At 43.2% G+C, this 121,896-nt stretch overlaps 1 long non-coding RNA gene across 2 annotated transcripts; it reads right to left on the bottom strand.

The window, feature by feature from the left end:
• Positions 1-264: 264 nt before the first annotated feature.
• LOC113595927 (uncharacterized) lies at positions 265-89,171 on the bottom strand. 2 transcript variants are annotated; one of them, XR_003416599.2, is made up of 3 exons: positions 88,545-89,162; positions 23,368-23,523; positions 265-2,773 (listed from the first exon to the last, which is right to left on the bottom strand). It is a non-coding gene; the product is annotated as an uncharacterized LOC113595927 (long non-coding RNA). The 2 variants fall into 2 exon arrangements; XR_008293972.1 differs by lacking the exon at positions 265-2,773 and adding an exon at positions 18,180-21,066 and having other exon boundaries at positions 88,545-89,171.
• Between the last annotated feature and the right edge of the window lie 32,725 nt (positions 89,172-121,896).

The raw sequence follows: 121,896 nt of genomic DNA, 5'->3' as shown, positions 1-121,896 counted from the left end.
TGAAACCCACGTGGTGTTAAGACAGGGGTTGCAACCTTAGTCTGGCTCTTCTCGTAAGATTTTTCTTTTTAAATCAAGACTATCTTTTTTTAGAGCAGTTCTGGGTTCCCAGCAACATTGAAAGGAAGGCACAGAGATATCCAGTATACCTCTTGCCCCCAGCAGAGTGGTCCAACTGATGAACCTATGTGGATACATCAAGATCCCCCAAATCCAGAGTTCACATGATTATTTTTTTTTAATTTTTTTAATATTTAGTTTTGAAAGAGAGACACAGCGGGAGTGGGGGAGGGGCAGAGAGAGAGAGAGAGAGAGAGAGAGAGAGAGAGAGACATAGAATCAAAAGCAGGCACCAGGCTCTGAGCTGTTGGCACAGAGCCTGATGCGGGGCTTGAACTCAGGAACCGTGAGATCATGACCTGAGCCAAAGTCAGTGCTCAACCAACTGAACCACCCAGGCGCCCCCAGAGTTTCCATTATAATTCACTTCTGGGGTTGCACCTTCCATGGGTTTGGAAGAATGTATAACAACACGACCCACCATTACAGTATCTTACACAATAGTTTCACTGCTCTAAAAGTCCTCTGTGCTCCACTTCTTTGCCACCCCTCCCCGCTAAGATTTTTCTGTTTTACAACTGTACTATTCCCATGCTTCCATTCATAGGTACTCTTACCTGTTTTGAAGCTCCTCGGTGTGTATTTCGCTTTGCGATGCTCATAGCAATCCTGTGAGGCGTTGAAGACAGTGGCAGCTGGACGACCTGACTTGGAAGACAGGGACCCCTGATTCACCAGAGGTTAACACTCCAGGTAGAGGCGAAGCTAGGACTAGGACTTGGGGGGGGCTCCAAGCTTCGGTGTGACTGCTCTTTTCGGGGGCTTATGCCGCCTCTGCTTTGACAGTTGACTCAGAGACCTGCTTCTGCTTCTCTCTCTGGGTCTACCATGCCCTGCCTTTGACAGGTGTTTTTTTGTTTGTTTGTTTGTTTTTTTAATTCCCCTGGGTGGTCAGTATTCATGTCAGGGAAAATGTAAACATCTTTATGTTGCTTCCTGGCTCATGCCGTATTTTCTTTCAGTGCATTGCCAATTCCTGTTTTTCTTCTGGAAAATTCTTTATTACCAGCTGACCTTGGTACTGATCCATTCCATTCAAAAGAAGGGGGGGGGGTAGTTTGTGCCTGGGTGGCTCAGTCGGTTAAGCGTCCGACTTCGGCTTAGGTCATGATCTCATGGCTCATGAGTTTGAGCCCCGTGTTGGGCTCTGTGCTGACAGCTCAGAGCCTGGAGCTTGCTGTGGATTCTGTGTCTCCCTTTCTCTCTGCCCCTCCCCTGCTCATGCTCTTTCTCTCTCAAAAATAAATAAAAACATTAAAAAAAAAACCACAACTACCTCACACTCACTGGCATATACACAAAACCAGTGTTTTGTTATATTATCACCTAAAGTGAAACAATGGTAACTGTGTCTCAGGCTTTCCAGACATGGGGCTGGAGTATCTTTTAGTGTGCTTGGCAGAAAATGTGTTAAAAGCCACCAAAGGAGAATCCTAAAAGATTCAATAAAGTTTACACATCGACTGAGGGGTTGAGTTTGGAAAGAAGTTTATGGAAACATGGAGCCATTGGCAGTGAAATTCTTCCTCTTGTGTTCACGGGTAGTAGCAGCATGGTGGCTACTTAAGGCAAAGGACGTGGGTTCTGGAGTCAGATGCCTGAGTGTCATTCCTTGGCTCTACATTTTCCTACCTGTGTGACCTTGGGCTCTGTTCTTTATGTCTCAGTTTCCTTGTCTGGAAGATGAGGATACCTAGGTTGTAAAGTTAGGAGGAGGATTCAACAGATAAATACATATAACGTTCTCAGGACAAAGCCTGGCACATGGGAGGCTCCCAAAAAAGGAGAGCTATGATGGTGACCATAATGGTGGTGGTGATAACAATGTTGCGTAGGCATCAACCAACCCAGGCAAGACTAAAGTGCAGAGAAGCACATCATATATTTTATTTATGTATTTTTTTTTGAGAGAGATAAAGCATGAGTGGGGGAGGAGCAGAGAGAGAGGGAGACACAGGATCCGAAGCAGGTTCCAGGCTCTGAGCTGTCAGCACAGAGCCTGACGTGGGGCTCAAACTCACGAACCACAAGATCATGACCTGAGCCAAAGTCGGTCGCTTAACAGACTGAGCCACCCAGGCACCCTGAGAAGCACATCGTATATTTTAAAGAGCTCTACCAATGCTACCCTATTAGCATCTGTGAATGGTGATCCTTTGGGAGAGAATTATTTTCTGTAGTAGAAATAGCCAGAGCTATTCCAAAGGAGGGGCAGGGTCAACATCCTTGAAACGGCCCCCAGTGACATGAGACCAGACTTTCCTCGAAAGAACTCAGTGCCTCCAGGCTGGGTGTGGTACTACAGGTGGGGAGCAAACCCCAACTGACAGGTTTGCATTGGTTCGCATCTGAGGTTTTTCTAAAGATTCCACTGGCAATATCAATGTGGAATGATCCATGCTTGAGTTAATTATAATCATAGAAACAAGAGGTTTTCAGTGTTGAGGTATCTAGACTTTGCAAGTTTTGTTTTTGCCCTGTTGGAAAAGGAGAAACAGACCTTGTAGACTGATACCTACTTGAGTAGAGCTTTGAGAAGCTAGAACGAATGTTTCTAAAGGTTTTGTGTCTTTTTTTTTTTTTTTTTTTTTGCTGTTGCTGCTGTATTTGGGTTTGCCGATTGGCAGTTTTGAAGACAGACACACCACTGCACCTGCCAGAAAATAGAGCCTCGTGTTAAATGCTGATAGACATAACCTATCATGAAAAAGTTTGCTGAATCTGGGCTATAACATGCATATTTATGTAGTGTATTTATATGTACATACGAGTCCGTGACAACATTAGCTACCATCAAGTGGATGGTTTTGTTATCTCATTTAACACACACAATGACCTTGGGAAGTAGGTAACATTTTTATGCCCATTTTAGAGAGAGGGAAACTGAAATTCAGAAAGAGTGCCATCCTTAGACGAGGGGCTCTATCCCAGATGCCACATGTCAGGGATGTGCTTTGCTTTGGAGTAACTCCCTTGAAATTTTCTAAGTCTTCTTGCGGTTCCAAGGAGCTACAGAGGTCAACAGTGCCACCTGGGCTAAGAGCTCTGCACCCAAGTCAGACTGGGTGGGCCCCCTCCCTGGTCTCTGTTTCTCTTCCTGAGGTATTCTCTAACCTTCCAGTGCGTGGTGGGGTTGACCAGATGCCCAAATGAGCTTCAGCACTGGAGCTTAATGAGTTGTCCTTGGCCCTGTGACCAGCCCTGATTCTGGCAGGACAGCAGCACAGAGCCCAACATGGGGCTCAAACCCATGGACTGCGAGATCATGACCTGACCTGAAGTCATACCCTCCGCCGACTGAGTCACCCAGGAGCTCCACGATCTTTATTTTTTTACGATACTAGGAGTCGTGATCTGTATATGCACATTTTGCAAAGATGATCAATTTCCTCAGCAATCCTAATGTGTGCAGAATGATCAAACAAACCTTCCACAATGTTCTTCGGTCTCTGATCACCTTCCATGCTAGGCCTATCTTACATAAGGATATGATTTTAATAGCCTCCTCAGATTTATTTATGGGACATTGGGACTTCCCAGGAGTGAATTAGAGGCTTGGGATTGGTATTGTGACACCAGCCTTTAAGCTGCTCATCACTGGGGTGGCCTGATCCTTGAGGGGATGTTAATGGATTGTTAGAAATGGCCCTCAGATCTTTAGCTGGAAGCGATAGCACGTCTGGGAACACAGCAAAGGCATTTCTAACGTCCGATGGAAGAGTCACCAAAGAGAGAGACAGGAAAAATAAGACAACCATTCTGCAAGGCATTCATGACTGTGGAATTTAAAAATTTCTGACATTTGTTTATTAAAGATTATAACTCACTTCAACATCATACAGCATGAACCCCCTTTAGCCAGATAATAAGTACAGCATGTTCTTTATGATAACGCCAACCATAAAACTAGAAGACTTTACTATTTGTTATTTATCGGGTCGACTAGACAAATCATTTTTTTCTACATGCCAGGCTTGGAAAATTCCTTATTTTCTCTCTCCTTCTTATAAATGAAAACAGCAGAGGGTGGGTAAGTTGATCTTAATGCACTTTGCACTGTAAAAGCAACATTAGTTGCCACTGGTGCTGAATCCAGAGCAGTGACAATATACGTACGTTTTTATTGCCCATTAGGTTTGTAGAAGGATCACCTTTAGCTCTTGCCAATGATGGAAATTGTTTGTTGTTCTAGAAAGTTTTTTCCAATGTCTATCATAAATCCATTCCTTTTTCTTTATCTTCAACCATCATGTGTGGTCATACCAACACGCATTTCTTGCTTGGACAGTGTTAATAACCTCCTACAGAGTCTCCCCAACTTCCACTCTTGCCCCTTTAAAAGTCTGCTCTCTACACGGAAGTCAGGGTGATCATTTTACTATAAATCCATTTAGAGTGCTCCCTTGCTCAGAACTCTCCAGCGGCTTCCTGATGCCCTCAGCATAAAACCAAACACCTTCTTGTGGCTATTCTGTATGTCTTCTGATGGCTTCTTCTCTCTCCTCTCTGGATCTTACATCTTCTTCCTGTCCCACCCTTGACTCTGGAGGCTTTGAGGCAGGTGCACCAATACGGCCAGCATTAATAGGCTCCTTTGCCCCCCACTTGCAGGCATGTTCAGCCAATGGGGAGCTTGGGTATGGGTAGGAGGGAGGTGGGAGAGCATGGTCAGGGTACTGGTTTCCCAGGGTCTCCCTGACCCCAGCAGCATCCATCGAATGAAGGCCACAGCTCTTTCTAGGAGGTGTTTTTCATTCAGCTGCCTCCCTTGGGTCCTGGGAACCGCTCCCCACTCTGCCCCCAGCACCGGAGGTGGTCAAAGTGTCCTGCCATTCCTTTCCCTTCGGGTATTTTCTGTGCTTTGTGGTTCCTCTACCACCCCCACATCATTGTAAATATGCCTTTGATTGAAGTCTTCTTCATTTGCCAGATTTTCACGTGCCTTCTGCACATGGCTAGCTTTCAGGTCCCCCGAAGTCTGGTACCTGCCTACCCCCCAACCTCACCCCAGGCTCGCTCAGTTGACTGTCCTTCAATTACACAGGACTGCCCTCCTTTCCACACCCACCCACACTCATCGGCTGTCTTCACTGCCTGGAGCCCCCTCCCACCTGAGCTGTGCATGCCTGGGCTCCATTCACGGGAGTATCAGTTTCACAGAAAGGCTTTCTCTGACCTTTTTAAGTAGCCCACTCCTTCCAAACACACTCTATGAATTTCTCGGTTCTGTTTTCTTTGTCTCTTATCATTTACCGAAATGATCTTATTTAGTGGTCTTTTTTTGTTTTTTTTTTTGGTCTCCACTATGGGAATGTGAGCAAGAATCTTGTCTCTCCTGTGCCCCCAGAGGAACCCCAGTGCCTAGAACTGTTCTTTGTACATAGTACACAGTCCATAAATGGTTGCTAAGTATTTGTTGAACGAATCTGGATGGAATGTCTCATTCTACAGACAAGGAAGCTGAGATCCCTGGAAATGGACCTTCTCTGGGTCCTCACATGGGGACTTGAACCAGGGTTTCTGTGGCACAGGTCTGCCCTTACCAGTTCTTGAGTTCCTGTCTTAGTTGTATCCTGTCTTATCTGTAGAAAGGCGCTCCTCTTCTTTTACTGTATATTTGCTGGGTGTAAATTTTTTTTTTAAGAGAGAGAGAGAGAGAGCACACACACGAGAGTGTGTGAGGAGCAGAGGTGGGAGGGGAGAGAGACACAGAGAGAGAGAATCTCAAGCAGGCTTCAAGCTGTCAGCACAGAGCCTGATGCAGGGCTTGAACTCATGAACTGTGAGATCATGACCTGAGCTGAAATCATGAGTCTGATGCTAACTGACTGAGCCACCCAGGCACCCCTGCTGGGTATGTATGTATTTTTAACACAATGAGTAATTTCCTCTAAAGCATGGATTTTCTACCCTTCATTTCCCCCTGTGTTTCTCTATTGTCTTGTTCTTTGACACATCCTATCTCTCATGACTTCTTGTAGTTAGGAAGCATGACTGAGAACTGATGTTCAGATAATGACTGGGGGAAAACCATATTCACATGGGAGAGCAACAGGGGAAATCAAGACCTGAGAGGTCTTTGAGGAAATCAGGGCATCTGCGCACAAACAGTAATGGTCATACTTACCGCTACTTAATTGATGAGTACGCACTCTGGACCAAACATAGCATGAGGCACTTTACACATAATACATACATGGACATATAAATTCTTATCTATTCCTCATGTAGTAATCCTAAGACCTATACAGCTTCCTTCTTTCTTTAGGGGAAGGAGCTGACATTCAAGGAGGTTAGAAGGCTTCTGGGAATGTGGCATAGATTCTGACATGGGCCTCATTCTCCCTATACCCTCTTCAAGTCTGGTGAGGCTCCTGGAAAGTCTGCAGGTAACTGAGACTCCAAAGTGAGGTGTGAGACAGCTATCATTCTGATTGGGAGTTCAGCCTGAGCTTGAGAAATCAGATATGGGTGAAGAAGTGACACTCAAGGAGTAGGGTCCGAAAGGGCCAATTTAGGGGCTGAAATTTACTCTTGAATGCCAGAAGTCAGACACGGGGAGTCAAGGCTCATCATAAAGTTGGTGCTTTCTGGCCCTTTGATGGTCTGGCACCTTTCTTGTGCCTTTGAGAGTGTTCTTTGAAAATGACATGGAAAACACACACACACACACACACACACACACACACCCCACTTGATATTCAAGGAAGGTCTTTTTTCTGACTCAGCAATGGGAAGAATTTACTGGCTGGTCCCTCTCTAGGGGCAGAAGTAAGTTGGCCCTGAAACATGGGTCACTAGCTTTGGAGGCCTAATAAAGCAGCAAATCAGGACAGAGTTAGGGAGAAGCATTCAGAAGGTAGGAGCATCTGGCAGAAAGAGAGGAGGCCAAGCTGAGGGGTGTGTGGCCTTTGATTCCCAAACAGATGGCTTCAGACCATGGTAACTTTAGAGGTAATAACGCTTACTTGCAGCCCAAGATTAGGTATGAAATGTACTTCCTTGACCAGAGTCACGTGCAAATGCCCTCTCTGTGCCCTAGAAGCATTTCTCTCCAGGTCGGAAAAGGGATGAATGGCTAGAAGGGTCAGGATGCTCCATCAAGGGGGACCAAAGGCAGGTCGAGGCAATGTCTAGCCATGAAATATTAATCTCCATGTTTCAAGCATCCCAAGGAAATTTCTTAATGTATTTCCATGCAAGAGATGTTGTGCAATTGACCCTAACAAAAAATACTTCTGCACTTTACTAAAGTCTACTTTTGAGCTATCCAATGTTTTCATCATAATATTTACTTCGGCGTAAATAGGCTAAATTCTCCAATTCTGATACAAAACAGAAAGATCACAGAATGAAAATAAATAGATGACATGGCTGTTTAAAGATAATGTAAAATGTTTTCTAGCAGCATAAATATTTGATTGTAAAACTTTCAATATGTTGTGTCTATTAACTAGTAATGGACAATATTTAAATAATTCAGCCAGCCAACGTGGGCCAGGATCACGGGGGGTGGAGGACATGGTCAAGGCCCAGCCTGGTGAGATGCCAACTTACCGTCAAAGCACACCCCAAAGCCTGGCCCCAGACACTGTCCATTCCATCTGGAGCTCTTCGGTCAGGACCAAGCCACAGACAAGAGCAGAGGGTTAAACAGAACATGGGGACATTTGAAATTTTCCTGTCACCTTCCATTGCTAATTTGGTTTGCACAGACCTTCTATGCGTCATTCATATTTGGACCTTCAGACGTTCAATTCAGTCGGTACTCTTTGGCATGGTTCTTTGATTTTTGTGTTTGTTGGCAGGGGATGGGGGTGATGTTTCTGGAATACCATCAGGACTTGTGGAATTATCTGAAAATCCACTCACCCCATTGGTATCCCTAACTCTCTACATGTATAATCTGGCAAAGAGCATTAGATTTACAGTCAAGAGCTGTCATTTGTGAATTACAATTTGGGAAACCTTTTCAGCCACTTGAGTTTGGGCAGTTCTCTGAACCTCTCTGGGCCTCACTTTCATCACTGTAAAATGGGACTAGTGAGATGCGGCCTGGCTATTTCACTGGGTGGTAATGAACATCAAAAAAGAAAACGAGACAGAACTGAAAGTATAGAAGTCCCCTAAAGGACTGGCTTCATTTGAGAGAGCACTGTATTCATTTCAGAGCATACCCCTCTTTGCACGTGCTCTAATGTGTGTCTCATACTGAGCCTCACACATTATAAATCTCTTTACAAGTTTGCGGATTGACTGAATGAGGATTGTCGGCTGCCAGGCGGCCCTCTTCCCCACTCAACTCTCCAAGGAATATGCTCCAAGAGTAGGAGCTTCCCAGAGTGATATCCTGCAATCTCTCCAGAATCCTTGGATGTCTGCCCTCACCACCACCACCCCGCCCCCCGCCCCCCGCCTGGTGGCCATCATGGATTCCAGGGTGGGTTCTAAAGCAGTAAAATCCAGAAATCTGAAATCAACAGGAGACAAGGATCTGCTGATCTGTTATTCAAAATAACTGGGAAGTCAGTAATTTTATAAAGCAGTGCAAATAACGCACAGTAATAATCCTCTGTGTTCATTTGCTTGGCCTGGGACTTTTTGGGGAGCAGGGGGTGGTAAAAGACGTGTGCAAAGAGTATAAACTTGAACGTACGTGCCTTGTGAGGTACTGTTTGGCGACACCATCTGTGCAATGCTGAGCATACGGTAGGCAATAAGAAAATATTTATTGAATGAATGAATGAAACACCTACCGTATTTTACTCAGCCTAAGATGCACATTTTCCCACTTTGCACTATCACCAAAGAAGTAATGCCTCTTAAAAATCAATGGACTGTCACATGGTAATTGACACATCGTTTTTCTTTCTTGTGCATACAATAATGATTTATCATATAATCAGCAGTCTTAAATTTGATGATCTATGGTAAGGAAGGATCGAAGGGAGGATTTATTTAAGTGGTAGAATATAGGACCGAATTTCTTGAGTCATCGGAAGAGGAAAATTTCTTTGTGGAACAGGCTAGACTCCCCCTTTAGAGAGAGACTGGGACTGGGGTTGGTTGGCAGAAGAGAAGGCCAACCTGGAGATAAATGTAAGGAGCTTTCAAGTGTGAACAAAGAAAGACGCAGAGACAGAAGTGATTAAAATATGTTTCGGGGCTATTGGAAAGGTGAATGTTCCCGGAGAGTTCATATGGAAAATATACAACATAAGCCTGTAAATAAAGGTAGGATCACGGAGGATTGTAGAGAGCTTGGAATAACAGGCTGGAAAGTTTGGATTTCTTCTTGGGTATAACCTTAGAGCCAAAGAGTGACATACTAAAAATAGTGTTCTAAGAGGATTAATCTGTGCAGGGTGGACTGAAGTGTGTGGGACTGGAGACAGGGAGGGCAGTTAGGGGATTATTTCTGTAATCCAGCAGAAGTATAATGACAGACTATAGTAGGGTTGTAGAGAGAGCAAAGGTGTGGTATGAGGGAATTTTGAAGACACTGGTTAACGATGTCTCTTAAGTTCTACACCATCATTTATTTAACTCTTTCTATGTGCCAGGCAGAATTGTTCTAAATACTTTTAAGCAACATCTCACTTAGTATTCTTATGGGACTTATAATATTCTCCATTACTTTCTTATTATCTCTTATTACTTTCCCCATTTTATACCAAGGAAACAGCAACAGATACATACACAACCTCGTGCCATTAAATACTTCTTGCCTTGAGTTCTTTAATGTTAGTGTTACTATCCCTGTGCTTTCTGTTTTCTCCTGCAAGTTACAACTTTGTACATCTTTTTATTTTAACCTTTTCATGCCATGCTGTTTTAGGTACTTATCTAATAAACATACACAATCTGGATTTTCAATCTGATTCCATTTCAGAGTCTTTGTTAATAGGGGAGGCTTAACCCATTAATATTTATTGTGATAAATTATTGTGAACATTACTTCTTTCATCTTGTTTTATGTTTTCTGCTTCTCTATGATTCCATAATGATTTTCTCTTTAAAAAATTTTGTATGCACTATATGATAACTTGAATGTAAATTAAAAAAAATAAAATTTAAAAAATCTAAAAAAATAATAAAATAAAAAAGCATTCATCTCATAACTAAAATTTTTTTTTAATGTTTATTTTTGAGAAAGAGAGAGAGAGAGAGAGAGAATGAGCAGGGGAGGGGCAGGGAGAGAGAGGGAGACACAGAATCCGAAGCAGGTTCTACGCTCTGAGCTGTCAGTACAGATCCAACGTGGGGCTCAAACTCATGAGCTGTGAGATCACGAACTTAGCTGAAGTCAGACTGAGCCACCCACGTGCCCCATAATTTTCTCTTTATGTTTTTCTTTCCTATAGTGATTTTCAAATTTTATATCTTAGTCTTTTATTACTACCTCATCTCTTTAAAAAAGCAATTGAACATGTATTTCTCTGTTAATGTCCTGGACTTCCATTTACATGTTCCCTATGTTAAGAACAATCTTCTCCTTTTTATCACCTAGACATTCTGCAAGAACTTAGATAAATGGTGCTCCTGGGAACCCCTCTCTGATTCAAACTAGATTATAAATTAGCCTCTGCTACGCTCCCTCATCTAGCTTTTGTTAAAATGACCAGGAATATTAAATCCAGTAGAATATAATTAGGCTTTATTTACTTTTCCATGATACAGTATTTTTGGCAAGAATTGTTCTTATATTTGCATTCAGTTTCAAAATCACTTTAACAAAAACTATGAAACCGTAGTCTAAATATTACTGTTTTTATTACCACCACTTACTTGTATATTGCCTTCTTCAATCTTGCATTATCTCTATTTTATTTATTTGTTTTTCTCTGGTCTACTTTGCAGGGATGGGTGCACTGGTATAGTTTTAAAGCCTGAATGTTGAAGAACATTTCTGTCACTGTATTTTCTCATCCAAAAGCTGTAAACTTGACCTCTAGTTTTTGATGTTGTAAAGGACAAGTTTGATGTAGAATTGACTTTTTTTCTTTTGTGGGTAGTTTTTAAATAGTATTGAGTGCTCATGGGATTTTCTCCCCACTATTTGATTAAAAAAAATACAAAGAAGTTATGTCTTGATGTGTGTCTCCATTCATTAGATGTGAAACTTGGTAAAAAGACTCGTGTCTTTTTTGTAGTTCAGGAATATTTTTTTTCTTTTCTTATTTCTTTTCAGTATTAATCTTTTGAACATTCTGATCTCTCTTTCTGGAATTCTTGTTCCACAGAAATACTGGAGCTTCTGGGTCATTCCTCCCATGCGTGTCATCTTTTTAACACTTTATCATGTTTCTCTCCTATATTCCAAGTTATGGGGAAGCTTTTGGAACTTGTACTATAATTACATTAATTTGCTATGCACAGCATATATTTTACTTTAAAATGCATTTATCATTTTTTAATTGCTAGTAAGTATTTTCTAACATCAGATTGCTTCCTTTTCAGGACTAGCCTCATAAATGTAAAATTCTCTAAAGAGTACTGAAAATACACCTTAGAGATTAGGTTGCCTATGATTATTTCAGTAACTGTTACTGAAAGGAGGGGCATTTCCTTTGATTTATCAGTTCAATTCCCTTTTTGGAGATTGTTGAACATTTTCTTACATCTGCCACCTTTCCCCTATGATCATTCTAAGAGATGGCTTGTCCAGTAGTGAGAGTTGAGATGGGTTCTATCAAGGATTTTGTGTATCGATACTAAAATGTTGCAGGTCCAGATGAAGGGAAACGGGAAATGATAGATCTCCAGTTTGCCAAATGAGAGAACCAGTAGCTTATAGGGAGTAAGGAAGGACTTTGAGCCAGATACAACTATGGCAAGAAGGAAGCTGGCCAGGACAACACAACATCACTTCCCCTTCCCATTATTAACAGGTGTGTTGGTGAGATTTGCCTGTTTGAATCGCTTCCCAGCCCTGTGTTCAGTGACACCACAGTGCTAACTTGAAATATATGGAGGTGGGGATGGTCACACCACAGAAATTGACAAACACTACAAATCGTGGCTTCCCCTTTGCCTGACCTACAGTTGTTACACATTTACCAGTGTACAATGCTCTTAGAAAACATATTTTGTTTTTCGTTTTCCTGGGTCCAATGTCTAAATCTGCCTTGAAAAAATTGGTGAAGATGAAGCCTGACTTTGGTGTATGTACACATCCCCCTGTTATGGGCTAAACTGTATTCTCTCAAGATTCACATGTTAAAGCCTAACTCTCAGTACTTCAGAATGTGATGGTCTTTGGAGAAGGTGATTAAATCAAACAAGGTTGATGTAGTGGGCCCTAATCCAACCAGCTGGTGTCCTTGTAAGAACAGGAGGTTAGGGGGCAGCTGGGTGGCCCAGTAGGTTGAGCGTCTGACTTCGGCTCAGGTCATGAACTCACAGTTCGTGGTTTTGAGCCCCATGTTGGGCTCTGTGCTGACCACTCAGAGCCTGGAGCCTGCTTCGGGTTCTGTGTCTCCCTCTCTCTTTGCCCCTCCCCCGACTCTGTCTGTCTGTCTGTCTCTCTCTCTCAAAAATAAACATTAAAAAATTTAAAAAAAACAAGAGAAGGTTAGGGGGCACCTGGGTGGTTCAGTTGGTTGAGCGTCTGACTCTTGATTTTGGCTCAGGTCATGCTCCCAGGGTCATGGGATCAAGCCCTCCATCAGGATATGCACTGAGTGTGAGCTTGCTTAAGATTCTCTCTCCCTCTCTCTCTCTCTCTAGCTCTCTCCTTCTGCCCCCTCCCCTACTTGTGCATGTGTGCTACCTAAAATTAAAGAAAAAATGTATGTATAAAAAGAAGAGATTAGGACATGCAGAGAGACACCAGGGGCATATATGCACAAAGGGAAGACCAAGTGGAGACACAGGGAGAAGGTGGCCACCTACAAGCCAAGGAGAGAGGCCTCAGAAGAAACCAACCCTGTGGCCACCTGAATCTTAGATTTCTGGCGTCCAGAACTGTGAGAGAGTAAATGTCTGTTGTTTCAGCCCCCTGGCCTATCATAGTTTGTTGTAACAGCCCCAGCAAACTCAGACACTCCCTCTGATAATCTATACTATCTCCTATTCCCCCCTGCCTTCTTCCTCACTGGAATGCCACCTCTAAAACCTAACAGCATGGCACAGAATCATGGCATGCAGCTGCTTCCTACTTATCAGCTTCCATGTTGAGTGGGTGATGTCAAAGAGTTCAGACTCAGGGGTCAGGTCAGTGCTCCTTCATAGCGCGAAACTACTGACATCTCCCGTCCTCTTGTCTTCCTACACTTGGCTTTAGAGTTCTTGTCTACATAGACGGTCTGGCAAGAAAGTGAATGGACAGGGGGACGCATCATACATAGGCAAGAATGCAAGCCAAAGACCAGAGGCAATGAGTTCAGAGATGTTGGAGGGCAGAGTTATCTTGAAATAAGAAACACAGGACTTTTTTTTTTTCTCCCCTGAAGGGAACTTCCTTTTTCCAAAATATGATATTTTACAGGACTACGAAACTGGGGGGCTCCAGATAAAACCCCAAAGTTGGCAATGTTAATTACAAAGACATGCCCGGTTCACTCAGCTTCTCGTTCTGTTGTACCTAAATACATCGAAATTATGTCATCGGGTGATGCTATGTTACTTCCATTTCCCATAGGAAATTAGAGAATTCAGGCCTCTTGATTATATTTAGAAAGTGGGCAAATAATAACTTTGTAAATGATTGAGGAATTATGATTAGGTAAGAACATTTGTACTAAACCTCTTTAATATGGCTAAAAAAAGACTTGTCACACTGACTTATCCTTGGCTCAGTTTCTAGACACAGAGATTTTCCGCTACTGAGATGACAAGGCGTGGGGATTCGTTATAGTGGATTCTTCAAATATACGCAAGTAGCATGATATATAGGAAACCCATTCCCTCAACAAATGCTTGCCTATTGTCCGCTAAGCACTGAGGACACAAAGATAAATGAGAGACACTGTCCTCAAGCAGTTATGAGGTGAGTGAACAGCCCCTTCCAGTCCACCAGAGGTTAGAACAGCAGTTCTATCATACATGCCCTGTTTGCTTGGAGAAATCATTTAACTTCTTTGAATGTCAATTTGCTTATCTGCCAAATGGGATTACTGAATCCTTTCTGACCAGTTCCTGGGTTATTCCTGAGAATCAACTTAGATCAAGTAATTGAGAGTTAAGACTACGTTGATGGTCAACTCCTGGCTTTCTCAGATCCCATCGTGGAGACAGAAACATGGCACCCATTGGTTTAACGCTTCCAGTCACAATGGTCCTCCTGTTTGCCTTGGATGACTTTGGTCAACGTTGGTCTACTAGAGCATGTGAACTCAGAAAACAATGGTTGAGGGTGGCTTCACTTCCTGCTCCTTCCTCTCCCCATGTCCCCTGTCCATCTCTGTCACCACTTCTGCCATCACCATCTAATGGTGGCACAGAAGAGCATGGGTTTGGAGTCTGAGGGACAGAGAGGATACATGTTGTTTTTCTTTTGTGGGACAATTTATTAACTTCCCTTTCATCTACTGGAGATGTTTGGATGAAGGAAAAGTGACTCACCAGTAAATCACTAAATTTAATCAATAAATCACTTGACAGAAGCCAGATGCACCCACAAGGGGCTACATGAACCCTCAAGACCGCCAGGCACTCCTGGGAGTTCTCATGGTAACTGAATTTTGTAGTTGAGGGAAAGCCAGGATAGGTTTTGTGCCCCAAATCAGATAGGTCTGTTGGACTCCAAGTTTCAGCCCCGTCCACACTACTGAAACTGCCTCACTGTTGCCTCCAAGTGGCTCATTACTTTTCAGAAGTAGGGTATTCAAGGAAGTCTGGTTTCCGGGTCTAGAACAGAGCATTGCCCACCCGCCATTTTCTGCCCCTCCTATTTTGGGCCCATACTTTGAACCGTATGCAGACAGACACCTCTTTACCCCAATTCCTGGTCATTCCTCACTCTGGAGCAGTCCAACGTTAGGATCAGGGAGGAGGGCTAGTACTGAAAAGCCAAGGGCTCTACATTCTAAGTTCCAATTCTGTGCAAACTTGCCTTGTGACCTTGGCCAAGATGCTTCCCAACCAGATCTTTGTTTCCTAAGAAACGTCTGCGAAGTGAGGAAGGTTGAGTTGGGTTTCCTGTTCAAGAGTGGCAGACACGCAGCCCCCATGACCTCCTTCCACCCGGTGGCCTTTCATGGACAGCTGTGCGTCTTGTCCACAGACTTGCTGGTGGGCAGGAGAGAAAGCGGCTGGCATGCTTCTCAATTCCCTTTCGCCCGTGAGTTGGCAAATCCTCAGAGAATAAGAACCCCTTTTCGTGTAACTCTAATCAAAACACGCTTTGAAGGGGGTGTCTGTTGCCAAAAAAATTTATATTTATCCCAAGAAAAATTAGAAACTATTTTTGGATTATCTGCACATGACGGGCCTGCCTTACTGCAGATAAACAGGAATTACTTGCATGCAAAGCCCCGTGCTGCTCAGAACACGCGTCGCCCTCCTCCCCAACTCTGCCCTTGTTAATGGAGGATGCCCCATTGCCCTGGGGCTGCCTCTCTCCCTGGCAGCTCCAAGTGGGATAAGATTAGGGGTGGGGGCTCCATGCAGATGTGGCTCTGAAACGTGTCTCTGCTACTTCCCAGCTTTGTAGCTTTGGGCAAGTGTATAGCCTCTCTGAGCCTCAGCTTGTTCATCTGTAAAATGGGGATAAAGAACTCATCGCAAGGTGGCTGTCAGGATTCACAGGAAAAAAACAAACAAACCAACAAACCAGCATTGTTTTCTGGTCTGCATTCCATCACGGCTACCTCCCTGGTCTCCCCAGCTCTGGTTTTGGCTCGGAACGAGGAGTGTTTACCCTACTTACGTTTAGGGACAGGGCTGAGAAATTAAGGAAAAGTTAACTTAAGGCTCCAGGTGTTTTGGCCAGACAGGTCTACCTCCAGAGACGGAAGCAGCTGTGGACAGGCTATTGCAGAGCAGGAGAAGTCAGATGGCCCTGGGAACCAGGTATCTGTCCCAGGCCTAGAGGACAGACAAGGAAGGATGGCAAATGTTGGGGATGGGTCTGCTAGCAATTTAGATTTCAAACCTCGCAACGCCCTGCCAGCCCAGTAAATGTGTACGGAGGCTGAATGTGGCCCTTAGAGCTTCGGTTTGTAACTCTGACTCCAGAGGAACATGTTAGTGTCTCAGAGGGGCACCTGGGTGGCTCAGTTGGTTAAGCGTGACTCTTGATGTCAGCTCAGGTCATGATCTCATGGTCTGTGGGTTCAAGGCCCACGTCCAGCTGCACACTGACAGTGCGGAGCCTGCTTGGGATTCTGTGTCTACCCCCCACCCCTCTCTCTTTCCCCCTCCCCTGCTCACTCTCTGTCAAAATAAATAAACATTAAAAAAAAAAACCGTCTCAGAAAAAAAAAAATCACCTCTCCTGGAAACAGGTTCTTCCTTTCTTCACTCGGGGTTTCTGGCCTTTCCTAGAGGTACCATTCCTTTGCCAGCATCTACTGAGCACCCATGTTGCACAAATACCATGGACGAGACAAAAAGATGCACAAGAGTAGGTGTAGCCAATCACATTTGAAGTAAAGCTTCTAGAGACGGGAATAGCATTTCAAGATGCTTTTACGTGTGTGTTCTTGTATACGCTAATATGCTACTGTGATAGTGTTGCAATTAGCTACAGAAATAGAAAGAAGTGACTTCTGTCTGGGGTGGAGGGAGGGGCTGGTGCAGGAGAGCTGGGCGGAGGCGTCACATGAGCCTCCTGAAGGGTTCTGCCAGGCAGCATGTGGGGAGACGGTTATGGATTTTGCTGGTCTCACGTCTGTTTACTCTCTCTCCCCTACTGGAAGGCTGGAAGCTCCTTCAAAGAGGGGGCTGTATCCTCTGTTTGGTTTTCCTGATTTCCTTGACACTCCGTAACACCTATCTCAGTTTCTTGCTATTTAGGAATCATCTGGCCATTGAGAAAATGAGATTCCAGATTCCCCTATCAGCGAGAAGCAAACAGTCTGAGGCATTTGGGGGAACGGAGATAAAGTCCGCAAGATTGGCGTTGGGTCTGAATGAGCCTGCGGATTTGTGGCGGCTGACAGATGCCGTCTCGCCCCTGATAGTGGCACATGGGGACTTCCTCCTCGGCCGTAAAGAGAATGGCAGGCACCCCAGTCCCTAATGGTCCCTAATCACAGATATTTCGAGACGACTAAGAAGCAAGACCTCACACGTTAGGATCCCACCAGGAAGCACTGGGTCAGATTACCAGCAGCCAAAAGGATGAAGCGTGTTGATTTAGCTGGAGAAGGATGCACCCAGGCTCGTTTGGCAAACACACACACACACACACACACACACACACACACACACACAGAGAGTGAGACGCTGTCATCCCTTTGCCGAAGTTTTCAGTCTTGTTGCACTGGGTCATGTTGATGATCTCTTCAGCCTGCTTAAGGGCCGGTGAGGATGAAACCAGGGAGGGGGAGTCCCGTTTCCCAAACACCTGTTATCTGCCAGACGAGGAACGAAATTCCTTGCCTACATCAGCTCGTGTACTCCTCACAGTGCTCCAGGATGAGATGGAGGACAGGCATCGTTGTTCTCATTTTGCCCTGGAGGAAAACAGCTTGCCTTGCCTGGGACCACACTTTCAGTGAATTGTGGGGCTGAGCCTCGAACTTGGGTTTGCCCACCATATAAGTTTTCTATGCTACCGAGCTGTCTCCTCATTCTCAGTAAGGTTCCCCAGGAAACCGACCTAGACATCGTGAGGCGTGGATATAGGAGGCTTACTGGGTGTGGCTTAGGAATAAATCTTTGTTTTTTTTAAAATTTTTTTTAACGTTTTATTTATTTTTGAGACACAGAGAGACAGAGCATGAACGGGGGAGGGGCAGAGAGAGAGGGAGACACAGAATCGGAAGCAGGCTCCAGGCTCTGAGCCATCAGCCCAGAGCCCGATGCGGGGCTCGAACCCATGGACCATGAGATCGTGACCTGAGCTGAAGTCGGCCGCTTAACCGACTGAGCCACCCAGGCGCCCCAAATCTTACAGGGAGTGAGGAAAGCAGGCAGCATGGGGGCAGGGGGCAGCTACCCTGACGTGGGACCAGCAGACCCCAGCCGGGGACCAAGGTGGCGAAGTCTTGCCTGGGGGTAATATGTAAGGGGTGCCAGAAAACTCAGCAGACAAGATACGTAAGGTTTTAAGACAGCGTTTAAATAGCTTTAAGCTAGTATTAAAAAGAATAATCCACGATACACAAAGTTTGAACGAAGTCTGAATTTCACCGTGCACCTGTAGGACTTAACTTTAGTCTCCTCACCCTAATCCTGGCCCTGTTGAGGTCAGCCTGGGTTTGCAATTTTGCTAACTATCATGGATGTTTTTTGCATTATGTAAGGAAAACGGCGCATTGAAATCGTATACACCCTGATTCCTGAGATCTTTGGCACCCCCTTAAATATGGTACCCGAGACGAACCAAGGCTTCCTCTCTTTACTCCTGGTCCTGAACCCCAGCCTGCTCTGGAATGGGGGTGCTCCTCCAAAGCTGTCCTGCCTTGAGAGGCCTTTTCATCCCCCCTGTCTCCAAGGAGCAGGCAGTGAACACACGGGCCCCTTGGGAGCATATGAAACCATGGGCAATTCTGTTCGGCCGGGAGCAAATGCCTGAATGATATGCAGCTGAGATCCCACCGGCCCCCAATGCTCCCAGGAGCTGGGGAGGTCCGGATGTTCCATCATTGTATCCACTCCATTCCTCAGCACAGCTTAACTCAAACCCAGGCCTCTCCCTGACCGCGTCTTCCGAACCAGAGGCAAAGCCTGTGATTAGATTAGAACTTTTCGGGCAGAGAAGTGATTTACAGTGTATCATCTACAAAACAACATTTTCCCAATACAGTCGAGTCTCCTCAAGGCAGATGTTCAGGTTGGAAACATCCCTCCATCTAGTCAAGAAGTCACTGTGTGCTGTTTCCACCTGCAGACATCCAGCCGCTACTGAGGCTGGAGTGTTCGTCCCGCAGGGTTTACCGGCTTGGCCGAAACTTCTAGGTTTCGACAGCGATGGGATCGGAACGGAGTCCATTCAGCATCGGCCTCTGACCCCACTGTGCACGTCCTCACTGAGGACTAGCTGCGTTTCCGTTGATCTTCAACACGTTCTCTCAGCGCTGGTTTCTGTTGAACCCTAAGTGCCGAGATCCAAGTCGGGATGTGTTTCTCTCGCTACATCCCGCCAGGGACTCCATCGGCTTAGGACAGGAACGTGGACGTGAACTGATCAAAGCGCCAGGCCAGGTGTGTTGACGGCAGGTGTGGGCAGAGAACTCCTGGATGTTCCTATTGGACATGGGGCACCAGGCCCCCCAGGGACAGGACACCAGGTCACATAGGTTGGGAGGGTTAGGCCGGGCTCATCCCTGGGTGAGGGGCGATGAGCTGAGCTGGGCATTCAGAGGTGCTCTACCAAGAGCCAGTGGTGTGAGTGGAGTGTGGGCAGCTCGACTCGGAAGGGGAGTAGGAATGGGACTCGGAAGGGGACTCAGAATGGGTGCTCTGTGGGCTCTCAGCCCCGTCTGGCTGCTATAAACAGAACACTGTATAGACTGAGGGGCTTAGACACAACAGAGACTTATTTCTCACAGTTCTGGAGGCTGTGAAGTCCCAGATCAAGGCACTGGAAGATTCCATATCTGAATCGCCTTCTCACTGTGTCCTGACATGGCGGAAGGACCCTCCTTTCTGCAGGCACTGAGGCCATTTGTGCGGGCTCTGCCCTCGTGACCTGACCACCCCAAGGCCCGGCCTCCCATCAGGAGTCAGCTGTCAACACATGAATCCTGAAGGGATACAAATAGTCAGTCTGCAGTATGGGGGTCAGAGCTGGAACACTCAGCTTTCCCAAGCCCTCCTTCACACCCCCATCATGGCAGACCCTGGAGCCTGGCTGCTGGGGTTCAAATCCCGGCTCCTCTCCCAGCTAGCTGTGTTGACTTTAGGCAGGTGACTCAACCTATCTGTGCTTCATGTCTTTGCGGAGAGTAACAATATAGGCCAGTGATTAAAACAATTACAAAAGCTCCCTCTTCTCCGCGTCCCTCCCCTCTTTTTCCCCTCCTCTTTGTGTTTCCCTTTGCTGATTCTCATATGAAGCTGACCTCTACGGTTTGATTTTATTATTTAAAGTCCGGTGTCCCTCTGTGCTTAAGATCAGGTAAGGGAAAGTTCCCACATTCTTCTCCGTTTTCAATGGTTTTTTTTTTTTCGTTAGTTGATGGTCTCTGGGTGAGACTTTCCCACGGCTGTGTGGCTGCAAATAGAAAACTTGTTTCCCACCCGTGACCTCTGCTCTCATTACCTCATCATTAAGCCTCTATTCGCTTGTTCTGGACCCTAAAGCCTCCTAGACTAGGCTTCATGTGGCAAGGCCCAGTACACGAGGACCCTTCAGGCCATAATAAAATGGTTTTCCTTTCCATGAGAAACCCTGCATCCATTTTGACATGACTTCAGGAGGGTACAGATTGGTTCTTTTTTTAAAAAGCTATTTTTGCCTGTGGAACACACCATTTCCACAAATAATGAGTTGTATCCAAAACGCCGCTCCAGGCAGAGGCAGACTCTGGGCTCGCCAGACAGTAACTCTTGCCTCTCCCGGTTCTTCTTTCGTGGTTTGTCGACGTGGAAGGCAAAGTTCATCAGCTCCCGGGGGCAAGCACATCTAAAACATGCCACTCAGCACCGCAAACTTAAAATGCAGTCAAACCCCAGGAAGGAACCAAATAGACCATTTTTTAAAAAAATCCAGTTACTGTCGAGGGTGAGGACTGGCGATTGACAGAGAGCCACGTAAAGTTGCTAAAGCGAAAACAACTTGTGAAAAATGGTGCTACATTCAGATCCGCCAGAGCCCGGAAGCTCCTTTTCCTTCTGCAAAAAAGCAGAGTTACGAAGCAGTCCCCGTCAAAAAGAAGATACTATTGGTTAAGGAGCGGAACGGAGCCCATTTAAAGAATATCGCTGCGGCTCTAGGATTCGTCCGGAGAAAACAGAAACGGGTGGACCGAAGTTCAATAAATCAGGATTGTGTATTTAAAAAAAATTTTTTTAATGTTTTTATTTATTTTTGAGAGTGAGACAAAGTGCCAGCAGGGGAGGGGCAGAGAGAGAGAGGGAGACACAGAATCTGAAGTCTGTCAGCACAGAGCCTGACGCAGGGCTCGAACCCACAAACTGTGAGATCGTGACCCGAGCTGACGTTGGACGCTTAACTGACTGAGCCACCCAGGCGCCCCAGGATTGTGTATTTTAAAGCCTAAACCTTCAGCAGTTTCAGGCATTGCTATTAATATTAGCCCTGAGTTAGGGAAATGATTGATCTGATAGGGAAGAGAATGGATCTGTGGCTAATGCTGAAGCGGCAATGAGAAGAGAAGGTTCATCTATCCTTTGGTCTGTCCGTCTATCCATCCACCCATCCATCCATCCATCCATCCATCATCCATCTATCTATCCTTCATCCATCTATCCATCCATCTGTCCGTCCATCCATCCATCCATACATACGTCCATCATCCATATGCCCACTCACTGGAAACTCACTGGAATGTGCCAGTTGTGGTCATAGGTGATACGTATATGAAAAGTCAATCACAACACAGGCAAGCAGTGACAATGCAGTATGATGCACCAAGGTGCAGGCAGCTTAAGCTGAACAAAGAAACCCCCCATCTGCTTGGAGGAGTCAGTTTTACAGAGAAGACAGGTTTTGTGCCGAAATATTGAAGCAAAGCAGGAGTTTACCAGATTCGCAGTGCTTCTCTCTACCCGGGACGCCTTCTCTCCTTGTCCCCTGGTAGACCTGGAGGCACAAGATAACCCTGTGTGTGTGGCCTGGGGGTGGGTGTCTGCATTGCTGAAGCACAAACCACCAGGGCAGCAGTTTTAAGGAGCACAGACCTTTTTGAGAATCTGCTGAGCGTCCTGCTCCCACTGCAAATATGCAAGTACACACAAGTTGACATGCAGTTTCCAGAGGTTTCTGAACCTATTTATCCACATCAGGTTATGTGCCTCTGGGCATAAGGGTGAGGAAGAGGAGGTGGAAAAACCCAAGATGAAGACACTTTCCTTCCAGGACATCAAGAATCTGCCTACTGGAGGGGCTCCTGGGTGGCTCAGTCGGTTAAGCATCTGACTTCAGCTCAGGGTTCATGAGTTCGAGCCCTGCGTCAGGCTCTGTGCTGACAGCTCAGAGCCTGGAGCCTGCTTCGGATTCTGTTTCTCTCTCTCTCTCTCTCTCTGTCCCTTCCCCACTTGTGTTCTCTCTCTCTCTCAAAAATAAAGCTTGTGTTCTCTCTCAAAAAGAAACATTAAAAAAAAGAATCTGCGTACTGGGGGGAGTGCGAAGTAGGAAGAGTCTCAAAACAAAACCCCAAAAAAGTTGAGTTCAGAAACAGAGGCTTATAAAGTGGTCAGGGATGGGGAGGGGGGAAGTAGGGAGAGATGGTTGTAAGATAAATAAGATAGGAGAATTTAATGTATAACATGATGACTGTGTTGATAATGTTGTATTGCACCGCTGAAAATTGCTAAGAGATTAGAACTTATATGTTCTCACCAACAAATCATAAATAAATGAGAGGGATGTGTTACTTAACTGGATGGGGTGAATCCCTTTCACAACATACACGTCTATCAAATGATCACATTGTTTTTTTTGTTTTTTTTTTCAAATGATCACATTGTATACATTAAATATCTCACTATTTTGTTCATCAATTATACCTCGATAAAGCTGGGGGGAGAGAAAAAAAAACACTTAAAAAACCCTACCAGGGCCATATTATTAGAGTTTGTTGTTGACAGTGGCTTCAGTCAATGGTTTTGTGGCCAGCATGCATTTCCTTCCAGAGTATATAAATAATGGACACACTTATTCCCAAATAACTCCTTCATTTTCATCATTATAGATTTTGGTGTGAAAGAACCCTTTTGAGTATCATGTATTAAAAACTGAAAGAGGGGCACCTGGCTGGCTCGGTCGGTGGAGTGTGTGACTCTTGATCTCGGGTTGTGAGTTCGAGCCCCACGTTGGGTGTGGAGATTCCTTAACAATAAAATAAAACCTTAAAGAAAAAGTCACTTGAAGACTCCACATCATTATGAGACTGTACCATGGGCTTTTTTGGCTTATTCATTTCTGGAAAAAGCACAGGAGAAGACTCTTACCTGCATTTTAAAGACTAAGCACTAACCGTTTATTACAGGTCACGAGTTCAGCGCATCCTTTTCAAACATGCAGATTATTTTTTATGTCCAGTGGTGAGCAAATGCTCATCCAGCCTTTTCCAGGCTACAACGCTGACTTTAGACGAGCTGCTGCCACTGGAAGATAAGAAAAGGCACACTGTAGGCTCGATATATGAAAGAGACCCCTGGGCACCCAACTCTCAGCCTCTGTTGTGGCTGATAATTGCCACGTGACCACACTCTGGCCGACGAGACAGAATGGAAGTGTCATCTAGGATTCCTGGGACATCGTCCAAAAGAGAAGGACCACACTTCCCCCACTTTCTCTCTCCTCCTACTTGGGATGCAGTTGTAATGGATGGTAGCCTGGCAGCTCTCTAGGACCATGAGGTGAATCTGGAGACTAGAAGCCATACGCTCAAAGTGGCAGAGGAAACCATCAAGGTCTAGGTCCCTGATGACATTGTGGTGCTGCCCCACCAGCTGTAAGCCTCCCCCTGGCCCCCTGGCCACTAGGATGAGGGTTTTTTTAGTTTTATCAGCAAAACCCGATTCTCCCTGAGACATCATTCGCCCTCCTCTGCCAGCAGAGATCTGTCCCTATGCCTAGGGAGACAATCCCTTCAGCTCTATGTTTTTTGTTGAAGTAATCATCCGTGGTTTATCTTCCTGACTGGCAGCTGTCAGAGCATATCAGGCATTCCACAAGGCAATGACATCAGAAGGTCGTGGGTCATTAGCCCGATGGAAAGTTCCAGTTGGCACAGTTCAAATATGGCTGCGACGTTGCTACTGTAAGATCTAAGAGAATCTCCAAAGCTCTGCCTTTGATCCACCATTTGTCAAAAATCTTCTCTTTCTACCTGGCCTACTGAATAATGGATCTCGACATTCAATGGATTGACTCCTCCCTCTTTTGTAAATATTCTGGATGTGAGAAGCACAACCCATTTTTTTTTCCCAGTTATTATCTGACTCTTACAGCTATTTGACTTTTCTGTGTCAAAAAACAAACAGAGAGGGGGCGCCTGGGTGGCGCAGTCGGTTAAGCGTCAGACTTCAGCTAGGTCACGATCTCGCGGTCTGTGAGTTTGAGCCCCGCGTCGGGCTCTGGGCTGATGGCTCAGAGCCTGGAGCCTGTTTCCGATTCTGTGTCTCCCTCTCTCTCTGCCCCTCGCCCGTTCATGCTCTGTCTCTCTCTGTCCCAAAAATAAATAAACGTTGAAAAAAAAAATTAAAAAAAAAAAACAGAGAACAAACATTAAGCTGTAGCCAGGTCTGCAAAAAAAAAAAAAGAAAAATTTTCCCTCTTACCCTGAATGTTTTTCTAGTGACTCCTTTTGGAATGTTATTTTGAACTTACAAAGGTTCTTGAAAAAAAAAAAAACCCTAGTATATTTCTTTTAAGCATCCCTTGAGAAAGTCAGATTTAAACTTAGCCAACGCGTTGGCTTTTTAAAAGCACTTTCTTAAAATAGTCAATGTAAATCTTGGTGGGAAATCTTTAGGTGCCCCGAGTGGACAGAAATAGAAAATGTTAATGGAAATGCCATTTGTGAAGACACTGTGACGGCCCCATTCAAGGGGCCCAATCAGAAAAGACGGGAATTTGCAAGCTATTCCAGTGTGAGTCTTTAGGAGCCCTGGAGAGGGGAGAAAAATAGGAAGCCGGTGGAAAAGAGTGAGAGAGCAGACGATCATAAAGCTGTTTGGACAGACATGACTCCTAGGTGTGCACACTGATGCATTACTAAGTCATGGTTATTTGCTAACCCTTTTAAGTGAATCACCCTGGTGGGTCTGCGGGGCTTGGCCTGATGTCCAAGTTCAGCAGTAGTGTGAAGTCTCAGAGGGCCAAGCTGGATGGAGTCCTGGGGGCAGAGGTCTCGGGGCTGGCTTTATGGATGAGGACCCGAGGTTTGCATGGTTGTAAAACGTGGCAATGCCAGCACGGTTGGATGCGGCAGGGAGATTTTGCTCCCCCCAAATTCTATTCCAGACACCCCCAAACTGCTGCAAACAAAAGAAAAAAAATCATATAATTTGGCATAAGTGGTTGAAGCTTTTTTTAGTCTTACTTTAAGGGTGTTTAAAAGTATCTATAGGGGGGTGCCTGGGTGGCTCGGTCGGTTGAGCGTCCGACTTCAGCTCGGGTCATGGTCTCGTGGTTCGTGGGTTCGAGCCCCACGTCGGGCTCTGTGCTAACAAACAGCTAGGAGCCTGGAGCCTGCTTCAGATTCTGTATCTCTCGCTCTCTCTCCTCCTCCTCCCCTGCTCATGCTCTGCCTCTCTCTGTCTCTCAAAAATAAATAAATGTTAAAAAAAAAAAGTATCTGTGGAAGGAAGAATAAGATAAAAACAGAGAGGGAGGTAAACCATAAAAGACTGTTAAAAAACAGAGAACGAAGTGAGGGCTCCTGGAGGGGAGGTGGGTGGGGGATGGGCTAAATGGGGGATGGGCATTAAAGAGGGCACTTGTTGGGATGAGCACTGGGTGTTGTAAGTAATGAACCACTGGGTTCTACTCCTGAAACCATACTACACTGTAGGCTTGAATTTAAATAAATAAGTAAATAAACAAATGAATGAATACATAAAAATAAAAGGAGAAATGTGAAAAAAAAATCTATGGAAATGCAACGTGAAACATGTCTCCTCCTACTGTCCTTTCCTTAGTGTTTCTCTCTCCAGACCTGAGGAGTCCCCTTGAATCATAACCCGTCCCCCCCAGAGTTACCAGCCTAAGTGTCTTTATATGACACATCACATTGCTATATTTACTGCTAGGTTCATTGAAGATTCTCAGTCTTTAATAGCACCGGGTAGATTTAAAACAAATTTTAACATTTATTTATTTTTGAGAGACAGAGACAGAGCACAAGCAGGGGAGGGGCAGAGAAAGGGGGAGACACAGAATCGGAAGCAGGCTCCAGGCTCCGAGCTGTCAGCACAGAGCCCCACGCGGAGCTTGAACCCACGAACTGTGAGATCATGACCTGAGCCGAAGTCAGACACTCAACCGACAGAGCCACCCAGGCTCCCCACACCAGGCAGATTGTTAGGCCATTAATGAACACTGTGGTTCAGTATTATGGCTCCCACCAAGAGTCCACGCCTTTTTGTTAATGGCGCCCTCTACTTACAGCACCACAGCTCCCGATCTGCCCTGTCAGGCCACGTTGTTACCGTCCCCTTTCATTTGTAAGAGTGTCCTAGTTTGTGTGATAGATCGTAGGGGCACCCTGCTTCCAGGGGATAAAAGGGCCACCTGCCTCTGTAGTCCTGATTCAGCTCAGAGGTTGGAATGGGGTAATGAGAGCACCTGCTCCGGGTCCGCTGGCGTGGGCCGTGGGTGCTGGCTGTGCTCACGGAGGTGTGCTATTATTAGAGAGGTAGGTCATCAAGTTCAAGCTCAATCTCCAGTGGAGATTTCCCTCGATGATGCCACCGATGTGGTCCCTCGACCTCCCTTGGGGAGGCAGCCTGTTTCGCTCTGACGGTTGGACGTTCTCCTTCAGACTCAGTTGCAATCATCCTTCTGAAGGGGCAAGGGAAGTCTGCTCTCCTTCTTCCTGACAACACTTCTGGGAGTCCAGAGGAGGGCTGGAGGGTCAGGAGAAATCACTTGCTTCCCACCTTTCTCTGGACTCTCCCCTGAGGGCAGAGAGGAGGCGAGGCTGTGAGGAGACAAGCACCACAGTGGCTTGTCTGGGTGACAAGGGTCACGGGCTCACCTCTAGCGTTCGATGGTCGATAAGGGCACGGGGTGGAGTCTAGCGCCTGATTTACCGCACCTTCCAAACCTCAGGAGGACACACGTGCTGATCAAAGTGCCCTGAACCTCTGAGAGCAGGTGCTATCGCACCCCTAGTCTCTTGCGTCCCTGGACATAAAAACCTAGAGCTACGTGATGTACTTTTCACACTCCTGGACCCTCCTTCCTCAGCTGACTCCAGAAATGCTTTTGGGGCCACATTTTCTTTTTCCTTTTTAAATTTTTTAAAAAAATGTTCACTTATTTTGAGAGAAAGAGGGAGAGCTCAAGCAGGGGAGGGGCAGAGAGAGAGGGAGGGAGACAGAATCCCAGGCAGGCTCCACGTGGCCAGCGCAGAGCCTGACGTGGGGCTCGAACTCACAGACCACGACATCATGGCGTGAGCTGAAATCACAAGTCGGATGCTTAACCGACTGGGCCACCCAGGCGCACCTGGGGTCACATTTTCTGAGACCCCGTACACCCCCCTTTCCCCCCGCTGAGGCACACACTTCCTGTTCTCTGCATTCCTTCTGTCCTATAACCTGGGCAATGACTTCGTACATGACATTGTCTCTTCCGTGTTCAAAGAATGTTCTCAGAGCATTTCTTCTGTATGAGGCTTTGGGGTTGTACCTAGTGAACAAGATAGGAGCACTCATGCTCAAGGGACTTGATTTCAGGGGAGGTGTGGGGAGTCAAGCCTGAGCTCAGCATCTGTGTGGATTTATCCTCCTCAAAGCCAACAGAGCTGCAAAAACTGGACAGGAGTAAATTTAAATGGAAAGTGGCAAGTTTTTTTGTTTTGCAGTGTTCCCCATAGCTTCATTGAGATGTCATTCTCTCTCTCACACACTCACACACACACACACACACACACACACACACATATTTATTTATATACACACATATTTATATACACACATATATTTATATACGTATATAAATATATGTGTATACACATATATTTATACGTATATAATATGTTTATATACATATATTTATATACATATATATGTATATAGTATGTATATAATATAAATATACATATATATGTATATAATATAAATATACATATATATGTATATAATATAAATATACATATAAATATATATGTGTATATAAACATGTATATATAAACACGTGTATATATGTGTATATAAACATATATTTATATACGTATATATATTTATAATGTACAAATATATTTATATATTTTTTAGATATTATATATATTTAAATACATACATATGTGTGTGTGTGTGTATATATATATATATATATATATATATATATATATATATATAAAACACTGTGTAAGTTTAAGGTAAACTGCATACTGATTTGGGACACATATATTACAAAATTGTTACGGCCACAGCATTAGCGGTGAGGACATTTAAGCAACTCTCTCTTGGCAACTGCTAAGGATATAACCCAGAATTGTTAACCGTAATCCCCATGCTGCACAGGAGATCCCCAGAGCTGACTCACCTTCCAACTGGAAGTTTGTACCTTTGGTCCAGTACCTTCTTTCTCCCACCCCCTGGCCCTTACTTCACTCTACTTCTAGGGGTTCGGCTTTTTCAGATTCCACATGGAAGTGAAATGACACAGCGTTGGTCTTGCTGCTGTGAACAGGCGAGTGCAGGTATCTCTCTGAGATCGTGATTTCATCCCCTCTGGATACATGCCCAGAGTGGGGATTGTTGGATCACGTAGTATTTATACTTCTCATTTCCTGAGGACCCTCCATACTGCTTCCCACGGTGGCCGCACCAGTTTGCATTCTCGCTAATAGCTCACGAGGGCTCCCTTTCCTCCGCATCCTCACCAACACGTGTTAATTGCTTGTCATTTTTGATGACAGCCATTCGGCCACGCGTGTGGTGATGTCTCACTGTGCTTTCGATTTGCAATTTCCTGATGATGAGTGATGTTGGGCAGCTTTTCGTTGTGTTACAACTTTTAATTACTATTAATCATTAACGACAACTTTAATGAAAGAAACAAAAAACCCTTTTGGGGCGCCTGGGGGGCTCAGTCGGTGAAGCGTCTGATTTCGGCTCAGGTCATGATCTCACGCTTCGTGGGTTCGACACCCGTGATGGGCTCTGTGCTGACAGCTCGGAGCCCGGAGCCTGCTTTGGATTCTGTGTCTCCCTCTCTCTCTGTTCCTCCCCTGCTCATTCTCTGTCTCTGTCTCTCAAAAAAAAAAAAGGAAAAAAAAAAAAAACAACCCAAAACCTTTCAACTAATCACCCTAACAAAATCTGTTTTTGTCATCTTAAACCTTTCGACCTAATTCACTGCAGGGATACTGCACATTTGAGTATTTTGCTTCTTGCACAGGGATACAAAAGTGTGAATACAGAATCTGTTCCCTGATTTCTCTCCTAAGCCCTGTGAGCTCCCTGAACAGGGAGGCCTTTCAGCTCTTGGCTGTTTGGTCCCCCCTAGACTTTTTGTCCCTGGCTGAGATTACTCAGCTGCTTACTTACACACCTCGGTCTAACTTGCCTAAGAAAAAGCAAAGATAAGGAAGGCTTTAATCCATTTGCTCAGATTTCTCTGAATGGGCTCTGGATAGTGCTGTTTGGAAACCTACTTCTGATATCGTTGTCAAAGGTGTTAGCTGTCCAGAAACCCGCCGAGAGAAAATAACACTGAGATTAGCTAAATGCAGATGGCCACCGTGAACCTTTCTCAAGGACAAGGGTGGGGTGAGGGCACGCAGTGCTTTGCTGCCAGATATGACCCAGAAATTTTATTCTTGTAATTTCTTTTTGTTAAAAAAACAACAAAAAAAGTTCCTCTCTTTATTTTTGAGAGAGAGAGAGACAGAGTGTGAGCTGGGGGGCAGAGAGAGAGAGGGGAGACGCAGAATCTGATGCAGGCTCCAGGCTCTGAGCTGTCAGCACAGAGCCTGACGCGGGGCTCGAACTCACAGCCCGGGAGAGCATGACCTTAGCCAAAGTCGGACGCTCAACTGACTGAGCCCCCCAGGCGTCCCTCCTTTTACTTCTTTCTAATCGTGGAGACGAACCTCATATTTTGTTCTAATGAACAATGGAAACAGGAAACTGGGCATAATTGGGGAACTTGCCGCCCTAAGCACTGGAGAGACACTGCATCATGTGTCATCCGTAGAACACGTGGAGAGACTCCCCAGGTCAAGACGCTGAAGGTCACACATGCGTTGGGAGATTGACAATCCCGCTTCCGGGACCTACGCGTTCGTGTTTCTGTTTTCCCGGAATGCTGTTCCCTCACATCTCGGCGGACTCCCTCTCTCGTTCTGCGCGTGTCTCTGCCCCAGTGTCATCTTTGCACAACATCGTCCTGATTTCTGTATCTAAAACAGCTTCCTCCCTCCCCAAGTCGCCTCAGACTTTGTTGCCCAATGTGGCGGTCACAGCCACACGTGGCTATTGAGCACTTGAGATGTGACTAATGCCACTGAATTTTTAGCTGCCTGTAACTTGAATTTAAACTTCAGAACCGAAGAGGTATAAAAGATTTTCCTGGTAGCTAACCGTATTGTTTTGTGGGACCATAGATTGGACATGAAGCCTTTCAAAATTTAGCCTCCAAATGGATGTAACATACATTTGCACGCCACAGAATTCTTAATGACTTTTGAAGATTTAGTATGAAAAAAAAAAACGATCTTGAAAACTATCTCAAGTATTTGAGGTACATTTAATAAAGACACATGCCATGGGATTTCACTTAATATGTGGAATCTAAAAGAACACATGAACGCCCAGCACGGACCCAAGGGCAGGGCTCGAACTCGTAACGCTCAGAGCAAGACCCAAGCTGGGGATCAAGAGTCGGATGCTCCACCAACTGAACCCCCCAGATGCCCCCTGACTCGTAAATACAGAGAACCACTGGTGGCTGCCAGAGGGGAGGGAGGGGGCGAGAAGAACGGGAGGAGGATATACAAATTTTCAGTTAGAAAATCAGTAAGTCACAGAGATGCACAGCAGAGGGGAAACAGCCAGTGATATTTTAATAACTGTGCACGGTGACAGATGGTTACCAGATCTAACGTGGTGGTCCTTTTGTAATGTATATAAATGTCAAATCACTACGTTTCACGCCTGACAGTGATATAATATTGTACAGCAACTATGTTTCAATTAAAGAAACAGTAAATGTAGGGGCACCTGGGTGGCTCAGCCGGTTAAGTGTCTGACTTCGGCTCAGGTCACAATCTCACAGTTTGTGGGTTCAGGCCCCGTGTCGGGTCCTGTGCTGATAGCTCAGAGCCTGGAGCCTGCTTCAGATTCTGTGTCTCCCTCTCTCTCTCTGCCCTCCCCTGCTTACGCATGCTCTCTCTCTCAAAAACAAACATTTAAAAAAAAAACACAACAAACGTAAAACATGGGGAAACGTTACTTTAAGAAGTATTCTGAAGGCCATTTGGAATTTTCAGGCTGACCTGAATAAATAATTTGAAAATGAAAAAAAAAAAAACCAAACAATGTTTATATTCATTCCATGTTGATCATGTTTTGGATATATTCGGTTTTACAAAATATATATTAAAGTTAATTTCACCAAGTTCTTTTTACTTTTTCAAGAATTTTTTAAAATGTTTATTTTTATTTTTGAGAGACAGAGAGAGAGAGAGAGAGAGCAAGAGCAGGGGAGGGGCAGAGAGAGAGAGAGACACAGAGGATCCGAAGTGGGCTCCATGTTGATAGCAGAGAGCCCGATGCGGGGCTCAAACTCACCAACTGTGAGATCAACACCTGAGCCGAAATCAAGAGTTGGACACCTAACCAACTGAGCCACCCAGGTGCCCTCCCCCATTTTTTTTTTTTTAATGTGACAGCTGGAAATGAAAGCAGCTATTGGGCAGTGTGGCTTTATACGTTCACCTTTTTACTACCTACATTATAAATTTTAATAAAGTCTGTATCAAACAACATCAATACTTTGCATCATTTGTTTATTGTTTCCTTGTATACAAGGGCGTTGTATTTTCCTAGGTACCAATATCGGACTGCTTCCTGAGACTGACGTAGGAGACATACAGCATCTTCTGGGATCCCCGCTAGAGGCAAACACATTGGATTTGGTCCCAAGTAGTGAAGAAATACTGACAGTTGCTAAGCCCAAGGGTGGGTGTGAGGGTAGCAATGGGAAGTCTGGAATGAACCAGATTACTTGAACCTTTTGCCCAAACATTTCATTTTGTGTTTGGAGATCTGAGGTTGAGGACTCTCTTTAGTGCCCAGCCTATGGGAGGGTGCTTCTTTCTGAGACAAAACTATATAAGCGTGATGAAATAATTTGGTTCACTATAGCTAAGAGGGATTTCTCCTAAAAAAATGGCAGTGACTTCACTCCAACCCAAAGTCAAGGGCAGCCTTATGTATACACATGCCCATATACTTCACAGAAAGAGAACGTTCTGGTCTTGTTTTCCCTCTTGGTTCACATGTGTCAGGTACAAATATATTTGGAATAACTCAGCTAAAAGTGAGAAAGAAGGAGTAATGATCTATTAATGGAGGCCATTCTGCAGGCTGGCTGGAGAGAGGCTAGTGTATGGCAATCTGCTTGCTCAGTGCTCACTGTGATGCACTGTACATGAGCAACTGCCACAGTGTCTTTGGTATGCACAGAGAGTTAGGGACTTAGAAAAATCCATACTGTGTTTTCATCCCATCCACTCATTCAGGAGATGTATTCTGAGTGCCTTCCACGTGCAAGGCATTGTTCTACTGCTGGGACTATTGCAGTGAAAAAGCACGGCCCCCGCTTTCGTGCAAAGCACGTGAAGTGACCACTTCTGCGGAGCGCAAGCCAAAGTGAACACGGAAGCCAAGAGGAGAGAAGGTGACGGGTGTCCTTTCAGAATTGGAGCCCTGGGTTTGGGTCTTTCCTTCACTTGCTTTCTGCGAGCTTCTGAGAGCGTGTGTCTGTCACTTGCCTGTAAAAGCGTGTGACTCAGACACGAGGAGGCCACCGCCTGCTTTGCAAGCTTGCGGAGAGGGTGAAATAAAATAACAAATGCCAAGTAACTTGTGCAAAATGGCATCGGACAGGCTCTCAAGACATAGTAGTGAGGATGTGGGTGATGACTCAAAAAACTCTCGGGGTTCTCCAAATCTTTCTCAAGCTGAAGACCCAAAGGCCAGACACATGGCTCTGTGCAAAAAACCTGGCCAGTGCTAAGGATTCCAGAGGAAGCTGTGTTGATCTGGGCTGCAGGAGAGTCTGGTTTCTCTGAGAGAACAGAAGGAAACATGCCGACTAAGTGTGAATCTTTCGCCCGAAGTGAGCTAGGTTCATCAGGAACAGCCGCCCTGTGCACACATCGAGCCCTCCTCCGTCCTCCTCCTAAAGTGTGTCCCAGAAGCATGGCTTGTGCAGTTTTTTTTTTCCCCTAAGAAGCAGAATCATCTTTTCGCCCTTGCAAGATCTTTTTTGCAAAACCCGAGTTATGGAGCGGATCAAAGTGGCGTCGCCCGATCCTGCTGGGGCAGCTCTCGGGCTTACCCCGGCCTCCGTGCTCCCAGGGAAATCTCTCTGGAGCTCTAAGAGCACTCGGAAGACATTTGGAAAAAATGTTGCAGGAGATGAGGAAGCGAAGAACGATATAGAGGCTTTAGCTTGGCGAAAGCCACTGCTGAATCAATGTCAGAGGGCCTGAGAGCAAGAAGAGGTCATTGTGGAAACCTGTGGGGATAAATCAGGGCTTCTGCCCTTGCACATGACCTGTTTCGGACTCTCAGACTCTGAGCCGGGACAGAGGGGGCCAAGCCTCCCAGGCGCCTGAAGCAGGTTTATGAACGGGATAAACAAAAGTGAAGATTAGAAACGGAGCTTTATTCCAGTGAAATGGCAGAAGGTAGTCTGTTACATCCATGTCTCTTGCTTTCCCCTTTTTCCTTCCAAAAACGACATGTCAGTTTCGGTATCACCTTACAATCTATAAAGCCCACACTCGTGCACTATCTTTCGTGTTTGCCGTTTTGTATATACTAACTTTCCCCGCCACTGGATCATTTATACTTCACGTGAAATTCAATTCATTCTACTTCTAAATAATTAGATTTCCTTATATAATATACTAAATGATTTTTAATGCCTGAAGAAAAGCCAAATTTGTGTTTCAGCGATGCTATTCTCTCTCTCCCTTTTAAAAAGAAAACCTTTTTGTTATGGGAAATTTCAAATATATACAGAAGTGGACAGAATGGTGGAGTGAATACTCATATACCTGTCTCACATCTCCAACAATGTACTCATGGCCAGCCTATTTCATTTTTTTTTAATGTTTATTTATTTTTGAGAGAGGGAAAGATAGAGCATGAGTGGGAGAGGAGCAGAGAGAGAGGGAGAAACAGACCCTGAAGCAGGTTCCTGGCTCTGAGCTGTCAGCACAGAGCCCGACACGGGGCTCGAACTCACAAACCACGAGATCATGACCTGAGCCAAAGTTGGATGCTTCACCGACAGACGCTTCACCGCACTCAGGTGCCCCTTAAGACTATTTCATTTCTATTTCCACTTCTAGTCCTCCAGATTATTTTGGAGCAAATTTCAGACACATATCAATTCATCCCTGTTTACAGCTGATCCTTGTTATTTGTGGTAGTTAAGGTTCTTTAAAGTTTCGCGAACACTGAAATAGCAAATCCCCAACCATTGCTCTCGAGCAAATACAGGGTTGCGTTCCTGAGAGCCTCTGGTCACAACATTTTGGTCAACCGATTAATACACACCTTGTTGATATAAATACACCTTAGTTGTATTTATAAACTACACCTTTATAAATACACCTGTTTTTTCGTTGTATTTATAAACGACACCTGATAAAATACACCTTAGTTGATATATATTGTTGATTCATTAACTTTGGACGTATGGCCAATGGCATCATAACTCACACCTGGATGGAGCTTGAATCTAATGGTTATTTTTTTTTTCTGGAAGGCATATCACAGCTTTCCAGTGCTTAGGGACACCAGAGAGCACTTCAGCACTGTGCTTGGGGACCATTTTAAACAATAAACTCATGAGCAAAAGGCACAAAAAATGCAAAAAAACAAAACAAACAAAAAACCATGACATTGCATAGACCGTGAAAAGGATACTGGGTTTACATTATGAGAGCTGACACACGAACACAGTGTCACCTTGTTGACCTCAGGAGGAAGGAGGATGTTGGGTGACTCATACTTCACCGCTGTGCTCTGTCCTCAAATGCCTGCGAAAGCCCCCTGGGTATCAGTTTTGGGGGGATACCAACAACTGTTAGCTAGTAGGCAAATTCCCCAATCCGGAATCCACAAATAATGAGGATCAACTGCACAGGCAAATACAAACCTTCTAAAAAGCATCACTGAACTACATGTCCCATTACTGTATCTTAAAAAAATAAAAATCTAACGTAATTACTTGCAATCATTAAATATCCAGTTTGTATGAAATTTTCCCTGTCTCGTAATTTTTTTTTCACGTAGACTTTATCTGAACCTCCTATTTTTAAAGTTTTTTGTTTGTTTGTCTGTTTGTTTTTTAGGAGTGCCTGGGTGGGTCAGCTGGTTGAGCATCTGACTTTGGCTCAGGTCATGATCTCATACTTCAGGGGTTCAAGCCCCATATCGGGCTCTGTGATGACAGCTCAGAGCTTGGATCCTGCTTCGGATTCTGTCTCTCTCTCTCTCTCTCTGCCTCTCTCCTACTTGTGCTCTCTCTCTCTATCTTTCTCTCTAAAAAAAAAAACTAAGAAAAATTTTTTTAGAAAATAAAGTCTTTTTTAAAATGTATTTATTTTGAGAAAGAGAGAGGGAGTGCAGGGGAGGGGCAGAGAGAGAAGATGACGGAGAATCCCAAGCAGGCTCCACGCTGTCAGTGAGGAACCCGACTCGATCCCACCAACTGTGAGATCGTGACCTGAGCTGAAACCAAGAGTGGGTTGCTCAACCGACTGAGCCACCCAGGTGTCCCCATCTGAATCTCCTCTTAAAGATTTCCTCAATGTGGTTAAGGGCCTCAACTTTCCCCTTTGTTATGGCAATGTCTGAACACCCTTCACAGATTGTCCCATCAAAGCGCTGAGCCACAGAACTGTAGAGCGGCTCATCTCAAGGGCGTTCTCCATTCACTGCACAGGTCGGGGCTGCGATGCGTGTCTTAAACCGTGGGTGGGCTCCATCTGATGTCTCCTAGCTGCACTATGTTAAACAGAAATTCCTCAGAATTGTTTTCATGTGGATATTGCCCTTTCCAATTTCTCAAAGCCAATGAAGACTTTTGGCTAATTTGTCTTAATGGGAGAATGGCAATTCAACAGACATTTGGAAGGGGAGGGGGATTAAAAACATGTGCTTCGCAAGTCATTCTAAGCGGAAAAGGTTTAGTTTTAAAAGATTTCCAGTTCCCTTCATTTTACAACCAGTAAAAGAGGCTTACACATTTAAAAGAGACCACAGAAGCACGCGCCATTTAGAGGATGGCTCAGTCCTCTCATTTCTAGACGTGACTGGGAATTCATTCATTGAAAAAAATTTTTTCTACAAAGATTTTTTGAGCACCTACCATGTACCAAGTTCTCTATTAGATGCCAGAGGTACAGAAAGGCACAGGCATGCTTTTCACAGTCTACACAGAAAGAGAGTCATACATATGGCTCTCTGAGCCAACAATGGGCACAGAGGAATCCGGGCGCAGAGGATTCTGGGAGTGGAGGAAGGTGATTCTTCCTGGCTGGGGCTCTACTGTTTGGAAAGCTTCATGAAGAAGGCAAATGAATGGAAGGTACAGGTTGTGTCTGGCAACTAATGACCAGTCTGGTGCCTCTGGATCATAAAGACACAAGCCACAAGCCTGAAGGGAAGGCTGGTATGCAATAATGAATGTCCAGCATACGAAGACTTGGGGCTTTATCCCTTAAGGAGTAGAATCCATCGGATAATCTGAAACATCATATTGTGGCATGATCGGAAGTTCAATGAAATAAGAAACAGCAACCACACGAGTCATTCTGGAATGACAGAGTATAGAAAAGACTAGATTCAAATGGAATACTACGTGGCAATGAGAAAAAATGAAATATGGCCTTTTGTAGCAACGTGAATGGAACTGGAGAGTGTGATGCTAAGTGAAATAAGCCATACAGAGAAAGACAGATACCATATGGTTTCACTCTTATGTGGATCCTAAGAAACTTAACAGAAACCCATGGGGGAAGGGAAGGAAAAAAAAAAAAAAGAGGTTAGAGTGGGAGAGAGCCAAAACATGAGACTGTTAAAAACTGACAACAAACTGAGGGTTGATGGGGGGTGGGAGGGAGGGGAGGGTGGGTGATGGGTATTGAGGAGGGCACCTTTTGGGATGAGCACTGGGTGTTGTATGGAAACCAATCTGACAATAAATTTCATATATTAAAAAACAAACAAACAAACAAAAAAAATAAAAGACGATTCAAATGAATTCCAAATCGAGACCAAAATTTAAAAGTGTTTCAGGTATGAGGGGCGCCTGAGTGGCTCAGTTGGTTAAGAGTCTGACTTTGGTTCAGGTCATGATCTCTTGGCTCGTGGGTTCAAGCCCCGCATCGGGCTCTGTGCTGACAGCTCAGAGCCTGGAACCTGCTTCAGATTCTGTCTCTGTCTATCTCTGCCCCTCCCCCACTCACGCGCGCGCTCTCTCTCTCTCTCTCTCTCTCAAAAATAAACATTAAAAAACAAAGAAAAAATAAGTGTTTCAGATATGAGACCAATAATATGTAAAATGGATGAAATCTCATTTTTTTGGATTATGATAAAAAAGAGAGCAGATGATTTTCATTCAAGTTCAATGTTAAGCTACAACTTATCTGGTGCTTTTATGAAGAGAAGGAAACAAGTGTTCCAGATTCACATTTTGGTTCTCAAGGGTACACCTGGTTTCATAAGTAGCAAGGACCCAAGCCCCCCCAGTGTTGGCCAATCTTTTCCTTATGATTCAAGATCTGAACTTTCTTTCAGGTCAGTAAAATCAAGCAATTCTGTCCTACCCTCACCATTAGCCTACTTTTTTCCTCTTGGTTCCAGGAATATCCAGCAAGTGGGAAACAGACCATGGTTCCCTGACCCACTTTGTCCTTGTTAAAGTATCTTACCTACATGTTTAGACTTCTGATTTTCATTGCAAAAGAAAGGATGTTTTTCTCTTTAAATTTAGATGTGCTGCCCAATCCCTAAGATGTTAGGACACAACAGACTTTATCATTATAATAATTAAGAATTTTGAACATACTGGCAATACTTTTCAGATGTCAGGCTTTCTCCTAATTATCTAGAATCAGCCTAGGACTAGTTTAGAATCTCTGGGTCTTTAGGAGTAACGGAGAACACTGCTAGGAACACTTTTCAGAGGCCTAGAAAGTTCCTCTCCAGGGAAAACATTTCCTGGCCACACCTTCACATGTCTGTAACCACACAATCCTTGGAAACACCTGTCTTCATCAGCCTCCCTAACAAACTAGTGCACACACACACAAGTGCACATGTGGTCTGCATTTAATATCAAGTTACCACGGCTCTTCGAGGGCATTAGAGGAACCTTCTGTCTATCTCCATTTGTAGGCTCACTAACTGCTGATATTTCCTGAGGCCTCATAACCACATCGACCAGAGTTGAGAAGGGGTCTAGTCCGTAAGTGTTCACATTTTATTTTAGCACCAAAATCTCCAAACACGTCAAGATCTCAAAATCAAATTTCAGAACTCTTAAGACAACTCATTGCTTGCTATAAAAATGATGTAAGTAGAACTCTTATGTGAGCAGTGGTGGGAAATCTTAAGCTGCCCCTGTCCCCCCAAGGCTCTACAAGTTTGCTAAGGCTCCTGATCTCTGCAGAGCATAGCTTGAAAACCAATGGCTAATTGAACTCTCTCCTTTCATAAGCGATGAAATGAAGGTCCAGACACAGTAAGCCATTTGCCCAAGGTTACACCATTAGAAAAAAAGCCAATATCCTAATTCCTGTCTGATTTATCCCTTGCCCAAGATCTTTCTTTTTTTTTTTTTTTCAACGTTTATTTATTTTTGGGACAGAGAGAGACAGAGCATGAACGGGGGAGGGGCAGAGAGAGAGGGAGACACAGAATCGGAAACAGGCTCCAGGCTCTGAGCCATCAGCCCAGAGCCTGACGCGGGGCTCGAACTCACGGACCGTGAGATCGTGACCTGGCTGAAGTCGGACGTTTAACCGACTGCGCCACCCAGGCGCCCCTAGCCCAAGTTCTTTCCATGAGGCCATTCTTTTGTCTACCTTCCATTACAGGAGCCTCGTCTCCAGTGGCTTCTACTAAACTGGAGATGTGGATGTTCATGGTGATGATCTACTTGCTTGGTAATAAGCCCCTTCATATTACTTTTTTCTTTTTCTTAAGAAGTACAACTCACTGTCTTACCCATAAAGTACAAGTTTATTCTCTGGGGCATCTTCTACCCTGAAGCAATGAAGTCTTGCCCGGGAGCACATACTCCTCAACATGATTTTAGCCTTCTACCTGTATTTCTTTGGGTGACTTTCCTCCTCAAACCCTAACTAGTGTTGACTATTTTTATGAATGTTTCACTCTCTCTGGCATGGCTGACTCATTCATCCTGCTGGAGGCTGGCTCTAGAGAGTATGATTACATAGTTTATCTTCCAAACCAGGACATTTTTTAGAGTAAAAGTGGGTTCGGCTAACTACTAACCTGGGACAGCAGTGTAAGCCAAAACTTCCCTGGACACACCAGGGTGTAGGGGCACACATGATCAGGGATGAAAGTGAAGAGGCTTCCACTGGATAGAGAAACATGCTTTAACATGGAAACCACAGAAGTTATGGAGAGGAACACCAAGACTAACTAAAGACAAGGAGTGTGAGGAACTGATGTTGATGAACCATAACCAGAATGCTGATCTTTGTGGCTGGTTCATTGGAACCTAGAGCCCATTGGAATGGGTGGTCCAGGTGGACAGAGAATGGGAAGAAAGGGAAAAGGAGCAAAACTCCAAAAGCAGAACAAGTTGGAGAGCAGAAGTGGCTGTAAGAGGAGAATTTGGTGGGGCAAAAAAAAAAAAAAAAGAAGAAGAAGAAGAGAATTTGGTTACTGAATGTTCTCCGATTATCTATGCAGATTAGTATAGCACTAGACTTTCCAGCGGATGAGTCCTAGATGATCTAACTGAAATTCAGAGGAACTCAGTCCTCTCTGAAATACCATGAGCCTGGTAACATGGGGAGGCGGGACTGGAGCCCATCTCTGTCTGACTTTAAAGCCAGTGCCCCAAAAACTGTGCTGTCAGTCCTGTTCTCACTGATGTGAAACCAAGGGTGTCTACACTGATGACTAGCTTCCCACCTCCACACCCAGCACCTTCCTAATCATTGGTGAGAACTTAAATGATGTTTCAGTATGTTACACAGCAGAGAGAACCTTACAGCTGAAGGATCTCTACAGGCATGCAGTCAGTCTTACACATTTCATATCTGAGCTTCAGAGGGGCGGAGGGCAGTACTCAGAATCACACAGCAGGTGAATGACAGAGCGAGGATTTCAAGTCTTCTAAATCCCTGGGCAGGTTCTCTCTTCCATGAAGTGATGCAGTACAATGACGATGCTTTTCAATTGAGCAGAGTTGAAATTAGATGTTTCGCGTGGACAGTTTGCCAGTAATTGGGGGAGTTGTATGTAAATTCAGTATTTCATGATACGATGTTTCGTTATGGTGACAGATAACAAAGCTTACAAGCGTTGACATAAATCTCTCTTTCCTTTGAATTGGTGATTATCTGTGAGGCTCATTCATTAAGTGCAGGCAGCCTAGAATTCAACTGAGGCTGAACGCATCTGTGGCTGATGGTTTTCTCTTGCAGTGCTAGGTGGAAAAGGCAATGCCATTTTTATCCATCTAGGGAATGTTTTTGGAAAAGTCAACTTTTCCTAGCAGTATCTGGACCAATAGCATCGGTGCTATTTGGAAGTATAAGGTTTCAGACCCCATCTCAGACCTTCTGAATCAGAATCTGTATTTCTTTTAATTAAGAATTTTTTTTATTTTTATTCTTAGGGAGAGAATGGGTGTGAGCAGAGAAGGGCAGAAGGGGAGAGAGAGAGAAAATCTTAAGCAGGCTGCACACTCAGTGTGGAGACCAATGAGGGGCTTGATCCCATGACCCTGAGATCATGACCTGAGACGAAAAATCAAGAGTCAGACACTCAGTCAACTGATCCACCCAGGTGCCTCCAGAATCTGTATTTTAACAACACCTCCTGGACTATCTGTATGCACACTGCAGTTGAGAAGCACTGCTCGAACAGTTGCCAAAGAAGAGTATGTCCACTACTAACGGGCTTTTGACAGTCAGGTTTGCCTTCCCCATAATGGGTTTCTAGAAACTGCATGTAGCATCTCAGTACACTCAGTAAAGTCCTCTGGCTACTTTGGGACAGCTTGGCTCTGTTGGAGCATGACTTCTTGTCAAGGTGACAAGGGCAGGTGAACACTGGATGGGGGGGGGGCACATCCACCTATATGTAGAGTATGTTTCCCAGGATTAATTTCCGCTTGTGGATTTCTTCTCCCTACTGACTGGAGAGAATTTTGTTAGAGCTCTCACATCTCTATAACCAAAGACTTGCTAGGCCCTGATGATTTCTCATTTGGGCTGCAACTATGTTGAACAAGAATGAAGCAAGAAAAGGACATGGAATGGCCTCTTGGAATGCTCTAGAATCAAAGCTGAGCGGAGTTGGGAGAAATCCTTTCTAATATCTTCTCCCATCAGAGTCCAGCTTCCCCGTGGTGTCACCATCCCTTCGTGAGGACGTGATTGGCTGATGGTGCATTTCCGCATTGCTTCCAGCCTGGGTTTTACAACTCGCTTAAGGATTGTTGACTTCTTGGTCAAAGCTATTTTATTTCCCTTCCCTTCTGCCAAAAGACGAAAGCTTTCTGCTTTCCCATAATCTCCTACATATGAAGTTTTTGCTCTTGACGGACTTACTAAGCTGAACAAACTGCCATTTAAGTCAAATATCAACATAAATGATTATTTCACGTTACAAGTATTCTTTCTAAAAAAGCAAGACAATCCTATCCCAGGTTCCCAGAAGGATCTGAATACATGTTTACTTGTCTCGTGTTGCTCAAATGTTTCTGGGCCTCACCACCCTGGGGCTAGTAATGGGGTTGCATTTACATCTGTGCCCAAATGATAATACTTTGAGCCCAAGCAAGAGTAAATCCCCTTCTCCCGCTCATCAGTTACTTTCAGGTGGTCCCAAGAGGGTTCCTCCCAGGTAATGCACAAACTAGGCAGCTGGCTGTGGTCTCCATGAAGCCTCTTCTGTCTCAGCTTGTCCTGTTGCAAAGCTAATTGCTAAACCCGTCTTCCCATCTAACTAAACAAAAGCCTCAGGCACTTGATGCATTTAAAAAAAAAAATATCTGGGGAATGTGTAATAAGCAGACCTATTTGAACTTCGGCGTACCTAATGCCAAATATAAAGTACCACCCTCAGCTGCGATATGGTCAACTCTTGACCAGGTATGACAATCAAGGGGAAGGACCAGTGGCTTTGGTCCTCTTTCCAAATCTTCCTGTGTTCTCAAAGCAACTTCAGCCATGCACTTGGCAAGAACTTAGCCTTGCTCTTTTACACTGCCAGTAGAATTACAGTTTGGGGGCAGGGGGGCTGCAACAGACCAAGCATCTGCATTGTTCTGAGAATGGGGGGAACGTGAGGAGTTTTACCGGCCAACAGAAGCTGAGCATGGTACATGACATAGCACAGGTACTAGTATTTGCTGGATGAATAGGGAAATCCATGAATCCATCACCCCTGTATCCAGGGCACTCCCAAGACCCAAGGAATTGGATGTGAGAAGCTGGCTGTGCCTGGAATCAGTGGGTGGGCGTTGGAGGGGAAGAAAATGGGAGGTACCACTTTTCTTATTTTGCTGCCACGTCCCCATAACGAGCCTCCGGCTTCAGAGTCTGGATTACAGACATAACACTTTTTATTTCTTCTATGCTGTTTCTCTGTTTCATACACTATCCCTTCTGTTCTTACCAAGTCCTGTAGTTTAAAATAGTGAACTTTAGGGGCGGGCGCCTGGGTGGCTCAGACGGATAAGTGTCCGACCTCGGCTCGGGTCGTGATCTCATGGTTTGCGGCTTCGAGCCCTGCGTCGGGCTCTCTGCTGTCAGTGCGGAGCCTGCTTCCGGTCCTCTGCCTTTGTCTCTCTCTCTGCCCCTCCCTCGCTCTCTCTCTCTCAAAAATAAACGTTAAAAAAATTTAAAATAGTGGGCCTTAAATTGTGACGCATTTCAAAATCCCTATCTTCCTATCTGCAAGTCCCTATTGAAAATCTCCACTTGGACACTTCCATTCGGTTCCTCAAACTCGAAGCCAACACAGGCAGCCTTATCGCTGCCTTCTTCTCCCTCGGTCATTAGTAGCAGCCAACCAGTCTTCAGAAACCACTGACTCTGTTTTCTAAATCTCTTTCAAATCTATTCGCTTCTTTCTAATCCCTTTACCTGCGCTCTGTCGTCAGGGTTCCCTCATGAGTGTGCAGACTGTGTATTAATAAACGATCTGTGGGCACATTATTCGAATTACCAACTATTTAGAAGGTGCCCCTCATGTCTGTGCTGAGCGCAGCCTGCACAGGCCTCCACAGCAGTTGAGACCCTTTACCTAGGTCTCTGGTCCATCAGCCAGAGAGATGGTTCAGGAAGATCAATCTAACCATCCTCCCCCTGCTACTCAAAATGCTCTGTTTGGGCACCATAACAACATACCACAGACTAGGGGGCTTAAACAACAGACATTTATTTTCTTATCGTCCTGGGGGCTGGAACTCTTGGGATCACAGGGTTGGTTTCTTTGGAGGCCTCTCTCCTTGGCTGGAAGATGGCCGTCTACTCATTGTGTGTCCTAATCTCCTCTTACAAGGACACCAGACCCATTGGATCAGGCTTCACCCTTGCGACTTTATTTTAACTTAATTACCTCTTTAACTACCTTGTCTCCAAATATAGTCAGATTCTGAGGTACAGGGGATTAAACTTCAACATATGAGGGGCGCCTGGGTGGCTCAGTCGGTTAAGCGTCCAACTTCGGGTCACGTCATAATCTCACAGTTGGTGGGTTTGAGCCCTGAGTCAGGCTCTGTGCTGACAGCTCGGAGCCTGGAGCCTGCTTCAGATTCCGTGTCTCCCTCTCTCTCTGCCCCTCCCCTACTTGCACTCTGTCTCTCAAAAATAAACATTAAAGAAAACCAAATTTCAACATATGAATTTTGGGAGGGAAGGACCACAATTCAGCCCTTAAGACCACTGAGATAAAATCCATCCTCCTTAACGTGGTAACTCTCTTGGAGTTGGTAACTCTCAGCAGGCATAAGCCGCTGCATTTGTGAGGAAGGTTCTAGAAAACCGTCACATCCCTGAGGCTTGCAGAAATGAATTCTGAAATAGGATGCAGAACAGTGGGAGGCCCACGGGGGAGGTGACGTAGGCAGACATGTCCCCAGGGCTTCTGAAGCCACTCCCATTGTCTAATCTCCATGAGTTTAAAAGCTACTGGGAACCTCAGTTATAATGTGGTATTTACATTCTTAGAAACCCAAACTACAGCTTGGACACCATCCAGTGAATTCATTTCTGGGTAAGACAAGCACATGAAAAGATTGCATTATGGGGACACATGTCCAAAATATTACGATAAATGTCAGTCGTATCTACATTTGAATGTTGGCTATTTATTCCAAATATGGTAGTGCTGTGATTATGGGTTACACGTGGAATAGGCAAAATGGTTGTTTACTTTCTGTCTTCAGTTTTCCAACGGCAGCACTCACGCTGAGTGATTTTTGTATTTTTCTCATCAGCTGGTTGTCGTTTTCTCTGAAAATTGTGTTTCATTTTTTCCCCATTTTTTTAAATGTTTGTTTATTTTTGAGAGAGACAGAGCACGAGCCAGAAAGAGGCAGAGAGAGGGAGGGAGACACAGAATCCGAAGCAGGGTCCAGGCTCTGAAATGTCAGCACAGAGCCCGATGCAGGGCTCGAACCCAGAACCGTAAGATCGTGACCTGAGCCAAAGTTGGACACTCAACCGACTGAGCCACCCAGGAGTCCCTGAAAACTGTATTTCAAAATAACCCACCCAGCGGAAAATAGTTCATGGTGTGAAACTGTCTTCTCTCTCTGTGTCTTTTTATTTGTATTGAGACTCCCATCTTTATCCTTCTGTCTTGAAGGGACTGAACTAAGCAGAGAAAAGATATGTTGAGTCACAATTAGAGTAAAGGAATATTTATTGAAATCTATCACTAGGAGAAAGAGACAGTTTCTGTGGCCTCAAAACATGACCAGGAAACTCCCGATTCTGACATGCAGGACTGGAGATTTGAGAAATTCACCTGCCAGTGCCCACTTTCAGGGATGTTTGAAACTTTAGTTATTTTCATCTTACAAGTACTTTGTGTTTGTTTTTAAAATTAGAAAAGGGTACAAAAACAAGTCACCGACTTAAGAAACATTTACGTAGGATCATGCTGTATTATAATTTGGGTTTTCTTATTATTCCACGGTCACACATATACTCTTGTACTATTTTATTTTTAAATCAGTTTATCTTCCACTGTATAATATGAAAAGTCACCATAAAAAATTATATACACAGGATCTGAAAATCTTCAGGTCTTTCAGTCACTCCAATGCAACAGGTAAAAAAATGTCTTCATATTTTTAATACACTTTGTATTTTGGCATAGTTTTGGATTTTCATAAAAGCCGCAAAGATCGTGTAGAGCATTCCCATATGGCCCTCATCCAGTGGCCCTCATTGTTCACACCTTACAATATTGTGGTACGTTTGTCAAAACCAAGAAACTGATACCGATATGTGGTTCTTAACTATACTGCAGTCTGGTTTTGGATTTTTATCAGCTTTCCATTAATGTATTCTTTCTGTTCCAGGATCCAATAATCCAGGATAGATCGACTGCATTTCGCTTTCATGGCCTCCCCAGAATCCTCTGGTCTGACAGTTGCCCAGTCATTCCTTGTTTTTCATGACTGTGGCAATTCTGAGGAGTTAATGGCCTGGGGACACTGGTTTTAACCATTTATTAATATTCTTCCCTGTACGTGTGTTCCCACGCTAAACTCAGCAAGGTATGGAATTTTGATATAAATATGACCTATACTACAGTCCTGTTTTATAATTGTTTTCATTGCGATGTCATTCTGCCTCAACACATTCCTTTTTTTTTTTTTTTTTTTAAGAAATAATTTCATAGTATTCCACTGTGGAAACTCAACCTCGATTATCAGCCAGCCTCAGATGATGGATGTCTCCTGAACTTTCTATATTGAGATTTCCCAAATCCGCTGAATGAACACCCTTGGTCTAAACCTCCAGGTTGGTCAGTGATAATTTTCTAAGGAAAAATATTGGAGGCTGTCAAAGACTCTTTGCTAAAAAAATCACCCACATGGCCCACTAGCTCTCCAAAAAAATTTTTTTATATTTGCAATCTACAATTGCCTATGGCTTGACCAATGCTTCCTCTAACATGGACGTGTTTGCTCTTTATCTTAGACAACTTGATAGATGAAAAGTAGCTGCTTACATGTAAAGCTGTATTTTCTTTATGTACTATTAGCCATAGGTCTCTCTTCTTTTTCCAAATGTCTCATCTGTGGCCACTACCACATTAGGGTTGGGAGAAAAGAACAGAATAGGTCATTTTCCCCTAGTTTATTTATAAAAGCTTTTTCTGTATTGAGGATTTACCTGATGTAATGAAGCTATTTTTCTTAAGTTACTGCTCTCCTTATTTTGTCTATGGTATTTCTTATAAAGGGACATTAAAAATTTTTTTTATGCAGGGGCGCCTGGGCAGCTCAGTCAGTTAAGCGTCCGACTTCGGCTCAGGTCATGATCTCACAGTTCATGGCTTCGAACATCGTGTCGGGCTCTGTGCTGACTGCTCAGAGCCTGGAGTCTGCTTCGGATTCTGTGTTTCCCTTTCTTCTCTCTCTCTGTCCCTGCCCCCACCTCTCAAAAATAAATAAATGTTAAAAAATTTAAAAAATAAAATTTTTTATGCAATCAGCAATCATGTTTCCTATTAGAATTTCTGGCTGTGAGTGTTATAGTCACAAAGTCTTTTGCCATAATACAGTTCTGCTGCTAATCACCTGTATTTTCTACTGAGGCTGGCACATCTCCTTGTTTCTTTAAATATTTAGCCCAATTTGTGGTTTATTTTGGTTTGAGATAGGGTTCTAACTTTGTTTTTCCAAATTGTCAGCCAGCTATCCCAACCATTCAATGAACAATCCAGTCTTTTCCCCACTGATTTGAAACTCTATTCTAACACCCCATTATTAACAGACCTCAAGTGGATCACCGGCTAAGGGTCCAGGAGAACTTTCTAGCAAGAGAAATAAGAAGACACACAAAAATAGTTTTTTTTTACACATTCTGTTTCCATGACCACTTCCAGTTCAATTGTCAGTTTCTTCTGGAAAACACAGTCCAAGTCAAATCCAAAGATACATTTCCATTCCTGTCTGTCCCCCAGACCTTACATCTCTCTTGTTTTACACCTTGTCCCCAGTAGGAGAGGCATCTGACCTGCACTAGAGAACAGGTTCAGGATTCCAGGCAACAACTGTTTGCAAAACTGCACACATCCTTTGGAATGTATATCATTAAAAGTTTCGCCAAGCTTTATAGTAAACTCCCCATGTTTGCCTTTTCTGCGATAAAGAAACTCTATTCCCCACGTTAAGAAATCCACGATGAGTTACGAAGTACGTAACAGCTTATAAGCTTAGTTGCAAGTTTACCGATTTACTTGAAGAATGAAAACTTACCTCTTTGTTAACCGCTATCTAGAGACCAGGCATTGGACTAAAATTTTTCCTTTTCACCCAGTTCTAAGGAGCGGGGCAATTACTGTCCCCTATTATGCAGATGAGAAATGGAGGCACAGAGAGGTTAAGTAACTTGGTGAATGTCACACAGCGGTAAGTGGTGGAGTGAGGGGTCCAACCACATCACAGCCTGTGCTGACAGCCGTGGCTGACATCTGAACTTGAATGTTCTTGCTACATTCCAATGGTACCGACGTAAGGTTGCTTGCATGGCCTCTGATCCCTGGACTGAAAGATTTTAGTAGCTACCAGTGACCTCTTCCTGGGCACTGTGATTCATTTCACCCTCGAGGTATATTCTTTCTCCTTTTTGAAATGAAATCAACAAGGGCTCTAAGTTGTGAATGGGGGATGTGGGCTCAGGTACACTGCTAAGCCATTTCTCCAATCATATAAAAACAATGTGGATGAGCCTCACTGGGTGCTCAGGGTTTATATCTGCTGTATTTCCCCTGTGGGCTTCATGGCAGCTGACACGGAGCCAAAAGCCTTCTCACATCTCTGTTCCTCTAGTTCTGTGTTCCTTTCTGTCGGCCCACAGTGAGAGGGTTAGCGTGATTCATTACCTTTGCAGTTACTAATTTTCAGAAGATACCAGGATCTCGGGATACCAGATACGGCCATCTCGTGCTCCAAGGGCTTATGTGGTCTCATCCACACACTGCCCCCCGATCTCACAGATTAGGAAACTGAAGTTGGTCGATGTTAATGATGTGTCCAAGGGCACACAGCTGCTTAGCAGCAGAGCGTGATGGAGCCTTCAGATCTCCTGACCCCCCCCACCCCCCGCCTTTGCTCTTTGTCCGACAGCTTGCTGCCTTCAGTTGTACCATCGATCCTGCTTTTTGATGGTTTTTTTTTTTTTGCAGTCGCTGGATGGCTGACTCAGGTTTCATGTAAGCAAACACAGCTTGAAAGCACTCTTGCCTGCCGCATACAACGAAGTGCCTGTAAAAGAGTTTATGGTAGAGATACGCACGCCCAACATCAGCCTTCTCATCTTTTCTCAGTGTAGAGGCATGTAATTTATAATGTCTCACCCCTGCAATGCAGGGATCAGGACCCGAATAGTTTGTAAGTACATCCCCTAACTCCTTTTAACGGTCAGATGTCACAAATGCTCTTTACGGGCCCCGCAAAACATACTTTCTGCATATTTTGGTTGTCACTGCGTTCAATCGATGCACTCCACAAAATATGCTCTTAATTTTCTACATAAAAATACTATGTGAAAATCACAGTTGGCTCACTTGGCATCCATTCCTGGCCCCTTCTTTCTGGCCATATCTGTGCTGGAGTCTGGAAAATTGCCTGCTCACTCCTTGGCTTCTCCTTGGTTGGCCATGCAAGATGTAAGGAAGTCTGCTGAAGGGGGATTCTGGAAAACAGGACCGATGAGACGGGGGTGATGATGCAGGAGGTGGGCTGTCTTCCTCCCTGTATCCACCTGGAGTGTTGGTACAACTCCCGGAGGCACACTAGCCATCTTGTAATAAGGAAGCAACAAGCATGGAAATGAAACCCAACACGTCGAGGATGGCACGATGAATGATGGCAGATGGCATCACCAAGCGGTGAAAGTCTTCTCCAACAGCTAGAGATTCCCTAACATACATCTAGGGGTTTACTTTAAGTATAAAAGTATGCTTTTTTAAAAATGTATTTTGAAGGGGCGCCTGGGTGGCTCAGTCGGTTAGGCATCTGGCTTCGGCTCAGGTCATGATCTCACGGTCCATGAGTTCAAGCCCTGCGTCGGGCTCTGTGCTGACAGCTCGGAGCCTGGAGCCTGCTTCGGGTTCTATGTCTCCCTCTCTCTCTGCCCCTCCCCTGTTCATGCTCTGTCTCTCTCTGTCTCAAAAATAAATAAACGTTAAAAAAAATTAAAAAAAAATGTATTTTGAAAATAGGAAAATACAAGGATGAAAAAGAAAACATAATCATAGTTCCAATGGCTAATTTTCAAGTACTGATACATAATGTCTCTATCTCTCTTTTTTGCTTATTTTGAGAGAGACAGAGAGTGTGCATGAGCAGGCGAGAAGGCAGAGAGAGAGAGAGAGAGAGAGAGAGAGAGAGAGAGAATCCCAAGCAAGCTTCACGCTATCAGCACAGAGTCCAATGCGAGACTCAAATTCACGAATCCTGAGGTCATGACCTGAGCCGAAATCAACAGGCAGATACCCAACTGACTAAGCCACCCAGGAGCCCCAATACCTAATAGTTCTCTTAATATGCTATTTCTCTGAACGTCTTAAACTATTAAAATAAAATAGCATGACTGTCTTAACCTCTTTGTAATCTGCTTTTTGTTTTGTACTTAAGGACGAATTATGAGCCTTTTTCCATGGCATTAAATATTCTTGTACAACATGGTTTGTAAGAGCCCTGTGGCATTCTCTTCTCTGGATATACCAATGTTGGGATCTTCGGTTGTTTACTAGTTCTTAGCAATACTTGTATTTTTTATGCAAATGACCTCTCTGGGCCTTTCTGTAATTAGTTTTTACTTATAGTACTCCTATTTCTGTTAATGATTTTCAAGGATTATTCATATATTAAAGACAGCTATCATTAGTGCTGAGAATGTTATAAATTTATTCCTACCCCGATTATACAATGCACTTATATTCTGTCATGTATTTGCACTTTTAAAACTAATTAATTATACAATTAATCTATCCGGAATTTATTTGGGATCATTATATGCACAGCTATCTAATTCTGCTTTCTCTGGTTAGCCAGGAATTTTCAACATTTGTTGAGAATTCTTATTGATTTTTTATTCAACGTTTATTTATTTTTGGGACAGAGAGAGACAGAGCATGAACGGGGGGGGGGGCAGAGAGAGAGGGAGACACAGAATCGGAAACAGGCTCCAGGCTCCGAGCCATCAGCCCAGAGCCCGACGCGGGGCTCGAACTCACGGACCGCGAGATCGTGACCTGGCTGAAGTCGGACGCTTAACCGACTGTGCCACCCAGGCGCCCCATCTTATTGATTTTTTAAAGTGGTTTTTGTCTATTTGACTGTTGTGTCCATTCCTATTATACCAATGAACACTTCCACATTTTATACTTTCAAGTTATTAGAGCTTGTATCCATTTCTAGGAAGACTGAGTAGACATACATTTTCCTATTCTTCCCGTGAAGCATGACTAAAAATCCTAGATATTCTATACAAAAGAAACCTAAGAAGACTCTCAAAGGTTGTGAGATGATGAATTGGCTTTGGTACCACAAGATCCAAGGAACAACATGGTGGTAAATCTTCTGGGTTTCTGTTTCCCTCATATATCCCACACTTAGAACTGAAAAGACCTATACCCAGAAACACCACTAGGCACAGACAAAAAAAAAAAAAAAAAAAAGACCCCAACGAAAGCCTCTTCTCCGTAACCGAGGATCAGGAAAGGTGCCATCTTGCAAGATAGGAAACATTCAGACCACAGTGGCTCACTCCAGCCAAATACCACACAGAAAGCTGTGGCTATACCTGGAACCCTGCAGCGAAGAACAGGTGGGGAAGCCCGATTTCCATCACTGCCAGGTTAGAGCGAGATACCCTAATAACCCTGCCAGGTGGTGTCAGAAGAGGTCTAGTGGAGAGTCTGAATGTTCACTGCCACTTAGTGGTAACAAGACACTCCCCTACCCATTGTGATGTCAGTGGAGATCACTGGGTGCTCATGGGAAGCAGGAATGGTGTTCTACTCCATTTTTGCTGAGATAGAGTTAAAGAATACCTAATGGGAACCTCAACTCCCACCCCCACTCAGCAGTGACAAGGAACTTTTCCTTCCAACCTCCAGGTGTCAATGGAGCCTAGTAGAAAAGCTAGACTTTCTAAGCCCACCCACCTGGCAGAAGTGAGGTGGCATCCCCCTCCCTCCCTTCATTCACCATAGTAGTATCAGAGAAGGATTTAATTTTATAGCATGATATCCCAAATGTCCTGGTTTTGGTAAAAAATTACACATGATACCAAGAATACAGGACGTTTCAATAAAACGACAGAACACTACAGCAAAGAAATATAAGATATAAAAAAGCACCAAATGGAAATGTTATGACTGAAACAAGAACCAAAATGTAAAACTGAACAGATGGGTTTGACAGCAGAACTGGAAGGAGAGAAGAAACTTGAAGACAGAAGGATAGTAATTTTCCTGTCTGAATGATCGAGAGAAAATAGACATAAAAAAATCAGAGAACTTGAAGACAGAAGGACAGTAATTTTCCTGTCTGAATGATTGAGAGAAAACAGATGTTAAAAAATCAAAAGAAAACAGCCCCAGGGACATGTGGGACCATAACAACAGATGGAAGTCTCAGAAGAAAAGGAGAGGTGCCTGGGTGGCTCAGTTAGTTGAGCCTCCAACTCTTGATTTCAGCTCAGGTCATGACCTCACGCTTCTGTGGGATCCAACCCCCCCCATCAGGCTCTGTGCTCGCAGTGGGGAGCCTGCTTGGGACTCTCTCCCTTTCTCTCTGCCCCTCCCCTGCTCATTTTCTCTCTCTCTCTCTTTCAAAAATAAATGAGTAAACATAAAAAAAAAAAGGAGAAAAGGTGAAAAGGGGTGGGGCTAGAAAACAATTTGAAGAAATAATGGCTGAAAATTTCCCAAGTTGGCAAAAAAGAAACAAGAATAAAGGTGTAGTTGTAAGAAACCCACTGCAAGACACATCATAGTCAAACATAAAAACTAAAGACAAAGCAAAATTCTTAAATGCAGCCAGAGAATGACACATTAGCTATAGGGAAAAAGCAGTTCGGATTATGGTAATTTCATGTCAGAAACCAGACAGGACATGGCAGAATAGTTTTCAAGTGTTGAAAGAAAAAGAAAAAAAAAAACAAAACCCAAAAAACCCTGCCTATATCCAGAGAAAATATCCTTCAGGGAAAAAGAGAAAATCAAGATATTGCAAGATAAAGGAGAATTAAGAGAATGTGTCACCAGCAGATTACCCTAAAATGATGGCTCAAGGAAGTTGTCCAGACAGAAAGGGAAACATGAAAGGACACTGGGAACGTCAGAAAGAGAGAAAGGGGGCTGGGCACCTGGGTGGCTCAGTCGGTTAAATATTGGCTCAGGTCATAATCTTATGGTTTTTGAGTTTGAGCCCCACATCGGGCTCTGTGCTGGCAGAGCAGAGCCTGCTTGGGATTCTCTTTCTCCCTTTCTCTTTGTTCCTCCTCTGCTCATGCTTTCTCTCTCTCTCTCTCAAAATAAATAAATAAAAACTTAAAAAAGAAAAAGAGAAAAAGAACACAGGAGAAAGAAATATAGGTAAATACATTTTCCTTCTTCTCTTAAGTTTTCTAAATTATGTTCAACAGTTGAAGCCAAAAGCTGTAACACTGTCTAGTGTGGGTTTCCTTGTATGTATAGGAAATAGTCAAGACAATTTTATATTATAAATGGGGGAGAGTAAAGCCGTGTAAAGAGAGGTCAGGTTTCTATACATCACTAGAATTGGGAAAAGGCAACGCATTAAGCTGTGTAAGTTAAACATATACCCAAAGAAACCATTATAAAAGCTGTACAAAAAGATACATTAAAAAATACTATAGACAACTCGAAATAGAATTCTAAAAAAAATGTGCAAGTCCCTCACAGGAAGGCATGGGAAAGAATAGAGATAAACAGAAAACATAAAAATAAAATAGCAGACTCAAGCCTTAACATATCAACAGTTAAAATTGTGTTAAATGTAAATGATCTAAACACACAATTAAAGACAGTGTAGATTAAAACAGAAAAAACAAGCCAAACAATAACGACAGTGACAAGACCCCATTCTATGCTGTCTGTAAGAAACTCACTTCAAATCTGACGATGTGTTCGGGTTGCAAAAAGGATGGGAAAAGATTTATCGTGCAATGTGCATCCAAAGAAAGTGGCAGTGGCTCTGTTAACATCATAAAGTGGACTTCAGAACAACAACAAAATTACTGGGTGCACAGTATCATTGAATAATGAGGAAAAGGTCAACCCACCAAGAAGATAGTGGGATCCTAGATGTATAGGCACCAAACACCAGAAAGAGAAAATATGCAAGGCAAAAACAAATGAAAAGAGAAGAAACAGAACCACAAGTAAAGTGGGAGACTTTAATGCCTTTCCTCTCCCCAAACTGAAAAAATAACTACACAGAACAGCAACAAGGATACAGAAGAACTTAACGACACCATCAACCAGCAGGATCAAATTGAGATTCATGGAATATGCCACCCAACAGGAGGGGAATACATGTTCTTTCCCAGGGCCCACAGAACATACACCAAGATAAACTCAACTCTGAACAATAATGCAAATTGTGAAAAATTGAAATTTATCCAGAATCTGTTTTCCAACAACAGTGGATTCAAATCAGAGGTCGATAACAGAAAGATAACAGGAAAATCTCCAAACTCTTGCAGACTAATGAACACACTTCTAAATAACTCATGGGTCTAAGAAGAAGTCTCAGGGAAAATAAATAGCCACACTTAACTAAATGAAAATGAAAATACATCATTATCAAAATCTGTGGGATGCAGGGAAAGCAGCTCCAAGAGAGAAACTTATTAGAGTGCTGAATGCATACATTAGAAAAGAGGAAAAGTCTCAAGATGATAATTACACTTGTACTTTAACTACCTATAAAAAGAAGACCCAGGGCCTGGTGAAGAGTTCTTAGACATGCCACCAAAAGCACAACCCATAAAAAGAAAAATTAATACATTGGAATTCATCAAAATTAAAAACTTTTGCTCTGTAAATAACCTTTTTGGAGGAAAAGAAGACAAGCTGTGGACTGGGAGAAAATATTTACAAACCACATATCCATCAAAGGATTAGTATCTAGAATATACAAAGAACTCTCAACTCAACAGTAAGAAGAAAAAAAATCAGAATAGAAAATGAACAAAGACATGAAAAAATATTTTGCCAAAGTGAACATACGGTTGGAAAATAAGAAGAGGAAAGTACTTTCAACATCGCTAGCCATTAGGGAATTGCAAATTAAGACCAAGATATCATTATATGTCAATTATAACAGCTAAAGTAAAACAGAGGGACAATACCAAATGCTGGAGAGGATGTAAGTCAACTAGATCTCTCATACGTTGCTGGTGTGAATTTAAAAAAATGGTACAGCCATTCTAGAAGGCAGTTTGGCAATTTCTTAAAAATTTACACATGCGACTATCATACTACCCAGCAATTGCATCTTTGGTGTTTATCCCAGAGAAACGAAAACCTATGTTTATACACACACACACACACACACACACACACACACACCCTATACATGATTGTTCATAGCTGCTTTATTTGTAACTACCGAAACCTGGATATGACCAAATTTCCTCCAGTGGGTACACAGTTAAATAAACTCCAATACATCCACACCATGGAATAGTACTCAGCAATAAAAAGTAACCAACTATCCTAACATGCAGCAACTTGGATGAGTTTCAAGGGCACTATGCTGAGTGAAAAATGCCAATCTCCAAAGGTTACAGAGTGTATAATTCAATTTCTATAACATTTTTGAAATGACAAAAGTATTAAGCTAGAAGTGATGCATGGTTGCCAGGAATTTGAGATGGGGGAGAGGAGAGAAGGTGAATGTGGTTATAAAGGAGTAACACAAGGGGGAATCTTTGCAATGATGAAATGTTTGTGTCTTGATTGTGACAGTGGTTACACAAACCCACATGTCGTAAAATGACACAGAACTAGGTACACACCATTGTACAAGGTCAAGCTCCCAACTTGGGCATTGAGAAAAATTTGGTGCAAGGTACATGTGACCTCTCTGTGCTATTTGAATGTTCTATTGAATTTATAATTATTTAATAACAAATAGGAAAAACATAAGGTGAAAAAATCATTCTAATTTATTGTAATTTCTAGAGGTCCAATATGCAACCATAATATTTTCAAAATTGTATTTCTTTAAAATGAGCATTAGAATTACTTTGTTCAGTTCCAAAAATGATAGCAGCTTTCATCGGTGTTGTGTTACAATTGCAGATTATTTAGAGGGGAAAAAGGAAAAGTCCCCCCTTGAAACCACAGGATGGAAAAGACCTCAGTTTTATGAGTCACATGGTAACAGCATTCTGCTGTTTCATGATCAAAATTCTGTTATGTTTAGTCAGTTGAATTTTGGAGGCTTGTTTTCTCCCATGTCTCAGTAGCTAGCCTACACTGACCAGTAAGAGTGCAGAATAAAATTTCGAACTTGCTATTGAAATTCTAGATTCCTTTTTCTTCATCTGTTTACATAATCAGGGTTTTCCTGAATGTTATTGAGAAAAAAAAAATCAGATGTTTACCAAAATTTTATGTTCTTTATTGTTCATCTTTGTGTTTAGAAATCCTTCACAGGCCCAAACTGGCTGTTTTCTGTCTATGTATCTTTGAATGAGAGAGTACAAATCTGTATCTTACATCTGCACAATTAAGGAGAGTCATTTTTGATTCCTCTTGTGTGTTAAATGGATCCCTTTTGAATTCCTGAGCAGGTGTGGAGAGGAGCATAGGTCTAGAACACCTGATCTGCCCCACATCTTCTCTGCTGTGTGAGAAGTTGCCATATTAACTCCTCCATCTGGTCACTACACCAGGGACAGGTCCAGACTGTTCCCTGATGTGTCAGCCCCCCCCCCCCCCACCCCGTGTCTGGATGAGCCCTTCACTCTTTCTTGGTTCTCTGCTTGGAGGTATAAATATCAAGGACTCGGATTTCAGCTCTTTTCCAACCTCAAAGCAATGGGCACTTTCCAACCTGTGTCCTACCTGACTTTGTGACACTATTTGTCTCTGTTGACCACTCGTACTCTCTTTCTTGAAATACCTCTTTCCCAAGTTTCTGGACGCATACCCCTCCTGACTTGCCTTCTACCTTCATGGCTCTTTTTCTTAGTATTATCATCTGACAGCTCTCCTCTCTCTACCCACCCAGTCAGTACATGCTGTCTTCCTCAAGAATCTGTCATAGGCGTTCCTTATATTCACTCTCTCTCTCACAGGGTGACCAGCGGTCAGTCTTTCTGGGCCTGAAGACATTCCTGTCACATAGAACAGTGCTAAAATTGAGCAAATCCCAAAGGAAGAGAAGTTGCTTGCCCTACTCTGAAAACCTCCTCTGTTCCACTGGCTTCAGGTATCAACAAGATGTTAACGACATCTCCAGATGTTTCCTCCTACTGCAACATGTGCCTTCTGGGGTCACTAACTAGGAATATGTCACCAGCAACCAACCATATAGTTGCTTTATCTCTCACAGGGCAATGATCCCTCTCCCTCAACCTCCCACATCCAACCAATTGATGAGTTTTAGTAATTCTAATTTTATCATCTCTTCTTAGGGTGCGTGGGTGGTTCAGTTGGTGGTTCAATCAACTGTCTGACTCTTGATTTTGGCTTGGGTCATGATCTCAAGGTTCGTGAGTTTGAGCCCACGTCAGGCTCTGCACTGAAAGCATGGGACCTGCTTGGGATTCTCTCCCCCCCACCGCCCCGAGCATGCTCTCTTTCTCCAAATAAATAAAACTTAAAATAAAATCTCTTCTTAACTCTTCATGTGTCACTTGCTAACCTAGAAATACCGTTGAATCTTCTTAATTGGTGTAATAGCCTATAAGATGTGTACAACTATCTTATTCCCCTTCATCCAGGCAAATGGTAGGATTGTACCTCTCAGCCCCTTGGAGTTAAGTATGTCCTTTGGCCAATTCAATGTCAGCAGAAATGACACGGCACATTCCACTCTGGGAAGAGCTGCTGAGTGGTCTGCCCTGTTCACTTCTCCCTGCAGTGGCGAATAATCCCCCAACGTGGAAATTTTGTCAGTCTGCATTCCTGAACAAGGGCCATGTTGAGCAGAATCCTGGGGCAGTCTGTGAAAGATGTGCAGCCCTAGTGAGAAAAGCCTATTTATTTTTTAAGTCACTGAGATGTGGGGTCGGTTGTTTGTTACTATAAGACAACTTAGACTGCACTGACAAATACACTTGGTCCCCTTGACTTTCATTTTTGGCTGCTCTGAACAATTTCTGAACAATAAACAGAATGATCTTTTAAAACACATAAAACGTACTGGTCAACCCTCTTTCAATGATTCTTTGTAGAATTAGGAAGTAAAATCCTTATCATAGGTTACTATGCCTTGCATACTTCTCCAGATTTTCTCTCTTCTTGCTCTTTCTCTCTCTCTCTTCTCCCTCTCTCTGGTTTTCTCTGTTTCAGACACACTCAACTTCTTGTGGATACTCAAATTCAACACGTTTTTTTACTTCAATACCTTCACGAACGCCTTGACCATCCCACCTCATACCTAAAGAGCTATCAATTTTCTTTCAAGTTATCTTCCAAAAGACACTTTCTCTAGGAAAGTTTTCTTGATGCCAAATTAAATCGGGAGTCATATGCTTCTGTAGTGTTCCGTCATTTTTTTAAATAGTAAAACCAGTGCACTGACGATTAATTTTTCAAAACTACCCCCACCCCCCGCCCACCCTAAGTTCCATGAAGCCAAGGGTTCTGCCTATCCAGGCTCTGTCCCTTGCACCTGACCTAGTACTTGGCACATAAAAGCTTAGCTCAGTATTTGTTCAGTGAATTGAATGGACGCATGACAAAAATTCCTTTTGCAGTATCTGTTAACTCAAGCGTCTGCCACAGCAATGAGATGACACCGTTCTCCACGGTTGTGTACTTGACGTTTCTCTGTTTTATCATCTGCTCACACCTGCTGCTTCTGCTGCTATTTCCCCCCTCCCCCACACAGGCACCAGTGGGTTTCTAATCTTCCGCCCACCGCCTTGCCCTTTACCTGATTGGTTCCTATGATCCTTTGGGGGGTCTCAGCTCAAATATCACTTCTTGGAGACTATTTCTCTTACTCTGCAGACCACATCTCTTATACTCTCACGACACCAGTCCTTCCCATTGCTGTCCTTCTGAGTCATTTGGTTTTGGGTGATCCCTGTTACATCCAAGGCCATTTTCACTTCTTGTACCATTTCCTCCTGACAGTTACAGTCTGGGCACCACATACTAGGCACTCTTCAAAGTCATAGTTGACATGGATTATCCGCGTACGGCCTCAAAACGACCCTCTGAGAAGAAGGGGAAATGCATTAAAAAGGGCTGGGTAACTTATATGAGCCAAACAATTCATAAATCCTTGACTTGGAAGTCAAATTTGCATTTTTACTTCTGGGCCTGTATTTTTTTAAATTTTTAATGTGTATTTATTTTTGAGAGAGAGAGAGAGAGGCAGAGTGCAAGTCGGGGGGGGGGGGTGGGCAGAGAGAGAGACACACAGAATCAGAAGCAGGCTCCAGGCTCTGAGCTGTCAGCACAGAGCCTGACATGGGGCTCGAACTCAGGAACCACGAAATCATGACCTGAGCTGAATTCAGACACTTACCCGACTGAGCCACCCAGGTCCCCACGATAATTCACCTTACAGGGTACCCTCCAAGCAGAACATTATATTACACTTCCTACTTTTTCAACATTACTAAAAATTGGTGTGTATTTTCCTGTAATGGTAAATTTCCCAGTTTTTGTTTAAGTTGATTTAAGAAACACTTTCTTGTCTTTTTAGTCACATCATCCCCCATTCATCTCCTGGAAATCTCAGTTCGGTTATCAAATCCTTGGGTTTTTTTTTTGTTTTTTGTTTTTTGTTTTCCGAAAGGGTTTACGGAGGCTGTTTATTTTTTTTTTTGCATATTTGAACATGTCTGCTTTGGTATAAAAAAAATCAGTCCCATTTCTTATCTGAGGGGTTGTAGACATGTGCTGCTTAAGAGAATTCTGAACTCAGCTTGAATGTTTTTCAAAATCCTTAAAATCTATGTTTTCTTTCTTTATGAGGGAGGTGTTGAGAGGTGGGTGTTGTAGGGTACTATCTGTAATCATGGAAAAGCAGCAAATTGGTACATGTTGCTTCATCATTCTATGCCAATTTGTTGTGGGACATGGAGTGCCCTTCCATAAGACAATACCCACTTTTGTTATATAAAGTGGTTCTTCTCGGGGCGCCTGGGTGGCTCAGTCGGTTAAGCGTCTGACTCCGGCTCAGGTCATGATCTCACGGTTTGTGAGTTGGAGCCCTGCCTCAGGCTCTGTGCTGATGGCTCAGAGCCTGGAGTCTGCTTCGGATTCTGTGTCTCCCTCTCTGTGACCCTCCCCAGCTTGCACTCTGTCTCTGTCTCTCTAAAAAATAAATAAAACATTAAAATTGTTTTTTAGATGGTTCTTCTCTTGTATGTTAGTATCTACTTCATTTGTTAGTTTCCTCTTAGGGGTTCACCCATCACCGCCATGTTTACCCACCATGTCTCCTTTCCCTGTAGCTCTTTTACTGCTTTTCACATATTTTGCTCATTTTTCCCCTAAGACTAGCCTCCATGTCTTTTTCTGTCAGCAATACTGATTTTAATTTTTGCTCATTCCAGTACACTTTAGGTTTTGAGATTATTTTTTTTTTTCCTCTTCCACGGTTTCCCTGTAGGTCACCCGGCTCCCATTCTTTCTTTCTGTGGTCTCATCTCGTCTTGCTTGATTCCTGTATTTTTTCTTTGAGCTTGGAGTTGCACCAACACCATTAAAAAATTCTTTGACTCTGTGGGTAGGTGCTCATTTGTACTATTGTTCTGCTTTGCAAGGTAATTCTCTAGTGGTTTTGGTGTGGTATGTTTCTCCTTCCATGCTTATTTCCCAGGCTGGCTCTTGTCTGATTATTACGTATCTCTAAACGGGGGCAGGTTTTTTTTCTGGGTCAAACATTTGCTGAACCATTGGATGAGCAGTCCAAGAGGACATTATATAAGGCATGAAGCACTTTTCCGTCAACTGTAGTAGAGCGAGCCTCCGCGACGAGCTCACTTTCCCTCTTCTACCAAGAATGACTGTATATTTCGTGTGTGTGTGTGTGTGTGTGTGTGTGTGTGTGTGTGAGATAACTTAGGGAGGAGATTTAATGTGTATTTCATTTCATGTAATAATGACTGCTACCTCTCTCACCTTGCCATCCAAGCCACCAGCTTTCCACAAAGATAACACGTCTGTGTAATATATGTCTCTGCCCCAGCTCCTGTGCGACAATCTGGCATGAAACAGGACTTCAGGCTGTTCCCAGTGCCCAAACACTGTGCCCTGCACTCACAGGTTCCAGCAAGTTCTTTCTGACTCCTGCGTTCTTTCATTCAAAAAATACTGAGCTTCTACTTAGGGCCGGAGCACTGACCAATGTTTTGTAATTTTTGCACTCATGAAGTATAAGCCCAGAGGGAGACAAACATCAAGTGACCAAATGAAAAATTCTGTGCAAATAACATAAAATTAGAAATTATAAGTGATCTAGGGGGGTCTGGGTGGCTCAGTCAGTTAAGCGTCTGGCTCTTGGTTTTGGCTCATGTCACGATTTCATGGCTTGTGAGTTTGAGCCCCGTATCCGCACTACCAGCACAGAGCCTGCTTGGGATTCTCTGTCTCTCTGCCCCTCCCCTACTCACGTTCTCTCTTTCTCTCAAAATAAATAATAAATGATAAAAAAGAAATTATAAGTGATCTAGATGTAGTACTCTGAAGTAGAAACTTCTGAGATGATGGGAATGTTCTATACCCACTGTGTTCACCACACTGGCCACTGGCTACATGTGGTTATTAAGCACTTTAAATGTGGGTAATGTAAAAAAAATCAGTAAATAAAAATAAAGGTGGGTAATGTGCTGAGGGACTGAATTTTAAATTTTATTTCAATTTAACTCATTTAAATTTAAATACCCACCTGCAGCTAGTGGCTACCTATTGGCCAGCACAAATCTAGAGGGAAAGGACACGATGCTACAAGACAGAATAACAGAGAGGTAGTTAAGTCAGGGCCGGCTGCAAAATGGACATTATATTTTATTTAATATCTAAAAGATAAGGAAAGAATATCCAGGCAAAGAATGGGGAAGAAAAGCATCCAAGACTAAAGGAAAAGGAATTGCACAGGCCTTGAAGAAGGAAAATGCATTGAACTAATATTGCCACATCAAATGCTGTCAATTACGACGGTGTCCGTGTCCGCCTGTAAAATAGATTACTTTGAAACTAATGGTGTTTCTCCCACACTATGCAGGGCACTGCTGGTAAAACAAAACAAAGCTCTATGTTCTAACTGTGCATTAGAAAGTAAAAACTTCCTTAAGAGAGCAAGAGAGAAAGAGGGACTCCCGAATGACCAGAGAACTTCAGAAGAAAACAGATTTGGATTCAGGTTGTTTTTTTTTTTTGTTTGTTTTTTGTTTTTTTTTTACATTCTACCCAATGATACTGGTGCTCACTTTGCCAAATCAAAATGAAACAATTAAAAAAATGTTTTTTAATGTTTATTTATTTCTGAGACAGAGAGACAGAGCATGAGTGTGGGAGGGGCAGAGAGAGAGGGAGACACAGAATCCGAAGCAGGCTCCAGGCTCCGAGCTGTCAGCGCAAAGCCTGATGCGGGGCTCGAACTCAAGGACCACGAGATGATGACCTGAGCTGAAGTCGGACGCTCAGCTGACTGAGCCACCCAGGTGCCCCTCTCACAAGAGTATTTTTTAGTTCAGTGAAACTACTCTGTATGATACTGTAACGGTGGACACACGTTATCGTACATTTGTGCAAGCCCATTCAATCTACAACACCAAGAGTGAGCCCCAAGGTAAACTATGATGTTTGGAGATAATGATGTGTCAGTGTAGATTAATCAGTGTAACAAACGTACCACTCCGGTGGGGAATATTGATCATGGGAGAGGCTGTGCGTGTATGAAGATAGAGGGTACTGAGAACCCTCTGTAGCTTCCACTCCATTTTGCTTGCTCTAAAAAATAAAGTCTCTAAAAAACAAAACCGAAAACAAAACCAAAAAAAAAAAAAAACCAAAGTGAAAACTTGATGCGGGATGGATATAGTCACCCTCTTCATCGCGATGTTAGTTTTATATTGTATACACTTGTCACAACTTACCCAATTGTACACTTACAGTTTTGACTTTATTGCAGAATTTCAATTATACCTCAAAGCTGTCTTATTAAGTGATCTGTCATCAAAACACACACATGTGCATGCACGCACGCACACACACCCATATGTTCATTTACGAGATTTTCATAAACTGATATTTGGATGTGAACCATATTTGAAATGCCACAAAGTGTGTTCCTAAAAACAGGCGTATGTCTCCCAGTATGGCGTTCTGTGACCTGAATGATTCTGAATTGCGTGCAAACCACAATCTCTGCGCATCTTTTTTTTTTTTTTCTTATTTCCATAAAGAAAAAAATAATCAGATTCTGTTGGAAGGGCTCTGGTCTCTATAGCATTTTTCCACCAGCAAAAGCATAGGAATGCCTTTAACCCATAAACTGGGTTATGGAAGCACACAAAAACAAACAGGAGCAGGCGCCTGGGTGGCTCAATCGGTTAAGCGGCCGACTTCGGCTCAGGTCATGATCTCATGGTTTGTGAGTTCGAGCCCCGCATCGGGCTCTGTGCTGACAGCTCAGAGCCTGGAGCCTGCTTCGGATTCTGTGTCTCCCTCTCTCTCTGCCCCTCCTCTGCTCACACTCTCTGTCTCTCTCTCAAAAATAAATAGACATTTAAAAATTTTTAAAAAGCAAGAAAGAAAATAGGAGCAAGCAAAGAGAAAGTGGAGTGATCCTTTACAGAGTGTGGCATCACTTAGAGCTGTGATCAAAAAAATTTTTTTTTCATGTTTGTTTATTCTTGATAGAGAGAGAGCGAGCACGAACAGGGGAGAGGAAGACAGAAAAGGAGACAGACAGAATCCCAAGCAGACTCTACACTGTCAGCACAAAGCCCCACGTGGGGCTCAAACTCATGAACTGTGAGATCACGACCTGAACGGAAATCAAGACTCAGCTGCTTAACCTACTGAGCCACCCAGGCTCCCAGAACTGTAATTTTAAAAAGCCTTCAGGGTTAGCTAATTCCCACCTTGCCCCTGCATGGTAGGCATCAGTGGCCTTGACCAGACAGAGGCCCTGCCTCTCTAGCTGGTGGTTGGTCAGCAGGGAAGGGTGCTGATAAAAGCTAGTGACGCTGCTGAGACTCCTGTCCTCTTCAGAACAGCTATAGGTTTCCAGGACGTGGGTTGTGCCCTAGAGAGATGAAGACAGGACAGGACTATGGCCACCAGCTGGTCCAGCGGGCAGGCACGCAGCAGAGAAGACCAGATTGGGTTCCTGGATGCAGGGTCCTGAGAGGCCAGGCAGAGGCGGCCGTGGGGACTGGAGAGCCTTGGAAGAGCAGGGCTTCCATTCATCGGTGGAGCGTCTGGGGGCTGTGGCTCACTTCCTCTTGGCTGGGAAAGCCTGGGCTTGAACCCCTACTTCTGGCTCTCTCTGCTCACTCTTTCTCCATTTAAGTCGTTAGTTCCTAAACCAAACTGGGTGATTGTGCTGCCATTTTTTCTCGGCTACTAGAGAATTTCTTTGCAGGTTTGCAGTTGGTCTCCTGTGTTCTCTGGAGAAACAAGTTCCTGTTGCAGTGTGTGTATGAGCTCAGGGGAGACCAGCGGGTTGATGGGGGGGTTCCATCTTGGATTCCCAGAGCCTGGGAAGGTGGCTTAGTCGGTTGAGCGTTTGACTTAGGCTCAGGTCATGATCTCATGGTCCATGAGTTCAAGCCCTGTGCTTGGCTCCCTGCTGTCAGCACTTTGGATCCTCTGTCCCCTTCCCTCTCTCTCTGCCCCTCCCCTGTTTACGCTCTCTCTCTCTCAAAAATAAATAAACATTAAAAAACCACATGGTACATCCACTGACACGTGTCTAAGCAGCCACTGTTAACATTGATGAAGGCTCAAATATCGGGACAGAGAAAGGTTCTTGGATTCCTTGACTTTGGCTCTGAGGTGCCTCGGTGTGTCTATTTTTAGCGCATCTAATTTTATCGGGATCTATGGCAGATTCAAACCTTAAACAGGGATGCAGGCAGTTCTAAGTCAGGAAGGAGGAAAAGCAGGAAAAGGATTCACGGCAGGGATCGGAAAAGAGCGGGGGCAAAGGGGAGAAAAGGAGAGAGACAGGGACATAAGGTAAGGAGATGGGATAGCATCAGGGGATGAGAAGGGAAAGAGCCAGTGGGGGTAGAGGTGAGTACGGAGGGGCCGTGGAAGAAGAAACAGGGGAGAGTAGGAAAGAGCAAGGAGCCCTTCATGGACCTGAGACAAACCTTACTCTCTGGAGTGAACTGCCCCGGCACAGACGGTGGGGACAGCAAAGCTGTTGGGCTTTTCTCTGGGCTCTTGGGATAACCATCACCTCTGCAACCATCTCGAAGATGACCATTCTGTTTTGAGAAACGGCAAGCGTGCTTTTGTTGTCCAACCTTCGAATATAAATTTTGAAGTGCAGATTTACTTTCTCAAGGAAGTTCGAAGGTTTCCACCTCTCAGAAAGAACAGAGAGTTTTCTCTGGATCTCGGTGCTGGCAGTTATTACACAAACTATGGTCAAAACAATCCCCTGGACACTCAAGAGCCGTCAGGGTGCCTCATATTTATTCTTTGAGAGAAGAGGTCTGACCCATTCTATCATGTCTGTAGGCTCTCTCCAAAATGCAGCCTTTTATTTGGGGGAGTCAAGCCCTTTACATATAAATTAAATCCCAAATTGGGGGGGGGGAATGATTAGATCTTTTTTTTTTAATGTTTATTTATTTTTGAGAGAGGGAGAAATGTATGAGCAGCAGAGGGGCAGAGAGGGGGACAGAGGATCTGAAGTAGGCTCTGTGCTGACAGCAGTAAGCCCAATGCAGGGCTCGAACTCACAAACTGTGAGATCATGACCTGAGCTGAAGTTGGATGCTCAACTGACTGAGCTACACAGGCGCCCCGGAAACGATTAGATCTTTTTTTTTTTTTTTTTTCAACGTTTTTTTATTTTTTTTATTTTTGGGACAGAGAGAGACAGAGCATGAACGGGGGAGGGGCAGAGGGAGAGGGAGACACAGAATCGGAAACAGGCTCCAGGCTCTGAGCCATCAGCCCAGAGCCTGACGCGGGGCTCGAACTCACGGACCGCGAGATCGTGACCTGGCTGAAGTCAGACGCTTAACCGACTGCGCCACCCAGGCGCCCCAAGATCTTAATTGCATTAAGACCGTGGTGGTGGAAGGCATGGTGAGAAAGTTTTGGGGAACGAACCTGTGGACGACACCTGCCCTTGACCCTCAGAAGCCCCCTGAGAGTGGTGGCGGGGACTACAAGGAGCCCCAAGACACCACCCGACCCTGGACTGAGGGTAGGAATTCTCACAGCGAATTGCCAAGTCAGCATTCCCCGCCCCCCCCCCCCCCCCCCGCCTCGGGCTGCAGGGCATCTCAGTATACAAAACAGAAATAAAGATGGCAAAGAGTGAGCTCTGTTAATCCTCCCCAGTGCTCGGAAGCATCCTAGAACAATGACACTTGTCATCTGTAAAGGGCACCTTCTGGTTTTAGGAACCGGCATTCGGTTTTAATGAAATCTGTCCTTCCTGGATAAGTGACGACATAATTGCCACAAATAACATCATTTTTGTTTTCAAAGGCAGTTGTGTTTTTGTTCGAAGGGAGGCTGCCCATTTTTAAAAATAAAACAAACGAGTCCTTGGCATCTGTCGCTGGGTCTCTGTGCAGCACCACTGGTAACACTAATGGAGTTCAGATAATAGTTGTCATTTATTGTTTCAATAGGTACTGTTTTAATGTAAGTATATTCGTAAGGTCGGAAAGAAACAATGGGAATGATAATGTGCGGAAGCCTAGCATCAAGGTGAAAAGGCAAGACAACCTAGTAATTAATTAATTGGGTAAGTAATTAATCAATTACTCATTTATTCACCAAACATTTACTCTTGGACACGATGTGAAGTAATGTGGACATTAGGATAAGCAAAAATAGACTTCATCTTTGACCTTGTGAAGTCTCTAATTCAAGAGAGAGAGAGAGAGAGGCACGAATCAAACAGTGACAGAAACAGATAGAAAATTAAATGGTGAGAAGTACTTTGACAGTGGTTATGAGATAATTTGCAATTACTGCCTCATATTTGCAGGAGAGTTTGTCAAACATTTGGCAAGAGAGGGGTGTTTTAACAGCTTCAGATGCATCTAAGAAGTGGTGAGTTTTAATTCCTCCAATAAACAAACACTTATTATTTAAAAAAAATATGTAAGAGATTAGAAGTCCGAGAGGTCCTTAGGAAACGCTGAGTCTGCATTTGGAACCAAGGTTTGGAAAGAGGGATCAGCATGTAGCCAAGAATCAGGTTGCAAAACCAGAGCCCCAGAGCAACAAAGGGTTATGGAGGGGGGGAGGCAGAATTTGCGCTTGATGGGGTCAGATTGTATGAGGCCTTGAATGCCAGTGTCAAATCTTTGTGCACAAAGTCTAAAGGTTAGAGTTTCCCAATCTTGTTGACCTTAATTCACCTAGATCATTTTTTTTTTTTTTAAACACAGACGTCCAGAGTTGAGGTTAAAGATCTGGGGCAATTTTGCACCAGAAGTTACTTGACAATTGCTTTAAAATTAAGTGCATTAGGGGCGCCTGGGTGGCTCAGTCGGTTAAGCGGCAGTCTTCAGCTCAGGTCATGATCTCGTGGTCCGTGAGTTCGAGCCCCGCGTCGGGCTCTGTGCTGACAGCTCAGAGCCCGGAGCCTGTTTCAGATTCTGTGTCTCCCTCTCTCTCTCTGACCCTCCCCCGTTCATGCTCTGTCTCTCTGTCTCAAAAATAAATAAATGTTATAAAAAAAAAATTAAAAAAAATAAAATAAAATTAAGCGCATTAATAGAAAATTTGAGGTGCGGTAAGGCCAACTGGTCAGGAAACAACTGCCATAGTAAAGATAGTCTATTACTCACAGTTCTCAAGAGAAGGGGGCATACCACGTATGGAGGGCCACACAGGGAAGCACTGGGGTGAGTCAGGAGACAGAAGAGGGAACTGTGGACATGAGCCTCTACTGTGGTTTCCATTGGAAAAAAAACAGGTAAAGCAAGGTAAGGAGATTTAAGACTGGCTAAAATTTTTTTTTTTTTGATGTTCATTTATTTTGGAGACAAAGAGAGCGTGAGTGGGGGAGGAGCAGAGAGAGAGGGAGACGCAGAATCAAAGCAGGCTCCAGGCTCTGAGCTGTCAGCACAGAGCCCCACGCGGGGCTCAAACCCACGAACCCTGAGATCATGACCTGAGCCGAAGTCGGACGCTTAACCAACGGAGCTACACAGACGCCCCTAGGATTGGCGAGTTTAATAATTTCAGTGCACTCTGGGACACAGGGCTGTCCTTAGTTGTCTGGTACCTGGCCCTGCAGTGATCAGGACAGGTGGATAGTAGCCTAGAGTGTGAGAGCTCCGAAAAGGAGGCAGTTGGGGTGTGGGAATAGTTCCTTATGAGGAAATTCATCCCATGGTTAGACTGCTCTGACTGGAAAAAAAAGAATTGTAGTTGTCCTGCATATTTGGAGTATAATTGCCCCCAACACGACGTCCAATTTCTGAGTCATCTATTGTCCATGTTCCTCCTTATGGTGCGTCTCCTACAGCTGGCAATTCCTTGAGGCAGGAACCATGTACCTGTATGCTTACCATAGTATTTAGTACACAGAAGACACACAGTGCATGTTATTAAATACCTAATGACTCAGTAGGGTTTCGTTCCCCCTCTAATGTGGTAGAGTTGCAGCCTGGGACCTTGGATATTTTACCTAAGAGATGGAACATTCTGGGGGCACCTGGGGGGCTGAGTCAGTTAAGCATCCTGCTTTGGCTCAGGTCACGATCTCACGGATTTGTGAGTTCAAGGCCCGCATTGATCCCCTGTCCCCCTCTCTCTCTGCCCTCTCCCATTCACATGCCCGTTGTCTCTCTGTCTCTCAAAAATAAACATTAAAAAATGTTTTTAATTAAAAAAAAAAAAGGAAAGGAATGTTCTGTTTATTTTCTCCCCAGAAATGTTGAATCCCATTGGAGGGCAACATTTATCTGTCTTCCCAGGATGAGAGATTCCAGTGTGAGCTGTGACATTTTATGCAAGAAATGTTTATTATGAAGGAATTAACCATTTACCCTGTAATCATATGCTATTGAGGGACACCTGTTAGACCACCATAATGGTCCTCATCTGACATAAGGTATGGAAAGTGCTTTGACAACACTTTATATGAATCCAACATGGTGGTTACCGTTTCACCTTCTTAACACCCATCAAAACACTGTGGTTATAATCACACATATCATTTGAATGTTGGTTTGATTCCTGTCTGCCTTCCAGAATGTAAGCCCCCTGAGGTCAGACCAGGTACACTTTGCTCACAATAGCATCTCAGCACTTTGCACAGAGCCTAACTCACTGGTGAGAAAGTGGTGAACAGACCAGGAAAAAGCAACGGGCGTGTAAAAAATAGAAAATATGAAACAAAATATCAAAAGTAATACCTAAAATAAGACCTTTGGCAATAAAAGCAAATAGGCTACTGCCTTAGGTACAATTCTTAAATTATAATTTTGTTTAAAAAATTTAATGCATGCTATTTGATACTATTATTCTTTGGTACTTAATGAGCATTTTCCATATGCCAAAAACTACAATGATTATTTTAATTGTATTATCTCATTGAATCCTTAAAACTAAGAAGTAGGTATTATTAGTCTGTTTTTTATTTTGTTTACTTATTTATTTATATTAATATTTTTATTTTTTTAATGTTATAGTTGAGAGAGAGAGAGAGACAGAGCAAGCACTGGGGTGGAGCAGAGAGTGAGAGGGAGACAGAATCCCAAGCAGACTCCAGGCTCCAAGCTGTCAGCACAGAGCCCGACGCAGGGCTTGAACTCATGAACTGTGAGATCGTGACCTGAGCCGAAGTCGGATGCCCAATTGACTGAGCCACAGAGGTCCCCAATTAGTCTGTTTTTGTAAACACAATACATCTTAACTGAAATTACTCACAAAATTTAAAAGTAAAACTGATAAAGTTTTACCCACAAACAAAGACAGATGTGTGAAAATATTTCCATTGAAGTAAAATGAAAGATACGATAATTTACAGAGAAGAAAGACGGTCATATTATGTCATGCTATATCTCAAAAGGCGCACTTCACCATAAAAATATAACTAATCTTAATGACTAACTAATATTCTATCAAAGTCCATAAAAGACACCAACTAAAAATACAAGGAGAAATAACCAGAAATAAAACACTTCAATATACCATTCTTGTCCTTCCATAAATGTAGGAAGTCACAAATAATTAAGATCATAACAAATTAATGTATGCAAGCTAATGAGAATAATACACATATATTAAATTTGAGCCCTAAAAAAATGGAATTCACTTTATTTTAAAATGCCACGACATGGTCATACAAACTGACCATAGATTTACTCACAAAATCAACCTTAGGATGTATGTTGCCCAAAGCAGAACTTTTTTTAAGCTTATTATTCATTATGAGAGAAAGAGAAGTAAGCAGGGGAGGGGCAGAGAGAGAGGGAAAGAGAGAATCCCAAGCAGGCTCTGTGCTGTCAGCACCGAGCCCAATGTGGGGCTCAATCCCACGAACCATGAGATCATGACCTGAGCTGAAATCAAGAGTGGGAAGCTTAACTAACTGAGCCACCTGAGTGCCCCCGAAGCAGAAATTTTATTTTACTTTATTATTTTTTAGATTATCTTTTTAAATGTTGTATTTATGTATTTATTTATTTATTTATTGTTTTAAATTTTTAAAAAATGTTTTATTTATTTTTGAGACACGGAGAGACAGAGCATGAACAGGGGAGGGTCAGAGAGAGGGAGACACAGAATCTGAAACAGGCTCCAGGCTCTGAGCTGTCAGCACGGAGCCCGACGCGGGGTTCGAACTCACAAAGCCACAAGATCGTGACCTGAGCTGAAGTCGGCCGCTTAACCGACGGAGCCACCCAGGTGTCCCTGTTGTTATTTATTTTTGAGAGGGAGAGTGCATGCACAGAGGGGCGGGGGAGAGGAGCAGAGAGAGAGGGAAACACAGAATCCAAAGCAGGCTCCAGGCCCTGAGCTGTCAGCACAGAGCCCCACGCGGGGCTCGAACTCACACACCGTGAGATCATGACCTGAGCTGAAGCCGGATGCTTAACTGACTGGGCCACCCAGGAGCCCCCTCAAAGCAAAAATTTTATACTAGCATGATTTAAACATACTGTAAGGACAACAACAAAAACTATAAACTACTAATGCCAGTTTGTTTATTTAAGTAATCTCTATACCCAATGTGGGGTTTGAACTCACGACCCCGAGATTAAGAGTTACATGTTCCACCGACTGAGCCAGCCAGGTGCCCCCATTAATGCCAGTCCGAATAAAACAAACCCAATCTCATAAAATTAAGACAAAATGCTATATAAATAACTTCTGTAGTTACGAGGGGAAAATCTAATTTTGAATTACTTTGAAAATATTGAACAAGAAAGCTGCCTATGAGAAACTCTGGGATATTGCCACACTTCACACTCATGGCAATTGCACACTCTTAAATATTTTCATTGTTATCAAGAAGGGAGATGGGTAGAAAATAATTAAGCGCTCAACTACCACATGTGAAAAGAATAGCAAAATACGCTTTAGGAAAGCAGAGAGGGAAAAAAAAATAATGAAGAAAGCAGCAAAAATTCATTACGAAAGAGAAAAAAATAAAATTCATTTTAAAAGTCTGATATCGGAATCTCCCTAGTATCACAAATGAATCAACCATATAAACAAACGCTACAAGTCTGACTAAAAATAAAAGACAGAAAACACAAATGTACAAGATTTAGTTACAAGGGAACGATGCTGTAGATAAGAGAGAATTTAAAAGCATTCTAAGAGAATCCCATGTGCTAATAAATTTGAAAATCTCAATGAAATGGGTAATTTTCTTAGAAAATATAAATGACTAAAATTGACTCGGGATGAAGCCGGCAGCCAGGATAGAAAACATAATTAGGGCAGAAAGTGAAAGTCTGTCAAAGGCTCACCTCCAAAAAAGGCGCTGCCTCCAACGCTTTCATGAACAATTTTTTCCAACTTTGAAGAACAGATAATTCTCTTACTCTGTAAACTGTTTGAAAGGACAGAAGAAGATCCAAAGCTTCCTAATTAGTGTTATAAAGCTATCCTGACCCTGGTTCTAAAATTTGACAAGCACAGTACAAGAGGAAAAAAAAATACCAACTGCTTTCCCATTGTCCAACCAGAAAGAAAATACTAGAATTTTGAATCTGGTATGACGTCAACGAATCATGCTCTGTGGCCGAGTTGCATTTTTTTTCTAAAGAATCAAAGCATGTGTTAACATGAGGACATTAAAATATATTCCATGAATAGCCCAGAAGAAAAAAAAATCATTTAAGCATCATCATAAAAATGCATGGGATAAAATCAAATATCAGTATTAGCAAATCAAAGAAATGCCAGAGTTTTCCATGGAATTGTGTATGCACCTGCCGTCACGACAATTTATACAACATTTCAAAGTTCCAGCCAAAGCCATAAAACAAACAACTGAAAAAAGAGGGGTCACTAGTAGCAATGAGACAATCAGGTGATAGATGATGTTTATCCTTGGAAAACCAAGAGAATCTCCTAAAAATCCATTCAAACTAAAAAGTTACACAGAAAGTTGGCCAGAACAAAATAAATAGGCACCAACTACTAGGATAACAAAAGCCCCAAAGATTCTTTTGGACATTTCAAAAAACCAAATAGCGTATTTTTTTCGAGAAAGAAATTTATTCAAGTGAATAAAAAAATATACAATATAGCTAGAACAGAACATTCAGGGGCTTTGTAAAAAAAAAAAAAATAGGGGCACCTGACAGGTGGCTCAGTCAGTTAAGCATCTGACTCTTGATTTTGGCTCAGGTCATGATTTCACGGTTCAGAAACCCGTGTTGGTCTCTGTGCTGATAGCACAGAGCCTGCTTGGGATTCTCTCTCTCCCTCCTTCTCTCTCTCTCTCTCTCTCTCTCTCTCTCTCTCTCTCTCTCTCTGCCCCTCCCCTGCTCACTCTTTCTCTCTCAGAAAATAAATAAACTAAAAAAAAAGTTAAAAAAAACTACAAAACTTTATCAAGATACCTTAAAGAATGGAACAAAAGGGAAATAAATTTTATTCCTGGAAAGAGACATTATTTTAGAAATGTAATTCCTCTCCAGATAACAGGTAAGTTTAAAGTATTTCCCATAAGTTTCACAACAATACTAATTCGTAACGTGGAAGAGTGATTCTGAAGATTTTTTGAAAGCACCCAGGAAAAGCAGTGGACAATTTTATTTAAAAGTGGCGATGTGAGGGTTGCCTGGGTGGCTCAGTTGGTTGAGCGTCTGAACGTCGGCTCAGGTCATGATCTCACAGTCCATGAGTTCGAGCCCCGCGTCGGGCTCTGTGCTGACAGCTCAGAGCCCTGAGCCTGCTTCCAATTCTGTGTCTCCCTCTCTCTCTGCCCCTCCCCACTTATGCTATTTATTTTTGAGAGAGAGAGAGAGAGAGAGAGAGAGGAGGGGGGAGACAGTGTGTGAGCGGGAGAGGGGCAGAGAGAGAGAGAGAGGGAGAGACAGAATCCCAAGCAGGCTCCACGCTGTCAGCACAGAGCCTGATGTGGGGCTCGATCCCACGAATCCATGAGATCATGCCTCAGCCAAGATACTTAATCGACTGAGCCATCCAGGTGCCTCTGTTTTCCATTTTCAAGTGCACATCAATTATTTTTACAATCTGGGGACAATGTCACGTTGTCACTGAGTCACGAATTCACCATCAGAGCTCTGCTCTGAAAACTTGCCGGCTCAATTTTACTGCTATTCCTGGCTTCTTTTCAACCCAGCAGTCCTGGCCCGCTGCTTCTGTCTCGGGCAGGGAACAGCCCTGAGCCCCTCCTTCAGGCTGCACTTGAGGTGGGTTCTCCACAGTGTTTACAGCCACCTTCCTCATCAGTGCTCTGATGAGGCATCAGAAATGCCACCTAAACATCATTTCATCATTGTGCCTCATTCAACATACTGTTTATCGACTATGTGTCCACGTGTCAGAATTGGGGGGGGTCTGTGCAGTCCAGCCTCCACCTCCAGGAGCCCCAAAGTAGACAAGACCAGCCCCAAATCCTCCTCAAGGTTACACTACCGCTTACAGACATCGCCCTGTATCATCTACCCCCCTAACTGATAACTAGCACAGGGCTGCCGAAGTTAGCAGGTAAAAGATACCGCCGGGGACAGATACTGCATGGGCATTCTTTCAAAATCATTCAAATGTATCTGACGCTCAAGGTGAACTGTGCACCCTGCATTTTATTTGGCGACCAGAGACAGGAATTATTACCCCCTTCATTCTCCCCACCCCTGTTTCCCAGAGGAGGAAACTGAGACTCTTTGAGCTTTGGGGACTCGCTCTAGTGTCATAACTGGTGGGTGGGGCCTGAATGGGGACCTAATCTCTGGCTGTTGGTCTAGCCGCGCTCAGAACCTGCCTCGTTGGGGGCCTCATTTGCTTCTGCGTCTGTGGATGTCTGAATATTCTCACAAGCACGGTGAAGTTTTTGTTCCGCCTCTAAAGGGGTGGCCGAGTAATGGTGCTTGAAGAACCAGATTAGCAAGCCCTGGGGGGACCTCAGAGCATCCTGCAGTGGGGATGCGGGTCACAGGGAGCTCTGTGCTGACCGAGGATGGCAGTGTGCCCTCCTGCTTCCGTTGGAAGGGTTCTTCACCCTCATGGCTTTGCCGTGAGCCCCAGGGAGAGCTGTGCTTCATGTGTGAACCAGACTTTCAGGTCTGACTACTAAGGTGTGGGGATGGACAAGACGGTTAGGGTTACCAGGAGCAGCAACCCCCCCCCCTCCCCCCCCCCGCCAACCTCCAACTACCTGTTCCAGAGCTCAGTGGAGTCCCTAGCCCAGCCCAGGTGCTCCATTGTGCTGAATGAATAAATAAATACAGCAAAACCTTAGATTGCAAGTAACTTGTTCTGCAAGTGTTCCACAAGACAAGCAAACATGGCTAATAAATGTTAACTTGATAAACGAGCCATGTCTTGCAATCCTAGTATGTGACACTGAATGTCACATGATCACAACTGAGCCAGTGGCTCTTCTCTCTCTCTTTCTCTCCCTGGGATTGTGGGTGATCATCTCCCAGGCTTGGATGCTTGGTCTCAGGCCATGGTGTTTGACCTGAATCAAGGATTTTCCAGAACGTTGGAAGGTGCCCACCACTGGCATTAGTGTATTTTTTGTCACTTCGAGGCACCTATGGACAGTCCTTTGCTTTTCCATCCAACAGCGAGCCTAGGAATGCTGTGCTCCATTCTAGGTCAGGCTGCCTGCAGATAGAGACCCTTTCCTCTGCTGCTTTATGGCCAGTTACACTAAATACAGTATAAGACAAGAGTTTATTAATACCGTACTGTAGTCAACTTCCGTTAGTGATAGTGAAAGTCGTCCTACGCAGTAACCCTCTTCTCTCTCGTCTCCCTCACACCAGCCAGGAAGGTTTTGAAAGTAAGTGCAGGTGAATTTGTTTTTCTTTATATTTTGTGTTTTCTTTATTGTTTTGTATCATATTACAGTGTTGTAATAATTTTTACATGAATATTTTTGGCTTGTGGGACGAATCGTCTGAGTTTCCATCATTTCTTACAGGGAAACTCGCTTTGATACACAAGTGCTCTGGATGACAAGCATGTTTCCGGAACGAATTATGCTCGCAAACCAAGGTTTGACTGTATTTCCCACTGAGCCATGGGGTGGTTCCTGCAGTGCGCTCTACCCTCCAGCACTGCTGGGGGGCTTGTGGCAGACAGTAGGAGACCCTTCTGCCCGTGCTCCAGGATGAACCACTGCAGACTGAAGGGGCCCCGGGGTGGGGACAGCTGTGGGCCTCCGCTTTCCATGGGGAGCCCATTCGAGTTGCAGACTCCATTCTGAGGAACTGTGTTTCTGGCCTTCGTGGAACGCACGCTAACTGACTCTGGGGTACAGAAGTAAGACACAGCTCCGTACCTCACTTCCAGCCTGTGGCTGCAAGAAACATAATGTTGAACCAGGAGATTTAACTGTGTCCGTGGCAGCTGGCACACTGTGGAAATCATCCCCTCCCTCCGAGATGCTCAGGAAGCACAAAGTTCCTCGGGTGTCGCATGAACTCAGGATTCAGAGAGGTCTAGTGATGGTGGAGAAAAAAGCCACACCACTGACAGGGTTTTGACTTTGTGCCTGGAGCATTCGACACGCAGGGCAGGAGGGATTTCCTTACTCCTCGAACATGTATCATCTGTGTTTCGTATTGAAACCCGCCTGAGAGGAACCCGTCCTCCTTCTCTACTTTCTTTATGATCTCTGTTTTAGTGGAGTGGATGGGCCCAGGGGCTCAGGTGGACAGGGGCCCCTGGAGCCCACCCATCCATGGATGCAGGTAGAAACCAGAAGGCATGGGTTGTACCCTATTGGGGAAGTGGCATTTTGGGAACACCGGTAGGGGACAGGTAGATCGTGGAGGTTACAGCCATATGACCTGCTATGTCTATTCAGGGCCTGCGCACCCTGGAGGTCCTCTGGGGTTCCAGACACCTGCTCTTCCGGCTTCCCCTTCCAGTGGGGGGAGTGGTTAAATGTCTGCCACACGTCAGCAGACAGATCAAGGGTATGCAGGGCCCTCCGTGGCCTCGGCGGCTGCTACCACCCCAGAACCCAAGCCCTATCAGGCTTTGAGAGTCGTGTGCTGTTTCCAGTACAGGGACATGGGCACCGGTCCAGAATACCTCTGCTGTTGGGATATACAGCAAGGGACGCAGCCCCGCTCCCTGCCAGCAAGGCCCCTCTGTCTGTGTGTCTGTCTGACATCAGAGTTGGTGAGTGGCAGGCTGAGGGGTGTCCAGGCAGAGGAGGTGGGACCGCCTCCCCCCTCCCCCGCCGCCAAGGTGGATGGGGTCTCGCTGAAATTTCAGTAAGACGAGCTTTGAGAGATTCAGAAAACAGCTGAATAAAATCCCCGAACCTATGGGGAGCTCTGTGCTCATTAAAAAGGAGTTGCTCTCGCTCCTATAAAAACAAACAGCTGCCCGGGGCTCGGGCCCTTTTGTGTTATTGTGAAGTGCCAGGATACTGGGACTTTTTGAGAAAAGAGTTATTTTAGGATCAGCCCAAGGAGATGCAGCTGACTTTGGTCGCAAACATAAATTTTAAGGGATGGGGTCCTTAGAGGGCTTATTGTTTGGCTTTTTACACTACACGAAGCTAGTGCGTTTGAGTAGTAATATGGTCTGATGTGAGTTGTAGAAGTTCACTGATCTGACCCTGTCCCGTATTAAATAAACGGTAACACCCTTTCATTTCTGTGCCTAAGAAGAAAAAGAAGTTTCCCTTTCGGAGGTTAGCACACACGAGCTCACGTCTGTCTCTCCCGCTGTCATTCATTCAGTGATTTCAGGAGTACCCTGCAGTGTGCTGAAGGAGGCACCGGGGGTACCGAGTTAACTAAGCCCGAGTGTCAATCCCAGCGAAGCTTGTGAAGGGAGCCAGACTCATCTAGAAATGGCAGGAGCAAAGTATCAAAGCGCAATCTTGAAACTGTTTCTGGGAGGGGTGCCTGGGTGGCTCAGTCGATTTGAGTATCCGACTTCAGCTCAGGTCATGATCTCCCAGTTTGCGGGTTTGAGTTCTGCCTCAGGCTCTGTGCCGACAGCTCAGAGCCTGGAGCCTGCTTCGGATTCTGTGTCTCCCTCTCTCTCTGCCCCTCCCCTGCTTGTGCTGTGTCCTCAAAAGTGAAGAAACGTTAAAAAATGTTTTTAAAAACCCTACAACGACACAATTAATGGTGAAACATTTCATGCTTTTCCCTGGAAGATGTGGAGCAAAGCAACTGTCATTCTGGGCACTGCTATTTATTTATTTAAAAATTTTTTTTATTTATTTTTGAGAGACAGAGAGTGAAGCAGGCTCCAGGCTCTGAGCTGTCAGCACAGAGCCCGACACAGGCCTTGAACCCACGAACTGCGAGATCATGACCTGAGCTGATGTTGGATGCTTAACCACCGAGCCACCCAGGTGCCCCCTGGGCACTGCTATTTAATAGCACACTGTATGTCCTAGCCATGGCAATAGCAAATAGCAAATAAAAAACAAAAAAGCTTTACCTCTCCAATGACATAAAGGTATAATGAAAGTAACAATAATTGGCTAGTTGGAGGAAACTCTTCTGAGTGGAACACATAAGACATCCCAATGAGCTCTGATTATTTTTTTTTCTTGCGGAAGGAAAATTTGACAGGAATTATTGCATATTTAAGAGGATACAGATAGAAGATGGGAATGAAGGAGGTAAATACTTTTCTGAGATTCTCAGAAATGTAACACTATGTTTCCGTGCAATATAACAAAGTCAAAAGAGCAGAAGGGATTTAAAAGGTACCATCTGTGAGAAAGTGCTTTATAAATAAACAGAAAGTGCAGGAAGAAAGGGTTAAGATGTTCTGTTGTTAAGATTAGTGGAGAAGGTGCTTACTTGTATCTAGGAACTTATATTTGTATATCTTGCTCTAAATCTTTGAAGATATAATGCCATGGTAACAGTGGTGTTATGCTTTGCTGTTTAAATAAACTTAAATGAATTCTATTTTTGACAGAAAAAACAACAACTGAGTGCAAAATCATGCTTATCTGTTTCCCACTTAAATACACTTTGGGGATGTTCAGCTTTTGGCACTGGACCTGTTGAATGTGGTGGTTAAGACCTCGTTCTTTTTGTTGTTGTTATTGTTGGAATTCTGGCCCCAGTTACGGTTGTGTGACCTTGGACAAGTTATCTAACCTCTTGGTGTTTCGGTTTCCAAAGCTGCAAAATGCAGAACAGAATTTGAAGACCTATTTCAAAGGCTGTTAGAGGAACTAAGCAGGAAGCACTTGCAAGGTGCTTAGAGTGGCGTCGGACACGAAGTGAGGATCCAAGTTTGGCATCATCGATCACCGCCATCATCCTACAACTGGTGAGAAATTATCTGAATGGAAGACATCGTCCCTCTTTTTGGGGGGGAACACATGATAACAAAGTATGAGTTTTATGAGTATTGAAAACTCATACTTTTAGCAACAGTAAATACTCCATGGGCAATAGTTTTTTGCTTCTAGGGATTGTGCTTCAGTGGGAGACAGAAATCAGGAGGAGAGCACAGGTTTTTGAGGGGAATCGAGCAACGGCTGCTAGTCAAAGACAGCATTTTATCCCTCTCCTATTTCCAACCTCCCAATTCTGTTGCTCTTCTAGAAAAGCCTGTTGCTCTTCTAGAATGGAATCCTGGGTGAATAATTCAGATCCCGGGACACCGATGGGCCATCTTTACTTGGAACTAAAAGTTCAGGATTTTCACCAAGTAGTCTCTCCCACATAATGCCCTTTATTTTCCCAGGGGAACTCCCACTTGCCATGACTGTCCAGAGCAAGTGGCTGAGGCCAGCTAAGCCATTAGGTTTTGGGGACAAGTACTTGCTGTCTGTAACGGAGACTGGCTCTGTTCACCATTCTCTTTCCTTCCTAGGCACACTGCTATACAGCTCTCTCATAATTAAGGATTGCCCTGTGTTTGGGTTCTTGACTGTACATCCAAGTGACATGCCTATTGTCAAACCAAAAAATGTTCCATGTACCTCTTCTCCTTCCATCAACAGGAGGTCTTAAGAGCCCTAAAAGATGCAGGAGCCATTAAATAGAAGGATTCTAGGTCCCCGGGAAACTATGTGGAAAAGAGCTCCCCTCCCCACAAACTTACTTTGTACTGCAACGCAAAAAGTAAATCTGAATCATGCTCAGCCGCTAAGATGTTAGAGGTGCTTGTTTTAGAGTTACTCTGTCCTAAGTAATCGACACTCTTAACTCTCGGTCTTTCTGGGTCCTTTCACTTTGGTGCTACAGAATAGAAGTTTCGCTTAACGATAGTGTAAGTTCTGAGATAGTGTAAGATCTGCTTTGGGGATAAGGGGATGGTAGCTGGAGGCAGGCGAAGATTTCTACCTTGTCCAGCCCAGCTTCTGGGAGCTACATGGGGCCAGAGACCCAGTTAAAAATAGTTTCTTCCTTTTGCCTTGCTACTGATAACCTACACGCACATTTCCCTTAAGAGAACACACCTCTGCCATTTAGTTATTTCAAGGGCCCACAGACAAGGTGCTAGCTTCATGTGCCCTTAGAGTGATGTTATTATTACAATCAATCTATTACTAGTATCTATTTTCAATCTATTATTTAATTTTTTGATGTTTATTGTTTATTTTTGAGAGTGAGAGAGAGACAGAGCATGAGCAGGGAGGGGCAAAGAGACAGGGAGACAAGAATCCGAAGCAGGCTCCAGGCTCCGAGCGGTCAGCACAGAGCCCAACGCAGGGCTCAAACCTGCGAACCGTGAGATCATGACCTGAGCCTAAGCTGGACACCTGACTGAGCCACCCAGGTGCCCCAATTATCAATCTATTACGATGATCTATTAATCTATTGTTATACTGTTAATCCATTACTATCTTTAATCTATTATAATCTATCATTATTATTAATCTAACAATGAGCATATAGAGAAGCAGAACAGTCAAATGATTAGACAGGTATGACCAAAATGAAGGACTTTGAATTAAGACACGCTGTAATGAATTGGGTACCATCAGTTCATGAATCTTTTCACTGATGCATTAGTAAGAAATTCCTATGCTAGATACTGAAGTAAGTACAATGAATTGTGTGATTTGGTTTCTCCTCCCTAAGTGTTAATTGCAGGAGTTGGGAAAAGCTGAGCAAATTGTATGACAGAAAACAAAATAATTAAAACATGTGTTACTGATTATAAGGAGTTTGAAAACCATCAAAGCAAGCAAACACAGAGAGGAGTTTATTAAATGGCTTTGCCCCTGGATGTCTAAGAACAATGGACAAACATTGGTTTTAATAGTTAAAGGGGGAACAAGTCTGTACGTGAAAGTATCGGACAATGAGTTTTTCCCCCTACTGCCCCTGTAATGCTATGACCTCATAACTCTTTCCTTTTTGGGAGTTCCCCAGTCAGAATGTGGTGACGTGCACCTCCTTGACTCTCTCTTGTTCTTCATTTCAGGAAAATGATGGAAAGGAATCATGGGTTAGATTTATAGCCAATGGATTTATTGAGTGAAATCCAAGGGTTTATTGTAAGTTAAGGCTATTTCCCACCTAAATACGTGTACCATTGAAAAAATGGCCATGAGCTCCAAGCTGGGCATCGTTTGGATTTGGTTACAAGCCTACCAGTTCTGCAAACAATGAATCTGTCTCCGTGTCAGACCACGGTGGATGCAACTAGATTCAATTATGCTACAGAATCCACCAATATTGCTGAATGCTTCCCCTGACGTTATCCTCAGGTAGAATTCCCCATGATGTGAGTCCATTTTTGACAGCCAAGTTTTCATACTATGTGAGACATATATTCTTCCAAAGATACTTTAAACATTGGGAAAATCATGTTAAAGATCAGTTAACATTTATGTGATTTAAAGACAGAGGTTTTTGTTTTGGTTTGGTTTTGATTTTGTTTTTAAACATAGCGTTCTGTGGCGGTAACTTAAGGACCAACAGGGGAATTTGGTGGGGAGACGGGAAGACCCCCATCTAACCATGAACCAAAAGAGTTCTGTCTTTATCTGTTTATATAATGGCCCCTACATAAGACCTAATGGGGGAAACAGAGTTTAGATAATAAGAGTATTTGAGCCATTGCTTAAAAGAAAGAAAATCTGTCACAGATTAAGGACCTACTGTGGGTCAGCTACTTTAGATAATCATTACCACAACCCTTACCAGTGACAACCTATTCTATGGATGAAGAAACTGAGGCATAGATATTAACTATTTTGTAAGTCACACTGCTGTTTCAGGTAGGGCCAGAATAAGAATCCATGATTTATGTACTCTCGAATCCAAAATCATTCTTTTCTTTTTTCTTTTCTTTTCTTTTTGGAGAGACAGAGCAAGAGCATGGGCAGGAAAGAGAAGCAGAGGGAGAGAGAGAGAATCTCAAGTAGGTTCCACATTCAGCACAGAGCCCAAGGCGGGGCTCGATCCCATGACCCCGGGATCATGACCTGAGCCAAAATCAAGAGTTGGACGCTCAACCAACCCAGGCGCCCCTCAAAACCATTCTTAAAAGATTAAATTTATTCATGTTTTTATATAGGCTTACTAAAGATAAACTTGTTTATTAAAATAAAAAAAAAAGAATTCCGCACGATGACAACGATGGTGATGATGTTAATGATGATGAACATAGTAAAATGAATACAGCTACTCTTTATTGAGCCATTAGTATTGCCACAGCCTTGTGTCCCCAAATTCCTGGAACATAAAAATTTCTGTGCATGATACATCTACAGATTCTCAGGCTCCAACCCAAGCACTCTAAAAATTCTTAGGGGGTAAATGTGGGAAGTTGGGGGACAGACCACTGTGCTACGCTATGGGCTGAGTACTTTTCACACATTATCACATTTGATCCCAGCAACAATGTCAAGATGCAAATTCCATTATGTAGCCCATCATACAGATGAGAAGGCTAAGGCAGAGAGAAGTGAAGTGAGTTGCTTAGGGCTGCTAGCTTTGACACGCTTGTCCTTAGGTACAGTCTCTTGAATTCTAGGTCTGATGTTGCACCCCAAACAGAAGGGGTTAGCCGGCTTCCAGGGAAGCTGAAATGAAATTCTCCACAACTCGGTGTTCCTGTATATGGCAGGGACTATTCCAGCTTGGCCTTTTGCCTTATCCTTCCTGGATCCTGAAGGACTCACTCCCAAGCTTTTCTTTGCTCTCTAGCATCTCAAGTCTTCCCCTCTCTACTGGCTTCCTCCTCTCCACCTTGAGTCCAAAGGGTAAGATTTCTTTCTTTTTTTTTAAATTTATTTATACTTCAATTAGTTGATATACAGTACAATATCGGCTTCAGGAGTAGAATTCAGTGATTCATCACTTGCATATAACACCCAGGGCTCATCCCACAAGTGCCCTCCTTAATGCCCACTGCTCACCTAGACCATCCCCCACCTACCTCCCTCCATCATCCCTTGGTTTGTACTCTATTATGAAGAGTCTCTTGACGCCTGGGTGGCTCAGTTGGTTGAGCGTCCGACTTCAGCTCAGGTCACGATCTCACGGTTCGTGAGTTCGGGCCCCGCGTCGGGCTCTGTGCTGACGGCTCAGAGCCTGGAGCCTGCTTCGGATTCTGTGTCTCCCTCTCTCTCTGCCCCCTTTCCCCTCCCACCCTCACGCGTGCTCTCTCTCTCTCTCTCTCAAAAATAAATTTAAAAGAAAGAAAGAAAGAAAAAGAAAATTCTGTCTATGTGTCCCTCTAACAGACTCCCCCGTGTTTACCTTAATGCATATGGCATCATTAATGAAACCAACCGCGTCCTGCTCTGTAAGTCATCTTGATGATACATTTTGTACACATTTGTGGTTTTTTTCCTGGATAAAATTTATGGAAGTGGAATGTTTGGGCTAAAAATGTGCCAGGTTTTAACACTAAATTCTCCTTCAAAAAGATAATAACTACAGGGGCGCCTGGGTGGCTCAGTCGGTTGAGCGTCCGACTTCGGCTCAGGTCATGATCTCGCGGTTCGTGAGTTCAAGCCCTGCGTCGGGCTCTGGGCTGACGGCTCAGAGCCTGGAGCCTGCTTCGGATTCTGTGTCTCCCTCTCTCTCTGCCCCTCCCCCACTCATGCTCTGTCTCTCTCAAAAATAAATAAATAAATAAGTAAATAAATAAATAAAAAAGAGTCTCTTGTGGTTTGTTCCCCTCTCTTTTACAAGAGGAAGACTTCAAAGAGCTTGCACTTCTGGAGGGGAGATAGGACTTGCAAATATGGCAGCCCATAATGAGTGCCACTGATGAGGAACGAGACAACAGGGCCATGGAACTTTGGAAGGGGAACATTAAGTCCTGCCTGGATTATCAGACATGGTGTCGCATGGACCAATTCGATGGGTTAGCTGTGGGATACTGGTAGTTTTCCACTGGCAGAGGCGGTGAGGAGTCACCAAGAAAACATTCTGCCCCTTTCCTCCGCTCTGCAAATTGGATCTCTGTAACATAGACCAAGTGGGGGAAAATAAATCTTAGTCCCAGCGATGGTTTAGCAGTCTAAATCATTGGTTTCAAAACAGGACCAAATTCCAACCAGCTGGTAGTGATTTTCAAATCCTGACCTCTGCAGAAAGGGGTGAAAAACTCACCGGAAAGGCCTTATGTCCAGGGCACCAGGCCCCTCTTCCCTCACGGGGTGACACGAATGCTTTGGGGCATTTTACTTTTATTTTTAATTTTGTTAGTAACCGCAAGCCACATTGTTCCGGTATTTTGAATGCAGCATTTGTAAGTTGAAAATAGAAGGAGGGTACAGAATGTGCCACATTTTCTAGCTCATTGTTCCATGTCCATATTAAACACACACACACACACACACACACACACACACACACACACACACACACTTTAAAAAGCAAAATTCTGCATTCTTCAAGGTAGCAGCTGTAACAGTACAGAAATTTACAATGATGGGTAAAAATGAAGCTCGTCGTCACCTGGTCTGTCTCATTCATCTCTGCTGCCACATGGGATAGCCCTCCGAGTCCTCATCACTTCTACCCTTTCACAGTTCCTAGATAAGAATACATGACCACGTGCCATTCACCACCTGTTATGGGCTGACCTCTGTCCCCCCAAAAGATAGAGTGAACCCCTGACTCCTATTATCTGTGAACATGGTCTTATTTGGAGATGGGGGTCTTTGCTGATTTGGTCAAGTGAAGATGAGGATATTAGGGTGGGGAGTAACCTAATGAGAAGATGGCCAAGGGAAAGATACAGAGACACAGGGAGAATGTCATGTGAAAATAAAGGCAGAGGTTGACCCTGTATGTCTACAAGTCAAGGAATGTCAAGGACTGGTGACCATCACCAGAAGCTAGGAGAAAGTCATGGGCCAGACTCTCCCTCAGAGCCCCCAGATCAAGGCTTCCAGCACTCTGATTCTGGACTTCCGGGCTCCAGAACTAGGAGAGAATAAATTTCTGTTGTCTTAAGCCACCCAGTTTGTAGTACTCTATTAAAGGCAGGCCTAGGGAACTGATACACCATCTCTACGAAGACTGCCCACAAAAGGACTCTCTGTAACATTACAAAACCACTTAATCTGACAACTGTTAGAAATGTGAAAAAGATTATCACATGATAGAGGGTGTGAGATCTTACAGAGTGGGTCACTAGTCTGCTTTGATGGGGAAAAACAAGGCTGATCACAGAGAAGTTTGGTTCATCTGCAGAAGGAAACCTAAGAAATGGTCTGATCCAGGAGTGTGCCAACAATGGCCTACAGGCTCAAATCAGCCCGTGGCCTATCACTGTATAGGCCCTGAGCAAAGAAAGGTTTTAACAATTTTTTTTTAATTATAATTTTTAAAGTAGGCTTCATGCGTAGTAGATCAAAGCCCAACATGAGCCTTGAACTCACAACCTTGAGATCAAGACCTGAGCCGAGATCAAGAGTCGGATGCTTAACTGACTGAGCCACCCAGGTGCCCCTGGATTTTACATTTTTAAAGAGCTCTTGACTGTGGGCCCATCTCTCTTTTCCTTCCATCCAACAGAGGTCTCCAAATGGACGGAGAAGCCACTAGATGGAAAGATTCTTTGTCTCCAAAAGACTTGTGGTGTAGACCAGTGCTCAGTTCACATTCTACTGTGATGTAAGAAGTACGTCTTAACTGTGTGCAGCCACTGAGATGTTTGTTTTACAAGGGTGAGGGCCCTGTGTCATTGCTGTGGTCTCATCCTAACAAACACTCTTATGCTCCAAGACTGACCCTAACTAATTTAAAAGAACATTCAACTGAGACCGCATGTGGCCCACAGAGCCCAAGATACTACCTGACCCCTTACAGAAAAAGTAGGCCAACTCTTGGTCTAGTCCAGTGATATCTAGTATATTGTTAATTTTTTAGCGTGGGACATTTATTTTTATTTTTATTTTTTACACTAGATAAAGCAGATAGAAAATCAAAGATGATGTGAATGAAGGAGGGCCCACTGTCTTGAGTTCCATCTCCCCGTGACCTGATGGAACCCTGGGTTCCAGCGAAAACTCGCTATAGTGATATTGGCAACCATCGATCAAGCACTTACAGTGTTTCAGCAGTACTGTGCTGAACACTCCACATACACTCTTGAATTTAATCTTCAAAATAATCATGAGAAGTGTGCTGTTATTATCTCCATCTTTATACATGAGGGAAGTGGAGCTTAGAGAAATTAAATAAGTTAATTGCCCTATATTTACATCTGGTTAATGGCAAAGACAACTCATATTGATGTCCCTCTGGCTCTGAAACCCACATTCTTAACTATGCTACGTTGCTCTCCCCAAATGAAGCTGCTTTTATCTGCGTCTACCTCTTCACGGACGGCCCTTGGTCCAGGAAGGTGAAAGGTATGTCCAAGGTCACAGGCTAGTTGGTCATACGCTTGGGTCTTGAGTCTAGACCTCCTAAGCCTTGACATGGCACTGCTTCTGCTGTCCCTGCAGACTTGCTCATCCTGACTTCATGTGGGCTGATAGGGACATTGACCAGAATAGCTCTGGGATAGAAAGGGGACCAGGTGTAAATGCCAGAGTCTCCCACGTTCTCTTTCTCAAGCTCATCAGTTTGATGGGCTAGAGACTGACGTTTATGTAACGTAGGGACTGGTGAACCATCATCTCCCCCTCCGTTTCCCCCTCTTGTCTCTGCTCACAGGAGCGGCACCTCCCAGCAAGAGCCAGCACAGGACTTGCCTCTTAGGAGAGGCCCGGTGCGTGTTCTGTTCTCCGGCAGCCGCCAGCAGTGGTCGACCAGGCACGTTCCTCACACTGACTTAGCCAGCCTTTCCCTGCCTCCGTTCCCTCTCCCCCTCTCCCCGCTTCACTCTCTTATCCTCTGGACTGGAAGCATGGAACTGTCTTCCAGAATCTCAAGAATCTGTCTCTCCACACCAAGAATCTCAGAACTGCCTTGACTGAGGTCAGCTGATTCCTTCTTAACCCAGCCCTTAGGATCATTTCTATCCACATCTTACCCAGAGGGCTGCATTTCCAGGAGACTCAGCCCAGCCTCCCACCTGGGAATAGTAGCTCCTTTCCCTGTGATATACTAGGTGTGGTTTCACCTTCTCTGCATGGGATGTACTGTGTATACCAGTGGCATCAATGCAATTACGGTCACCAATGGCTTTGAGAGACAGAGCTTTGTAGAAGTGGTAATACTAATAGCATAATTAATTCACCAAGCACTTTATATAGGTAGGACCTTGTAGGGAGATGCTGCTATCATCTCCTTGTTGTATGTGGGGGAACTGAGGCATAGAATGGTTAGGTGGCTTGTCCAAGGACACAGTCAGGAGACCATGCAGTCAGATTTTGGACTTGTGGAGCCTGGCTATCAAGTCTGTGGTCTTTATTGCTTCTCTACACTACCTTGTGTAAAGACAGCAGTCACCTTTGTTGACTGCCTGCTGTATGCGGTGGGAAATTACTGGGAGAAATTTGCCTGTATGTTTTCCCTGGTAACCCCCATGTTTTCCCCCCATTAGGCAGTGCAGCTGTCTGTCTTTAGTGCTTTAGGGAAGGGAAAACCAGTAAAATGTAGGTAACAGAGGAGCCACAGGTTTAGCTTTTGAGTCCCAAGTCCCAGGCTCCAGACAGAAACTAAAGATTTGGGAGATCGGAGATCTCAGAAACTCTTTCTCCAAAGTAGATTCAAACCTGGGGACTATTCAAATTTGGGGAGATGGAGGGTCACAGAAGCCAAGAAAGCCGATATGCTGGAGGGTGGGGTCCCCGGGAGGGAGCCCCGAGCACCTCCCACTTGCCCTGAAGCCCAGTGTCCCCTAAGCAGACCAGCCACAGAGCACCCAGACAGGACCTTGTGTTTGAGTAAGGACATCCCGGACTGACAGAGGACGTGCCTCCACGCCTACGCCAAATCGGGGCTCAACACAGGAACTAAGCAGATTCACAGAAAAATAAGGAACACAGCCGAACTTGGGTCCACGTGTACCTACCACACACGCATTGTCTGCCACCTGCTGCAGTGACCCCCGCAGAGTCATTTTTTTATTGTGGAAAAAGTACATGCCCAGGGGACGCAGCCCATAAGCAGAGGGGGGAAAAATCACACTGGGAGAAAAGGGGAAAGTGAACCACGAAGGGAAAAGAAAGAAGTCAGTGCAGGTTGAGTCTATAAGCACGGAGTTACAGCCGTCCCCGGAAAGCACATTTTTCTCTTTAGCCTCCAGGGAAAGTGTGCCTGTCATCATGATATACTCACGGTTTGTTTGGCGGACCAGTCATTCCCTTGATCCTTTTCCCCGCAGCTCTAGCTGGGGGCCGGACACCGTGACGACGTGGCCAGGCTCCACAGAGGAGTTAATTCCACTGCGTCGTGGAGGCTAAAACACTGCCTGCGGATCAGGGTTCCATCCTGGAAGCTATGCTTCGTGACAAATATGTTATGAATGACTGCTCATAAAACCGTGCCAATATGCATGCTATCAGCGCATTCAATTATTTTAACCTGCTGTGAACTCGCCTGTGATAAATCATGGGAAAACTAAAGAGATCTATCTTTAGGCGCTGCACTGTGTCACTAGCTCAACTCATTCTCAGCTCTAAAAATACAATTTATATCATCGGATTCCTGAAATTCTTTCAGTGCTTACATTCTGATTTAAGTGGCATTAAAGCTAGGGCAATTAAGCTGAGAAGTCCAAGGCTACTGACCAATGTCCCCCCGGGGCGTGAGCTATCAGATGTGTTTGTCAGACTCGCAACAAGGGTGCAATCAGAAGGCAGGTTCTGGGGCTTCTCAGCCTAAGAGAAGTGGGTCTTTCGGAGAAAGCGTGGACGAGACTTTGGGGGGGACTCATCTAGAGAAAGGTGATCAGAACATTTAATGTCCAGTTTGGAATGTTTTGGGAATGATGGTGGTGCGGGGGGAAACCGTCAAAATTAATGCTGGACTCAGGCATAAACCAGGACTGGTTTTGTTCATATGTGCATGGATCCTAATCACGGCCGAGTAATGGAGGGAAAGACTGTACCTCCTTCATGTTGAAAGGCAGCTTCCTGCGGCACCTGGGTGGCTCATTCGGTTAACTGTCCTACTCTTTTTTATTAAAAAAATGTTTTATTTATTTTTGAGAGAGAGAGGGGGGGGGGAGAGAGAGAGAGAGAGAGAGAGAGAGAGAGAGAGAATGAGAATGAGTGAGGGAGGGGCAGAGAGAGAGACAGAGACAGAATCCAAAAAGCAGGATCTAGGCTCTGAGCTGTCAGCATGGAGCCCGATGCAGGGCTTGAACTCACGAACTGTGAGATCATGACCTGAGTTGAAGTTGGACACTTGACCAACTGAGCCACCCAGACTCTCCTTTATTTTATTTTAATTTATTTATATTTAGAGAGAGGGAGAGACAGCAGGAAAGGTACAGGGAGAGAGGACAGAGAGAGAATACCAAGCAGGCTCTAGGCTGTCAATGCAGAGCCTGATTCGGGGCTTGAACTCACAAACTGTGAGATTGTGACCTGAGCCAAAATCAGGAGTCAGGTGCTTAACCGACCCAGGACCCCTAAATGTGTTGCTTTGAGAAATAAACGGTTATGAAATTTGGGACCTAAAATAGAAAATTCCTTGCTAGAAAAGAGGACCACCAATTGTTCTGGTTTCTTTTCTTCTACCAGTAAAATGAGGCAGCTGGATTCCAACTGGGGTGCTCAGCCCAGGCTGTATATTAGAATCACCTGGAGAACCATAAAAGCATACCAACGTCCTAGCCCAGCCTGGGAGATTTTACTTAGTCTTGGGCAGGGGTCCCCAGGTGATTGTGATGTGAACTGGACTGAACACTATGCGACTGGTCCGTTTCTGAGTCTCCAACAACTTTTATCCGGCTGACTCCGTGATGCTCTGAGCTTTGGGGAACATGGAACAGAAGGAGCAAGAGTAAGCCACTACCACTGGGATTGGCGTGCTATGGTTGGTATTACTCTGATACAACATTTCCTAGGATGCTTCGTGCAGGTTTTCTACCCCTGTCTGGGGGACAAACCAGTAGTTAAACGTTTGATGCCATGTATTGGCCATGGTCAGATTTTGAAACAGATGAGCCTTTCGAGGTCAAACACACGCACTCCACTACTGACACGCATCTCACATAATGCTTCGCGATACTGCCTGCGATATAAGTGACTTGAGAAACAATGATGGACGTAAAAACACTATTAGTGAGAGAAGTCCTTCTCACTAGTCATGCTACAGGGATTTCTGGATTTGATTACCCGCTTTTCGATGGCTTGACGATTTGACTGGTATTTAATGCTTTCTCATTTTTCCTGATAGGGACCGCTGAGCACGTTATGTTCTTTCTCCCAGTTGGCAACTCAACAAAGGCCAGCAATAAAAACCTCCACTTGTGTAATAAACTGTTGTACAATCTACTGCTCATGAACAAGGCCCGTGAAGATGTGCAACCTTTCTGCACGTTAAACACAAAACAGATGGAGGGTTGAAAATAACTCTCCTCTTCGGGGGAGGGGAAAGTCAAAGAGGAGACAGCAAGACTCATAGCGTCCTGAGTTACTGAGCCAGGGGCTGAACTTTTCTGTTCCAGGCTGTCAGGGGAAGCTCACATTCTTTCAGAGATGCTACGTGCCTCAGGGGCCAGGGAAGTCGGGGAATAAAGAAATGGTGTGTCTGGTGGCCGAGAGTCAAGCAGGCTGACCTGGTGCTCGCTAGCCAGGGAAACAAGGCAAGTCATGGGGCCCTTTGAGCCTGCTTTGTAAACCTCATGTTTAAAAGGGTGATAACTGGGGCACCTGGGTGGCTCAGTCGGTTAAAGGTCTGACTGCAGCTCAGGTCATGATCTCATGGTTCATGAGTTCAAGCCCCATGTTGGGCTCTGTGCTGACAGCTCGGAGCCTGGAACCTGCTTCAGATTCTATGTCTCCCTCTCTCTCTCTGCCCCTCCCCTGCTTGTGCACGCTCTCTCTCTCTCTCTCTCTCTCTCTCTCTCTCAAAAATAAATAAATAAACATTAAAAAAATAAAAAGGTGGTAACTTTGAGCCCTATTCCCCAAGCACAACAGAGATACAGTAGCTAGAAATACAAAAACTTCTGTGTTTTTGCTAATGTAGTCTTAAATTTGCTTTTGTTTACTGTTTTCTTGTGTATATATATAATTTGTACATATGTAACATATAATTTATACATATATAATATATATATAATTGATGGGATAAAAGAAATGATAGAGCCTAGAACTTATTAATGATGTAGGTACACATGGATGTGTGTGTTAATCCGTGTCTATTTATTTTCCTCTACTCTGCCCTGTTTTAGGGCGAAAGTAGTAGAAACACATACATAACACATATATAAAAATATAACGGAGCCACCTTCCATTTGTATCCTACCCTGCCATGCCTACCCTCCGGAAAAGTGTGGGGTCTGCATTGTAGGCATTCAGTGTTTGATACTGATAAAATGTGATGAAATCCACAGAAGGTTTTCCCTAACATACAGAGTCTTGGGAAGCGCTGAAGGAGACATCTGCTAAAGAAGTAAGATCTGGGAGAAAGAGCATACTTCTAATTGGTTTCCTGGGTCAGGATCCAGTCAGGAAAACAGAAACCACACTAGCAACTTCAAACAGACGGGGTTTAGTACACAAACTGATTACTTGGGTGTGGAATATTGAAAGAACAGAAGACCCCTGGGGAGACAGCTACTGCTTTGGAGCCAATGTGACAGAAGAAAGGAGATGTCAGCCGCTGAGGAAAAGGTGCTCAGACCTCTGAGAAAGGGGCCCAGTGGCTGCTGCTGGTCCCTAAAGAGGCAAACGAAGGTTCTGGAAAGACTCTGCCAGAGCAACCCTGACAAGGTCAGCATGAAGCTCCCTTCTTGTCCTCCAGAGTCATTCTCTCTCCAGCACCACCTGTTGGCAGGACTCAACCAGACAGACAGATGTCAGCTGGGGAGGAGAGCAGGGTACAGGAGGACCTGCTGTCAGTGGAGACAACAGGGGCCCAGCCGGGTCCTGGGTGGAGACCCCCATGAGGTAGAACGGTGGGTGGGCAAAACCCATGAGAAATGACCAGAACGGGAGGAAAAGGAGAAGAATTCCTGGCTCTGTGGCCAGGTTCCCCCAGCAATGAGAAAAGAGTGAGCAAGAAGCCAGACAGAATGTTCCAGAAAAACAGACCACATCACTGCCCAAAGAGACTGATTCTTTAACAGGAGTACACGAAATGGGAGAGAGAGAGCAAAGATAACAGAGCAAGTGGTAGCACTTTGCCTGCAATTTGCATAGCACCACTGCCCCCCCCCCCCCCCCCCCCCCGCCAAGCATCCCGATGTTTTCTCTGCTGTCATTAGCTGCCTCGCACCAGTCAGCCCAAGGACTGCATGTGCCATATCCATAAGTGGCTTTAATCAAAGGGACCGCCTTATGAAGTCCCTGGGCAGCATCCATACACATCCTGATTCTCCTTTGCTTTGCAAGTGCTGTGTTCTCTACGTGGAGTGTTCCCGTCCTCTCTCCAGCAAATGCTGGAGTTGTGTTTTCAGTCGAGTATAGGGCATAAAGCAGCAAGTAAGAAAAAAATCCCAGATAGGCGAAACTGCCTTGAAAAGTTTCTTCAACCTCCTGTTAAACAGTCATATACCCTCTAGTCTTAAGACTGGCAATGCCAGGGGTGCCTGGGTGGCTCAGTTGGTTAAGTGTCTACCTCTCGATTTCAGCTCAGCTCATGAGTTTGAGCCTCACACAGGCAGAGTCTGCTTGGGATTCTATCTCTCCCTCTCTCTCTGCCCCTCCTCTGTTTGTGTGTGTGCTCTGTCTCTCTCTCTATCTCAAAATAAATAAGTAAACTTTTAAAGAAAGGACTGGCGATGCCAGTTGCCCAACAACCCCAATCACTTTTGTTGGGCCCCTGATGACATGGTTGACCTACAATCATGGGACATGTTGGGCCAAACACTGGCATTTTTAAACTCTGGAATCATCCTCAAGACTGCAACATGCCTATGCTGCTGTCTGGCAAGCATTCTCTGAGTGCTGTGGCCATCAACTCACTTGCTACACTCATCTGGTCTTTCTTCTCTTGTGACACCACTCCACTGGCCCCCTCTGCTGGGGCTCCCCTGGTGGGACGCATGTAGATCAAGTACCTCTTTACTGTCCTCACAATGAATTCTACTCATTGGTCAAGACTTGGTGGCTCATTGAAAAGGATTCACAGCAACACGTGATTGAAGGCACTCTAGAGAAGCACAAACAATGCATTAAAAAGCCAAGTTCAAGTACCAGAAGGCTCTCACCAGCTCCGTGTCTTTGCAGAAGCCACCTACACTCTTTGAACCTTAGATTCTTTGCTGAAGGAATGGCTCCCCAGTCCACAGGATGGTGTGGAAATCAAATAAGAAATGGTATACTATAAGCACTTTGAAAATTATGAACATTTTACAAATATAAGAAAGATTTTTTAATGTTTATTTATTTTGAGAGAGCAGGGGAGGGGCAGAGAGAGAGGGAGACAGAGAATCCTAAACAGGCCCTGTGCTGTCAGTGTGTAGCGAGGCTCAATCCCACAAACTGTGAGATCATGACCTGAGCCAAAACCAAGAGTTGGATGCTCAACCAACTGAGCCATCCAGGTGCCCCCAAATACAAGATATATTTTAAAGCCTTTTCTTTATCTACCTGCCACAAAAGATTCTTTATATTATCACTAATCCATAAACATGGGGCTTATCCAAAAACATGCCACCTCTCTGGTGTGCGTGAACAGAAATAAGCCAAACTGAGAGATTACCTATAGCATGATTCCACTTATATGACATTCTGGAAAAGGTAACACTGAAGGGATGGAAAACCCTATACCAATGGTTGCCAGCACCTTGGAGAAGGGAGAGTAGCTGATTACAAAGAGGATAAAGAGGAGGATTTTTCAAATTTGTCTATTTTTTATTAAGAAATTTTTAAGTTTATTTACTTTGACAGAGAAACAGAGAGAACATGAGCGGATGTGGGGCAGAGAAGGAGAAAGACAGAGTCCCAAGTAGACTCTGGGCTGTCAGTGCAGAGCCCAATGTGGGGCTCAAACTCATGAACCATGAGATCATGACCTGAGCCGAAACCAAGAGGATGCTTAACCGACTGAGCCACCAGGTGCCCCTAAGGGGAATTTTTAAGGTGGTGGAACCATTATGTATGGTACTGGAGAGGGAAGTAAATGACACTATGCATTGGTCAAAACCATTAAACTTTACAGTACAGAAACTGAATTTGAATGTAGGCAAGGTAAGATAAAATAATAAAGACAAAACACAGCAACCAGGAACCAGAGAACCCCGGGATGGAATGCAGACCACGACAAAAAAAAAAAAAAAAAAAAAAAAAAAAAACTAACTGTATTACAAATGCATGGCATAACTTCACTGATCAGGATGGGGCGGGGGACGAGGGAGGAGTTGACATAAGTCACCTTGGAAAACAGTATTTTGGTTGAAAACCTGAAGGCTAAAGACAAAAGCAACTGTACATAAACACTGCACTCCAGCTGATAATGTTGTCTCTCACTGGAGAAGTGGTTAATAATTCTGAAACTGTGTCCCATGTATCCTGGGCTGGACTCATAAATTAAGGGGTGGAGGATATATAGGGCCAGTCTTCCCACTTGGGGAGGCAGGTTATAAGAAAGGGGGAAGGGGAAGCAGAAATGAAGCAGGTTGTACGGAATTAGAGTTGGAGATGCCGCTGTGGACCCAAGTTTAGCTCCATATAGATGCAGACAGATACATACAGAAATGATTATAGGCACATCTATCACCCTATGGTTATAAACACATCTGTAATCTATGCCATCCTTCCTCAAAGTCTGCAACCCAAAGTCTATGCACAGGTTACTACACATACACGGATTTCTTAGGTCTGTGCACTGAGAAAGCCTAGAAGCAGTGATACCCTAGCAGCTCTGAGCACACCAAGTGCCCAGATCTGTTATTATTCTCCAACTGAGGAACCAGAGCTCGTTGGGAAACAGTTGATCCTGGGGCATCTTGTAGAATTAATTCTGGAGCATCTTATAGAGCTGGAAAATAAGGGAAAACAAAACAAAAAAACAAAAACAAAAAAAGGATGGGAACGTGTCATAGGGATATAGGAGCCAACCTGAAAAAGTACTCAAAGAGTGAAGCTGGAACAATTTAAGCAAGAAAATAAACAATTTAATATTTGATTATAATCCTCAAATAAAATAAATATTCATGAGTTCATGCTGATCTACATAAGGAGGGAAGGGAAGGGGAGGGAACGGGAGGGAAGGGGGGGAACGGGAGGGAAGGGGAGGGAAGGAGGAAACATATCTTCCCTGCAGAAGAATTATCTATGATTTATAGATACCTCTTCAGGAGGTATGCTTCCAAACAGTGGCATAAGCAGAAGCAAAGGGGTGAGTAATGTAACTTATCAGCAGAGAAACCAGGCAAACATGACCTTGGCTGGATGATCAAAGTTAACATGACCAGTGTTAAGTCACGTTGATAGCACACACTGCTGATAAGATAAGATATGAAGGGCGCTTGACTTCTATGGCATCCTTCCTCAAAGTCTGCAACCCCAGTCCAGCTGTGAGGGGAAAAAAACCCACAAACTCAAGCCGAGGAAAATTCTGCAAAATATCTGATCAGTACTCCTTAAAACTATCAAGGTCATAAAACACAAGGAAAAATGAAGAAATGATCAGAGATGAGAGGAGACTAAGGAGGCTTCATGACTAAAGGTAGTGTGGTATCCTGGAGCAGAAAAAGGATGCTTGTGGAAAATCTAGTGAAATCTGAATAAAATCTGGAGTGTAGTTCACACTAATGTACAGGGTTGGTTTCTTGGTTATGATAAACGTTCCATGGCAACAGAAGATGTTAACAGCAAGGAAAACTGGGTGAAGGGTATCTGGGAACTCTCTGTACTGTCTTGCAACTTTTCTATAAATCTAAAACTATCCAAAATAAAACACGTATTAAAACACCATTTACAAAATACTTCAAAATGTGAAATACCTACCTAGAGATAAATTTAACAAAAGATGTATTAGATCTCTACCTGGAAAACGATAACATACTGCCAAGAGATGTTAAAGATTGCCCAAATAACTAGTAAGATATGCTATGTTCATGGATCAGAAGACTCAATCCTGTTAACATGGCAGATCTTCCATACCTGATCTGGAGATCCAAGCAGGCTTTGGGTTTTTTGGTAGAAATTGAGAAGATATTTCTAAAATTTATATGGACGGGCCAAGTAACTCAAAACAATTATGAAAAAAGAAACAAAACAAAACATAACAGAGCTGGGGCACTTACTCTACCTGACTTCAGAAGCTTTTTTTTTTTAAGTTTTTATTTATTTTTGAGACAGAGCATGAGCAGGGGAGGGGCAGAGAGAGAGAGGGAGACACAGAATCTGAAGCAAGCTCCAGGCTCTGAGCTGTCAGCACAGAGCCTGACACAGGGCTTGAACTCACAGACTGTGAGATCATGACCTGAGCTGAAGTCGGATGCTTAACCGACTGAGCCACCCAGGTGCCCCAAGAAGATTTACTCTCAAGTGAGTATGATCAGGACTGTGGTACTGTAAAGGGAAAGACAAACAGACCACTGGAACAGGACAGACCCACCTAATGTACAATTAAATAATGTTTTACCAAAATGCTAAAGCAATTCAACGGGAGAAGGAAAGTTGCATCAGCAAATAATGTTGGAACTGGAATTTTATATGATTAAAAAGAATCTCAATGCCTAGCTCACAATGTATCACAAATTAATTTGAGACAGATCACAGACGTAAAGGTAAGAACTGTAACCATAAAGCCTGTAGACGAAAACATAAGAGGAAGAATCTTCTTGACCTAGAGATAGAAAGATTTCTTAGAGAGAACACAGAACACACTAAACCATTAAAAAATGATAAATCGGACTTCACCAAAAATTTAAAACTTCGACTCATCAAAGAAACCATTAAGAAAATTAATGGAGAAGCTACAGATTGGAAGAATATTTTCCCAACACATAGTTCATTAAGGGCTTGTATCCACAATATATAAAAACTTTTACAACTCAATAATAAAAGACATATAACCTAATAAAAATGAGCAAAAGATTTGAGCAGATGCTGAGCAAAAGAAGACTGAAAAAAATGGACAGAAGTGCAAGAAAAGTCTCTCTTGTTACTGTTGGGGATTTGGAGAATGCCAAATGAAACCACAAGATTGTTCTATACCCCCCCATTCCCAAATGGCTGAAAGGAAACTGACTACACCCAGCACTGGGGAGAATTTGGGTTGACTGGAATTCCCATACATTCCTGGTGGGACAGTAAAATTGAAAATCCCTTTGAAAGCTGTCTGGAAGTTTAAAAAATATATCTCTAGCCTGTGAACCAGAAATCCCATTTGTAGGTACAGATGTCCTTGACTTACAATGATGGTTCAACTTTCCAAGGTGTCAACTTCCATCATAAGTTAAGGAAGAAAGAGCTGTATTTACTGACAGAAATGCAAACATATGTCCACAGAAAGTCTTGTGCAAAGCTATTCAGAGCAACTTTATTCATAGTAGCCCCAGACAGAAAATATTTTATCATCATCAGTCCAAGAATGAATACATCATACAATGGAATACCACTACTGAGGTATGTGGCAATCTGTATAAATCTGAAAGATACTGTACTGAGTGGAAAGCCAGACCAGTGGTTGCTTCTGGGGATGAATGCCCAGGAAGGGACACAGGGCTTTTCTGCATAAAATAAATACACTACACCATGATAGGGAACAGGATCACTCAGGTGTATACATTTCTCATAACATATTTAAATTATATACATTTTATTGTAAATTAATTATACCTCATCAAAAAAAAACGGACACAAATTATAAGTATACTACAAGAATGTAAAAAGAACATAAATTCAATGATATGTCAAAGATAATATAGTCAAAAAAAAAAAAAAAGAATAAAAGGGGAAGAAAAAGAATTCCAGGGGATACATTGTCAAAATGGCACACATACAGAATTTGAAAATTGAGTAGAAATAACTCAAGTTGAAATATTTGAATACCTGATTACTAACTCAAAGGAAAGGACAGGAACAATGACAATGAGAACAGGTAGGTAAAGCAAAGATAATAAAGCATTTAGAAAGGTAATGATCAGTATGAGCTCATATACCACAGCTGCCCACAACCTAGACTTGGGGGTCACCAATAACTACAAGCCCTCCCTACTGTCACTTCTTGCATCCTACTTTGACCTTACTCAGGGCACCTGACACCCTGGCCTCCACCATTTTTCCACATCACCAGGACATCCAGTTCAGGAGGACCTCTCACCCCTTTCATGTTCTATTTCCTTCTTACCCAGCTGAAAATCCATGGTGGATTAATACGGTTATTCCCTGTGGTGCATATTCCCTTGTACCTTTGACTCCCTTGACCTTCTCCTTATTCTTGCAGCTTCAGACCTCACCTCACTTCACTGAGATTATCCAAGCAGTTGGAAGAGGGTCTCTTCCAATTCCCATCCCAGTTTCTACTCACCTATCAGAGTCTGCATTCACATGTTCTGCTTTCCTGTCTGGTTCTACACAAGAGCTATCCATGCTCCCGTCTAAAGCCAATGCTTACACGTAGGCACTCATACTTAGATCTCATTCCCTATTACCCAACCTTGGAGCCTCGTTCCAGCAGTCCAAGCTTCTCTCATTCATCCTTAGCCTCGTATCGTTTCTGTCAGTATACTGAATGCTGCTATTTCTTAAAAACACAAAACCAAAATCTTCCCTCGATGTTACTTCACTCACCGGTTATTGCCCAATTTTCTTGTTCTTCTTTGCAGAAAAACTCTAACAAGTTGTGCATTCCCCATGTCTCCAATGTGTCTACTCTCATTGTCTCAACTGTTTCTAATCAGATTTTGCCCCAATCACTGCAGAGAAAACTCCTAGCAAACCAGTCACTAGTCAACTCCAAAGTCACCAGTGAGCTCCACATTACTAACTCAAATGGTTCATAATCAGAGCTCACTTTTCTGCCATGCCAACAATATTTTCAGTGATGGATCACTCCCTCCTTCTGTGATGCATTTTCTTCTCTCGGCTTCTAAGACATTACAGTCTGAGTGTCCTCTCCACCCAACCAATTGTTTCTTCTCAGTCTTTTATACCAGTTTGCATCTTCTGCCTCACTTTTTAATTTCAGCACATCCAGGATTCCCTTCGTGGTCCCCCTATCTTCTGTATCTCACTCAATTTCTTGGATATCTTACGTGGTCATCACAACCATAACCAGAGCCACATCTCTTTCCAAAACTCCATCCTTGTGTATCCAACTATCCATTCACCCATTTTTTCCTCCCATGGGAATGTCGGATAAACACATTCCGACATTTGATATGTTCGAAACTGAATTCCTATACACTCCATTGTTCTAGTTGCTCAAGCTAAAAAACCTTCTAGTCATCCTTGACTTTCCCATTTCTCTCAAACTCTATAGGCAACCCAAGACTATCCCTACTTTTAAAATATGTTCAGAATCTGACCCACCATATTTCTGGCTACTATCCTTATCTGAAACATGATCAACTCTTGCCTGGAATACCCTAATAGCTTCCTAACAGATTTTTATCTTCAACCTTGGTCTTGTACCCTCACGTGCAATCAAATCCATTCTAAAAACAATATCCAGTATGAATTCTTTAAAAATAAATCTCAGGGGGTGCCCTGGAGGCTCAGTCAGTTGAGCAACTGACTCTCGATCCTGGCTCAGGTCATGATTTCCCAGGCATGAGATCAAGCCCTGTGTCCGGCTCCATGCAGAGTGTGGAGCCTGCTTGGGATTCTCTCCCCCCCACCCCGCCCCCCAAAATCAGTAAGTAAACATTTAAAAAATAAATAAAAATAAATCTCACATCAAGTCACTCCTCTGCAAATCCCAGAAATGGCTTCCCATTTCACTCAGAGTGAAAGCCAAAGCCTGAAGAATGGCCTTCAAGACCACACATATTCTGGCGCCCCTTTGCCTCTCTAATTCCGCCTTCTCCTGCCCTCTCCATCCCTCACCCCTTCCAGCCACACCAGCACGTGTGCTGTTTCTCAGAGACGTTGGCACACATCTGTACAACCTTGGACTAGCTCTTCCCTCTGCCTAGAGCTCCTCCCACCGCCATAGCCACGTGGCTAAACCCTATGCCTACTCACAGTTCTCTGTTCAAGTTCTTTGTTCACAATGAAACACGAGGCGAGTGTGACCTGGCACAGAAATAGCCACTGCGAACGTGGCTACAATCAGGTGAGGATCAAGGGAAAATGACACGGGGCCCCCAGAGACATCTGTTACATCGCCAAACTTGTTTTGAGGCTTTTAACTTCTTTTAGCTTCTATTCCCACCACTCTATTTAGGCAAAAGACAGGAAACTTATAAGAGAATACCATTTACAATTTTGTACGCATATGTTTTGAAAATTTAAAAGAAATTGATAATTTTCAAAATACATTCGCAAGGATAATGAGAATTGTAAATTGAACTTAACTCATCCTTTGTTTCAGATTTAAAAAGAAAACCTTCCACCCACACAATTTTAATAAGAACTTATGAATTTTTAGGGGCACCTGGGTGGCTCAGTCGGTTAAGCATCTGACTTCGGCTCAGGCAGGCCATGATCTCGCGGTTCATGGGTTCAAGCCCTGCATCAGGCTCTGTGCTCACCGCTCAGAGCCTGGAGCCTGCTTCAGATTCTTTGTTACCCTCTCTCTCTGCCCCTTCCCTGCTCATGCTCTGTCTCTCAAATATAAATGTTAAAAATTAAAAAAAAAAGAACTTATGAATTATTTTTCTCCTCTGTTTTTGGTAACAGACATACTAAGAGGAATGTTAATCTTTATTTCTAAACATCTATCTAAATGTTCAGTATCTTTCTGGATTTTTTAAAAGATTTTATTCTTTTTTAAAAATTTATTTTAACATTTATTTATTTTTGAGAGAGAGAGAGAGCACGAGCAGGGGAGGGGCAGAGAGAGAGACAGGGAGACACAGAATCTGAAACAGGCTCCAGGCTCTAGGCTGTCAGTACAGAGCCCAAGGCAAGCCTTGAACTCACAAACCATGAGATCATGACCTGAGCAGAAGTCGGATGCTTAACCAACTGGGCCACCCAGGCGCCCATTAAGATTTTATTTTTAAGTAATCTCTACCCCCAGCGTGGAGCTCAAACTCACAACCCTGAGACGAAGAGTTGCATGTTCTACTGACTGAACCAGCCAGTGTCTTTGTGGCTTTATGATTCATTAATGACCCCCTCCTCATTCTGAATCCCATTTTTGTACAATAGCAAAAATTTTAGGTAATCTTTATATAAGCACATCAGGGTGTCAGAGATGAATAAGTATGTTTCAAAAAGTTCCTTCCCTTGCCATGTTCTACCTCCAGCCCCGCATCCAGGCTATATGGTCTTAGATGTGGTTAGGATAGTTTTATCCTAATGGTTTTAGGACATGCCAAACCATTTGCAGCCTTGTGAACAAATGAGTAAATGCTCAAATGATTTAATTCCAAAATCATTACTATTTTTAAAGTTTATTTATTTATTTTGAGAGAGAGTGAGACTACAAGTGTAGGAGGGGCAGAGAGAGAATCCCAAGCAGGCACTGTCAGCACAGAGCCTGACACAAGGACTAGATCCCACAAACCGTGAGATCATGACCTGAGTTGAGACCAAGAGTCAGACACTTAACTGACTGAGCCACCCAGGTGCACCTGATTCCAAAATTACTGATGCTAACCTATGTGACAGACACTTACAGTTGTGTGGCTGTTTGTGTCGTTTCGGAGATCCTATTTTATTTTTCTGTATCTATTTCCCCTGCCTCAGCTACAAGTGCAATCCGGCTTTGCCATTTTCTTCACCACCCCTCCCTCTTCCCTGACTCCTCTTCTTTTCTTTTCTCTTACATTATCCGCAGCAGATGTGACCCAACATCCCTGTACACATGAGCCAAAATTCATATGGTTGAGGACTGGAAGTATGAAAGCGGGAGTTCAGGGAGAGATGCGATGGGTAAGAACGGGCTGATGAGGTCAATGTCAACAGTGGAGAGGAATCTTGGAAGAGAAGTACCATTTCAAAGCAGCATTTCAAGAAGAAGAAATGACTCGAACCGAGGAAGTAAGAATCAAACAATAAAAAACAAACCAGATGTAGTAGAGACACTTATTTGGTGAGTTGACCGATTTGGCTGGAACAGACCCCGTAACCTGGTAACAGTGAGATTTATAATATAGAAAAGCATTAGCAACCATGATGACCACCACCACCATCATCATCCTTCCTAATCACTACTGCAATGGATTAAATGTTCATAATATATCAGGCACTGAGCTCAAATTGATTTCCAGATGGCTCGAGATATCGCCCCCCATTTAATCTCTACAAATGACTCTATGAGGTAGGTACTATCATTCTCCCATTTTACACAAGAGGAAATTGAAAACCAGAGAGATAAACTATCTCGAGTAGACATAGGAAATAGGTGGGAAAGCTGGGGTGCGGACCAGGGTCACCCCCTGTATACTACTATAAGCCTCAATCACTTCATTGGCCTAACCCAATGGGGCTTGTGAGGAAGCTTTGCCACGAGTCCCACATTTTAATCGTTTTTCTGCTAGCTATTTATTGCTGCCCTCATATGAGTCCATAACTTTATATGGTCTTTTGTCAAGTGTGAGTCCCTCAGGAAATTATTTTAATTTTTTTAATGTTTATTTTTACTTTGGAGAGAGAGAGACAGAGAGAGAGGAAGTAAGACAGAGCATGAGTGGGAGGGGCGGAGAGAGAAAGAGAGAGAGAGAGAATGCAAAGCAGGCTCCGGGCTCCAAGATGTCAGCACAGAGCCAAACGCGGGGCTCGAACTCATGAATCATGAGATTCATTTGACCTGGGCCAAAGTCAGACACTTAGCCGACTGACCCACCCAGGTGCCCCAGTTCAAGAAACTATTTAAAAAAAAACAACTCATTCTGTTCTCTGCTCTCTCTCCACTGGTGCCTTCTTTATTTTTGTAAATTTTTTATTTTTTGATATTGCCTCTAGCCTCTCTTCTCTTGGTAACCTGTCATTTCTGGGGCAGTGCGTCATGATTACTCAGCAGTTTCCTTCTGCATCTTATGACTATGAAGACTTCCCTACCTTTATTATTGCTATTGAGATATACCTCACATACCATAAAATTCACCATTTTAAAGTGTCCAGTAAGTGTTTTCTAGTATGTCCATAGAGTGGTGCCATCACCACCACTGTGTGGTTCCAGAACACATCCAGAGAAAACTCTACCAATAGTAGATGTACTCTACTCCCCCTTCCCTTAGCCACTGGCAAGCACTAACACACTTTCCATTTCCATGCACCTGCCTACTTTAGAAATTTCACGTGCACAGAATCATACAATATATGGCATTTTGTGTCCGGCTACTTTTGATTTTTGAATTTCCTGGTTTCATTTTTAATCCTTCTCCTTTCTTACCCGTGGTTTTTTCCATTGATGGTTCCTTGCTTTAGAGAATCCTTTGCCGTATATTTATATAAGTATATATAAGTATATGTTTACCATATATATTTATAGAAGTAGATGGAAATAGGTGTGCATTTACTTTCTCAAATGAATACAAAAATTGCATGAAAAAGAAATTCAGCAAGAGATTATATATGTTAACGTCTCTGCGTTTGAAGCTTGGATTGCCCGGGTAAAGCAGAAAGCAAGGCACAGCGGTGTTGTGCTGTGGATTTTTATTTCACTGCATGTTTTTCAACCTGTCCCATCACACTCTGGCAACTTTATTTTTAATTTTTTAAGTTTATTTATTTATTTTGAGAGAGAGAGAGAGAGAGGGAGAAAGAGAGAATCCCAAGAGGCTCAGAGCTGTCAGCACAGAGCCCGACAGGGTCTCAAATTCATCAACAGTGAGATGGTGACCTGAGCTGAAATCAAGAGTCGGCCGCTTAACTGACTGAGCCACCCAGGTGGCCCAACTCTGGCAACTTGAAAGTGCAGCAGGACTTGCTCCCCCTCAATCACAATTTTAAATTAAAAAAAATTTTTTTTTAATTTTTATTTTTAGAGAGAGCAAGCGGGGAAGAGGAGCAGAGGAGCAGGGGAGAGAGAATCTCCATGCTGAGCATGGAGCCTGATGTGGGACTTGATTCCATGACACTGGGATTGTGACCTGAGCCAAAATCAAGAGTCCACACACTCAACCAACCGAGCCACCCCTCAATCATGATTTTAATTATTTAGACATGTTTGTGCACAAAGAAATGTACACTTCCCTCATTGACTTCTCCCACATTTTTGTTAGCAAGAAAATAATTTTGTATATGGAAGTTCAGACTGAGAGATATATAATCCAAAGTATTTATTTTGGGGGCACCTGGGTGGCTCAGTCGGTTAAGCCTCTGACTTCAGCTCAGGTCATGATCTCACGGTCCGTGAGTTCGAGCCCCGCATCGGGCTCTGTGCTGACAGCTCAGAGCCTGGAGCCTGCTTCAGATTCTGTGTCTCCCTCTCTCTCTGCCCCTCCCTCACTAGTACTCTGCCTGTCTCTCTCTCAAAAATAAAAACGTTAAAACAATTCAAAGTATTTATTTTGCTTTCAACAACCCAATTCAATATTCATAACCCTTGGCTTCCTCTTCTATTCTTGTTATGCCAAAGTCTGCCCTAACAAGTTTATTAATTTGATTTTGTATTTGAGCCATTCCATTTGCCACAGAAAGAGGGTGTGCTTTTTGGTGAAGTAGTCTTTATAGAAAAAGTTCATTAATAATGAGCTCTCATATTTTCCTGAGTGTATATCTACCGATGGGAAATTTTGAACTTGGCACGAATGATGTAGGGTGTGAAACAGCGGCGGATGAGGTACAGAAAGGAGAATGGGAAGTTGGTCGTGCCTGGGCTTGTGTGTCTACTTTCTCCCAGATGGAGGGAACACCTGTCAGAAATTTTCAAGCAGGAGATGGTAACATGAGTAAATTTATTATTTTAGGAAGGTGATTAGTGGAAGTGATGAGGGCGAGTAATTACGGAAGAGACAAAAGGCAGACCTACTAGCTGGAAAGCTCTAACAATAAGGATTGTGTCAACATTAAGAAATCGTTGGGTATCCATGTGTTTTGCGTGTATGTTTTATTGTCACCACATATATTACACTGGAAAATGGGTCAAGATCATTGCATTTCCGACCAAACACAGAGCACATGGGTAGTCACAAAATGCAATGACACAAATCTAGTGTGAGATGTCCTCTGGGTTCGAAATCACACGTTTATCTTACCACATAAGCTAGAATTTACTCTAAAAGGAAAAGTTTCATCCACCTTGAAAACCTTGGACTGGGTTGGAAATGTGAGTGAGTTTCTTCCTTCTCTTTCTTACCATTTTTTTTTTCATCTGACAATACACTTTTCAAGTAACAAAACATTTTTCTTGGCCATATTCATTTTCGTACCAAGCTTCTGAGGCTTTCCATGACATGGAACTTTTTTTTTGGAATGTCAAAGGAAGCATTCTCTTCCTTCAGCGAGAAGCAAAACTTCATCATTCTGTGCTGAACGTACAGAGGATTTTTGATCTAGTCAGCTTGACCTCCAACCTCTGAACACAAGGGACTTCCGTATCTGAGGTGTTCTTAAAATGTCTTGGTCGGTATGAATCTAACACAAGGATACATGCATGAGCATTCCTGTTAGTGTGCTTTAGTGATGACAAAATTTCCATCATATACAGTGCATCTGATGCCCTTCATAAGCCTAACTGTATACCAGATGACCTCCATGATTTTAGAGTGAGTGCTGATCTCCAGCTTCTAGTTTTATTCCATTTTTGAAAACAAAAAACCCTGGAAATATATTGCCACGATTAAATATAATTGTTGGGACTCAGGTAGTGTCTTCTCTACAGGAGACACCTCTACAGGAGGTGGTTCTCATGTAGAGGGAAAACACTGGCTTTGGTTTTAGAAGACTTACATTCACTTCTGGTTCTTCTACTTACTAGCTGGTAAACTTGGTGTCATTACTCTCCCCTACCCTCCCTCCCAACACACACACCACCTCCCCAACAGGTTCCTATGTTGAAATCCCAATGCCACAGGTATTACAAGGTAGGGCCTTTGGGAAGGGATTGTGTCATGAGAGCGGGGCCCTCATGAATGGGATTAATGTTCTCATAAAAGAGGCTCAGGAGAGCTCCCTAGCCCCTTCTTCCATGCACGGATCAAGCAAGAAGCCTGCAACCTGGAGGCAGGCCCTCACCCAAGCACCCCAATCTCAGCCTTCCAGCCCCCAGAACTGTGAGAAGCTTCTGTTGTTTATAAGCCACTCAGTCTGTGGTGTTTTGTTACAGCAGCCTGAATGGATGAAGATACTTGGACAAGCCATTTAATCTCTCATTTTCAATGGAAGAAACGCTTGCTTACACATCTCCCAGGATTATGAGTATCAGCTGAGATAATGTGTGTAAACACACATGAAAACTAGTAGAAGTTCTACTCAAGTATAATTCAACAAATTCCACCACCAGTTTACCTTGGTGAATAAACACTTTCAATTTAGCCCGATAAAATTTCCTAGCGAGACACTTGAGTCTTACAAAGGCTTAAGGAGGGATGGGTCATAAAATAATGTACTAACCTAAGTGGAAAACTGTACGGGGCATCGCTCTGCTGATGCTGTGTCGCACTGCAAGGGAGACGGCGGGGGCGGAGTTAATGTCTCCGTGTTGCACTTTCTTACTGGGCTCCTTTACCAGTGCACGTGTTTTCTATCACTGCATAACCAACAACCACGAGCTTAGTGGCTTAAAACAGCATACAGTTATTTTCTGGTTTCTGTGGGGCAGGAATCAGGGCACAGTCTATCTGGGTGCTTTGTTCAGGGTCACAAGGTTGTGACGAAGGCGTTGACCTGTGTTCTCAACTAGGCTCCACTAGGGAAGGATCTGCTTTCAAGCCCATTCCTGATGCTGGCAGATTTCATGTCCTGTGGCTGCGTGACAGAGCCACAGCAGTTTTGGTGGCTGCTGGCTGGAGGCCACTCTTAGATTTTAGAAGCTGAATGCAGTTTCCTGCAGCCCAGTCACAATTTCTTGCCAATCAGCCATCTCCAACTTGCCGCTTACTTCATTAAGTCCTCAAGGAGAGGCTTTATTTTCAGGCTGTGAAGGAGGAGCCCTGTATAGAGTAGTGTAATCATGGACATGACGTATCACTTTTGCCATATAATACAACCCAATTGAGACAATGACACCCCAATATTCTTGTTCCATTGGTTAGAAGCAAGTCACAAGTTTTGCCTGCACTCAAGGGGAGAGGATTATACTAGGGCAAGGACACCAAGGTGCAGGGATCAGACAGCTCCCTTATGGTCTGTCCGTCACAAGCGGCATTTATATATTTTTTTCAGAGCAGCAGGGACTTGGCCTGAATTTAAGGGAAGGGTATACAGTGATCAGAAACAATCGGAAAACTTCCCCTTTTCCCCGTTTTTATAATCCAAGATCATAACTGGTGTTTATCTAGTAACCCTACCCGTTTGAAACTGTGGCTATCAGAGATCTATGCCAGGCTGACTAATACATTGAATGTTACGGTAATGATCTTGTGCAGCTACTCAGTAGGAGGAGAAAATAACTTTGTGAGGTATGTTTGAACCCAAGAAAAACTCCACAGGATTGACTAAAAGGGGGATTACTGGGGCACCTGGGTGGCTCAGATCTCATGGTTTGTGAGTTCAAGCCCCACGTCGGGCTCTGTGCTGACAGCTCAGAGCCTGGAGCCTGCTTTAGATTCTGTATCTCCCTCCCACTCTGCCCCTTCCCTGCTCGGGCTCTGTCTCGCCCTCTCTCAAAGGTAAATAAACTTTAAAAAAAAGCGGGGGGTGTATTACTGGGATCTACCTGGAATCATACGTGGTAGCTTTTCTGCTGACTCAAGCTTTATTTTGCTCATTGCTTTAGTTTATTACTCTCCCTACAGTGTCAGCTGTATCTCATAACCTCCTTACTTCAGCCTCTTCTGATAAGAGGCAAAGTCTTTTAATGATTTTTGTTGTATTTCCTGAGACAATCTATTGTCTAGCTTTTTTTTTTTTTTTTTAAGTAACAAGACAGTATACATCACAGGGTGGTGGTTACACTTTAGATTGTCGCCCCTTGGGTCCATATACATGCTGGTCCTATCAGCTAAATCTTGAGGTGGAGTCAAAAGGTTGAATTATATGGTTCAAAGTTTGCTCATATTACCGCAGCTTCCCCCAGCAAGGAAGCACAGAGGCTTTATTTTCTAATCTGCAACAGCAGATAATAACCCAATAGCAGGCATTTGCAGTCAAGGAGAAAACTGATCACCATATCCACTGTTAAAGGCACAATGGTCCAAGGCTAAACAGTAAAAGAACATCGTAGTGAGAATTTTCAAGATGAAAAGAGAGTACAAAATACATCTGCATCTAAAAACAATTGTTCATTTTTTCTTAAAAATTTTAATGTTTATGTATTTGAGAGAGAGAGAGAGAGAGAGAGAGAGAGAGAGAGAGAGAGAGAGAGAATATGAGTTGGGGAGGGGCAGAGGGAGAGGGAGACACAGAATTGGAAGCAGACTCCAGGCTCTGGGCTGTCAGCACAGAATCCAACGTAGAGCTCGAATGCACGGACTGCAAGATCATAACCTGAGCCGAAGTTGGATGTGCAACCATCTGAGCCACCCAGGGCCCCCCAAAAATAGTTGTTAATTTAAAATGCAAAGCAATAAATGAATCATTATTCCTGAGAAGTTGCGTTAATGGCCTGGAAGTTCAAATAAAGAAAGATCTTGCAAAGAACACCAAAATACAAACAAAACAAAAAACCCCACACAACAAAACCACACACCTGAGAAGATAAGCTTAGGGGACAGATACAACATATCTAATATGCAGGTAATAAAAATTCTGGAAGAGATGAAATAGATCAGATATAATAAGAGTCATGATTAAAAATATAACAAATTTCAACTTTGGACATTATGATTAACTGATTAGATGCTTTGAGGGACATTCCCCCCTCCTACACACACACACACACACACACACACACACACACACACACACCCCTCACAAAAAACAGTAACATAAATGGAAACAATTTTTTGAGGTATTGGTTATATCATCAAGAGGAAAGGGAGCTAAAAAAAAAAACTAACTAAATTGGTTTCCAAATGCTAGAAAGCTGGGACCAAAGCATTAAATATCTGGAAGAATGTGGTTGTTTGAACACAATTGCCTATAGCAGCATTTCCTCTGGTACTCGAAATCCTTAACTATCAGCAAGGCAGACACACTTCTGGACAAAGACTCTCCGAGGAGCTAAAGCTGACCAAGATTATTCAAATCTTGCTACCAGAAGAAGTGGAAGTAAACTCTCTGGATAAGAGCTACCCTAACTGAGGCCCAAAAAACTCCCAGAAATCGAAATTAAGCTAAAAACTCACCAGCAAGACCATGATCATCAAACACTACAAGTCCAAGGATAATGAATGACATTCAACAGAAACGACAGATGAAGATTCCCAAGGACCACAAAAATGGAACTGTCAAATACAAAACATAAAAAATAAATACCTTAAATATTAAAAAAAATGAAAGATGCCATTACAGAAAGGAAAAGGATGCAAAAAGAGACCACTGGGAACAGTGCCATATATTTTTGAGCAGTACACAATTATAAATCACATATAAAAATGAACTTGAAGATTTGGAGGAAAAAGAGGACTTTTGTTTTTTTATTTCAGAGAGAGAGAGAGAGAGAGAGCATGAGTTGGGCAGAAGGGCAGATGGAGAGAGTGAGAGAGAGAGAGAGAGAGAGAGAGAGAGAGAGAGAGGATATCTTAAGCAGTCTCCACGCTCATTGTGCAGCCCGACAGAGGGCTCGATCCCACGACCCTAGGATCATGACCTGAGCCAAAATCAAGAGTCAGATGCTCAACTAACTGAGCCACCCAGGTGTCCCCAAAAAAGGAATTAAAAAAATTTTTTTTAGTTTTTTAAAGTAAGCTCTATGCCCAACGTGGGGCTCAAACTCACAACCCTGAGATCAAGAGTCACGTGCTCCACTGACTGAGCCAGCCAGACACCACCCCCCCCAAGAAAGGAATTTTTAGAAATGGAAAAAAAAAGTAGAAATAAAAAAAATTAAAGTTGGATTACATAGCAGATAAGAAATTACTGAAAAAGGAAAGTGTGAAGTGAAAAATATTTCCACAGAAACTACATAGATTGCAACACAGAAATAGAGAGATGGAAAATATGTAATAGATGTTCAGGAATATGAATACAGAATAAGAAAAAACTAGCATGCATCTTATTGGGTACCCAAAGGAAGGGATTAGAAAATAAAGGCCAGGCATCGCTGTGAATTTTTTTAGACATTATAAAAAACTAGTAAACCCAGAAATCTAGCAAACACAAAATATTTCCAACTAAGGGGTAAATTAAAAGGAAAGAATGTCTATACATATCCGGGGCAAAACAAAAACAGCAACAGCAACAACAAAAGACAGTTAAAAGCCAGCAAGAAAGGTCTCGGCACAAAAGGGTGTAGCAGTAAGATTGACAACCACCTTCTCACAGCAACAATGAAAGCCAGAAGACAATAGGATAGCATTTTTTAAGTGATGAGAAAAACAATAACTATGAACGTAGAATTGGTTGCTAAGAAAAAATTACCTTCAAGAATGCAGGTGGCTATAAAAATATATATAGGGAAAAGTAGAATTTACAACCAAAAGATATGCACTTAAAGAAGTTATAGAGGATCTACTGTAAGAGAAGGAAAATGATGTCAGAAACACGTTCTAAAATGCACAAAGAAAGAAAAAGCAGATAAAACAGAAAATACATAATCCAAGTACTTATGTTTAGAGAAATAGTAATATTTATAACAATATGTTTAAGGACTTAAAAGAAGAGAACTAAACTATGAAATAAAAACTAGCATGCATGTTGGGAAGGGATGATCAAATTAAAATTGTTTTTATTCCTGTGTTTTCAGGAGAGGATTATGATATATTTTAATTTTAGACTTTGCTAAGCTAAATGTATGTAACACAATTTCAAGGGTCATGAATAAAAGAAAATTCAAAAATATGCAACATTATAAGCCAGTAGAGTACAAACTGAATGACAAATCTACAGGAAAAAATAAGAAACCTTTCAATCAATTTTTTAAAAAGTAAGAAAGTCATAAAAAATAGCACACACAAAGTAAGAAAAAGTAATAGTGGACTCAGTTCACTCAGTTCACATCAGTCTTTACACTGAGAATAACCAGAAAATATGAACAAAATAAAGAAAATCTCAAAGTTTTCCGAGTTAAGGAGCAGGAAATAATTCTAGAGCAAAAACCTAGGAGAAGAAGGAACTGAGAAGTGACTACTTTTTCACTGAGAAGTTTTCTAACCATTTAGAAATGATGGATGAGGAACTGAAGGCCTTGGCATTATTTTTGGCATCTTCTTGTAAATAGAAAGACAAAAATGGAGTCCGTGGTTCCATGGAGACCATGGGTGGGGGGAGTTTGGAAAACCAAAACAACCACAAATAGCAAACAATAAAGACAGATATATAGGGATCCAGATAATGAATAATTAGATACAGATTTTAACACACTTATCCTTAATATGACCAAAGAAATAAAGGATGCAATTAAGAACTTAATCAGAGAACAAAAACAATAGAAAAATAAATGGAAATTGTTGAAATGAAAAATACAGAAATCAAAATTAAGAGTTTGTAGCTGAGTTTAATGATAAATTAGATTTAGCTGAAATCAGTGAATAGGAAGTTAAAAAAAAATAGCCAGGGGGCACCTGGGTGGCTCAGTCAGTTAAGTCACAGACTTCGGCTCAGGTCATGATCTTGCAGTCTGCAAGTTTGAGCCCCACATCGCGCTCTGTGCTGACAGGTCAGAGCCTGGAGCCTGCTTCAGATTCTGTGTCTCCTTCTCTCTCTGCCCCTCCCCCTCCCCCAATCATACTCTGTCTGGGTCTCTCTCAAAAATAAATAGACAGTAAAAATTTTTTTGAAAAAGAGTCTGTTTCTTGAAAAAAAAAAAGCCAGAATGTAACATTAAAAAAAAAAAAAAAGAGGGAAATACAGAATATACTATAGGAAATGGAATAAAATAAAATCTGTTATTTACAGTGTTGGCATCTGAGGAGAGGAAAGATAGGGAAGAAGGCAAAAACAATATTTAAAGAGAGAGTGGGTGAGATTTTTCCAAAATTGATAAGTCAGATGTTCAAAAAGCCATCTACACATGACAAGGATCAAAATTAAAAGAAATTCAATTGCAGATACAGCACAGTGAAACTGATGAAAATATTAAAAAATATAAAGCCATCAGAAGAAGTCAGAGGGAACTGAGGCATGAGAAGAACTCCATGTACCATTGCTGACTTTGAACTTGGAGTCAGTCATCTGAGAAGGAATTCATGTCCATTAGTTCAAACTAAAAACTAATCAATACATTAGAAGTAAGAATAGTGGTGTATTCATAGAGAAGGAAGGAACCAATATTTGATAGGAGGCATGACTGAGGTTTCTGGAATATTCTTTTTTTTTTCTTTTCCTTGATTTTTGTGACAGTTCTACAAATGTTTACTTTGAGATTAAATCATTGGGCTATAGATTTTATTTTGTTTTGTGCAATCTTTATATGCAAAAATTTCACAATAAAAATTAAAATAAAGTTAGTAAAAATTTGGGACAGATAGAAATTAAAAAGATGACAGAAAGTAGTTCAAATATATCAACAATCACAAAAACCATAAGTGGACTAAACTCATCTAAAACACAGAAACTGAGAGGTTAATTAAAAAAAAATCAAGTTTCAGAAAAATCATAAATAGCCACATATTTCCCTCAATTATTGACAAATCAAATAGATTAAAAAAATCAATAACTGTATTTCAGATTTGAACAACACAAATTACACGTTGGAACTAACAGACACACATACAACTTAGCATCCAACAACCAGAAAATGTACATTCTCTGTAAGCACCTATGGTTTATTTTCATAAATGGACCATATACTAGGCCATAAGTCAATTTTTTAAAAAAATGGGCATTGAGGAGGGCACCTGTTGGGATGAGCACTGGATGTTGTATGGAAACCAATTTGACAATAAATTTCATATTAAAAAAAGAAAAAAAAGGAAAAAAATGTCAAAGACTCAGAAAAAAAAAAGTCTACATTCTGTGACCACCAATGCTTTAACTTAATATTTTCACTCATAGTTACATACACAGGAGAGGTTCTTATGCTTCAGGAGATGTGAAGAAGAATGTCTTATCAGTACAAATAAAATGGGTGTAACCTAAATGTCTATCTATAGGAAAATGGTTAAAAACAGTATAGATTGTTGTCATTAAGGACTATTAATTGGCAATGAAGGTGTATAAACTAGAGTTGCACACAATATAAATAAATCCTAAAAAGTAAAAAACTATGCTGTGCAAGATATGAGACTCCATATAATTATATAAGTCCATATGACTTTTTAAAATGTGATGGTAGACAAAAAGTAAAGATATATATATCTAGAATATCTGAAAAACCAATCACCCAGCTTGATAGTATAATACTTTGTTATGTACAAATGGAGAACAGTACATGGTTTTCATATGCCCATAAACACATACATTTTGATCATGTGCTTGGTTTCTAACAAACCCTTAACACATTCCAAAGTGTAGAGTTTGATAAGTCAAAATTCATAATACAAGAAAACCAGAAGTAATTAACATAAAAAGGTGACACCATCGAAAAAAGAGAGAGAGCATGGATATTAAGGAATGCAATTCAAATAATTCCTGTATTAGAGAAAAAATAAGGTCAACAATATATAAATTGATAAAAAGAAAACACCTTGGGGCATCTGGGTGGCTCGATCAGTTCAGTAATCTGACTCTTGACTTCAGCTCAGGTCATGATCTCAGGGTTGTTGGGATCGAGCCCTGCACTGGGCTCTGTGCTGAGTGTGGAACATGCTAAGATTCTCTCTCTCTCTCTCTCTCTCTCCTCTCTCTCTTTCTCTTTCTCTGTCCCCCTCTTTCCTGCTCACATTCTCTCTTTCTAAAATTATAAAAAAAATTTTTAATAAAAAGAAAACATGCTGTATTTTTACCTATGGCTTACAGCTAACATTTTTTTTGGGAAAAAATTCAAAGTCTTATAAAGATTCCATTATTTATAAACTGAAATTAAATGAACTGGCATGACACAGTAAGGAAAAAAGTAAAAGAAAATCAAAATGAACTCTAAAATTCGTATGAAATGCAAGGGACCCTGAATAGGCAAAACAAACTTGAAAAAACAAACGAACAATGTTGTAGGGCTCCTACATTTGGACTTCAAACTTACTACAGAGCTACAGTCATCTAACAGTGTGGTGCTGGCATAAGGAAAGACTTATAGAACAGGAAAATAGAATTGAGTGTCTGGTAATAAACCCATACATCTATTGCCAACAGATATTCCCCAAGGATGCCAAGACCATTCCATGGGGAAGGAACAGTCCCCTCAACAAATGCTTCCATGACAACTGAAGAGTCACATATGAAAGAATGAATTTGTACCCTTCATCATACTGTATACAAAAACAAAATGGTTCAAAGACCCACATGTCAGAGTTAAAATTATAAAACTCCTAGAGAAGACACAGGTAAATCTTCACGACCCTGAATTTGGTAATGGATTCTTAGAAATAACATCAAAAGCATGAAAAGCAAAAGAAAACATGGATATACTGCATTTCATTAACACGGAACAAATCTGTTCATCAAAAACCACTATCAAGACAATGAAAAGGCAAGCTACCGAATGAGAGACAATATTTGCAATTATATATCTGATAAGGAACTTGTACCTAGAATATACAAAGAATTCTTACAAATAAATGAATACACAGTTTTTCCAAGAAAGAAAAAGAAAAAGATTTAGAAATGGTTAACAAGTACATGAAAATATGCTCAACATCATTAGTTATCATGGAAACACAAATCGAAACCACAACAAGATGTATTCCACATCCATTAAGACAGCTAGAATCAGAAAGTCATACAACAATAAGTGTTGGAGAGATAATGGAGAAATCTGAACCTTAGTCACCGCCGGTGGGACTGGGAAATGGTGCAGCCACTTTGGAAGACAGTCTGGCAGTCCCTCAAATGGTTAAAGACATGACTTAGCAATTCTACTGCTTGTATTTATCCCAGAGAACTGACAATGTATGTCCACATGAAAACTTATACATGAAAGTTTATAGTAGCATCATAGCCAAAAGGTGACCACAATCCAATGTTCATTAACTGATGAATGGATAAACAAATACTGTATATCCGTTGTTAAAAAAAAGAGACAACAGGCCCCAAATGGAGTCACTTGTGCTAAGCCCACATTACTAAACCAAGACTTAACATCTAACCCAACTGCAGTCCAGCAACGTAATCTTACCTAGCCAGTCCGGAATTTCCTGGTCAGCACTAGTGAAGTAATCTGTCTGATAAACCCTGGATGTCTCCCAAAAGAAGACCTTCTCACCTGAAGCAATCCACTCTTTGCTAGTAACTTCCTTGTTCTGCCCCCTTCTGCCTACAAAAGTCTTCCATTTTTCAGTTCTTCAGACCTCCTCTTTATTTGCTAGATAGGATGCTGGCCAATTCATGGGTTGTTGAATAAATCCAGTGAGATCTTTAAAAACCCCACAAAATTCAACTGGGTGACTTGTAAACACCACACAACAAGGATATCATTTGGCCATAAGGAATCAAGTGCTGACACGTGCTATAGCAGAAACCAACCGACCCTGAAAACATGCACAGTGAAAGAAGCCAGTCACAAAAGACCACATGTTATGATTCCAACTATATTAAATGTACAGAATAGGTAAATCAATAGAGAAATCAGATTAGTGGTTCTTTCAGTGGGACATAGGGGTTTGGAAGTTTTAGCTAAAGAATGAGGGGTATCTTTTTAACAGGATGAAAATGTTCTAAATTGGACTATCACAACTGTGTGCATATCTGTGAATATACTAAAAAACACAATTATACACATGAAATGGATGAATTCTATGGTTTGTGAATTATGTCACAATAAAACTATCATAAAAAAAGAACACTGGGGTGCCCAGGTGGCTCAGTCAGTTAAGCATCTGACTCTTGATTTTGCCTCAGGTTGTGATCTCATGGTCGTGGGATTGAGCCCCCGTGTCGGGCTCTGCACTGACAGTGCAGAGCCTGCTTGGGATTCTCTCTCTCCCTTTCTCTTTGCCCCTCCCATGCTTGAGGTCTGTCTCACATAAACAAACAAACAAACAAACAAACTTAAAAAAAAACTTAAAAAACAAACAAAAATAACCTAAAGAAAGTTGGAGAGGAAAATTAATAAAGACAAAATTAGTGATCTGTGGAAAAACTCATTGGACATTCAAAATGAAACCCAAAGCTGGTGTTGTAGAGCCAATAACATTGATAATTCCTGTCAAGTCCCATTTCTAATAAAACCGCTAAAGGAAAGTAGTAACCAAAAGCTGTTCAAGTTGATAATGACTATTGACCTGAGGCCAGCACTATACACAATATAAAATCATTATGCATAAAACTATCCCAATGAAAATCAGAAATAAGCAGTTGTTACAGGAGGTTTTAGAGTTTTCTATTTAATGGGCTAGGATAGGAAAGCCATGATGACAGAGTACATATTGAAAATGAAAAGGCAGAGTCATCGTTATTTGCAGATGGCATAATTATACATGGGGAAAATATAAGACTAGTTTGGAGGTCATAAGAGAATTTGGTAAGGGGACTGGATGGGAACCTGTAGTTGGGAGGGACGAGCATCTGGAGGATGATAATCAGCCTTTCATTGTGCATCTCTGTGGAGTCTGGTGTTCTGAGTAAACACACATTGCATTTGTAGTCTGAAGGGAAAGATGACAATTAAAAAAAATCAAACGGGGGGGGGCCTGGGTAGCTCAGATCGGCTCAGGTCATGATCTCACAGTTCGTGGGTTCAAGCCCCATGACGGGCTCTGTGCTGACAGCTCAGAGCCTGGAGCCTGCTTCGGATTCTGTGTCTCCTTCTCTCGCTGTTCCTCCCCCACTCACGCTCTGTCTCTCTCTCTCTCAAAAATAAAAAATAAAAACAGAAAAAAATTTTTATTAAAGAAAACCACATGAAGATACAATGCCTCAATGCAGTGAGAACACTTCCAAGAAAACTAAGCATAGTTGTCTTTCACAGGGACCTGAAGAATCAGATTGGCAAGAAACCGGAAGTGATCCCCAATTGCCTGGCAGGTTAATTGGAAGTCATCTACTTCCAAATCATCTATTGTCAGGCTTCTGTGGCTGGATTTCTACAGAGTTTATACAAGAATGGTTATTTTCCCACAAGAAAGGTTTTCCTGGGTTATACTATCTTCTTCCCTTGTATATATAAAGGTATCTTTCTTCCTGTAAGAGTGGCTTTGGAGTTAAGCCAAGAAGTTCAGACAATTTAACGTTAAAAAGGGCAAGCATGTGAGTTACTCCAGAACAGTCCTTTCCAATCTAAATGACTACGACCTGTGGTGTGGGCATGGAAACATCGTTTTGGCAAGCAAAATTGGCAAAACGCAACAAGACAACTCAACTGAATGTTGAGGGGGTGATGTTTTAATTTAGTTATTATTAAACCACTTTTAATAATAATTATTGTAAGACACCATTTATTAGATAGTCTATGTGTCTTCTCCTTTACACATTTCTTCTTCTTATCCCTATTTTTTTTTATGTTTATTTATTTTTGAGAGAGAGAGAGAGACAGAGTGTGAATGGGGGAGGGACAGAGAGAGAGGTAGACAGAAACTGAGCTGTCAGCCCAGAGCCTGAGGCGGGGCTCGAACCCATGAACTGTGAGATCATGAACTGAGCCGAAGTCGGACTTTTCAACCAACTGAGCCACCCAGGTGTCCCTTCTTATCCCCATTTTTAAATTGATGAAACTGAGCCTTCAAAAAATGTAAATAATTGTCCTAAATTCTGACAAGGTGGTGAAGCTGTAGTAGGGATAAATCACCCCCCGTATTTTTGTGAGCCCCAGTCTCCTGACATCCTAAGTGTTCAATGAAAGTGGGTTATATGATCAAATACGTGTTTTTGTCCTCATCAAGACTCCAAATTGCCTTGGGTTTGAAGGAGAGAATGAAGCGACTTTCTATCTTCTCTTTCTCTCAACTCCCTTGCCACCTCCATGCATAATGTGAAGACCTACCAAATAAAGAGGGAACACCTAAATGCTCTGGGAAATGAATCCAGTGCAGGGAGGTGCTTGACGAGAAACATTTGCATAAGGCATCAAATGGAATGACCGGAAACACAAGTAGCACATGTGACGATTTGGGTGATACTCTAACATTTGTATCGATCGCATTTACCTTGCAACCTCTTTCCATGTGCGCACTTCTTTTTATTTTTGTTTTTAATATGCAAGCATCTTCCAGAGTCTTAGATATAAATTTAATTGCACTGGGAGATCCTGGCTACTGGTCAGGATGTCCCGCACTGAATAAAGACAATCAAGAATGATGAGTCTGGTCCCAGAGACATTCGGACAAAAGCCCAACCCCCGTTATTTGTAATTTCCAGGAATCCCTGGGGGAGGGCCTCTTCCTGCAGGGTCCCAGAGCTGGTTGCTCAAAGGGTTGCACCAAATTCCAGGGCTGGAAAGGAAACCGCAAATAATCAGAGCTTCACTCCTCAATTAAATGCCCCTCAATCAGCTTTTGATCCTGGGGTTCCTGACACTCTCTCTGCCCGCAGTCTTGCCAGAGCCCCAGCGTCTGGCCTTAGGAACATGCCACTCGCCTCCCCCGAGCCTTTGAATGACAACATTTTTGTTACAGTCCTTTAATGCTCTAATAAATTCCTCAGTTGTGGTTAGCACACCAGACTATTTAGACATCGTCCGCAAACTGTTTGGACTGCGGGGGCAGGCTTTGGCGTTTGTATTTTCAGACTGCTTCAGATCGCTGTAGATGGCTGACAACATAATACATCTTCAAGAAGATTTGCAAGTGGGCTCTCTCATTAAAACATCATCCCCAAAGCAACGGATGATGTGCGCTCCTTCGATGGCCTTCAAGGAAAATCACATCATCTGATTTTTGTCACCAACGTGGGGAGGGGAAATGACTCAGAGGAGATGTGGCAGCAAAGGTGAATTATTAGGAATTGTACGGAATTTTAGCACATTTAGTGCACTTAGTGTTGAATGCAGACGCTGGGCAGATACCATTGGTTGCTGGTTTATTTGCCTTAAGTTGGGTTAACAGGATTTTAGAAGATGCCCCCAAAACTATCTGGGCCTGTGTTATGGCTATGAGGTACTTGACATGTGGCTAGTTGAGAATTCGGGATTTAATTCTTTATTTTATATGTTAATTAATAGAAACGTAAAAAAATGCTTAATCCACTTATTGGGAAACGTTTAAGCATATGTGAAATAACTTGGGTGTGTGAATCTACTTTTTCAACTGCAAATATCAGCAAACACAAACACATGTTTTCGAATACATGCCTTCCCCCCATCAAGACTCCGATATGTCTTGGGTATGAAGAAGAGAAGGAAGCTACTTTATATCTTCTCTTTGTAAGTGAGTATTTCTGATGAAATTCCGCATTCAAATTGAGGTAGGTGATAACCGTGTAATGTGCACCAGATTTGGAAGGCTTAGTATTAAAGACACATAAAACATTTTGTCAAAGATTGTTTATATTATCTCCATGCTGAAATGACAATATTTTGGGTAAGTTGAGTGAAAGAAAATACATAATTAAAGTTGATTCCACCTATTTTATTTTTATTTTTTTACTTTTAAATGTGGGAAATAGAAAATTTTAAATTATATGTGAGGCTCACATTACATTTCTGTTGGACCGCACTGATCTAAACCACACTGCTCAAGAGGACAGTCATTGCTTACAGCAGCATTTCTGGACTTGGGTGCCTATAGTCATCTTTAGATCCTACAAGCTGGGTCCTCTAATACTCTCGACAACTTCCACTGTTGTCTAGAGTGATATAAAGGAGTCCACGTCAAACCAAATTAAACTCATATTAGTTCAGTCATACCACAAGTTCAGCTCTGAGTCAGGTGCTATCAGGAACTAGAGTAATTCCCAAGAGTTTGCAGGCTCGTAAAGCAAAACATAACACACAACAGTGAGCAATAGAAAACAGTGCAATACGACACCAAAATAGACTCTAGAGGGTGGGGCATGGTCACCCAATAAAACACAGGGAGCCCAGTTAAATTTGAATTTCAGGTAAAAGACAAACAATTGTTTAGTATAATTACGTTCCATGCAAAAAGAAGGTGCCCTGTGTTTTTATTCGCTAACTCTGGCAACCCTAAGGAGCAAGGACTATAGAAAAATCTGACAGGAGAGAAATCCCTTCTCTTGGAAGGACCCAGCCCACTTCTACAAAGACAGATGTGCACAGAACGGTCTACTTTCTTTAGTAAATAAACAACGCGTATCTTGCCTTTGTACTGCTTTCTTCTGGATACTCTCGGAGCTCTGCCCAACCGCTGGGCAGTTCAGAGATGAAAGTGAACACGGGTAGCAGGAAAGGTCTACCTTTGCATATATGACTTTTCTGTCAGTCCACAGGCTATCATGTGCAGACAAGTCTTCCTACAGGGATGAGTTTCTGGCAGCAGCCAGACTGTAGGACTTGGTGGATGAAACCCACAGTTACTCTTAAACTGCCACAGAACCTTTTCTTTCTTTGTCTGTCTGTCTTCCTTCCTTCCTTCCTTCCTTCCTTCCTTCCTTCCTTCCTCCCTCCCTCCCTCCCTCCCTCCCTCCCTTCTTTCTTTCCTTCCTTCCTTCCTTCCTCCCTCCCTCCCTTCTTTCCTTCCTTCCTTCCTCCCTCCCTCCCTCCCTCCCTCCCTCCCTTCCTTTCCTTCCAGTAGGCTCTACGCCCAGTGTGGAGCCCAAGTGGGGCTTCAACTCACAACCCTGAGATCAAGACCTGAGCTGAGATCAAGAGACGGACGCTTCACTGACTGAGCCGCCCGGGCGCCCCTTCCCACAGACCCTCTTCTAAAACAAAGAGGAGAAGAAATTCACAAATCCTGGAAAGTACCATGCTCCTCTCCCCACGATGGCCAGTGGCTCTGGAATGGCCAAAGGATTCTCTGCAGTGAAAATACCATGTTGGACAAGATACCATGACCTACATACTTCACTTGGGTTTTTCACGCCCCAACACCTTTTCCTGTTCTGAGGTTGAAACAAGGAAGGTGGGGAGACATCTCTGGCAAGTCAGAGTGGAGGCAGAGAAGCAACCTGTTCTGTACTGAAGGACACAACAGCACTGAGCTCAAGAGCCCTCACACAGCTTTTTCAAGTGCCGGCAGAAAGGGCAGATCCAGGTGTTCCGTTCACTGACATTTATCTCGGAGCGAACTTTAGCCCTGGGCTCCCGGTCCCGG

Source organism: Acinonyx jubatus, chromosome E1 (assembly GCF_027475565.1).
Source record: "Acinonyx jubatus isolate Ajub_Pintada_27869175 chromosome E1, VMU_Ajub_asm_v1.0, whole genome shotgun sequence".
NCBI classification, from domain to species: domain Eukaryota; kingdom Metazoa; phylum Chordata; class Mammalia; order Carnivora; family Felidae; genus Acinonyx; species Acinonyx jubatus.
The sequence above is the reverse complement of the archived record's forward strand: the minus strand, read 5'-3'. Positions and strand labels throughout refer to the sequence as shown.